Here is a 117,893-nt window from a genome sequence, read left to right on the forward strand (position 1 = left end):
AGCAAATCTGCAGGTTTTAGGTGGCAAATAGTCAAATTTGAGTTCTTAAAGGGGTTGTTCACCTTTTAGTAGGATGTAGTGAGTGATATTTTGAGACAATTTGCAATTGGTTTTAATTTTTAAGATTTTTGAGTTATTTGCCTTTTTATTCAGCAGCTCTTCATTTTGCATTTTAAGCAATCTGGTCACTAGGGTAAAAATTCCCCTAGCAACCATGCATTGATTTGAATAAGAGACTGGAATATGAATAGGAGAGGCCTGAATAGAAAGATTAGTAAAACAAATTAGCAATAACAATACATATGTAGCCTTAAAGAGCATTGTTTTTTAGACTGGGTCAGCGACGCCCATTTGAAGCTGGAAAGAGTCAGAAAAAAAAGCAAATAATTATAAAACTATAAAAAAATGAAAACCAATTGAAATGTTGCTTAGAATTAGTCATTTTATAACATATTAAAAGTTAACTTAAAGGCACAAAGTATTATATAAATCTTGAAATTCAAATTAAAACTCGAATCGACTTTGGATAATTCACAATTGAAATTTGAGAGTTTTGGGCAAAAAAAATTTTAATTTCACTTCGACCCTTAATAAATCTGGCCCTTAATGTTATTGTGCGGATTATTTCCCATTGAGACGGATCATTCAGTGGCAAGTTCTGTTCTCCCGAAGGAGTGTACTTTTTGGTTGAATCTGTTTTATGTATCACTTATACAGTGCCAACTATCTATCAAGCGCTTTACAACTATAATAAAAATAAAAAAAATAATAAAATAAAAGGGATCTGGCAAGAAGTGTAGATATGATTGTATATTTGCAAGATTTTTCAGGCTTGTACTTAAAATGGGCCGTAGGAATGTTTAGAACATACCACATAAATAGCACATAAAGTACATTTTCATAGCAGTCTAGTAGGAGCTGTTTAGTTGCTCATACACTACCAGGTCTGCTCTTTTGGGGGAATTTTGGCAAACGGGCAGATCTGTGTGCCGGACCAAATTGGGCTGATTCAATCCTTTGCATCATACACTGGGGCCTTTGGGAAGATTGTCTGACAAGAACCACGTCCGTGGAGAGCAGCCCTTGTCTGGGGTTTTTTAAATCTTCCGGATTTCTATCTGCCGATTTTCAGCCAAGAAACTGTCAGATGCCCCCCCCCCCCATAGGCCAATAAGATGCCAACTTGGGACAAGGTTTAATGATATATGGCTACCTTTACTTTTATTGTTTTTAAAGTGACTTGCCCCCATCCAATTTGCAGTGTTGGCTCACTATGTGTGTATTAGCTGCCCTTTAAAGGTTAAGTTAACCTTTAAAATAAGTGAATGTATAATTGATGATGGGGCAATTCTAAATACTTTTGCAATGCAAATTCATTATTTTAATTTGAATTCAAAGATATTAAAGGATACATGTACTGTTAATATGAATGAATTTTGTTACAACAGCGCCACCTGCTGGTCAGTTTCCCACCAGTCTGACCACCAAGTAGTCAAGGAAGAAGTTGTCAGGAGAAAGAAAGAGGCTGCTCTGATGTTCTTCTGCTTAGGAAAGATTTGAGAAAGGTTTCTATTTTTTTTTCTAAGCAGAAGAACATCAGAGCAGCCTCTTTCTTTCTCCTGACAACTTCTTCCTTGACTACTTGGTGGTCAGACTGGTGGGAAACTGACCAGCAGGTGGCGCTGTTGTAACAAAATTCATTCATGTTAACAGTACATGTATCCCTTAATATCTTGGAATTAAACAAAAAAAAATAATGAATGTCCATTGCAAAAGTGCTTAGACTAGCCCCTAACCTGTTTTACATTCACTTATTTTTAGCTTTTACTTATCCTTTAAAGACAACAGATACATGAGAGCCTCACTGCCTGCCAAAGGCCATAGACTTCTGTTTATGGCATTGGTGTAACTTGCAAACCTTTAGTGTATCAAATGATCTACACAATGCTTGGGAATGGATAATCAACAATAGAATATTTACATGAGATATGATCCAGAAGCTGTCAGAAGTGTTTATCAAAGGGTCTAAATAGAGCTGCCCACTAGTGAAGTGTGGGCCGGGCCGATACCCGCAGGTTCAGGCCGCGGGTGCGGGTTGAGCTCTCTTCCTGCTCTCCCTGCCCGCCACCTTCAAATGCCAGCTTCTGGCTCTATAGCCGCGCGCCTCCTCGCCCCACCCCTTTTGGGACATCATCTGCAACGCAGATCTATAAAAGGAGCCAGAAGTCTGATGCTGGCGGGTTGTGGGAGGGAGGGCGTGTGAGGTGCCGGCCGGCCCAATACCCGCGGGTCGGGTGGGTTTGTGCCGGACTTTCACTACTCTTCGCGGGTTGAGCTCTTTTCCTGCTCTCCCCACCCGCCACCTTCAAATGCCAGCTTCCACCTGCTCGCCCCACCCCTTCTTTGACCTCATAGGCGGTGCGGGTCTATAAAAGGAACCCAGAAGTCTGACGAGGGCGGGTCAGGTAAAACCACATCACTACTGCCCACCACAGGAGCAATGTAATATCACATAATCTGTAATAATAAGACCGCACCTGTTAATTGCAGAGCACTTCTACTGGAGTTTGATAATATTTTTAGGGATGCACCGAATCCAGTATTCAGTTCGGGATTCAGCCAGGATTCGGCCGAATCCTTCTGCCCGGCCAATCCAAATCCTAATCTGCATATGCAAATTAGGGGCCGAGAGGGAAATTGCGTGACTTTGTCAGAAAAAAATACTGTGGGGTGTAGGGGCCGTAGATTTGGAAAAGGGGGTAGGCCTGGACCCCCTCCCCCAGTCTAACGTCTAACACTATAATAACTGTAATAGACATGATCCATTATATATCACAGGAAGTGCAATTAGGTTCAGATATAAAGATGGCTACCTCCATAAGATGAATGAAATAGTTTTAAAAGACAACCATATTTAGGATTGATTGGTCCGGGGGTCGATGGAGTGACAGGGGAATGCATCAACTCAAGGCTCGGCATTCCAACAAGATCAGTAGGTCAAACCACATTTTGTCATTCCTATATAAGCTTGGGAAGGTAACCCTATCACTGTGTTAAATTTTAATTTTTGGTTCAGAAACAATGCTTGTCTAGCACATTAGCCCTATTCTGTCCAATGTACAGGTTATAGTACAAGGTGTGGAGCATTCAATCCTCCAGTGCCTTCATTCACGTGCTAATAATAGCGAGAGATCCCTTTACATGTACTGCTGACATACATATACCGTAGCTAACCTGTAAACCCTTCTTGGCGCATTTACTGTGCTAGGGACCGAAAAACAAAAAATAATAAGAAAATGCCCTTAAAGGAGCAGTTCAGTGTAAAAATAAAAACTCGGTTTTTAGAGCTTTAGAACATCAGAAAGAGGCTGCTCTGATGTTCTTCTGCTTAGGAAAACAATTATAAACCTTTCTCAAATCTTTCCTAAGCAGAAGAACATCAGAGCAGCCACGTTCTTTCTCCTGACAACTTCTTCCTTGACTACTTGCTGGTCAGACTGGTGGGAAAATGACCAGCAGGTGGCGCTGTTGTAACAAAATTCATTCATATTAACAGTACATGTATCCTTTAATATCTTGGAATTAAAAAATAAATAAATGTACATTGCAAAAGTGCTTAGAATAGCCCCCTCATCAATTTTATATTCACTTATTTTTAAGGTTTCCTTATCCTTTAAATGATTTAGCTATTGATTGGAGGGACCCAATCTGTTGCTTACTACTAAATCGACTTTTTAAATAACAGGCTTGTTTATATTCTGTTTGGAAAAGAGACCTGACCTTATGAAACCTAAAGCTTTATAGAGGAAAGAACCATTTCCTTTAGCAGGAAAATAATATAATCCTCATCAATAAAAAAAGCTTTTGTGTATCTTTTATTTAGGACTGGCCGGGAGCTTGAATTCTGAAAATAATGTTCTGCAAGGCAAAACGGCATAGAAAGTCTTATTCCGGATGCCAAGGAGCAAGCTATTGAGAGGTCAGGCTTACTTGAGGGATCACAAGTTTGGTTATAGTCCAACCCGCTTGGTTATTTTTGTTAAAGGGGAACTCTGGCTTCCTAACCGAAATTTGATAAAGAGGCCACATAACACAGAAACCCCTAATAAACCCATCACAGTTACATGTTCCTTCAAAAAGTATGAATAAATGCCATTATCTCTGCTGAAATCCAGCTGTTTAACAGTTCTTCTCTTTCTGCATCATTTGAAATCCTGGCAGGGAAGGAGGGACTAAACACTGATGTTACAAATTGTAACAACTTCTCCACAGCTTACAGACAACATGCAGGAACTACATAACCCACAATGCATTGCACTGGGATGTTCCTTTCCTTATTGAACACGTGCAGGGAATTGTGGGATTTGGAGGATGCAGGCTAAGGACAGATGGCTGTTGATACAAAGTAGTCAGTCATACGGAATGCATTTTAGGACATCGTCAGGGGAAATCGTTGTCCTGCATGCACTGTCCTAAGCAAGAGGAATGCGACATGGAATGCTTTTTTTTTTACTCGCCTATCCTCCGAGGCTGATGTCACACCTCGCTCCCTCCTCCTCAGCCGTCAGCTCTTGCTCTTGCTCTCTTCCCTCCCCAGCCATCCGTTCTGGGTCCTAGCTTTTCCCTTCTCAGTCGTCGGCTCTTGCTCCTCACTCCTCAGGTTGCGCATATTCAGCCCTGCGGCCTGATAATAGTTACATGTTCTTGCCATTCCTTTTAGCCAATAGGCGTTTTTAAGTTTTTTTCATTGCAGCAATCAAATTCGAGCTACAGCTGAGGAGGGTGAAGCTAGGACCCAGGACGGATGGCTGAAGAGCGAGGACCTGGGTCAGATGGCTGAGAAAGGAGGAGTAAGGAGCAGAACTTGACAGCTGAGAAGGGAGGAGCTAGGTGTGATGTCTGCTTTGAGGAGGGGTGAATGTAAAAGCAGGCGACGTTGGATTCCTCTAGCATAGGAGATCGCATACAGGGGATGGATGTCCTAATGGATGGTTGTCCTAATATGCATTCCATACAGCCAGCTCAGCAAAGTAGTCAGACCGATCAGCAGGAGAGCAGGGGGCTAGGCTTAGGGGACTGTCAGAAACCATTAAAAATCATGAAAAGTCTGCACATTTTTCAATTGATTTAAATTGAAAAGTTGCTTTAAATTATGTTTACTTTTCAAAAAACTCAAGTTATGTTTTTGTGGAGTTCCCCTTTAATTATTAAGGACTTGGAAATGTCACTCTGGAGAAATCGAACTGGTTGGATCTCTGCTCTGCATTTCATAAAGAGGTGTGAGCTGCACGTGCACCAGTGTTGTTCCTTTAGCAAGAACCTCTCCATTGTTCTCGTTTCTTTGCTCTAGGGGCTGGGTTGCTCCTGCACACAATCCAACAGGCTCTGATTTGCGGACTTCAAAGTCTAAGTTACACTTGGATACAGAGCGGAAAAGCAATCACAATATCCTCTCAAGCCTCAGTGAAACCGGTTTTGAAAAAAAAAAAAAAAATGCATGTGCTATACTTAAAGGTAGAACCCAAATACAACAAACAGCGGAGTCAAGTGAGATCAACTGTGAAGCAACAATAGCATATTCTGCACCACCTATTCATATATATTTATCTACTGTCACCATGGGTACTGCACCTAATGGACACCGAGCTTTGAAATTCTGTAGTAGTTTCTTTTATTCCTGCTAGAACCTCTTCAGTCTCTGTTGCCTCTGTAGTTTTCATTGTTACCAGGGCCGCCATCAGAAATCGAAGGGCCCCATACGAAAAAATTTCCTGGGCCCCCTGGGATGCGCCCACCACAAGCCCCACCTACAGGTCCGCCCTCCCCACCCCACAGGTCCACCCCCACCACACACTAAAAAAAAAACATTGGTGGCTATGGTTCCCAAATGTTAATAAAAAAATATTGGTGGTCAGGGCCCCCCATTGAAAAAAACATTTGTGGTCAGGGCCCCCCCCCATTAAAAAATATTGCTGGGTAGGACCCCACATGGAGAAAAAAAATTGGTGGCCAGGGCCCCCCTTAAACATCCATGTAAAAAAACTTGCCCCCCCCCCAGAAGTTTAAAAAAATTTGGTGCCCAGGGCCCCACCACACAACAGGGACCACAAAGGGTTACCTTTAGGGGGGCCCTGCCATGTTACACTTACTTCATTAGTGTGGCCCACCTGCTGTCAGTGAGCTGCTAACTACAGAAGGGAGGGGGGGAGCACAGGTGGCTGCATCTTCTTCCAGTGACAACATTTTCTTCCCTTATTGGTCACAGAATTTCAAGTCCTGGTAAAGCTGCATGGTGATTGGATGAGCTGGAGGAGAAGATCAAATCTCAGCTATCCAATCCCTGAGCAGCTCAACCGGGACTTAAACTCAGTGACCAATAAGGGGAAGTAACGGACAGAAGATACCTCCCCTTGTGCTCCCGCCCTGCCTTCCCGAAGTCAGCAGCTCTCAGAAAGCAGAGGGGCCCAGCTAATCAAGAAAGTGCGGCGTGGCTGGGGCCCCCTTACCCTCGGGCCTCCTACAACTCTCCCCCCTGTCCCCCCCTGATGGCTGCCCTGATTGTTACTGCAGATTAAACCATTTCTGCTGTTCCTCTGGCCAGCCCAAAATAGTGTCCCGAATGTTTCTGCAGTGAACTGCTGCTGTCAATCTCTATTTAGATATCTGCATTGTCCAAATGGCCTTACTGCTGGGGTCAGGCTTACCAGTCTGAGATTTCCTGCACATAGTCCTGCTCCCTTATTTAATATTCATATAAGAACAGAGTAGAACAAAATGAAGTCCATAACTAGTAGAAAGTGTGGTCTTGTCTGCTTGCCTCTCTCTGCACACACTGCTGTATGGTACAAGGACAGCGAGTTTTAGGATTAGTGGTAAATCACTATAATTCCTTTTCTTGTGTTAGATTTCATTGTGTTCATGCACTGGAGGAGCAGCAAGGTTTTCTGTCATATGTTGTAAAAACTAGACATAATTTATTAAGCATGTGTTTGTTTCCTGGTCTCCATATATTGTTAAGGTGCCTTGCTTTTGGCGTTTCTATTGCTACTGGTGGCAAAACAGTTACGTCTAAGATACTTTAGATACAGTACAACCAAAAGTATCCCGACTCTCCATGTTATATGGCAGCCAGTTGGAACTCTGTTGCAAAGTGCCTTGAAAGCAATTTCATCACAATAAATATTCATAGGGTGCATGGGTGATCAAAGGCAAACAAACCCGACATCACCGTGCGTTGACACGGGGAGGCCCATTTATCAAAGGTCGAATTCATGTGAATTTTGTTTAATTCGAATATACTTACAATTAGACTGGGAGGTTATTTTAAGTGGACCTGTCGCCTACACATAAAAACTGCATAATAAGTTCTTTGCAAATAAAACATCCTTACCTATATTAAGGGGTTTAAATATCTGAGCTGTCAATCAAATATTTTCCACGCCTGTATGCCTGAGGCCTAGAGGTGGTATAGTCAATTACTTTCACTTTCCATTTAGCAATTCCTAAATGTCACTGGGTTCCTTACATTCTCCTTCCCTCCTCACACTCTATAATTGTGTAGGGCGCTGGGCATAGATATTGGGTCCCCCATTCTGATGTATACACAAGATTTTGGAGGTGATACACAATCTGTCTTAATAACAGTGTCCACAAAATGCCAGCTGCCTGCTTGATGTGATTGTGTAATTTCAAGACTGAAGGAAACAAAATGTAAATAATAAATATAGTGTAAGAAAAGTTTATTTTGCTCAACTAACATGATAGCAAAGAATTTGGAATTTTTTCTTAGGGTGACTGGTCCAGGGCCGGATTAGCTCTGAGGGCGCCCAGAGGCCGGCGTCCTCCGTCACCCCCTCCCTCTCTAAAGTCAGTACGCATGCGCTTCCCCCAGAGGCCGGCGACCTTCGTTGCCCGCTCCCTCTCTAAAGATCTTCTTAGCTTGGTTTCGGAGCACTAGCCGTTCTGCGCTAGTGCTCCGGCAAAAAACTGCTTGTGTGGCTGGGCGGCATGCCTCCCCTTAATTGATGCCACCCTAGGCCCGGGTCTATACGGCCTTGCCGCAAATCCAGGCCTGGACAGGTCCGTTTTAAGAAAATATTTGAATGTCTAATATTTGATCGAATGGTTCCGACCGGAAAATTAGAATCGTATTCAATTCTTACAAATCAGGTTTTTCTCCGAAAAAAATGTCAGGAAGGCTATTAACATTTCCAAATGGCTCCAAATCTCCAAATGGTTCAACGGACCTCTGATATTGACTTGTACATGAACGCGACAGGTTTTAGGTGGCGAATATTCGAATGTGGTCGCTTTCCATGGTCGGGGTGTGATAAATCTCACATTCGAATTTATATAGGAATAGGGGGTGTTTTTGGGGTGATGGGATGTGTTGGGTTTGCGCCAGATATAGCATTTTATTTAGTGGCTGAAAAGTTCAACTTTAGTCTCATCTGACCAGAGCACCTTTCTCTATACATTTTGGGAGTCACCCACATGCCTTTTGGCAAACTCAAAACGTGCCTTCTTATTTTTAACTTTAAGTAATTACTTTTTTCTGGCCACTCTTCTGTAAAGCCAAGCTCTATATATGGCTTATTGTGCTCAGATACTCCAGTCTCTGCTGTGGAACTCTGCAACTCCTTCAGGGTTACCTTTAGTCTCTGTGCTGCCTCTCTGATTAATGCCCTCCTTGCCCAGTCTGTGGGGCAAATTGACTTACCTCTGAAGTTGTGCCAGTGTTGGCTTTGCCGCACTTTGCCAGGCGTAGATTCGCCAAGGCTGCACAAATTCACGAAGATCCAAAGATGCACACAAGTTACCGATCGTTTGCGAAGTTGCGCTAGCGTTGTTACTATCAGCAGTTTGAAGTTACGCTAGCGATGGCAAATTTGCATACGGCGTGCAGTTAAAGTACAATGGTCGTATATGCAGCAGCAACTACATTACACTACACAAGGCCAGGGAACCTTAATAATTCTATTCTAATGCCCTACACATGTGCCCACAGTATAGTTATGTGCCATATGTTATTAAATGTAGGGGGGAAGGAGGGTACCCTAAAAAAAAAAATTCTATCTTTTTCAGCCTATCACCCTATAAAAAGTAAAAGACACCAGCGTTTTTTTTTGGGACTTTTTTTGAACCATCCCTATCTACTCTATTGCACTTCACCTTGTCTGAGGTGGCGAAGTCTGGCGCACGAGGTAACGTTCACGAAAATCCGCAACTTAGTGAATTAGCGTAGTTACGTCCATTCGCCAGAGCTCAACTTTGCCTGGCGTAAGGGTGCGAAGTACCGCTACAGTAGGTCCACTTCGCTAGCGAATTTACGCTAGCGTTAGCCACTTCGCCCTTTAGTAAATTTGCCCCTGCGAGTTTTGGTGGGCGGCCCTCACTTGACAGGTTTGTTGTGGTACCATGTTAGAAAAGGTGTGTTTATACTGACAGATCATGTGACACTTAGATTGCACACAGGTGGGCCAATTTTCAGTTTTTATTTTTTTAATTCTTTTATATATATTTATATATATATATATATATATATATATATATATATATATATATATATATATATATATATATACATATATATATATAGTGAATAAAGTACCCCCTCTTGTAAAATATAAGGATATTATAAGTTACTGAGGAGTTTCATGACCATATAAAAACACGAGGCCGAAGGCCGAGTGTTTATATACAGGTCATGGAACTCCGAGGTAACTTCTAATATCCTCATATTTTACAACTGGGGGTACTTTATTTATTATAATACACAAGTTTCAGTGAGTCATGTGACAGAAATGACATCAGAACTCACCGTTTATAACTGATGACATCAGAACTCACCGTTTATAAGGATATAATTTACAGGATATTCATGGCTTTTGTGTATTATATATATATATTTCACTTCACCAACTAGCCTATTCCGTGCAGATCCATCACATAAAATAAGATTAAGAAACATTTAAATTACAGGTTGGAATGTAACAAAATCGATAAAAAGCCAAGGGGGGGGAGATGAATACTTTTGCAAGGCAGTGTACATGTGTCTCCCTGATGACCCCCCCCCCCCAAATCTCTCCACAAATGCTATTAAATACAATATATAAAATAGTACTGTAAGCGAATGCTCCCACTAAAAAGCATATTTTCTACCCACGTAAACAAAGTGAGTGTTCCTCAAGTAATTGTATCCGATGCCGGTATTTATCCTTCATTATACTTTCAGGAGGTCATCGGAGGTTTGTCATTTATTGTGTCTTGCATGGTGGAGCTCCACCTCGGCATCATTATTCTTGATTTTAATAATGCATGAAATGTTTCAGTGCTTCTCAGCTCAGTGCCTTTTCTCGCTTGCCCAAGATTCCTTCCTTTGAAAAGAAGTCCTGTTGTACGGACCATCGGCATCCACCGCTGCAAGGCACCATGGGAAGTATTGTAAGTATGAATTGGGATTTCTGCCCAATGGGATCTGACTGCTTGGGCATGTCTTTAAGGATCACTGAGTTGCCGGTGAGTAAATCGTCTTCCAGGTAAAATGATGTTTCTTTACATTGTACTTTATGTTGTACCTATGTCTGAAGTTCCAGCTCTGAACATTGAGCTTTCCAAAGAGTAAATGAGTAAGGAGAGTCTCATGGACCAGCCCATAGCACAACTGTTAGTGAGAATGTTTAGCTAAACTACCCCCCAGGAGATTGTAATTATTTGTGCCCCAGTACAGTCCCCGCACCCCCTTCTGAGCCAAAAACACAAAGATCCCTGTTCCTCTGTATTGATCTCCAAAGACAAAGCTGCAGATGGGCTTGGAGGCTACTAGGTTTGTTCATTCACTTTTGGTTTCTTCCACTGCACATACGCTTTAGATAAATTGCTTAGTGATGTCATCAGTTATAATCTGTGCTTAATGATGTAATCTGTCACATGACTCAATTAAAAGAGAATTCAACCTGTAATATTTTTTACTCACCCCTCCATGAAGATTGTGGCCTCAGAGTTCACAGGCAGCATCTTCTTCAATCATCGTGTCTTGATGGCATTTTCGGCGCATGCGCAGTTGGAGTAAATTTCCGGTCCTAAACAACTGCGCATGCGGCAAAAGTCACGGAAATTATTTGCCACTTTCGCACGTATACAGTGGTTCGGGACCGGAGATTCACTCCAACTGCGCAAGCGTCAAAACTTTCGAAAATGACCGAAGAGAGAAGATGGCACATGTGAACTCTGAGGCCAGAATCTGCACAGAGGGGTGAGTAAAAAATTAGGGGTATTTCCCAGGGGGTCCAGTAGGCTAGGGGGAGGAGGTGGGAGGGGGGCTCTACCCAGGGTGGGGGGGGTTATTATGGGTTGAATTCTCCTTTAAATTAGTATACACTTTTGTAAAAAAAAAAAAAAAAAAAAATTACAAAACATTAGAAATCACCATGACCAGTATAAAAGCACTCCAGGGTTGAACTTGATGGACTTTGTCTTTTTTTTCAACTCAATTTAACTATGTAACTATGTATGAGTATGGGGCTCCTTAGTGTCTGGTCCTATAGTGACTAGTTATATCCTAATTTTTTTTTATAAAAGGCTCCATTATTCCTTATTTAATACACAAGAGGCATGAATATTTTATAAATTATATCCTTATAAATGGTGCTTACTGATGTAATTTGTGCCACATGACTGTCGTGTGAAACTTGTGGATTATAATAATGCCTGTTGTTAAATATTAAAAGTTTCCCTCAGAGTTACATGTCCTGTATAAAAGCCTTTATATGTTCACAGAACCCCTCAGTGACTTCTAATATCCTTATCATTTACAGTAGGGGGTACATTATCCCTTATAATACATGAGTGATACTCAGAGTTCCCTGTATAACTCAGCCTGCAGCCTTGTGCCTTTATATGGTCACAGAACAACCCCTCAGTGACTTCTAATATCCTTATCATTTACAGTAGGGGTACATTATCCCTTATAATACATGAGTGATACTCAGTTCCCTGTATAACTCAGCCTGTAGCCTTGTGCCTTTATATGGTCACAGAACAACCCCTCAGTGACTTCTAATATCCTTATCATTTACAGTAGGGGGTACATTATCCCTTATAATACATGAGTGATACTCAGAGTTCCCTGTATACTCAGCCTGCAGCCTTGTGCCTTTATATGGTCACAGAACAACCCCTCAGTGACTTCTAATATCCTTATCATTTACAGTAGGGGGTACATTATCCCTTATAATACATGAGTGATACTCAGAGTTCCCTGTATAACTCAGCCTGCAGCCTTGTGCCTTTATATGGTCTAAGTATATATATATATATATATATATATATATATATATATATATATATATATATATATATATATATATATATTATATATATATATATATATATATATATATATATATATATATACCCTGTTACTGCAATGCAATTGCCACTAGAGGGCGATGGTACTGATCAGCTTCATGTAAAAAAGCCACCAGTATATTAAATAGAGGAGCTGAGCTCTATGGGGATGTGATGGGGCATTACAAAGCAGCAAAAATACTAATTCCATCCAGTTTTCCAACAAGGCACACTTTCTTCCATTATTCAGCGTAGCTTAGGACGAGTTCATGAATTCCCATGTAGTTATGCAGCAATATTGCCAAAAATCTGAGCTCTGGTCCTGTAACACATAGCAACCAATAAGCAGTCACCTTTTGAAGCAACGTAGGGGGTTCATCACAGTGAGGACAGTGAGGTTGGGGAATGCACTGCCGGGTGATGTTGTGATGCTGATTCAGTTAATGACTATAAGAGGGACTTGGATGATTTTTTGGACAGACATAATATCAAAGGCTATTGTGATACTAAACTCTATAGTTAGTATAGATATGGGTATATAGAATTTAATTAAAAGTAGAGAGGGGTGTGTGTATGGATGCTGGGATTTCATTTGGAGGGGTTGAACTTGATGGACTTTGTCTTTTTTCAACCCAATTTAACTATGTAACTATGTAACCTAATACTGAATAAAGCTGGGCATATACTGTATTATAAGAGGTCACCAAACGAGCTTATCTTCCCCCGAGATGCCGACCTACACTGGGCGATATCCGGCCAATCTATGATGGGAATACGAGGACCACATAAGGTCATTGATTTGATGGGACAATCAAACCTGCCTGATTGACATGTGGCAGATTTTTTGCCAGATATGGATCAGGAGAGCCCCAAACTCTGATGAGCGATCAAATCAGCAGCTTAAATCTGCCCGTGTATAGGAACACTGCTCCTTGTCTGTGTCCCTGTATATTAGGCACCATGGGATGGTTTCTACCTGTGAATGTATTGTAGCTACTCAGTGGTTTCATCCAACTGGTCGGCCAACTCCCCGCACCCTGCCTTTAGACAGTTGTCCCTCTCATTTGGTTCATGTGCTAATCTGGAAACCTTAGGACACTTAGAAACAAATTAATAATTGCAGTTAATTGCTCTCATGCAGTAAATGTCAGGGTAGGAGATACTGTAGGTGCTCGTGGGTTATTGCACCCAGGTAAGTTTGCATATGGGTTAGTAAGTGATATTTCTCTATGCAGCTATTATTATTGATGATATGTCTGTAGGCCAATTTGTCTTCATAACTACTCTATGGCATAGATTCTTTCTTTGGGTGTTGTCCAGAAGGATCAACTCTATGTGGGCAAAGGTCCCAGAGGCAAGAGGAGAAAATCGTTAAAGAGAATTCTGGGTAAAAACCAACAGGCTTCTTGAGTAATGAAAACTATCAATAAAAATACATTCGTAGCCTTGCAGAGTATTTGTCTTTAAGATAGGGTCGCTGAGTCAGGAAAAAGGCAGCAAATAATTCCAAAATTATGAAAAAGAAAAAAATCAAGACCAGTCGAAACTTTGCTTAGAATTAGCCACTCTATAACATACTAAAAGTTTAAAGGATTCTATCAGGATTTTTATGATTTAGTTTTTATTTACACTGCAAATAATTCACTCTACAATATTAAATGTAATTCCTGAACCAGCAAGTGTATTTAGTTGTAATATTGGTGTGTAGGTGCATCTCAGGTCATTTTGCCTGGTCATGTGATTTCAGAAAGAGCCAGCACTTTAGGATGGAACTGCTTTCTGGCAGGCTGTTGTTTCTACTACTCAATGTAACTGAATGTGTCTCAGTGGGACCTGGATTTTACTATTGAGTGTTGTTCTTAGATCTACCAGGCAGCTGTTATCCTGTGTTAAGGTCCCCATAGACGCAAAGATCTTTTGTTGGTGAATGATCGATTTCAATGCAATCTGACCAATCCATCAAATTATCGTGAGGTTAGTGGGAATTGAACGATCGTGCATCTTACGATTTTTCATCCGACGTCTGTCAGAAAATTGATCGGGCAGGTTCAGAAAAGTCAGATTTCAAAATTTCTTTTTAGAAATGAATTTCAGTGCAGAATTCTGCTGGAGCAGCACTATTAACTGATGCATTTTGAAATTTTTTTTTCCATTTTTCCCTGGACAGTATCCCTTTAACTTAAAGGTGAACCATCCCATCAATGGTCCAAGACATGTAAAGCCACGTTAAGCCATGCCCACCTTGCAGAGCAATAGGTGGCAAAATATGCCTAAGGCTGCCTCTGCTTGTGGGTGGGTTATAATAATATGGGGTATAATAACGTGGGGTATAATAACGTGGGGTATAATAACGTGGGGTATAATAACGTGGGGTATAATAACGTGGGGCACACACCGGGAGTCTCCTGTTTAAGGAACAAGAAGTACAGGTCCTACAAAGAGCTGTTTGGCACCCATGAGCCCTACAGACACATCATATAATAATAATATTATTCCCTCAAATTGGTTCATTAAAAATAATTCAAGGAAACCAGTCCATTGGTGAGTAAATATTGTGTATATTGGTGTTAGTGCACACTTAGGTGCGTGCGTTTGTGTGTTGGTTGTTGCCATATATGGAAATAAAGACCATACACACGTGAACGGAGTAAAATGCTCCTAGTCCACAACCCGAATTTCCAGTTCCCCCCCCCCCCCACACCTGTTTCTGGCTGCACAAAGTCAATAGTAAACACATAAAAAAAAGTCCTCGTATTACGTTTCCAGCCACACCTCGGCCCCGCAGCTCAGCATTGCTCTGTTATAAAGGATAGTGGCCAACCACCCCAAGATCCAGTCACATTTCTGCTGGTGGGTTCTACCATTGCTCTCTATTGGCAGAGATTTGGCCCAGAACTGGTCAAATGTTTCCGATTCCTTTAGTGGTCTCGTTTACGGCATCAGGGTCATACAGGAGCACCCCATCTCTTGTGGGCCATAAGAGGCCCAGTCTGACTCTACATGACATAACTCCCGTAGCTGAAAGAAATCAAGTTACAGCCATTGTCTCAAAGATGACCTTCCATTGTCTTCTGCTGTCCCTCAGAGCACCTTACAATGCAGAAAGGTGCAAATACACAGACACATTTTGGCCGCTGCTTACAAAGTTGACAGTTGAACCATAAACAAAACCAAAAACAGCTTCCTCCCCAAACAGAATGTGACCAGGCCAGCTGGAACATGCCATTAGCCAAAGCCATAAAATGGGCACAGGGATCCCATTGTTGGCCTGAGGGCTGAATGATCAGAGACTGATTTAATTCATTACTTGGTGGAACCTACAACCCCAACATTAGATGATTAGGTGCCACCCATTCCTAATTCCAGGTTGGCCAAAGAGCCAAAGTATTGATTGGGGGGGTCATAATCCTTCAGTAGTAAATCAGGTAGGGTTGTTGCCTTTTTTACTTGGGAAAAATGGGCAGGGGGTGAGCCAGTGACGTCGGGGGCAGGAGGGATGACGATAGGGCAGGGTGGTGACTTTTGGGTACAGTCCTGCAGCAGGTCAGGTACCCGCGGGTTACCCGCAAAAACCTGTGGTACCCTGAGGGTTGCCGGTGGAAGTTTCGGAAGCAGGTATAGACGCGGGTCGACTGTTTCGTTGCGGGTCTTCTCAATAGCGAGTTTTACTCCTTTTTTTCTGATCATGCCTATTTCCAATGATGTCACTTCCGTTTTACAATGACAGCGCTCCCTATTTCACTCCTTTTTTTCTGATCACGCCAACTTCCGATGATGTCACTTCTGGTTTACAATGACAGCACTTCCTGTTTCTTGATGGTCTGTGGGTCGCGGATCGGGTTGTGGATAAGGTACTTGCGGGTCAGGTCGGTTAGTGGGTCCAAGTGGGTAAGTATGCGGGTTAAACAAATTGCGCAGGACCCTACTTTAAGGGAGGACTGGATGATGTTGGGGGCGGAACTGATGATGTGGCGATGAGCGGTTGGCTGATTGCCATATCATTCACTTTAATGTCCTGTCCAAGTTTCCTAATTTGGAAATCCAGACAGGCAGTTTTCACCAGGGCAGCCCTTCCAAAAACCAGGCTTTCCAGGTGAAATCTAGACAGATGGCAACCCTAAAATCAGGCCTTAGAAGTTATGGAAGGTTTGGGTGGGAGGCAGTGTTTCCTGCAGGGGGCAGTATTTGCCTCAGCTGTATAGTGTCTGGCCCAGTTACTGGGGTTGCAATAAACATATCAGGGCAATATTTAACTACATTCAGGGGTGTAACTATAGAGGAAACAGGGGGGCCCAGGAGTTATAGGGGGGTCCCTAATTAATGAGCAATTTCAATATATATAGGCAAAACATGACAATCTTTAATCTGACTACAGTAAAAAGATTTTTCTTCCCCAAAATATAGAGTGGGATTCAATAGGGAGGGCTTGTCACTTCAGCTGTCTGTATGTATCGTGGAAGCTGCCTGAGATTAGAAAGTGCTATTAATTTACATTTGCATCTGATCTGCATTACAACATGTGTTAATTGCTGCGCTAAACACTAAATATTCTGTGCTTTTTTATCTCTCCATATTTACACCTGTTTAGGAGACCTCCCCCCAAGCTAATTACATAGTGATCCCTCCACACCCTGCCCCACCAGCAGCACAATCCTTCCCTAGAGACACCACCTAACCCAGCTGATCCCCGCCTCCACTACCTTCTCTCTTTTCTGGCCCCAAGCAAAAATGCTTTAAATGTTTTGTTTTTGCCTATTGCTTTCATATTAACCATTTCTTTATTGGGAAGAGCTGCAAGTGAAGCAGAAGCTGGGGAGAATATGGGTCCCCTATAAAGAAGCCCCTTCTGTTAACCCTGTGCTTACCTGTGACAGGTATATATACATCCATGCACCGGTTTCTAGCACCTTCATTTCATTATAATTCATTATAATATTCTGCTATTATAAAAAGCCATTCGGGTATCAGTGTATAAATGAATGTGCTGCTCCAGTGCATCCTTAGCACTCACCCCTCTGTGTCAGTAATGACAATATTTAACTTTATAGCAAAAAACAAAAAACAAAAAACAGGCTGAGCTGGGCATAAATGTGCCAGAGACAAAGGATTCAAGTGCAGGGAGTCTTCTGGTGACCTTTGAATAGATCTGTGGTTAATGGGTGTTTGGGTCCAACGTAGAACTGGTTCTGGGCCCAATATGACTATTTTCCTTGACTATTTTTCCCTTTAGGTAGGGTCCATGGGAGATGCCTGGGAATGACTAGGATACTGACCCTCTTCCCCCCCTGAATATCCGATAAAAATCTGATTATTTCAGGGAGACCTGTGTCCATCCCAGGCTTCCATAGGTTAGGTTGATGCTACCTTCTCTTTGCAGGGTTAGACTGGATCAATGGGGTGCAGGGTGGGCCCCAGTATTTCTGTCTGTTCCCGTTGCTTGGCCACTACCTGCCACCCGTTCTTTCAGCCTTGAGCAAAGCAGCTTGAGATTGGGATGTTGGTTGGGGATGTGAGACATAGAGTTCTGGAGGTCAGGTTCTCCAGTAGACCCAAGTTTGCAACACCCAACTAATGGCCAAGATCTTGTACCTTAAAATTCCATAATACCCTTTACCATTATTCTTGACTCATGGGTCACTGGCAGGTGAAATGGTCTGACCAATGAGTGCAGTAGCAGGGTCCAGGTCTTTAAAGGAGAACTAAAGCCTAACTAAAGAAGTAGCTAGAAATGTTGTACATTATGTTTTGTGCTTCTGTACCAGCCCAAGGCAACCACAGCCCTTTAGCAGTAAAGATCTGAGTCTCCAAAGATGCCCCAGTAGCTCCCCATCTTCTTTTCTGCTGATTCACTGCACATGCTCTGTGCTGCTGTCAGTTACTGAGCTTAGGGACCCACTCACAATATACAGTACACATAGAATAGAAATGTCACAATATAAGGCTGATTAGTAATTAATACAGATAATTACTACATGGCAGCACAGAAACCAGTGCAATTAGCATCAGAATTTAATAATCAGCAAACCTGTAGCATCAGCTTATATTATAGCCAGGGAAGCTCATTTTCTGCTGGATAATTAGTGACGAGCCCTAAGCTTAGCTTCTCAACAGCCAATCAGAGCCCACTGAGCATGTGAGTGTCACAGACACTTTCCAAGATGGTGACCCCCTGTGACAAGTTTGAAGTCCTGGATCATTGCTGCTATTGACAAGCTCAAACTTTAGCCTCGTGCAATAAGTTCACTATATAAAATATGGTATTTTTAGCCATATTCATTTTAAGGGTTTTGTTCTCCTTTAACATCCAGCTCAATGGAGGGGCAATTCCATGTATTCTACTGTGAGCCCACAGAGCTTGCAATTGCCCCATGTGATATTACCATTAGGGTCAGGATACTTCTTTATCATAAAGAAAAATTTAATTTGTAGCATATCCCTGGTTATTTAGGGGCCCCTGTGGAGTAACGGCACTCACTCATATTAACCTTCTGATATGATGTATGTCCTTGTGCTTCCCTGGCTGGTGATTTTAGCAATGAAACCTTTGTACAATCAGCACAGCAATCTCACAAATGCTAAAGGCTTATTGACTATAAGATCACGCCCGGCCCCTGTTAGGAGCTCACTTGGAAGGTGCAGAGGGGGCTGGACCATTGAGCAGGTACAGGAGGTGGATCAGTGCTCTTCACTCTGAGCTCCTGTTACAGTCGGGTGAAGCTCTGCTTCTGTCAGGTGCTGCCAGTGGAACAGACCTGGAGCCGGGAGTGTGAACCTACAGACTGATAGGGGGGTTTTCCATCATTTCTTCTTCCATTGAGGTAAGACTTATTAGAACACCTAAGGCATGGGCCCCTGAGAAGCATTCATTTGGAATCTGCCACTGGGTAGAGGCAAAACCAAGGGACTTGCTGGAGGGGGGGACTTATTAAATATATGCAGATGTGAATCAACTGATTTCAATCTCTGTCTGATAACTGTGAGTTGTATCTGAAAATCTGTCAGATATTTGGACCTGGCACCCCCTTCTGATGTTATTGAAGGGCCACTCCCAGCATCCTGCTTGTCAGAGGTGCTGGGGGTTGTACATTGACAACTCATGGGGGGCCCTGGTTGCTGACTCAGGTCTAAATGCTTAAATAATCTGAATTAAATCACATTGCATGTGGATGTTAGTGGAAAGTGACTTCTGAGACAGCGACAAACCCTTTCTATAAGATTATGGAACATTGTAGAGCTGACAAGCCTTTGTACGAGGGGTTTGAGATGAGTGAGCAATAGGCGTGTTCTCTCGAGTTAGTGAGAGGGGACTCAGTGGTTACACCTCCGTGCAGACATACAAACATACTCTCTATTTGTCAGAGGAATTTCTATTCCCCGCAGGCAGATGTATCACACAAACAAGGATTTGGCAACAAGGTGCATGCTGGGAAACTGGAAATGTTGAGCAATTTATTGGGGTTTCAGCCAGAGAGGGGCTCAGGCCAAAAGTACTCAAATGAGCAAAGTAATAGTCTGGCTACATGTAAAGCGCTGATTCCTGTAATTTTATCCACATTTACCTCTCCAGTAAGAATTAGGCCTCTGGAGGGCACATATCACTGGCATGTCTACTAATTACTCTCCATCCCTCTATCAATCTCTCTCTCTCTTATCTATCCATCAACTATCATCTATCTCTGTGCCTCTCTGTCTATCCATCTATCTATCATCTATCTATTAATCTATCCATCCATATATCCACTATCTCTCTATCATCTATTAGTCATCTCTCTATCATCTATCTATCTATCTATCTATCTATCTATCTATCTATCTATCTATCTATCTATCTATCTATCTATCTATCATCTGTATCTATCTATCTATCTATCTATCTATCTATCTATCTATCTATCTATCTATCTATCTATCTATCTATCTATCTATCTATCTATCTATCTATCTTTCTATCTTTCTATCTATCTTATCTATCGTTCTATCTATCTATCTATCTATCTATCTTTCTATCGTTCTATCTATCGTTCTATCTATCGTTCTATCGTTCTATCGGTCTATCGTTCTATCGTTCTATCTATCGTTCTATCTATCTATCTATCTATCGTTCTATCTATCTATCTATCATAATCCATATATGTATCCTCTCTCTCTTTCTATCAAATCATCTCTCTCTCTCTCTCTCTCTCTCTCTCTCTCTCTCTCTCTCTATCTGTCTATCCATCATCTAGCTAGTTATTTTCTCTTTATATACAGAATGTATTTTCTATATTCAGATCTCACTCTCTGAATTTGATATTCAAATGACTCCCTCAGTGTGGGGGTCAGATACCCAGGACAGTGTAAGTGCAGTACAAGGTTAGGACATAACTATTTATATTTTGTTGGGGAAATCTCAGCAAATCTAATTCGGTTCTTGAATCTCTTTCCTAAATGAAACTGAGAATACTGACCGATAACTAAGCCAAATAACCTTAGCAACCAGAAAGCAGACTGTTTGTGAAGCTAGCAGTTTGAATGCTGAACTGGAATATTTCAGAGCAGAAAGAAATTGGATTAAAAGCAGATTAATATTATTAATAAAGGGAATAAATCTGAAACTATACAGAATATCCCATCTTGCTGTGAGCCCCCCCCCCCCCCCCCAGTGTGTGACAGGTTAGATGTGTTATAGCAGGTGCTGGTTTAATAGAACAGAGGCTCCCAAATTATGAAGCTGCACCTGCCCCCCAGGGTGACCTATAAACTGAAGGAAAATTAGGGTGAGATTTGAGGAGCTCCTGGAAGCTTGACCCCAAGGGCCAAAAGAACTGGTTTTAAGGGGTCAACCAACTGGACCTGCAGGACTGCATTTGTCATTAAAGTGCAACTCCCAGCACCCACCCACAGCCAAAGGGAGTTGTAATATAACTGCAGCTGTAGGGCTATAGGACTGTGACTCCCAATTAATATACATAATATACAATCTGCTTCTGCCTTGCCCCTGACCCCGCTACCATGGCAGCATTTAAGGCTATTTAGGGACAGATTTGTAGTTGAAACTTATTTGATTGGCAGTGGCACTGGTACAATAATGTTGTTATATATATATATATATTATATGCCTGAAGCCTTATTAGTAGGCATTGGTTAGGCACCTCCCAAATCTTGCTGCACTCAACACTTGTACCCCAGCCTGGCACAGAGTTCTGCATTTGTGGCTAGCGGCAGGCACAGAGGCACATTCCCATTGTGACCAGCAGAAGATTATTTGCACTTAGAATATTAGCTGAGAATTTATCCGTGTGCTAAAGGTACGGCACATTCTATAACCCCAAGACAGTTACACCCTTGGGCAGGCGCCCAGTCCTCCCCACTCCTTACTCTCTGCATGAAAAGCTCCGCTCATGTAAGAAATCTGTACAGTATATGTATCTAATATGTGCTGCACTTGCTCTCGTCCAACTACAATTCTCATCATTTGCTGGTGTTTGAGGGTACTGGGATTTGTAGTATAACAGCCAAAAAGCCACATATTAAAAGTAAATTCTTTAATACAGTGGGTTAGAGCCCCATGATCTGCAGAGCCTCGAGTTAAACATTACTAAGATCTGGATTGGGTTAAGGTGGCCATACTCGGAGAGGTGGGCAATATCGGGCTGATCCGATCGTGGGCCCTAGGGCCCAATGATCGGATCGTAACGGTGGCTTTACGGGCAGTCGGATCGCGGGACCGCATCAACGAACAGATGCGGCCGCGATCCGACGGGATTTTTAGTCCCATCCGATCGAGATCTGGCCGACTTTCAGCCAGATCTCGATCAGGGGGGCCCTCATACACGGGCCAATAAGCTGCCGACTCTGTCTGTCGGCAGCTTTTATCAACCCGTGTATGGCCACCTTTAGTAACTGCATGACTGTATCTTGTATCTACTGCCATTAACACTTTCCATAGGTTCTTAAGTATAAATTGTACTTATATTCATTTATATGCATGATCTATAAAGTAATATAAATAATTAGCCATCAGGGTTTTGTAAGGTACCCGTTGTAAGCAGCAGTCCTGCCCTGCTTTATGGCTGAGATTCTAGCTATCTGTATAACAGAGCATTCTGTCCCAGTGGCTGCACAGATCCTATCTGATCCCCATTGTAAGCAGCAGTCCTGTCCTGCTTTATGGCAGCTGAGATTCTAGCTATCTGTATAACAGAACATTCTGTCCCAGTGGCTGCACAGATCCTATCTGATCCCCATTGTAAGCAGCAGTCCAGCCCTGCTTTATGGCAGCTGAGATTCTAGCTATCTGTATAACAGAGCATTCTATCCCAGTGGCTGCACAGATCCTATGTGATCCCCATTTGAAGCAGCAGTCCTGTCCTGCTTTATGGCAGCTGAGATTCTAGCTATCTGTATAACAGAGCATTCTGTCCCAGTGGCTGCACAGATCCTATCTGATCCCCACTGTAAGCAGCAGTCCTGTCCTGCTTTATGGCAGCTGAGATTCTAGCTATCTGTATAACAGAGCATTCTGTCCCAGTGGCTGCACAGATCCTATCTGATCCCCACTGTAAGCAGCAGTCCTGTCCTGCTTTATGGCAGCTGAGATTCTAGCTATCTGTATAACAGAGCATTCTGTCCCAGTGGCTGCACAGATCTTATCTGATCCCCATTGGAAGCAGCAGTCCTGTCTTGCTTTATGGCTGAGTGTTACTGTCAATGAATTCAAAGCTGCTGTGAAAAAATCTAAATAACTCAAAAACTACAAATAATAAAAAATGAAAACCAATTGCAAATTGTCTCAGAATTTTACTCTCTACCTCATAAGGTGAACAACCCCATTAAGTTTCTTTATATCTGGCTGGTCTCTAATGAGTACTTGTATAGTTGCTTCTTATGGTTCATTAGAAGGGGCTGAGCTTGTGTCTTATTTCAACCTCAGCTGCCGCTGTATTAAATGAAGCTGTAAATATTCTGGGTTACAACAAAGGGTTTTTTTCTACAAATATTGTGTTGGTTATAAAACTCCCCCCGTGTGTACAGAGTTGGGCTATTCTAGCAGTGATGTCACAATCTCTGCTGTCAGTGATGTCACTATTAAGGATGACAACTTGCCGTTGCTGGAGCTGTAGGTGGAGTTGCTGTTCCTGTAGTGCCTGTGCTTATGATTATCATGGGAGGTTAAGTTAAGTACAACTTATCTCTAGAGCTTTTCTGATTGATTATTTCTCCATGGCTCAGTAGTAAATACTCAATACGAAGGTTTATCTCAAAGCCATTCAGTTGAGGCACCTCCACCCAACAAATCTCTGCTGCTCTTCCCCTAGGGGGAACAGTACCGTATTGTTTGCTAATGGGTGTCAGGCCTAGCCCATGGGCCGGACGTGGAATCATATGGATTAAGTTCAGTTTCACTACAGAATCACCTGTAAAGAACCTGCCAACACGCCCAGCTGAGTCTGTCAAATGCCAATGTGACATTCATTTTAAGCAAACAACCCCCCCTTCTCCTCCTCCTCCCTCTCCTGACGATCCAAGGCCTATTATTTGTCAGGCAAGGCTCCATGGCAACAGTTGTCATGATGTTTAAGGGGCGGGGCCTGCCAGTAAAATGAAAGCAATCAGGTCAGGGTGACAGCTGGGTAAAACGGAAAGCTCCGACAGGGTGCGGCGGGGGTCAATCTCAATCCATTCTGCCGCTAAAATGTTTATTTTCCAACATCATTCCAAATTCTGTAAATATGTGGGAAATAGGTACTAAGAGTAAATAGTGCAAAGAAAGTTTCCTTTGACTTTAGAATTAAATCCCAGTTAAAACACTGCATTCACTCAGCATTGTCTCAAGCTCCCCTCACCTACTGGTGCAGACATCTGACTCCTACTACATGTCAGGGTCTTAAAGGAGAACTAAAGCCTAACTAAAGAAGTAGCTAGAAATGTTGCACATGATGTTTTGTGCTTCTGTACCAGCCCAAGGCAACCACAGCCCTTTAGCAGTAAAGATCTGTGTCTCCAAAGATGCCCCAGTAGCTCCCCATCTTCTTTTCTGCTGATTCACTGCACATGCTCTGTGCTGCTGTCACTTACTGAGCTTAGGGACCCACTCACAATATACAGTACACATAGAATAGAAATGTCACAATATAAGGCTGATTAGTAATTAATACACATAATTACTACATGGCAGCACAGAAACCAGTGCAATTAGCATCAGAATTGAATAATCAGCAAACCTGTAGCATCAGCTTATATTACAGCCAGGGAAGCTCATTTTCTGCTGGATAATTAGTGACGAGCCCTAAGCTTAGCTTCTCAACAGCCAATCAGAGCCCACTGAGCATGTGAGTGTCACAGACACTTTCCAAGATGGTGACCCCCTGTGACAAGTTTGAAGTCCTGGATCATTGCTGCTATTGACAAGCTCAAACTTTAGCCTCGTGCAATAAGTTCACTATATAAAATATGGCATTTTTAGCCTCATTCATTTGTAGGGTTTAGTTCTTCTTTAAATGCAGCAAGGGTGGGGGCACATACTAATAAACTTAAATATCTGAAATATTTTCCTAATTATGAGTGATATATGCCAAAAAATGTATATATACAGCCGCAATACTGTACTAAGCGGTATTGTCAAGCTTGCATGGAAGAACCTGCAAACATTACAGCTATTTTATCAATTGTATCTGATCAGTCTAGGGCAACGTTTGAGTTCATCCTGAAATACCAGATTGCTGGGAGTGAGATTTGCTTGACTTGACAGCAGTTTTGTGTCCTATAAATCTCAGCCGCCGTTTATAGTTTAAGTGGAGCCAGGCTGGAACAGGTTGGGGAACTTGTGATTCCTTCCTGCACTTTGAGGATCAAAATCCCCCATGGTCTAAAGCTCCCCATAGACGCGACAATTCTACTTGCCGAACGACCGATTTTAGCGAAGTCCGACCAATCCTTCGAAATTATCGTGCGGTTAGTGGTATTCAAACGATCGTACATCTTACGATTTTTCGGCCGACATCTGTCAGGAAATTGATCGGCCAGGTCAAAAAATCTTTGTCGGTCCCAGTGCAATGTATCTATGTTTGCAGGGCCAAGCAGGCAGCTCCCCTTTGTTTTCCTGGCAAATTGGTCTTTTTAGTTGATGGTAAATTCGAAGATCGTGGTCTCATGATCAGGATCTGATCTTTTAAAAATCTCAACGTCTATGGCCAGCTTAATGTCCTGCTACTCAGAGTGGTGGGTATGGGTATCCATGAGCAGAAGACTTCCATAGGGTGCCATTTACCAGGACCTATCAGGATCTATCTACCCCTCCCCCAGAAAAAATGTTTTAATCAGTGGTGTAACTAGATGTTACTGGGCCCCACAGCAATTGATTTTAGGGGGTTGTCCTGTTTTACAAATATATGTTGAAATTGCTCACTATTTGGCCCTCATTGGGCCCCTCTACCTCGTAGTATGAGTTTTTTTCAAAGGCAATAAACAAAAAAAGTGGTTAACAATACAGGTGAACGTGTTTCTACTGGGGCACTTACTCATAGGCCACTGTTTTTGGTTTATCGCCTTTGAAAAAAACTCATACTTTTTGCTTTTGTATTGTATACATGTACCCACAGACTGGGGTGAATTGTGAGTATTTTTTAATTTCTTTTCTTTATTATACCCATTACTTTACTTTATTATTACTTTTGTGGTAGTGCCATAAACTGGCTTTTTGCACCTTTTCCTTCATTTGTGATACCCCCCCCCCTGCAGCCACAGGGTCTGCTTCCTCTGTAGTTATTCCCCTGGCTTCAATCTCTCTCTTTATCATAAACTACATTGCAGAATTCTCATTGAAGCACAAAACCCTAGCAATATCATTAGGGTGGTAGACCTTGCTGGGATAACATCACTAAAAGTAGAAACCATATTAGGAAAAGGAAGAAGTGTCTCCATTCACATTTACTTCTTTGCACTTATGACCATAGTTTGGCGTAGTTTTGGGGAGGTCATCCTCCCCCAGCATCTCCTGCAGAGATTCCAAGTTTTAATGGCTAGAGGTTTCTCACCAAAGCAAATGGCCTTGTGAAACAATTTCACTTCCAAGTTGTTTGCATAAAACACCATAAAGAGTGGCTGGCAGCCGTACAATAGTACAACACACCATTTAGCAATGACTAAAGGAAGACACAAAAGGAGGGCGAAGCAAATACACACAAGGCACATGGCTATTGTGATGGCTCCTGTTAAGATCTACAAACATCAGTATTGGGGAAGTCAAAAGAGAGAGGCCCCAGTGCGACCCCATGTGTTCTTCAATAACTGTACTCCCTATGTAGTATTTCTCTTTTCTGTAGTCCATAATACAGGTATAGGATCCCTTATCCGGAAACCTGATATCCAGAAAGCTCCGAATTACGGAATGGCTGTCTCGCATAGACTCCATTTTATCCAAATAATCAAAATTTTTAAAAATGATTTCCTTTTTCTGTGTAATAATAAAACAGTAGCTTGTACTTGATCCCAACTGAGATATAATTAATCTTTATTGGAAGCAAAACCAGCCTATTGGGTTTATTTAATGTTTAAATGAATTTCTAGTAGACTTAAGGTATGAAGACCCAAATTACGGAAAGATCCATTATCCGGAAAACCTCAGGTCCCGAGCATTCTGGATAACAGGTCCCATACCTGTACTCTAAGGTAGTGATCCCTAACCAATGGCTCATGAGCAACATGTTGCTCACCAACCCCTTGGATTTGTTCCCACACGGGTGCTTAGTTTTCCTTTTTCCATCTGGCTTGGAGACAAGTTTTGGTTACATAAAAACCATACTCTATGGCCAAACAGAACCTCCTGTAGGCTGTCGGCTTTGAGAAGACATTGGAATCAGTAGATATTTATAAATAGACGTTATTACCCTTTGTTACTGGGTTGAACAATAATTGGGAGTAGGACTTTCAGGGGTCTAAGATTGGACCTTCAGGGGGTCATTGGCTAAATGTTGGAGCTTCAAGTGTTGCTTGAACCAAAACACATTGACAACCACTGCTTTGGGGCAAGGATACTGTATGAGCCGCAAATTCAGGGACACTTCTAATAAACACATGTTCCAGAGCTGCACTGAGAGTTGTTCCATTTAAATGAAACTCAATCATTGCTGCCCTAAGCCGGCCATAGACGCAAAGATCCGATCGTACGAATGATCGTATGATCGGACTTTCCCATCTCCCGACCCGCCACACACGGGACTCTCCTCACACGGTCAAAAAATCGGAGGAATCCTCGATTCGTACAATCTGATCTTTGTGTCTATGGCCGGCTCAACTGTTGAAAATTCCCAGGAATAAATATATCTCATACCAAAAGAAAGACAAAAGAAAGGGGATTACAACATCGCAGGATAATCTGATGTATTTATCTTGCTCTCCCAAAGACAACATTGTACAGATTCCTGCTACATTTCATGAAATTAAGGATATTCATACTCTGCATAATAAATATAATTATATGTCGACTGTTTTCCATGAAAATGTGAGGATTCCACAATTCTTGGATTATTTACCTATGAAGACCCAATATAGTTCATGTTTGTTCCTTTCTCGTGTTTCATACCATTCAGTTGCCTTTATTAGATGGTGTTAAATGAAACTGTCATCTCCTATTTCTTTTGCATCATATTAGAGCTTCAGAATCAGTGGAGTAATCGTTGTCCATTGTCTACATGTTGGTCGTCACCTATGAACCATTGTAATTAAGATGTGGCCTTGCTCAGTCACAGTACATAATACTGAGGGTCACATATTTTGCTTTATCTACACCTGGGAACTCTATTCACCATGAAGCCATATTTAATGGATCTACAGCTCAGAGCCCTGCCTGACTTAGGCCTCTAGTTCAAATTTGATGAAGAACAATTTCTGTAGAACTCAGGAACCTTTATGGCCTACATAACTGACCAGGACTTCTTAACCACTTGAAAACTAGGCATCTAGGCAGGGCAGCCATCAGGGGGGGACAGGGGGGATAGTTGTAGGGGGCCCGAGGGTCAGGGGGCCCGGCCACGCCACACTTTCTTGATTAGCCGGCCCCCCATCTTTCTGAAAGCTGCTGACTTCGGGAAGGCATGGACATTTAAGGGGCCCTGGCCACCAATTTTCTCATAATGTGGGGGAGGGGGCCCTGGCCACCAATTTCTTTTTCTCATGTGGGGTCCTAGCCACCAATATTTTTTAATGGGGGGCCCTGGCCACAAATGTTTTTTTATGGGGGCCCTGACCACCCATATCTTTTTATTTTTTATTAACATGTGGGAACCCGAGCCACCAATATATATTTTCTTTTTTTACTGTGTGGTGGTGGGCAGACCTGTGGGATGGGAGGGCGGACCTGTAGGTGTGGCTTGCGGTGGGTGCAGCCCAGGGGGCCCAGGAAATTTTGTCATATGGGGCCCTGCGATTTCTGATGGCGGTCCTGCATCTAGGGAATATGTGGAATTATTAGGGATGCGCAGAACCCCAGAATCAGTTCAGGATTCAGCCAAATCCAAGTGCTGAACTGAACCTGAACCCTTCAAATTGTGTGGCTTTAGGTCATACAAGTTAAAGAATTTGCTTCATTTCCCCCCTTCCTTATGCCAAATTAGAGTTTGCGTTCAGTTCAGGATAACAAAAAAGTGGATTGAATCCCTATGAATTATCCAATTCTAGCGGATAAACTAGAATGGTAAGTTGGCAGACAGTTGTCCATTCCCATAGAATAGGTCTGTCCAAATTCTGCAGTGGTTCCCTCATACCCTGTAGTAGGTGATTAAATTGCCTAACGAGAGCCCCACTTCCATCCCACTTTGTTTGGGGCCCATTTCTAAGCCCACTGGTGAAATGTAACCATTTACATGAGGCCAAATCACTGTTTTGGTCACCAGTCCTCGGTCAGTATCAGAATACAGGTGCTTCTGAGGGACATTATGAAGGCCAGGCCTATGGCACAATTATTGATTATTAGGCTTGTGGCTAATGATTATTATACGTAATTTAATAGGCAGATGGTTTGAAAGTTGTAAATGGTTTTATGTAATGATTATAGCCCAGGCCCTCCTCCCCAGCCTGGCAAGAAAGAGACCATGAAAGATGATTCTTTTTATTGTTAGAAATGGAATTTGCTGCTATGGGAATGTAAATCTCTAATCCTTGCTAAAATAGCATGTGTATAAGACACCGGTAGAAACCAGTCTGCCAGAGAGGGGGTTACCTTCAAATCACGCAATGTACTGTAGGAATGTGATAACTGAATAATGTGCCCATAATCCTTGGCGATTAAATGGAGCACACCTGGTATTCTTACCTGGGAGAGCTCATGCATCCTGGTGCTTTAAGAAAACATTTCACTATTATTCCTCTAGATTTTACACGATTCTATGAAAAGGCTTCACAGTGCTCAGAGCCAGGGAATAGGGGGCCCTGCACAAAGCAAAAAGCACAATTTAAGGGACATTGAAGAAAATTGCTGTGTTTAATGTCTAACAATAAAAAGTATATTGTAATCACAGGAAAAACTTAACTAGAAAATGAACTAGAAAATAATGGCACATTTCCAGTTGGGTATTAAAAATGCTACATGGTTATTAAGGCATCTCATCTTAGCAACAGGACGCAATTCAGAAGGGCAACTAAATGCTAAGCTAAGGCTTTAAGCCATGTTGTTATACTTTCACCTTATATTAACTGTTAGTATGATAGAGAGTGATATTCGGAGACAATTTGCAATCGGGTTTAATTTTTTATTATTTGTGGTTTTTGAGTTATTTAGCTTTTTATTCAGCGGCTCTCCAGTTTGCAATTTCTGGTTGCTAGGATACAAATTACCCTAGTAACCGTGCATTGATTTGAATAAGAGACTGGAATATGAATAGGAGGGGCATGAATAGAAAGATGAATACTCAAAATAAGGAATAACAATACAATTGTAGTCTTACAGAGCATTTGTTTTTTTTTAGATGGAAAGAGTTTTTTGAAATCTGGAAAGAGTCAGAAAAAGAAGGCAAATAATTCAAAAACGATAAAAAAATAAATAATGTAGACCAATGGAAAAGCTGCTTAGAATTAGCCATCCTATAACTTACTAAAAGTTAATTCAAAGGTGAACTACCCCTTTAATATCCAGAAGGCATCACTTTGGATTGGCGGTTATTTCTGGGTGTGTGGTGGATTATTTTGTATACAAAGGAAACAGTGACGTCAGCTAAAAGTAGCATTTGTACATCCCAGCGAATCCAGAGTTGGACTGGCCCACCGGGATACCAAGAAAACTCCCGGTGGGCCCAGGTGCCAGTGGCCCCTCATTTTGCTAAACATTTGGCCAATTTCATGGTCATTCTTTATTTCTATGAGAACAAAGAGGCTAAATAGATGGAATAATAGATTATAGTATGTAAAGAAAAGAGACCAGGGGAATAGAGGTTGAGTGAGGAGAGGAAGAATAATAGTACCCCTGGTCTAAGGTTTTTGAATGGGCCACTGGTCTAAGTTCTTTTGGATGGGCTCCTGGTCTAAGGTTTTTGCATGGGCTCCTGGTCTAAGTTATTTTGGTGGGCCCCTGGTCTAAGGTTTTTGAATGGGCCACTGGTCTAAGTTCTTTTGGATGGGCCCCTAGTCTAAGGTTTTTGCATGGGCCCTTGGTCTAAGTTATTTTGGGGGGCCCCTGGTTTAAGGTTTTTGGATGGGCCCCTGGTCTAAGTTCTTTTGGTGGGCCCCTGGTCTAAGGTTTTTGGATGGGTCCCTGATCTAAGGCTTTTGGATGGGCCCCTGGTCTAAGGTTTTTGCATGGGCCCCTGGTCTAAATTTTTTTGGTGGGCCCCTGGTCTAAGGTTTTTGGATGGGCCCCTGGTCTAAGTTCTTTTGGTGGGCCCCTGGTTTAAGGTTTTTGGATGGGCCCCTGGTCTAAGGTTTTTGGATGGGCCCCTGGGCGAAGTTCTTTTGGTGGGCCCCGGTCTAAGGTTTTTGGATGGGCCCCTGGTCTAAGGTTTTTGGGTGGCCCAGTCCAACACTGCATGTACCAATGGTGTACAGAGGAACTTGCAGTGCTACTCAACCCAACTCTTCTTTTTTACTTCTTCCTATAGCTTTTTACCTCCTGCCTACAACATCTCACTGTCTGTACCTTACTGTCTCATTATGAGTTCTTCATTGTTTCTCTATTCCTCAATATGAAATAGGAATAAACATATAGACCTTTGTGCTTTCATCCCTTGCTGTATTCACCTACAGGCAGAAGCTCTCTGCTAATACTCAAAACCCTTCTAGAATTCTGTGGCCCATATCATTCAAATTAAAACATTACTTTTCTTGCATCCCAACAATGAAGCTTTGTTCCTTGGTTATTCATTGATGTGTTAAACAGCCAGGTTTATTTTGCAGAAGGTTATCCCTAATATGAAAATTATTATTCCCAATTACAGTAGTAATTTGCTTCCCCAAAGCAGCCAACTTCATGCCAAAGAAAACCTCAAGTGCACAAATTCAATAGGAACATGGTGTACTATTTACAGAGTTCTTGCTAGTGCCCAGTTGATTTTATAAAGAAAGTATTTCTTACATAATCCAGAGGGATCAGAGTGATCCTCAGCCCAACCCAAGTCTTATTTTGCAAAGTGCATATTACTGTCGGATTTCATTGTATTTTCCATTGATTGTCCCTGTAAATTCTTGGATCTTCTTTGATTTTGCTTAGATTGGCCCAGTTCTGTGAGTGTGCACTCAGGCCCCTGAGAGGGGTACCGGGAAGTCTATAGCTGGGAGATAGAATCCCCTCAGGCTGTATTAGTAAAAGTGCCACTAGTGATATCGAACATGTGTAGGAACATTTTGAGAGGCCCCAAGTCTTGTCCAGGAGTCTACTCTATTGGACCTAAAACCATATTCAGGACATGTATGTGTAGGTGCCCCATTTTTCAGAGTAAGGTTGAGTCAATGAAGGCTAAGGAGCTGATTAGTGGAACACATGTACACAGAATAATGGGCTCCAGTGACACAAGCTTGAGTACAGAAGCCTCTGGGAGTAGAAAGCTGAGGTTGAAGAAACCCCAGAGAAGAGGTTGATGAAAGCCTAAAGCCATAAACGCGTTGTTTCATACGATATACGGTGCATGTTTGGCAGGAGATGAACTGACTGATATCGGCAGTAGACATGGAAATCGGTTGGCTTGTCCATCGGTCAGGCCTGCTGAACTGCTGAATCATCAGATACAGGTAGAATTCTATTGTTTCTCTCTGTATATCTGATGAGTCAGCTCTACACGTGTGTGTTAAAACGGATTGACCAGGAAAGATAGTAATTGTTACATCTATGGCCAACTTAAGTTAAGACAAGTTGTATAAGTTAAGACAATGTAACTTAGACAATGCGAAGGAGGACTAGTTAGTAACTAGAGAGCAGAGAGCAGTTCTGAGCAACATTGTAGCAAGAGGTTGTCCCCAAGGCCTGCAGTAAGTAGATGTTTATCTGGCCAGTGTGTAGGGAACCCTTGTGGCACAATTATAGTCTAGAATTAGAATACAGGGAATCCTGAAGATCTTGTGGCTTATTTACTAAACTGGTGCTTTCAACATATATTTCCCCCATGTGGAATATACATATATACACACTCGGGGTTCCAGTGCACAGATTTGTACAACACAACCTGTGCCTGATTAGTAAATGTGGCAGCAACACTTGTGGGTGTTAGTACAAGCTGTGGTATGCGTTGGTGTGGGTGTACCTGTGGGTGCAATTTGGAAAAAGGAGCCCTGGGAATGAGTAAACGTGCCTTCTCTAGGCCTTAAAGCAATGTGGGGTTCATTTGATCACTTTATTTTTATTTCAATAGGCCCCACAGGATGGGTAATTCTATACCAGTTTGCTCCAAACAGTGGATTGTGAGCAACATGTTGTTCTCCAACCCCTTGGATGTTGCTCCCATTGGCCTCAAACCAGGTGCTTATTTTTGAATTCCAGGCTTGGAGACAAGTTTTGGTTGTGTAAAAAACAGGTGTACTGCTAAACAGAGTCTCCTGTAGGCTACCAGTCCACATCTGGGCTACCAAATAACCAATCACAGTCCATAATTGCCACCCCAGGAACATTTTTTGCACGCTTATTTTATGTTGCTCTCCAACTTTGAATGTGGCTCAAGGGTAAAAAGGTTGGTGATTCCTGGTCTGTATTGTAGGTTCATCCATCTTAAGAGTCAACATGAAAACAATATGTGCTCACTTTTATACATTGAACAATTATACAAATAAACAATGGCCCTGATAGGCTCCAGCAGTAATGCCTCGGCAGTGATTTGCCAACAAGTCCATGGGCAATAAAGTGCGTATATTTGTGTTCATATAGGAAATTTAAGCATAATGGGGTAGGTTGTTGGATTGGGCAACACTGTCACCAGATTGCATCTTATTGTATCTAGATGCAACTCCAATTCAACAATTGTCCACAAGCAGCCGGTGACACATCAGGCCTTTTGCCAGACGGAAGCCAACACCAGCAGTTTATATAGCCACGTCTACAGCAGGTCTCCTGCCAAAATCTCTCTCTGCACAGACACTGGTAAAAAAGGGAGAGAACTGCGGCTTTCTTGTTATTTTTATCTCCAAAATCTCAGCAAAGCCTTCCTGTGCCCTAAAGCAATGGGCTTTTCTTATAGCAAGTGTGACTGTGAGCCTTTCTGCAAGCGTATGTTTGTATATACATTTTTTCCACTGTAGTCACACTAACTAGAAAAAAGAAAGCAATTTTCCTTTTGCAGCATCCGGCAAAAATAATTATAAAAGTGATTAATATCCAAGACTTCTATCAAGACACCAAGGGAGCTATTTATTAAAGTCTGAATGCCAAAAACTCGAAAACTCAAGCTTTTTTTTACTATAAAATCTGAATTTTTAATGAAAAAAAAGAACCTAGAATTTTTCGGGATTTATTATACCCCGAGGATGGAAAAAGCCTAAATCTGAAAATCCGGAATCTCAGACCTACAGAGGTTATATATAAGTAAATGGCAGAAGTCCCAAAGATATCCTGATCTGTGCTGGGTTTTGTACAATAATCCAAAGATTTTGTGGTTTTCAGGCAAAAATCCAAAAAAAATCTGATTTTTCGGGCGGAAAATGCAAAAAATATTAGATTTTCATAGGATTTTCACAAGTTTATCGAGTTTTTCCCGAACTGGAATTTTTTGGGAAAATGTATTGATAAATAAGGGGAAATAATCCATGCGGATTTGGCTGGAGTATATTTCAGAAAATAATGAGATAAATTCGGATTTTGATAAATAACCCCCTAAATTAGCATACTGTAGGGTTCCCCCCCCCCCCATTTGATGAAAACAACTATATCCAGTCTTAGGAGATTGGGCACCCAAAGAAAGGTTGGCCCCCATCATGATCTCACAACATGATTACCCAGTGTCGGAAGATTAACGGATGCAGAAAGAGGACACAGTAGAGATGTCCCCAGGTACAGACAAGTCCACAGTTCACCAGTAGATGTTTATGAAAGTGTGTGTTGCTGTTATGTATAGTCATCATTGTTTTTCCCAAAATAGTTACACCCCAATTAGTCACTTAGTAACACCTTAGGCAAGTGCCACTGCTGCCTTGTCATCTACTTGTCACCTACGAGAACTGCCTACAACAATGCTAGGTGGTAAAAGCCTGAACATTTCCCATTGGCTTCCCTGGTTACTCTAGATCAGGGGGAATGCTTGTTTGCTTGTGAAAATTCTTGGAACTGTGGCAATATTAGTCTGTAGCTTTGTTATGAGCTCAGGGGGCCTTGAACAAGTGTAGAACATCAACTGTTGGCTTGAACCAAAAGAAGAAGAAGAAAGTATCTATAGATCCACAATATGCCAATGTCTCCAAAATCACTGCTGTCTCATACACAAGTGTACTTCTTTTTGGCCTCAGCACTTTATATTGTTGCATTGTCTTCTGCAAATATTGTACAACACTTGTATACCCTGATATTTTTAGTACTGCAGGTCATGGTGACCTTTAACCACCAAGTTCTGGTCCTTAGTAGATTGATTTTTACAGCAATTTGAGAGGCAAATAGCAGGGTAGTGATATTGGGCAATGTTCAGTTTTTAAGGTGTCCAATTTGCTTTGGAAATCACTCAAGCGTCTTGAACTTTCTTTCAGTTTTCCCGTAAAATGTCTCAGAATCTGGATAGCATTTGTCGGAAACCCGGCCTGCAGATATGGTCCATGGAGGTAAGTGATACTTATGCATGGGCTCCATCCTTGAGCTGCACATTGGGCATTAAACTTACCCACAGGGCATTTTTGCCAGTCTCATAACTTCAGTAAACCCTACTGACCCAGACCATTTATTTCGGGTGATCATTATTATGTGTAATGTGTGTCATGTGGGCAAATAAAGATGTTCATCATTTTCCCATAAGCTCTATAATGTATCCGCTGTAGTTATAAAGTCTAAATAAACTCTCTCATTCTTATTTTAGAAAATGAAAATGGCTCCACTTCCTGAGAAGGCCTATGGGAGCTTCTTTGAAGGTGACTGCTACATTCTCTTGTATGTAAGTATCTAAGTGAATGTTGCGGGACCCATGGCCGTGCCACTAGAACCATTAGTGAAAGGAAAGATAAGTGGACATGTTTCATATACACCCAGGCCTACAAACGAAAAATAGATGAAGGAATAGATTCAGATTGTCCATCCCCAGAAACTTTATATGACGATTTTGGGGGAGATCTGGTACTTGGAGGTTTCAAACCCAACAGACTCAAGGCTTTCTGTATAGTGGTTATCTTGAGAATTCCACCTTCCATGATGCAGTTGTGTATGTCAGTTTCTGGTCATTTGTGCCTATTTTATTATGGATTAAGTTAACAACTTGGCTGTTGAGGGATATTACATAAAATTTGATACCATCAAACTAAAACCCAATGCCAAGTTTTTAATCACAAGATAATGTGTAATAAGCCCCATGCTGATCTGCACAAAAATTCCTCCCAGTTCATTGTCCTTTAGGTTTGTAATTAAAATGCCCTGAATAAAACTTATCTCTTCTGAAATAAATTCCGCCCTAATTATTCTGATATCTTTCTTGAATCCCACTGTGCAATCACTTGCCCTCAATCCATTTCAGATCAATATCTGAACAAACAATGACTTTGCTGGTGCCTTGAGTCATCCTTTGTGACACCTACTGAGATTTCCGTCTCATTTCCATTACTCATAAGTCTTCTAGTTATCTGGTTCCCCCCCACTCTAATTCCTATAGGGTAATGCAGGGAATTTCATATTACATTCATATTGTAATTGTCAGTGGGACTTTCAGAAATACAAGTCATGTTTATAAAGATGTTATCTTTTTGTTGGCTTGTATTTTTTAAGAACTGTTTAAGGGTGGTGGCACATGCTCAGATTCGGGGAGATTAGTCGAACAAATTTCTTGTTCAGGCACCTAATCTCCCCGAAATGCCTTCCCACCACTAGAATGTGAATCGCCTGCGGGATGAAGTTTCCAACTTTGGGCAACTTCGGAAAAACAAAGCTATCCGAGTGCCATCCTGCTGACGATTTACATTTTAGCCAACGGGAATGCATTTCTGGGAGATTAGTCGCCCAAAGAAGAGGGTATTTGTCGCTGGGCAACTAATCTCCCCGAGTAGCCACATGTGCCACCACCCTTAACCAGCCAACCCATGAAGACATGTCAGTTTGTGCTTGGTCAAATTTTATTGGTTCCTGCTGTTCTCTTCCACCCAACATTAGAAACATTGGGGTAACAGTCACTCTGCTATAGTTCCAGGGGTACCCAGGACACAAATAAGCACTCACCCCAAATCTCCCCCTAACTGACCTTCAGACTGGGCCCCCTTAGCTCATAACAAGGTTACAGATATATAGAAACATTGGGGTGTCACCCTGCTATAGTTCCAGGGGTACCCAGGACACAAATAAGCACTCACCCCAAATCTCCCCCTTACTGGCCTTCAGACTGTGCCCCCTTAGCTCATAACAAGGTTACAGATATATAGAAACATTGGGGTGTCACCCTGCTATAGTTCTAGGGGTACCCAGGGTACAAATAATCACTCACCCCAAATCTCCCCCTAACTGACCTTCAGGCTGGGCCCCCTTAGCTCATAACAAGGTTACAGATATATAGAAACATTGGGGTAACAGTCACCCTGCTATAGTTCCAGGGGTACCCAGGGCACAAATAAGCACTCACCCCAAATCTCCTACTAACTGACCTTCAGACTGGGTCCCCTTAGCTCATAACAAGGTGACAGATATATAGAAACATTGGGGTAACAGGCACCCTGCTATAGTTCCAGGGGTACCCAGGGTACAAATAATCACTCACCCGAAATCTCCCCCTAACTGGCCTTCAGGCTGGGCCCTCAAAACAAGGTTAAAGATGTATAGAAACATTGGGGTAACTGTCCCCCTAAATGGCCTTATGTATAAATTGAAGGAACCTGTTTTAATGTAGCCTACTTGTAGTTTAGTATAATCACAGGGCTAAACTCTCACACTGAGATAATACAGGATTTTATGCAGAACATGGTATATATATTTTCCTCTCCCTCTTGTTTCCCCCTTTTACATGCTATAATTTTGGGGGGACCTATAGCCTTTTTTCTCTTGTTAATTGAAGACTCCTGGCAGCCCTTAACTGCCTTTATACAGGGAAGTTTTAGTTGAACTGTAGGTTGGACATGAGGGATTCATATGATGTTCCCAGTGGTGAGACCCTGGAGATGTCAGAAATGAGCAGGATGGAATGAGTGAGTTCAGAGCGAGGATGGAATGTGTCTGTTTGCTAAAGGTGACAAAGAATAATACCAAATGCAAATATAAACATTCCCAATGGCTGGCACGAGTCCCGGACCAAAGATCACAGTCCGGAGAGTTCCAGAACCATTCAGCCTTGTGAGTTCCAACCAAAGTTGACTGCCTTCTGGGCGCTCAACCACACTTTGGGTTCAGTTGCATGGAATGGATTTTGTTGAGTTGAGTTTATGAGAAACAAACAAACCTGTTTTATTTCATTACCATCTCCAATGTCATTGTGCCATGACCTCCATGGGTGTAAGAACACTGCTATAAGGTCAGGATCACTATACTAAGCACATTTCTATCATGGCTATGGTCCAAGAATGGAGTATAGTCAAACGACATCTAAAGCTGATGTCCCCTTTATTTCCTACAGAACAAGCAGACCCCCAATGGCTTGATCAGTGATATTCACTACTGGATAGGGAAGGACTCCTCCCAGGATGAGCAGGGGTCAGCCGCCTTCTATGCAACACAGATCGACGGGGCCCTTGGGGGAAGCCCAATCCAGCACAGAGAAGTACAAGGCTATGAATCTGCAACCTTTAAAAGTTACTTCAAGAATGGAGTCATGTGAGTGGCCTGTCCAGTACACTCAACGCAGAAGTACAAAAGCAAATAAAATGCAATAAATGATAGACTGTTTCCTTTGTGGCTTACAGACTGTTTTTCAAAGTTGTTAATGACTACTTTATTTATTGGCATAGTGGTTCTTTGTTTTTGAGCCTACCAAGTCAACTGGAGCTAGACCAGTGGTGGAATTTCTAAGCTGGTGGCTCTCTTGAGCACAGCCACCATCAGAAACCAAATCAGGCCTCTAGACTTATGATACTAAGGGTGCCCATGACTTCAGATATAATGAGACCTTGCTGAGCTAGAAGTGAAACAGGTGGACATGGACAGCAAAGCAAGTGGCTATTTGGGGGGTCCCAGAAGTGCATGTGGTTTGTTGTAGATCTATCTATGTGCAAAAAAAGATCATCTTCATGAATGTTTTGGGGTGGAGGCTGCTGTGTATGAGCATTCTGCTCCTGGAGGATCAATGTAGGTAGGGAAGGGTATTGATAGGTCAACTCTTTATAAGGCTCCATGAGGCTATTGATTATTGGGGACAGATCTAGAGGTATATATCTTCACTCTCTGGGAGCTCCTGTAACTTAAGTAAAGTATAAGAAGCACCATCTGTGTCCTAAGCCTCTGTAGGAACCTAATTGCACTTTAATACATCTATTTTGCTACTGACTTGGTCAATTCTTTAATTTGTGCTGAAAAGACTAACAGACTAACTTCTCTTGCTGTTTCATCCCCCACTAGATACAAGAAGGGAGGAGTGTCCTCCGGGTTCAAACATGTAGAGACAAATATGTACAACATACGTCGCCTGTTGCATGTGAAAGGGAAGAAACACGTCACTGCCACTGAGGTATGTGGGCACAAATGTCTGGATTTTCTACTAAAGTAACCAAAAGCCCTTCTGTTCACAATCTCTCGCTCCTTCTCTTAGTAGCACTGTCACTGCTAGATGTACTTGTACTGGCTACATGGCCACCTTTCCATAGTTCTGATGTTATCATTGTCTGTTCCTATAAAGCAGAATACTTTCAGGTCATACACAGTTGCCGCCCACGCCAGACCCAATACTGTCAGATCTTATACAACTGCCGCCCATGGCAGACCCAATACTGTCAGATCTTATAGGAATGGTGCACATGCTGGACTTAATACTGTCAGATTAAAAACAACTGCCGCCCATGGTAGACTCAATACTGTCAGATCATATACAACTGCTGCCCATGCTGGACCCAATAATGTCAGATCTTATAGGACTGGTGCCCATGCTGGACTTAATATTGTCAGATCATATACAACTGCCACCCATAATAGACCCAATACTGTCAGATCTTATAGGACTGCTGCCCATGCTGGACCCAATACTGTCAGATTATATACAACTGCCGCCCATGCTGAACTCAATACTGTCAAATCATATACAACTGCCGCCCATGGTAGACCCAATGCTGTCAGATCTTATGGGAATTACATGCTAAACCCAATACTTTGAATTACTTCCCACACTAGACCACTTCTCAAGTGACTTGGCCTTCACCAAACCACGTAACCTTAGGTCTTCCCACTCACAACCCTAATTTGATGAGTACCTGACCCTATTACTGTTTTGGCCAGAGCTAAAGACTGCTCAATTAGCTACCCTTTCTTATCTCTTGATCTTACAGCATTACATTACATTAGTAATTATGGGAAGTCCACCCGAATTTTCAGGACCTATGGGGCTTCTCAAGGCATGTCTACTTCAAAAGGAACCAGCTTACTGACTGAGCACATTAGATAGGGTCACCCCTAATGGAACATATCTCAGAGTAGAGGATCAACACTAATCATATGCTTCTTCTTCATTACTCTGCTGCTTCTTCTCTGCTCAGGGTAGTCAAAAATAAGAGTGTAAAATTCAGGCAGCTGATTCCAAACTTTCTTCACTGGGTGCTGTGCCTTTTCCTTCACAGGTGCCAATGTCCTGGAACAATTTTAACAAAGGAGATGTTTTTCTACTGGACCTGGGCAAAGTGATCATCCAATGGAATGGACCAGAGAGCAACAAATCAGAAAGGATACGGGTCAGTGAGTAAACAAATACGATACCAAAGAGAAGTAGTGAGGAAAACTATTTGAACAAAGCCGGGTCTGATGCCAGTGTTTATCTACAACTAAATCTCTCTGAGTGTGGGAGGCTTGAACACAACATTACACTATTGATCATGTTTTATTGGCATTACAAATCCTAAAATTGGATAGATTATGATCTAGATCTGTAAACAGGCAGAGCATTTAAAGCTAATGTCTCTCCCCAGGCCTGTTCCTTGGCTCAGAGCATAAGAGATGATGAAAGAGGAGGAAGAGCTCAGATTGGCATCATAGACAACGAGCAGGATTCTCCCGATCTCATGCAAATCATGGAGGCAGTGCTGGGGGCACGAACAGGGGAACTGAAAGAGGCTGTTCCAGATGAGAAAGCAGATGTACAACAAAAAGCAAATGTTAGACTCTATCAGTAAGTCACCCAATACCTGCAAGGAATGTGTTCTTGAGTGGGATGTAGTCTCTGGTTAAATGGTTTATACTCACAATTGTACATCTATGACCATATAAAGGCACAAGGCTGCAGGCTGAGTTGTACAGGGAACTCTGAGTATCACTCATGTATTATAAGGGATAATGTACCCCCTACTGTAAATGATAAGGATATTAGAAGTCACTGAGGGGTTGTTCTGTGACCATATAAAGGCACAAGGCTGCAGGCTGAGTTATACAGGGAACTCTGAGTATCACTCATGTATTATAAGGGATAATGTACCCCCTACTGTAAATGATAAGGATATTAGAAGTCACTGAGGGGTTGTTCTGTGACCATATAAAGGCACAAGGCTGCAGGCTGAGTTATATAGGGAACTCTGAGTACCACTCATGTATTATAAGGGATAATGTACCCCCTACTGTAAATGATAAGGATATTAGAAGTAACTGAGGGGTTGTTCTGTGACCATATAAAGACACAAGGCTGCAGGCTGAGTTATATAGGGAACTCTGAGTATCACTCATGTATTATAAGGGATAATGTACCCCCTACTGTAAATGATAAGGATATTAGAAGTCACTGAGGGGTTGTTCTGTGACCATATAAAGACACAAGGCTGCAGGCTGAGTTATACAGGGAACTCCGAGTATCACTCATGTATTATAAGGGATAATGTACCCCCTACTGTAAGTTATAAGGATGTTAGATGGGTTTTTAATGAACCCATTCCGTGTTGATAAAATGATACAGGGAATACATGCAGCTGACAATAGCGTATATATATGTGGCTGTATTAAATATAAATATTATTGGGGGCCAGCTGCTTGACTCTAGGGAAAGCAAGATATACAATTAGTTGTTATGCTGTGTAAAATTTAATTTGCTGAAACATTATAAAAAGCTGCATAAAATAAATGACAAATTTATCAAGGTGTGTTTTATTTAACGCCATGCGATTTGTCACCGTTATTTTACATTGCTTCCGGCGCCTGGTGATGTGCGGCGTATTATGACACTGTTTATTTACAACACATAATAAATATGCCCCTCAGTGTAATACATGAAGCTGATAATATTGTTGTCTGACAGATAAATGCTTTATGTTCTAGTGTATTTGAAAAGGATGCAAATTTGGTGGTACAAGAACTCGCCACAAAGCCCCTGACCCAGGATCTCCTGCAGCACGATGTGAGTCAGTGAATTAACGTTTTCTGACAATAGATTTGGTGACAGTATCGTAACATCTTGGGGCAATGATTTTATTCAATGCAATGGCCCCTGGCAGTTGCCTGTGACACTGGATTTATAGAGGGGTCCCAGGCAATGACGGGAAACCCTCCAACTGCCAACTGTTGTGCCACTGGCTAGACAAACCTAATGGATGTATTAAAATTCTCCAATAATTGTATCTTTACATGTGTCTATAATAAATCATCAGCTTCACCCACAACAGATCTCAGTGTCCTGATGTTGTTCTTTCATGTTCCTGCAGGACTGTCACATTCTGGATCAAGGCGGAGTGAAGATCTACGTTTGGAGGGGTAAAAACTCCAGCCCGGAGGAAAAGAACGCAGCTTTCAGCCGAGCGGTGGTACGTGGTCTCCGTATCCAACCCTAAACATTATACGATTGATGTATTATGTTCTGCAGACTTGCCAATGGCTTGCTATTAAATAAAGAACGCTGACATATCTGTTCAACCTACGTGTCCTTTGGCTGATCAAAGGATAAATAAACCTTCAAAATAAGTGAATGTAAAATTGATGAGGGGGCTATTCTAAGCACTTTTGCAATGTACATTCATTATTTATATATTTTAATTCCAAGATATTAAAGGATACATGTACTGTTAATATGAATGAGTTTTGTTACAACAGCGCCACCTGCTGGTCATTTTCCCACCAGTCTGACCACCAAGTAGTCAAGGAAGTTGTCAGGAGAAAGAAAGAGGCTGCTCTGATGTTCTTCTACTTAAGAAACATATTAGAAACCTTTCTCAAATCTTTCCTAAGCAGAAGAACATCAGAGCAGCCTCTTTCTTTCTCCTGACAACTTCTTCCTTGACTACTTGCTGGTCAGAAAATGACCAGCAGGTGGCGCTGTTGTAACAAAATTCATCATGTATCCTTTAATATCTTGGAATTCAAAAAATAATAAATGTACGTTTCAAACATGCTTCGAATAGCCCCCTCATCAATTATGTTGCAGAAACTCAGAAGTCTGTATTTTTCCTTACCTTTTAGGGTTTCATACAAGCCAAGGGCTACCCCCCAACTACTAATGTGGAAGTAGTAAACGATGGTGCCGAGTCGGCCATGTTTAAGCAGCTGTTCCAGAACTGGAAGGACGTCGGGGAAACACAGGGTCTAGGAAAGACTTTTAATGTCGGGAAAATCGGTAAGATGACTTGCACCGATGTCAGTGATTAAATATGGAGCATAAAGGGGAAACATATTCATATGTTGATCTTTATCTTCCTTTAAAGTGAATTATAGACTGAATGTATGGAGTAAACACTGCATTTTGACTGGGAGTCTCTATATTGCTTGTCTCTGTACAGGCATTTTCCATACTACCCAATGCTACTATGACCTAAGTGGTCTGAAATAATTAGAGTCTATGAAGAATGCTTCTACTAGCAGCTCATACTTATACTTAACCTGCTAAACATAATCAAATACCCAATGAAAATTGATCTTCCCACTTGGTGGGTCCTCGTTGCTGTACATTAACAAGAAATGCCGAGGTGTTAGGGTGGGTAAAACTGATGTAGAGCCTTGATGTCTCCATTTTCCTATAACACCTCAGTCTTGCCCTACTAGACAGGGTCTTGGGCAGCAGGACCTAGCTGAACCACCATTAAAGTATAAGTAAACCTTAAAAATAGGTGACTGTGAAATTGATGAGGGGGCTATTCTAAGTACTTTTGCAATGTACATTCATTATTTTATTTTTTTGAATTCCAAGATATTAAGGGATACATGTGCTGTTATTATGAATGGATTTTGTTACAACAGCGCCACCTGCTGGTCATTTAGTTACTTAAAGGGATCTTGTCATCAGAAAACATGTTTTTTTTCAAAACACATCAGTTAATAGTGCTACTCCAGGAGAATTCTGCACTGAAATCCATTTCTCAAAAGAGCAAAACAGATTTTTTTATATTCAATTTTGAAATCTGACATGGGGCTAGACATATTGTCAGTTTCCCAGCTGCCCCTGGTCATGTGACTTGTGCCTGCACTTTAGGAGAGAAATGCTTTCTGGCAGGCTGCTGTTTTTCCTTCTCAATGTAACTGAATGTGTCTCAGTGGGACATGGGTTTTTACTATTGAGTGTTGTTCTTAAATCTACCAGGCAGCTGTTATCTTGTGTTAGGGAGCTGTTATCTGGTTACCTTCCCATTGTTCTGTTGTTTGGCTGTTGGGGGGGGGGGAAGGGAGCTGGGGGGGAAGGGGGGGTTGATATCACTCCAACTTGCAGTACAGCAGTAAAGAGTGATTGAAGTTTATCAGAGCACAAGTCAAATGACTTGGGGCAGCTGGGAAATTGACAAAATGTCTAGCCCCATGTCAGATTTCAAAATTGAATATAAAAAAAATCTGGTTGCTCTTTTGAGAAATGGATTTCAGTGCAGAATTCTGCTGGAGCAGCACTATTAACTGATTCATTTGGTATAAAATGTTTTTCCCATGATATTATCCCTTTAAGGAAGAAGTTGTCAGGAGGCAGAAAGAGGCTGCTCTGATGTTCTTCTGCTTAGGAAAGCTCTGAGAAAGGTTTCTAATTGTTTTCCTAAGCAGAAGAACATCAGAGCAGCCTCTTTCTTTCTCCTGACAACTTCCTTGACTACTTGCTGGTCAGACTGGTGGGAAACTGACCAGCAGGTGGTGCTGTTGTAACAAAATTCATTCATATTAACAGTACATGTATCCTTTAATATCTTGGAATTAAAAATAAATAAATAATGAATGTACATTGCAAAAGTGCTTAGAATAGCCCCCTCATCAATTTTACATTCACTTATTTTTAAGGTTTACTTATCTTTTAAGGTAGCTATACACAGGCAGATTTGAACTGCTGATTCAGGTGCTTTAGACTGATTTGGCAGCTTATCTGCCCATTTATGGGGCCTTCCAACGGATCTCCCCAACCAATGTGTGGCCAGAAATTGATTGGACAGGTTTGGTTTTTCCCAAGATCGAGGACTGCAACATTATCTTGCAACTCACTGGGTCATGCATTGTCCTCCTCATTTCTACCACAATATTGATCTTGATGACTTCATGAAACAATTCAGTCCAATTCATTTTCATTTTCACTGTAGCTAAAGTGGAACAAACGAAATTTGACATAAACCAGCTCTACGCCCGGCCTGAATTAGCGGCAGAGCAGAGGATGGTGGATGACGCTTCTGGGAAAGTTGAGGTGAGTAAATGCAGTGAATTCGGTAACATCAGAAAATGAAAGTGTTTCAACCAAAAATGTCATGCAAAGAAACTATTTTGATATCTATAAAGGAAAAGTTAGAGAATTAGACTGGATTTGGTTCAATTTGGTGGCTCATTAATAAAGGTCCATTTTATTTGTGACTTTTGTACGGTGCAGTCTCCCACACTGAAAAAATTGGATACAGGGATTCTGGGATTTTGCTTCTTTTAGAAGATTCTTCAAAAAAAAAATGGAAAAAAAAAATGTAATCTGCATCACTTTGGCTACTTTGGATTCAGTTTGTGTCTGCCTACTACATGAGAAGTTAAAAGTTTATGCAACCACCCCTCAAGCTGAAGGTCTGGGGAAATGAGCACCTGGAACCCACGTATTTATTGGTATTGAGTTCGCTCCTAATATGAGTTATTTTTGGTGCCAGCCCAGATTTTTGTGCCCTCTGCAGGGGGTGTCAGACTCAGCACAATGCACTTTAAAGGTTAAGTAAACTAATAAAATAAGTGAAGAAAAAAAATAATGAGGGGGCTATTCTAAGCACTTTTGCAATGTACATTCATTATTTATCTATTTTTAATTCCAAGATATTAAAGGATACATGTACTGTTAATATGAATGAATTTTGTTACAACGGCGCCATCTTCTGGTCATTTTATGACCATTCTGACCACCAAGTAGTCAAGGAAGAAGTTGTCAGGAGAAAGAAAGAGGCTGCTCTGATGTTCTGCTTAGGAATAAAATTAGAAACCTTTCTCAAATCTTTCCTAAGCAGAAGAACATCAGATCAACCTCTTTCTTTCTCCTGATAACTTCTTCCTTGACTACTTGGTGGACAGAAGCTGAAGGTGAAGGAGAGTCTGACGACCCTTGCCTCCACCTGTGCCTTTTGTGCTGGGGGTGGGTTGGGATTGGCGCGGCTCATCCTAGCTTTGGTGAGCCCAAAGACTTTAAAAAAAAAAAGTATAACATTCTAGTAGACTTAGATTCCTAAGTTCCCCGACAAAATTTGGGAAATTGGCTGTCAGTTCTCCTTTAAATGTCTTCTCCTGCCACAAACCCAATACCTGCCATTTGTGGGTGAACATTGGTGTAGAGGGAAGATCTAGAACTCCAGAGATTTTTCAACTACTCACCATTCATGATTATATTGCTGATTGTACATTTCCAGTTTCCCAGACATGTTTTCCTCGTTAGAATCCTCACTCATGACTGATATCTGTGGTTTCCCTTCTGGGCAGGTCTGGAGAATTGAAAATCTGGAACTGGCAGAGGTAGAACCCAGGACCTACGGACAGTTCTATGGGGGGGACTGCTATTTAATTCTCTATACGTATATGAAGTCTGGGAAGCCAAACTATCTTCTCTACATGTGGCTGGTAAGTAATTTATTTGATTTCTTTTTTTAATCGATTAAGAGAATTTGGGACATATCTGCTTGGACAATTTACTGGTTGCATCTAGTTATCACAAGGGAGAGAGGTAGAGAAATTAGGAAAGATCTATGAAATAATTTCGGATTTCCCACCTGAAAGAGAAAACATTCTGCCAAGTCGGGGACCTCTATAGTAATAACTATTTTATTGGTCACTCATATAAGATCAAACATCTGATTGGTTGCTATGGGTTAGTAGACCTGGTTGACTTTAATTCAATTAACCAGCCAAGGGTAATATTTCATGTAAACCTTGGCAGAGAATGAGGTATGGTAGACCAACATGGAGAAGAAGACATTTGTGGGACATTTTGTCCTGGGCCACCAAGCATCAAATAATTTTTTGAATAGCAAAAGCTGGAGGAGCTCTGATTGGGCATCCATGTTACATCCTTTATCCCCCTGAGATTGGGGCATGGCCTTTCTGTAGCTGACAGTTTGGTTTTGCCACATTTACATTAAGGTTATCTAAATCCAAGAATCTATAAACGTATCTTTGATAATGCAAAGTCATTATTCTACTGCTGCCCAATTTCTATCATTTTCTGAGAATGTTTCGCTGTACCTCAGGGCCGCCACGCTTCCCAAGATGAAGTTACAGCATGTGCTTACCAGGCCGTACAGCTGGACAAAATGTACCAGGACCAACCAGTCCAAATCCGGGTGACTATGGGGAAGGAACCCAGACATCTGCAGGCCATCTTCAAAGGAAAAATGATTATATATGAGGTAAGTTCTTAATTTACAGTCGTAAATTTACAGTACAGTATAACTCAGCCTACAGCCTTGTGCCTTTATCTGGTCACAGAACAACCCCTCAGTGACTTCTAATATCCTTATCATTTACAGTAGGGGGTACATTATCCCTTATAATACATGAGTGATACTCACAGTTCCCTGTATAAGTCAGCCTGCAGCCTTGTGCCTTTATATGGTCACAGAACAACCCCTCAGTGACTTCTAATATCCTTATCATTTACAGTAGGGGGTACATTATCCCTTATAATACATGAGTGATACTCAGAGTTCCCTGTATAACTCAGCCTGCAGCTTTGTGCCTTTATATGGTCACAGAACAACCCCTAAGTGACTTCTAATATCCTTATCATTTACAGTAGGGGGTACATTATCCCTTATAATACATGAGTGATACTCAGAGTTCCCTGTATAACTCAGCCTGCAGCCTTGTGCCTTTATATGGTCACAGAACAACCCCTCAGTGACTTCTAATATCCTTATCATTTACAGTAGGGGGTACATTATCCCTTATCCCATATATGAGTCCTACATAGAGTTCTGGCTTAGAAGCTCAGAAAACCCTTTGTTATGAAAGTTCTTTTTTTTTAACGTTATTTGACTAGGGTGGAACAAGTCGATCGGGAGTGCAGGAATCAGAAGCTCCAATCAAACTGTTCCAAGTCAAAGGAACCAATGAATACAACACCAAATCCACAGAGGTTCCGGCGAGAGCATCTTTCCTTAACTCAAATGATGTGTTTGTGCTGAAGACGGAGTCAATGTGTTACCTCTGGTGCGGCAAGGTATTGGCAACGGGAGGAATATTACAGAATGTTCTGTTGGAGCCCCTCAATAAATTGTCATGGTTCCTGAGCTCCAGTGACTTCTATGTCTGGCATTGCCCTTGTTTTATTGTTCAACCCCAGGGCATCAAACCTAGGGCCAGTAAAACACCCAACAAGGCCAGGGCCAGTATTACAAATGTAATGGAAACATAGCCAATAAATTTGTAAACTTGATCACCTGGCCGGCCACAATCTTAGATTTTTTTCCTTCTCTGATCTGCTCTATAACTTTCCCTCTGTCTGTCCTACACACAATTGTCCTTCCCTCTTTGTCATTGCTCTGACCCTTTACATCACTTACCTGCCAGTAAGAACTCTTTAGAAAGGTGGAGACCCTATGCGGACCAGGTGATCCTTATGTAGACATTTCACTTATCATACTGTATGTATTCTTCTCTCCATTAGATCACTATCTCACCTTTTTCCATTAGATTGAAAGCAGTGACGTGTTGTTTGCTTTGTCTCTACATCTGATTGGCCCACTATATTTGGGCAGATATTAACTGCCATTCAGTACACACTTGTGGCCTAATAGTTGATATAATCTCTTTTCTCTCCAAAGGGCTGCAGCGGGGATGAGCGGGAAATGGCAAAGACTGTTGCAAACATCATCTCAAAGCAGGACAAACAGACCATCCTTGAGGGCCAAGAACCTGCAGAATTCTGGGTGGCTCTTGGAGGAAAAGCCCCTTATGCAAGCGATAAAAGGTAACATTGGTACAGAAAGTTATGGTTGGAAGCAGTCAGAGGCCCTTCATTCAATGCTGCAGGTTGTATAAAAACATTGACACCCTACTATAATACCAAGGAGATCTAGGAGAAGCCTCCACCATACATGTATTTTTTGCGCCCACAAGGAATCCTGTAGAACCATATAGAGCTAACCTCTTGCTTTCTGGGAGCTTCTCAATTGCAACACCCATTATATCCAGCAGTGGAGTCACTGGTTGGTTCTTTGCACTTGGTTCAATATTAATGGTAAAGAGTTGAGAACTAATATGGCAAGAGCCACAATAAGTCCATGCAACAAACTAAATATTGCATAAAGGTGCTAGTTTAGCATCATGGGTACTCTTTGCACCTGCCCAAGTAATCTTGACACACATAGTAAATTCATTGCATTTTAGTAGAACACATTCCTAAGAAATATACAAGCAAGAATGGGCTGAGTAATGCAGCCACAGCCAAAACGTATTGCCGTATTGTGGTTTGAGAAGGGGCAGAACTCCTCAGGCCCCCAATGCAGGACCAAGTCCAATGTCAAGAAGAAGCAGAGATCTAGAATTTAAAGCACAATCTCCAAACAAAAGAGTCTACTCATTGGGCTGTAAATACCAGAATGGCATGAGGATGTTTTTGCCTAGAGACCCACTAACACCAAATTTCTAAATGCTAAAAATGGTTCATTTGGGTTGTTGCCTTGACTGATTGCAGATTCCAGGAGCAGGTTGTGCAGTACTCACCTCGGCTCTTTGAATGTTCCAACCAGACTGGGCGCTTTGTAATGACGGAAGTGGTGGGTTTCTGCCAGAGTGACCTTGATGAGGACGATGTGATGTTATTGGATACCTGGGAAGAGGTTAGTGAACAACATGGCAGACTCTGGTCTCTTGCACAGTTAGACCCCCTAAGTCTCATGCTCACAAGGTGTCCATGGTCCATGGTGATAAGATGCACTTTGAAATGCAGCACATCAGTTGTTATATGGTACACTGTCTTAGATTCAACACCCTCCGAGCTTTGGAAGATGTCATTTTTAAAACAATACAGCCCTAAACTGTATTATCTATATCCAACATGTAAAGCCTGAGATACAGATAAAATACTTGTCCAAAGTCACATGAAGCAGATTTCCTTCTGATATAGTCTATATAGAGTCATCATGGAGCCAATCTAGATAGGATACGTATTCAGCAAGCTGAGTCTGAAAGATCTTCCTATCACTACCCAAGCCAATGCTGGTTCAACTCTTGAAAACTCTTCTTTCCCCCCTCTTCAGATTTTCCTTTGGGTGGGTAAATCGGCCAATGATTACGAAAAGACGGAATCGATTAAAGCATCTCAGGAGTATCTGAAAGCACATCCTGCAGGACGGGACTTGGCCACACCCATAATACTGGTCAAACAAGGACACGAACCTCCAACCTTCACAGGATGGTTCAACGCTTGGGATACACATAAGTGGAGTGTAAGTACATTAACACAAAACTGAGTGTGAACTGGTAGTGAATTGATAGCCAGCTGAACTATAATACAGTTAATTGGACTGATTGTGCCCTTGTTGCTTAAGTTTCTGACAAGGGCCCTCATTTTTAGTGGGAAAGACAATCTACTTATAAACAAAGACAGAAATAAGGGGGTTTATTATTTATTTTGCCCTAAAACTCACCAATTCAAGTTATACATATTATATGATATATTATTATAATTTGGTATTTTTTATGCACAAAAACTCAAATAAACTCTTGTCATCTAAAAGCTTCATTTAGAAGTCAACAAGAGAAGCCCTAGGCGAAATTCAAGCCATTTTTTTAAATTTGAGATTTTCACGTTTTTTTTGACTTTGTAAACTCACAAATTCAACCTTTTTGACTTTATAAACTCACAAATTAACGTTTTTTGAGTTCATAATCTCACCAATTTGAGTTTTTTTCTACCATTGTATTCAATCAAGTTTTTTTTATATCCAGATTCTTTTCATAATTAAACGCAGTTCTTTTAAATTGTTTATTCGAAAGTAAAAAAAAAAATCTCTAAGGGGCCCATTCACCAAGCCCGAGTGAAGGAATAGAGGAAAATAGAGGAAAAATAGTTTGATTTTCGAATGTTTTTTTTTACTTCGACCATCGAATTGGCTACTTCGACCTTCGACTACGACCTTCGAATCGAACTATTCGAACTAAAAATCGTTCGAATATATTCGACCATTCGATAATCGAAGTACTGTCTCTTTAAAAATTTCTTCGACCCCCTAGTTCGCCACCTAAAACCTACCGAGGCCAATGTTAGCCTATGGGGAAGGTTTTTTTGATCGAAGGAATTTAGTTCTATCGATGGATTAAAATCCTTCGAATCGTTCGATTCGAAGGATTTAACTGTTAGATCGAACGATTATTCCTTCGATCATTCGATCGAACGAATAGCGCAAAATCCTTCGACTTCGATATTCGAAGTCGAAGGATTTTAATTCGGCAGTCGAATATCGAGGGTTAATTAACCCTCGATATTCGACCCTAGGTAAATCTGCCCCTGAGACTTCCCAAATTACATTTTTGGTAAATAAACCCATAACTGACAAGTCATGTGATGTTCCTGAGCAGTTAAATTGCTGAGAGGTCCCAGTAACTGCAGTTAAGATGCTCAGTGCGTGCATTAAATTAAGGGCAGGATAGACAACGTGGCAACAAATAGAGTTCATGGGTTAAGTATGGATATTTGCCTTTATTTCATGTTTCTTTCTTGTCATTGTCAGGGATCATGTTTTACTCTAGTGTGAGTCACAACATCTAAAACGACATGCAAAACTAGGGTTAAGTTGACCATACATTATACTATTGGACAGTTAGTCCTTTATTGTCCTCTCTGCCCATCCAGTAGATCATGTTTGGGATCTTTGGGAAGAAGTTCTTACAGACCTCCCAACAATCCCACTGGAGACTAAAAACTGGATCAGTAGTTCTTAGCTGGTGAGCATGAGACAGAGTAAAAACAGAATATTTTGAAATTTATTATACCCCGAGGATGGAAAATTTCTGAATCTGAAAACCTGCCATCTCAGACCTGCCGAGGTTGTATATAAGTCAATGGCAGAGGTCCCTATCCTATTTGGATGTTTCTGAGGTCTGCGCTGGAATTAGCCTGAAAATCGGACTATTTCAGATTTTTCAGGCAAAAATCCAAAAAATTTAATTCAAGAAAAAGCCGAAGGAAAAAGGCCAAAAAAAGAGAGCCATTCCGGGAAAGAAAATCAGAAAAAAACGTACAATTTGTATTTCCGCTCGTTTTTTTCGTGTCTGTCCCCGATCCGATCAAATCATACTGTTTTAATTATAACTAAGGTCCAATTGTGGATTCTAGTTTGGTCTGACTTTTTTAATCAAAATACTCGGATTTTGATAAATATGCCCCTTAATCTGAATAGAGATACATTTTACCTAATGAAAAAATTTGGTGTGAAAAGAACACAAACAGTAACTTGTTGCTTTGTTTCTTAGTCAGACTTGTCTTATGAAGATATGAAGAAGAGCTTGGGTGATGTGTCGGCGATATCACAGATTAGTGTGGTGAGTCTTTAACAAGTGCTGCATGTGTTGCGTTTCTCTGTTTAAAGTTCTTAAAAGAAGAACTAAAGGGTAACTAAAGAAGTAGCTAGAAATGTTGTACATTGTGTTTTGTGCTTCTGTACCAGCCCAAGGCAACCACAGCCCTTTAGCAGTAAAGATCTGTGTCTCCAAAGATGCCCTAGTAGCTCCCCATCTTCTTTTCTGCTGATTCACTGCACATGCTCTGTGCTGCTGTCACTTACTGAGCTTAGGGACCCACTCACAATATACAGTACACATAGAATAGAAATGTCACAATATAAGGCTGATTAGTAATTAATACACATAATTACTACATGGCAGCACAGAAACCAGTGCAATTAGCATCAGAATTGAATAATCAGCAAACCTGTAGCATCAGCTTATATTACAGCCAGGGAAGCTCATTTTCTGCTGGATAATTAGTGACGAGCCCTAAGCTTAGCTTCTCAACAGCCAATCAGAGCCCACTGAGCATGTGAGTGTCGACAGACACTTTCCAAGATGGTGACCCCCTGTGACAAGTTTGAAGTCCTGGATCATTGCTGCTATTGACAAGCTCAAACTTTAGCCTCGTGCAATAAGTTCACTATATAAGATATGGTATTTTCAGCCATATTCATTTCTAGGGTTTAGTTCTCCTTTAAGAAAAGAAAATACCTACATAGTTTCATGAGTTCAATCTTTATAAGAAAACTTAGGTGCCTGTCCATGCTCTAGGACAGTGATCCCCAACCAGTAGCTTGTGAGTAACATGTTGCTCTCCAACCCCTTGGATGCTGCTCCCAGTGGCCTCAAAGCAGGAGCTTATTTTTGAATTCCAGGCTTGGAGGCAAGTTTTGGTTGAATAAAAACCAGATGTACTGCCATACAGAGTCTCCTGTAGTCTGCCAGTCCACATTCAGACTACCAAATAGTCAATCACAGCACCACCCAGAAACATTTTTCATGCTTCCCAACGCTTTTTAAATCTGAATGTTGCTCAAGGGTAAGAAAGGTTGGGGACCCCCACTCCAGATGATTCCTTTCTTGGGCATTTGTTCTGGCCCAGACCCCAATGATATTATGCAATTCCTTCGGCAGCTATGTCCTGCCCCTTATAAAGAGAGATATGATATTATTGGAGATAGGGAAGGATCTGGGCAGATGGCTACAAACAATAGAAGCACAAGTAAAGGTGCCCATAGATGTAACAATTATGTTCTTTCTTGGAAAAGATGTTTCCAAGAAAGATCATTGGTTTCAATACACACGTGTAGAGCTGAATGGTCAGATATATCTATAGAAACAATAGAATTCTACCTGTATCTGACGATTCAGCACTAACAATGGCTGATGTTTGGCCTTCAAAGGCGCCTGATCAAAGATTTCTGGACCAGCCCAATTGAAGAGCCGACCGATATCCAAGTCTTCTGCCAATACCAGTCGGCTCGTCTCCCGCCATATTATATGACATTTTTTTGTACTATATTATCGGTGTGTCTATGGCCACCTTAAGAGTTAGTCACATCTTCACAGAAGCTAGAGAAGCCAAACCATGGGAATATAATTATACATTCACCTAATTAGAGAAAATTGTGCACAATGGTATCATCCGTATTAATCTCTTTTAAAACATCAACCATTGTCATGAGTCTTTACCAACTGAAAATCCCAGTTGACCCAGTATTGTGCTGAACTGTACTTGGCCATTTAGGGGAACAACCTTGTTCCTCATATAATATTATTATTATTATTTAATGAATGTACAAGCATTGTCTGTAGGCCACTTCCTTGTGCCTGACATATACAGTAGTCAGGGTTGCTGAGATAAATAGACACAGAGAATTGTGTGAGTTTCCAGTAATACTTCCACTTTAGCACAATACAACCAAAATATCCGTGAGAGGTACCAGGAATCCATAGGCCAAATGCTAATGCACATTTCACAAAGCATTGGGATGATCAAACTAACAATCCTAATCCTAAAGTTGCTTTGGGTCTTGGTGACTTGGTCAAATACCCTAATTGGTGTTTGTATTTGGTTCTCTATTCGTGCAAAGTTTCTATGGAGCATGTCGAGAAATAATTATTTATATTTATTATTATACTTATTATAATATAACTAGGCCGATTATTTGCATTGCTGTTAACAAGATGCTAATCTCTGCTGGACTTCATGTAGGACCTACAAAACACCAACCTAAACAAGAAGAGCACGAGCAATGCCCCTGAAAATGTCAACATACCCATGTACAGATCCCACAGCCAAGAGAATCTGCAATATAACAACAGTCACCAGGCAACGACCAATGGAACCCAGGCTCCGAGCCAAGTCAAACAGAACTCTGAGCCCCTGCCAGAGAGCAACGGCAACCAATGGTTTGATAGATCTTTCCTCATCAACAAGACCACAGAAGAGTTGCCCGATGGAGTGGATCCAACCAAGAAGGAGGTAAACTCATTAACAGGGAATATTCTCTTTATTCTTAAGTCCTTTAAGTGATGATGATTGTTAAAGTTCCAGGATTTGCCTTAACCCTGTACAATCAGATCATAGTGATAGGGATATGACATGAAAATGTTATATATAAATGTCATCTCACAAATATAAGAAACATTCTTAATATTATCCCTTCAAATCTCTGTCTCTTTTCTTCCTATCCGCCGTCTCTCTACATGCAGCGTAGTGTCAGAGTTGGTTAATTTGAAAGACAGTTAACTTTAATGAATTGTACACGCAAAGGAAGCACCCACCAAATTTGACTTCGACGCCTGCATGAAGAGAGACCAAGGGTCCTATTTAAAGGGATACTGTCATGGGCAAAAAAAAATTTTTTCAAAATGAATCAGTTAATAGTGCTGCTCCAGCAGAATTCTGCACTGAAATCCATTTCTCAAAAGAGCAAACAGATTTTTTTATATTCAATTTTGAAATCTGACATGGAGCTAGACATTTTGTCAATTTCCCAGCTGCCCCAAGTCATGTGACTTGTGCCTGCACTTTAGGAGAGAAATGCTTTCTGGCAGGCTGCTGTTTTTCCTTCTCAATGTAACTGAATGTGTCTCAGTGGGACATGGGTTTTTACTATTGAGTGTTGTTCTTAGATCTACCAGGCAGCTGTTATCTTGTGTTAGGGAGCTGCTATCTGGTTACCTTCCCATTGTTCTTTTGTTTGGCTGCTGGGGGGGGGGAAAGGGAGGGGGATGATATCACTCCAACTTGCAGTACAGCAGTAAAGAGTGATTGAAGTTTATCAGAGCACAGGTCACATGACCAGGGGCAGCTGGGAAATTGACAAAATGTCTAGCCCCATGTCAGATTTCAAAATTGAATATAAAAAAATCTGTTTGCTCTTTTGAGAAATGGATTTCAGTGCAGAATTCTGCTGGAGCAGCACTATTAACTGATTCATTTTGAAAAAAATGTTTTTTCCCATGCTCAAGCCTTCGGTTACCAGAAATGTGCAATAGTTCCTAAACTCGTGTGATTTCTTGATCCAAAAACCTCATCGTCTTGCCAAGCAGGATTTTTTTTTCCCCCGACCAAAAAATTAAAAGCCTGGCAGGTTTCAGGTTCCACAGTCACCTGCTGTTCATTTTCTGACCATTCTGACCACCAAGTAGTCAAGGAAGAAGTTGTCAGGAGAAAGAAAGAGGCTGATCTGATGTTCTTCTGCTTAGGAAAACAATAAGAAACCTTTCTCAAATCTTTCCTAAGCAGAAGAACATCAGAGCAGCCTCTTTCTTTCTCCTGACAACTTCTTCCTTGACTACTTGCTGGTCAGACTGGTAGGAAAATGATCAGCAGGTGGCGCTGTTGTAACAAAATTCATTCATATTAACAGTACATGTATCCTTTAATATCTTGTAATTAAAATAAATAAATAATGAATGTACATTGCAAAAGTGCTTAGAATAGCCCCCTCATCAATTTTACATTCACTTATTTTTAAGGTTTACTTATCTTTTAAGGCTCAATGGAGTGAGTGCCCAAGGCAATACTATTTTGCCTGTTGATTTCCACAACAATTTTTTTTTTTAAACTGCCGCACATTTACAAAACAAAAATGAATGAATCAGGAAGACTTGAAAAAAAATATAAACCTTACCTTGTCTCTCCATTCATTTTTTAAAATTCAACTTTTTGGGGAAAATAATACAGTTGCAAAAATGTTCCCAAAATTTATACTGACAAATTTTTGTATTAATAGTTGAGAGATTATTTTTTTTTTGCAATCGATAAATCTCATAAACTTATGTTCAGAAAAGAAATATGGGTTAGAAAATATCCTGCCGTGACTTTCTCAATTTGCGGTAAAAACTCCAAGTCAAATCGAATCAATCAGCCCCGGAATGTGATATTTATAGTGAAATTCATTGTTGGTGCCTGATGCAATGTTTTTTGTTTTTTATTTCTCTTTGTTGAATTTTAAATAATCCAGCAGCAAAGTTTAAATCTAATCGTTTTTGATCCATGTCTGATTTGAACTTGCCAATTAGGGCTCAGATAGAGTTTAGTATTCGGACAAATCTTTTGTACGAAATTCTATATTTGGTGGATCTAAAAATGTTTTCTTCGTCCTCTTCCTCCCCAGCTGTACTTATCCGACGCAGACTTCGCCGCCATTCTGGGGATGCCTAAAGCACAATTCTACGAGCTGCCAAAATGGAAGCAACAAAACCTGAAGAAGCAATACGGCCTGTTCTAAAGAAATTCCATTGACGACTCCGGTTCTTGCCAATAATAAGAACTTAATGGCCCCGCCCCCTAGTTTCTGAAATACGTTTATTTACAAGAAATCCCGCCTTCCCCTTATGCATTATACCCTGTGCAAGTGTGTGAGGATTCCTGACACGGTGGGTGCCATTTTGTTTTTGGATGTTGGTAGGTGGAGCCGAGGAGGCGGGATTGAGAGCAGCGCTGCCATTAGATTCTCTATGTGTGGAGCCATTTTCCACAGCTGAAAGGGTCACTACACATCGTCAGGCAGCGAAGTACAAAATGAGTCTAATAATATATCGAGTTTATGTGTGGGGTCACTCCTTTGCCAATTCTTTTAATAATAATATTATTTGCCAGCCTGAGACACTGAGCTGAGACGTTATAAAACAGAAGGTGTAACAGGCATCACATGGTATGAGGGCGGAACATACGTTACATTTCATATTTACATTTATAGGCCATTGTTATCCATTTAGAGGCGTCATTCATCTGAGTACGGGAAATGCCATAAAGCAAAGACTTATGGCAGATCCCACTCGTGCTCTTGGGTAGAGCTGCAAATATACATGGAATATCTCAATAAACCATGACTATGCTTAGAGCTAAATGTGACGTTATCCTTTTGAATTTTCTATTTCAGTACTTATAATATTATATGATTGAATAAAACATTTTGAGAACAGAGTTTGGGTTTTATTTCTAATGCAGATGTTCCTGCTGAATTGTGCTTAGTACAGGGAATACCTATGCTGCCATAGTTTTATGGGATCTCTCTGTACAGACTATGAGCAAACTTAGGGGCTGTTCCTGCTGAATTGTGCTTAGTACAGGGAATACCTATGCTGCCATAGTTTTATGGGATCTCTCTGTACAGACTATGAGCAAACTTAGGGGACTGTTCCTGCTGAATTGTGCTTAGTACAGGGGAATACCTATGCTGCCATAGTTTTATGGGATCTCTCTGTACAGACTATGAGCAGAAAGCGGCGATAAGACCCTAAGTCACGAAAGGAGGCAAAGTTGAAGTGCTGAAGCCACGAGTTCAATTCTACTGAACACCAATGTGGGGTTTTTTTTTTGTTTTTTTTAATCCCCTGGCCACCAATGTATTATTTTAATATCCCATAGGCCCCTGCCACCAATGTTTTATTTTTTTTTTTTAAAAAATTTGGGGGCCCTGGTGCCAATGGTTTTTTAAAAAAAATTTTTTTGGGGCCCCAATTTTTTTTTATAACTTGTAAGGGGGGCCCTGCCACCAATTTATTTTTTTTAACTTATAAGGGGACCCTGACCATCAATAGGTTTTTATAACTTGTGTGGGGGGGGGGGTTACTTTTTTAGCGCTGATGTCTGTGTGGTCTTTGGGCGGGATGGGGCTTGGGTGGAGTGGGCGGGATCTGGGGTGGGGCTTAGGCGCTAGTGTGGGCGGGGCCCAGAAAATTTTGTTGTACGGGCCTGTGATTTCTAATGGCGGCCCTGTGCTTAGTACAAGGGAATACCTGGGGCACAAAAAATGCTAAGGTGACATATAGTCACTATGGAGTCAATGTGGCCCTAGAAGAAGGCACTGCAGAAAAAGAGCACAAGATCATGTACAATTTGCCCAAATATATAGATGACTAAATGCCATTGGTCTGATCAATGAGCCCATTACAAGGGAAGAGTCAATGACAATGACGCCCATCCCATCAGCCAATCATATCTCAAGTCTGGAGTAATCATCCAAACAAATTGAATTACAAGCCAAGCTTGGACACACGGATGTGTTCAGAATAATAGTGTGCTTAAAAAAAAGTGAATAAATCTCAAAATCCTTTTATTTCCATCCAGGCAAATGAATTGGGAACTCTGCACATTCTATTCCCAATCAAAACAGGAAGAAAAGTGGATGGAATTGTGTTTTTCATTTACAGAAAGTGAAGAAAATGGAATATTCCAAAAAAATAGCAGTCCCTTCATTTTTCTTTCCAAACTCATTCACTGTATAAACGGAAACATGTCTCAAGCTGTTACTTTCCTTTCAATGACGGAACTAATATTAAGTTGTATAACAGTGTTTCTGTGCTGCACATCTGTGTTACATGGACTCCACCAACTTCCAACAACCTCTTCCACAATTCTCCTGCATTTCTTGCTTTTGCCTCACAAACACCATTTTTGAGGTCACCCCACAAGTTTTCTATTGGATGAAAGTCCTGGGGATTGGGCCCCTCATTAAGGTCAATCTTGTTGGTGTGGAACCAAGATGTTGACCAGTCACTGGTGAGTTTGGGCTCGTTGCCTTGTTGAAACCCCCATTTATGGGCATAAGGCAACATGAGCTCTTCGAGTATTTAATGTATTGAAACTGATCCATGATCCCTGGTATGAGATAAATAGACCCAACACCATAGTATGAGAAACATCCCCAAATCATGATACTTGTGCCCCCGGCTTCACTCTGTACTGGGGCTTCAATTCAGTATTTGGGGCTCGTCTGATAAACTGTCTGTGGCCCCTAGACCCAAAAAGAACAATCTTACTTTCATCAGTCCACAAAATGTTGCTCCATTTCTCTTTAGGCCAGTCAATATGTTCTTTGGCAAATTGTAAGCTCTTCAGCACGTCTTTTTTCCAACAATGGGACTTTCCAGGGGCTTCACATAGTCCCTTCTAATTGTAACAGTATCACAGGGAACTTTACTCCTTCTTTCCTCTTCCCGGAGCTGATCATTGGCTGAGTCTTTGCCATTTTGGATATTCTTCTATCCATTCCAATGGTCCGTTTCAATTTTCTTCCACGTCATTCAGGTTTTGTTGCCATTTTAAAGCATTTGAGATGAGTTTAGCTGAGCAGCCTCTCATTTTCTGCCCTTCTTTACATGTTTTCCCCTCTCCAATCAACTTTTTAATCAAAGGTGGCTGTTTTTCTGAACAATGTCTGGAATGAGCCATTTTACGGATATAGAATTTCTACCAAAACCAGTGATTGATCAGGTTAGGATGTTGGGCTGATATTATTCTGAATGTAACTGTACATATAATATATAATAGAAATATAAAGAGAAACTATATATTTGGTTCAACCCTATGGGTGTCAGTCTATTGGGTACCCCAAGTTAAAGGGGTAGTTCACCTTTAAGAAAACTTTTAGTAACTTTTCAACTGGCCTTGATTTTTATTCTTTATAGTTTTTTTTCTTCTGACTGTTTCCAGCTTTCAAATGGGGGTCAATCACCCCATCTAAAAAAAAACAAATGCTCTGTAAGGCTACAAATTCATAGTTATCGCTACTTTTTACCCTCATCTTTCTATTCAGGCCTCTCCTATTCATATTCGGTCTCTTATTCAAATCAATGCATGGTTGCTAGGGGAATTTGGCCCTAGCAACCAGACTGCTGAAATTTCAAACTGGAGAGCTGCCGACTAAAAAGTTAAATAACTCAAAAAACACGAATTGAAACTGCAAATTGTCTCAGAATATCCCTCTCTACATCATACTGAAAGATAATTTAAAGGTGAACAAACCCTTTAACAGAGAACTAAGCAACTCGTTTCCCATAATTCTTGCTGTTCTGCACAGAAATAAGGGGGCTTGGAATGGTGTTTGTGCTGGTGTTTTCCCATCCTCACTGCATAGAGTGATCATCTGAGCAACCATGGAGGGGCCCAATGCAAATAAATGCCTAGAATGGAACAAACCAACCCAAACTTTCCATGAAATGCTTTGAATAGTACAGTTCAACTGGATCTGTGCAACTGGTGCCCCCTGTGTGCGTATACTGGATCCCCACGTAGCGACATTTAACTGCATCAGGTTACGGGAGGCAAAATAACGAAGAGGCGGAACAACCAGTCCAATGTGTTTATTTCCAAGTGTGTTTCTCAGTTGTTCCATGGAAACATCCATGAATAACAACATCTTGGCAACATGAGCCTTCAGTTCAATTAAGGGCAGCGGCAGACGAGCAGATTCGGGCAGAAAACGCCAGCGCAATGCATTAGCGGCGTTTCGATTTCGGAAATCGAAGCGCCGCAAGTGCATTGCGCTGGAGTTTTCTCATTCAAGCAGGCGGAGGGCAGTTTGGGGAGATTGTCGCCCTGCGGAAGAGGCGATTAGTCGCCAGGTGATTAAATCTCCCCGAATCTGCTCTTAGCCTAAGGAGAAGACAACCCACAAAAGGACCATGACATCAAATTCAGTCTTTAAACAAAAGGGATAAAAAAATCGATATAAAAGGTTATTCTTAAAATAGCCGCATATTTCATTGCACGTTCTCCTCGTATACAAACAGTAAACATAGAGAAGGATAAGGCTCCATGGTTGGTGGCCATAGCAGAGACCTCCAGCCAAGGTAGGGAGATGCCTCCAAACATGTCCAGAGATCAGAAATCAGAGCCCAGAGATCAGAAATCAGAGCCCAGGGATCAGAGCCCAGGAATCAGAGCCCAGGAATCAGAGCCCAGGAATCAGAGCCCAGGAATCAGAGCCCAGAGATTAGAACCCAGAGCCCAGAAATCAGAGATTAGAGCTGAGGTATCTAATGGATTTATGGAGGGGGACATTTAATGGCTGCTCATTTAAAGGCACAGCTGTATCCTGGGGACGCAGGGTGGTATCCAAGATAACGAGGGTATAAAATACTCATCACTATGTACATTTAAAAAGTGTATGACCAGAAGAGAAACTAAAAATATAAAAATCTTGGTGCTAGGCTTTTTTTTTTTCATGGGTGTTTTCTAAGAAAATAAAGGGCAAATAGGCCGTTTGGCAACTTCAACCCTGATTCCTGACTGTCTGGCCATGTAAAACCCCTCTGCCAAGGGTAGTTTGAACTGATTGTCCTACAAGCCTATCTGATAACAGACGGACAGAATGAAATCTACTGATATTTGAGGGGTCGGCAGATCAGAAAAAAGGAAGGTGTTGTTGCCGGTCCCTCCTAGTTTGCTTCAGATTTAGCCGTGTGGCCCAAATGGAGTCCGACCAACTTTACATTGGGCAAGAACATTAAGAGACATAATAAACTGGAGATTAAAGAAAGAGAAATGAGTGTCCCAGTTACTCCAATAAGCACAGACCGAATACTACAACTCTATAGGCCCCATCATTACTGGGGTACTGACTATCCACTAAATCACAAGGGCCCCCCTACTTGTACTGGGCCCCACAGGGCAAAGAGAATCTCTGCATGTGCAACACACGTATATTCTATTCTATATAAACTTTATGAACCAGGAGACTCCTGACCAGTGTTTAACAGTCAGCTCAGAGTCAGCTGTCCATGCCCCAACTAGTGTCTTGATTGGCCCTTATTGGGCATAACCCGGTATAATAACCCCTCTACTCATTAGTGGATCATGGAAAGTCTTGTGATGTTGCTCAGAAAATGAAGTTAGTGAGCAGAGAAGAGTCACCCGATGTTTCTCTGGTCAGTTGTAAGCAAAGAAACATCCCAAGACTTCCCTTTTCTCAAAGACTTAATTTTCTACCAACCGTGTCCAATCCGATTCATTCTATTAGTAGTGTTAAAAAACGTATCCCCCATATGTAATAAAAGACACTAAGTTTGCCCAGGAGCAGTAACCCATAGCAACCAATAAGATGTTCGCTTTTAGACAGGTGAACGGTAAATGCTACCTGCTGATTGGTTGCTATGGGTCACTGCTCCTGGGCAAACTTAGTGCCTTTTATTACATGACCCCTATAATATCTTATTTGCTACTGGTTTTGTTGCACCTAAGGGGGAGGTACTTCATGTTGTCCCTGATTATAGGTAAAACTTAGGCACAAGCAGCAATGCCTGGGAGTGTTAATGTACAATTACACAGTGTTGGAACACAGCAACCAATCAGGTTTTTGCTTTCATTTCTCTAAAGATGGGCACTAACAGCTGATTGGTTGCTACAGTAAAGTCGCACCTATGTGCAATTAGTGGGAATTAACGCTCCACTTCTATGAGTTCACTAAGAGAAATGATGTAAAAGAGAGATATAAAAGCAGCAGCCTCCACAATGTTGAACTACAATTCCCAGCAGCACTTCTAATGATGCATCAGCTCTAATTCAACAGCAACAAAAAGGCAGGTCGTTCGTTATTCTAAAGGTTAACGTTTGACGCACCTTTCTGGCTTTTCAAAGGTAAAACTGGGTTTTCGCCAAATCTAAAAACAAGTATAAAAAAAACTAAAAACTTTTAAAAGCAGGATAAAACGGATAAGATCAAATTCCAACTGTCACTAGACACATTATAGCCTAAAATTGTCACATTTTTTGGAATTTTAAAATGTTAAAATTCTGGGAATGATTTCAGGATTTGTTCTGCTCCACCAGCATGACGTGCACAAAGAGGGTGGCAGAGGGGTACTGGTCTCCGTTTTTGGACAGGAGATGGATGTGACGGTAACCTAGAGAGAAAAAAAAAACGATTAAAGGTCAAATTCACCACAAATGTAATTTCTAAAGGGCAGGGGGGTCAGTGCAACAACAGATTTTTGCAGGGAGTAAAGTACAGGGCCTGTTGGACTATTCTCAAAACTGTCATTCAGACAAGTCGGAGCTGGTGGGGGAGGGGGGACACCTAATTGATTTTGGGGGCCCTTAGATCTCTTCCAGCAAATGGGCGACAGCGAGACACTTACCCAGTTTGACACCGGTCAGAGGAACCGTAAACTGCCCAATGAAGTCGTTGCGAGAGGCTGCGTCGTAGTCTTCCACCACAATGCGCAGGAGGGCCAGCGCCGGGACATCGATTTCAAACTCAAAGTTCTCGTTCCATGTTGGGTTGAAGCCTGGCGGGAAGAAGCGGAACATGACGCTGACGCGGGAATTTGGGTCTCTATTGTGTCATTTACTGATAAGGCTGATTTTAGGGGAACACAGGGAGGGCACTGGCCCTGCTACAATCTACCCTTAAAGGAACAGTAACATCAAAAAAGTAAAGTGTTTTAAAGTAATTAATATATAATGCAGCGTTGAGCTGCACTGGTAAAAATGGTTTGTTTGCTTCAGAAAAACTACTATAGTTTATATAAACAAGCTGCTGTGTAGCCATGGGGGCAGCCATTCAAGCACAGGATACACAGTAGATAACAGATAAGTACTACTATAGTTTATATAAACAAGCTGCTGTGTAGCCATGGGGGCAGCCATTCAAGCACAGGATACACAGTAGATAACAGATAAGTACTACTATAGTTTATATAAACAAGCTGCTGTGTAGCCATGGGGGCAGCCATTCAAGCACAGGATACACAGTAGATAACAGATAAGTACTACTATAGTTTATATAAACAAGCTGCTGTGTAGCCATGGGGGCAGCCATTCAAGCACAGGATACACAGTAGATAACAGATAAGTACTACTATAGTTTACATAAACAAGCTGCTGTGTAGCCATGGGGGCAGCCATTCAAGCACAGGATACACAGTAGATAATAGATAAGTACTACTATAGTTTATATAAACAAGCTGCTGTGTAGCCATGGGGGCAGCCATTCAAGCACAGGATACACAGTAGATAACAGATAAGTACTACTATAGTTTATATAAACAAGCTGCTGTGTAGCCATGGGGGCAGCCATTCAAGCACAGGATACACAGTAGATAACAGATAAGTACTACTATAGTTTATATAAACAAGCTGCTGTGTAGCCATGGGGGCAGCCATTCAAGCACAGGATACACAGTAGATAACAGATAAGTACTACTATAGTTTACATAAACAAGCTGCTGTGTAGCCATGGGGGCAGCCATTCAAGCACAGGATACACAGTAGATAACAGATAAGTACTACTATAGTTTATATAAACAAGCTGCTGTGTAGCCATGGGGGCAGCCATTGAAAGGAGAAAAGGCTCAGGTTACACAGCAGATAGCAGACAAGCTCTGTAGAACATAATGGTGTTATCTGTTATCCACTATATAACCTGTGCCATATAGCTTTTTTTCAATTTCCGCCATTGCTACAGAAGCAGCTTGTTTATATAAACTATAGTAGAATTTCTGAAGCTGAAGTTTTCCCAGTGCAGGACAGCACTACATGATATTTTCATTACTTTAAAACACTTAAATTTTTTTGGTGTTACTGTTCCTTTAAACCAGTGATCCCCAACCAGTAGCTCGTGAGTAACATGTTGCTCTCCAACCCCTTGGATGTTGCTCTCAGTGTCCTCAAAGCAGGTAGTTATTTATGAATTCCAGGCTTGGGAGCAAGTTTTATTTACATAAAAAAAGTTATTGTGCCAAGAAGAGCCTACTGTAGACTGCTATTCCACATAGGGGCTACCAAATAACCAATTACAGCCCTTATTTGGCAACTCAAGGGACTTTTTCATGCTTGTGTTGCTCCCTAATTCTGTTTGCATTTGAATGTGGCTCACAGGTGAAAAAGGTTGGGGACTCCTGCTTTAAACCTATGGCTGTAGTTAATGCGCTCAGCTCAACGCTTTCCCACATATTTCCTACCGTTATTCTTCATGATCTGCGTCTGTTTACGGCCCTTATCCCGTTCCACCCCGTGTATCTCCATTGTGATTAGCGGATCCACGATGGAGCTCGGCTTCTTGTTCACCTTTGGCAACTGCTGCCCAGAGATCACCTGCACAAACAGCCAGAGGAGAATATTATTCACAGGCTCAATGAGACATTATATATATTTATATCTGTAGCTTTACTGTTAATGCCTCCGCTAGGGCTGAGGGATTGGTGGGTCAGTAATATTTCTATAGCAAAATGTCAGTTCTTCCGACCAGCCTGAGAGTGGGGAGACATTTTCAGAAGATGGACAATATCTTGTTAGGTGGCTCAGCTTAGAAAACATTAGGGAAACATCTGATGAGACTTTTATAAGCACAGCGACCTCAGAAGACTTTGCTCTTCTTCTTCTGAAATTTCCAGGCTGGTTGGAAGATCTGACCAGCAGGTGGCGCTGTCGTTTCAATGTTATCCATCAGCAGCGTCACATTTTCTAATTTTCTTAGTGTCTTAAAACACGAGCAATAAAGAATTGATGACAATTTGTTTACAGGGGATACTTTATGCTTTAACCACAAATGCAGAAGTGACAGTCTTTATCGTCTCTGTTTAAACGGTAAGTAAACCTTAAAAATAAGTGAATGTAAAATTGATGAGGGGGCTATTCTAAGCACTTTTGCAATGTACATTCATTATTTATGTATTTTTAATTCCAAGATATTAAAGGATACAGGTACTGTTAATATGAATGAATTGTTACAACATCGCCACCTGCTGGTAAGTTTCCCACCAGTCTGACCAGCAAGTAGTCAAGGAAGAAGTTGTCAGGAGAAAGAAAGAGGCTGCTCTGATATTCTTCTGCTTAGGAAAAATTTGAGAAAGGTTTCTATTATTTTTCCTAAGCAGAAGAACATCAGAGCAGCCTCTTTATTTCTCCTGACAACTTCTTCCTTGACTACTTGCTGGTCAGACTGGTGGGAAAATGACCAGCAGGTGGCGCTGTTGTAACAAAATTCATTCATATTAACAGTACATGTATCCTTTAATATCTTGGAATTAAAACAAATAAATAAATAATGAATGTACATTGCAAAAGTGCTTAGAATATCCCCCTCATTAATTTTACATTCGCTTATTTTTAAGGTTTACTTATCCTTTATTAAGACCAATCTTGTGTGCCCTCCATGCACAATATTACTGTAGCTTAATACCCAGAGCCAGAGGGTTGGGCAACCTATGACACCTGCATCACTGGAGGCTCAGTAGAGGGAGGATCCGGTAGACATAGAGCCTCACAATCAAATGGGGTTAATGACTGTATGTTATATTACAGACTGGAATCAAAAGGCAAAAGTACAGAGTTACCATAATGTGCAGCTTCTTGGGCGTCCACCACTCTCCATCCTGGATGGACCTGGGATTGAACCTGGAGTCTGACTGTCTGAGGAACTGGGGTTTTAGTACATAACCGCACGCTCCATTGTCCTGGAATCGGCCCTGATACACGTCCATCTCTGCACAGGGGGTCTGGAAATTTAGAGCCACTGTCGAAAGGAGAATAATTCCAGTTAGTCCATAGGCAGAGATAATATTATTATACAGGACCTGTTATCCAGAATGCTCAGGATCTGAGGTTTTCCAGATAACGGATCTTTCTGTAATTGGGATCTTCATCTTAAGTCTACTAGAAAATCAATTAAACATTAAATAAACCCAATTGGCTGGTTTTGCTTCCAATAAGGATTAATTATATCTGAGTTGGGATCAAGTACAAGATACTGTTTTATTATTACGGAGAAACAATTTTCAAAAATCTGGATTATTTGGATTAAATGGAGTCTATGGGAGACGGCCTTTCCGTAATTCAGAGCTTTTTGGATAACGGATCCCATCTCCTTTCTAGCCTTTTTTTTTAAAATAGAGCTGATGTATTCCAATATTATACATCATTCCCATCAGGAATTGTCCCAGTGGAGCTTACAATCTACGGTCTCTATCACATTCAAATGCTGCCTGTATGTTGGAGTGTGGGAGGAAAGCAGAGCGCCCAGGGGAATCCCACACATACACACGCAATACATACAAACGCCTTGCAGTTAGTGTTGAGACTGGAATTGAACCCGGGGCCCCAGAGAAGTAGTGCTGCCCATGATGCCCATTATACTAAACTCCAATCACATCCCCTAATGTAACTAGTAAAACAAATACGGCAGAAATGCAGCAGTTTGTGTGTGTTATTTGTTATGGTGCAACGGTTTTGCTGATATGTGTAATTTTTTTGTTTGTTTTTTGACTACAAATCCCCTTTATTTTGCCCCGACTACATGACACTAACGTACCAATCTGACAGCCCACGTTCCACGTATCCACTGGATTGTAGTTGGACGAGTCCGTTCTCATGCCGTCGGGATAGATCCGGGTCAGCTGCCGTGTGTTGTGCTTCGTGAATTTGTTTCCTGATCAGGAAAAAAAACAACAAAGTCACACAATGAGTCTTCCCATCGCACAATGCAGTAACTATCAAGCAACTTGGCAGTCAGGGAACTGACAGTTTGGTGAGAGACCCTCCAATAAAACAAGTGAGTAGCAGCACTACTGCAGGCTGGTCGCAATGTCTTGTCCCAACACCTCCCGTATATTTATAGATTGCCCCATTTTGTGTAAATATTTATTTTTATCATTCCAGAATAGAAATGTTTCTCCTGAGTCCCTCTTGTAGTGCTTGGATCACAACTCCTGGCTCACAGGGTGCTGGGAATTGTAATTCAGCAGGAGATATAGGCACTCAGAGAGCACCAGCAGCTCAGGGGTTCAGTGAAGATGACAGTTGCTCTGCATACGGAGCGCTCTGTCGTTTCTCTCAAGTTCTGGCACATGCTCAGTCCCACCTTTCACCCTGTATAAGGTCACCCTGGTGGGCCGGATACTCTTGCTCGTCACATAAGGAAATGGTGATTTTATTAAAGGGGTGGTTCTCCTTTAAGTTAACTTTTAGTATGTTATAGAATGGCCAGTTCTAAGTAACTTTTCAATTGGTCTTCATTTATTTTTTAGAGCTTTTTTGTTATTTGACTTCTTCTTCTAACTCTCCAGTTTTCAGATGGGGGTCACTGACCCCATAAAAAAAACTAGGGATCGGGATTCGGCCTTTTTCAGCTTCATTTGGCCGTATCCTTCTGCCTGGCGGAACCAAATCCGAATCCTAATTTAAATTAGGGGCAGGGAGGGAAATCGCATGACTTTTTGTCAGAAAACAAGGAAGTAAAAAATATTTTCCCGTTCCCATCCCTAATTTGCATAATCAAATTAGAAGGATTCGGATTCAGTTCGCTACTCGGCCAAATCTTTCACAAAGGATTCAGGGGTTCGGCCTATTCCAAAATAGTCTATTCGATGCATCCCTTAAAAAGCAAATGCTCTTTAAGGCTACAAATATATTGTTATTGGTAGATTTTATTACCAATTTTTTTATTCAGGCCTTTCCTATTCATATTCCAGTCTCTTATTCAAATCAATGCCTGGTTGCTAGGGGAATTTGGACCCTCAGAATTGGCTCTACAGTTGTTCAGCTTTGAGTGAAATCTTCGTATGCTATAGAGAGGGATACTCTGAGACAATTTGCAATTGGTTTTCATTTTTTATTATTCGTGGGCTTCGAGTTATTTAGCTTTATTCAGCAGCTCTCCAGTTTGCAATTTCAGCCATCTGGTTGCTAGGGTCCAAATTCCCCTAGCAACCATGCTCTGATTTGAATAAGAGACTGGAATATGAATAGGAGAGGGACTGAATAGAAAGAGGAGTAAAGATGAATAAAAAGTAGCAATAACAATACATTTGTAGCCTTACAGAGCATTTGTTTTTAGATGGGGTCAGTGACCCCCATTTGAAAGCTGAAATGAGTCAGAAGACAAATCGTTTAAAAATTATAAAAAATAAATAACGACAACCAATTGAAAAGTTATTTAGAATTAGCCATTCTATAACATACTAAAAGTCAGCTTAAAGGTACACAACCACTTTAATTTAAAGGTACACAACCCCTTTTAATGGGACTGAGCAGCAACAACATTTAACCAGCCGGGACACCAGGGCTACAGGGAGTGGAACCATCATAACCCACTTCTCCCCTCACAGATGTAAGGAAACCATTTTTCTGGGTTTAAACCTAATAGCAATAATATCCCTAACACACGACTAATGTCACAAGGAGAAGCAGAGACTGGGGGGCAGATAATTGGGGCTCCCACCTGATTCATTGGCCAGCTTTAGGGCTTTGTCCTCAGAGAGGGACGACATCTCATAGAAGGACTGGTGTTCCAGAGCGTAGTCAAAGCCACTGAAGTGCACACTCTTACAGTACACAACTGTGTCCGACAACTCTTTGGCAAGTTTCAGCTTCGCCTGCAAATCAGTTTAAACAAAACTTTAGCATCACCAGTAACACAAGCTCTGAATAATAAATCACAAGGAGGCTTCATATTTATCCTTTTAGGGTTCATCCAACGACACAATCCCCTACTTTGCACATATATACATTTAAGAGAACTCTAGAAAATTGCCTTTTATGAATGTAGATAATAGAGAGGATTCTTTGTGATTAAAGGATAAGTAAACCTTTAAAATAAGTGAATGTAAAATTGATGAGGAGGCTATTCTAAGCACTTTTGCAATGTACATTCATTATTTATTTATTTTTCATTCCAAGATATTAAAGGATACATGTACTGTTAATATGAATGAATTTTGTTACAACAGCACCAGCTTAATACCCAGAGCCAGAGGGTTGGGCAACCTATGACACCTGCATCACTGGAGGCTCAGTAGAGGGAGGATCTGGTAGACATAGAGCCTCACAATCAGTCTGGTTTCTGGCTGCTGGGATTAATGACTCCTGCAATCACGCGGTATTTTATATTACAGAGTGGAATCAAAAGGAAAAAGCACGTAACTTCTTCCTTGACAACTTGGTAGAATGGTCAGAAACTAAGCAGCAGGTGGCGCTGTTGTAACAAAATTCATTCATATTAACAGTACATGTATCCTTTAATATCTTGGAATTAAAAAAATAAATAAATAATGAATGTAAATTGCAAAAGTGCTTAGAATAGCCCCCTCGTCAATTTTACATTCACTTATTTTTAAGGTTTAAGGTTTTAAGGCACATGCCCAAAACAGGGGGTAAAAGGATTAATCAAATTCCTGATAGTCCCACCCACAGATGAGCCCCTCTGCTTTCCTCAAGGAGCCAGACCTAGAGCATTCCAAGGACTTGCCTTCCTCTGGGCCTCTTGCACTTTGGATTTAACAGCTTCATCCTCCATTTCTGCTGCCTCATCCTCATCAGACACATCGTCAGCCTCCGTCCCACTGGCGCTCGCACTCCTCACGTCGTCCTCCAGTTTATTCAGCTTCTTCCCCTTCACCAGGATTTTCCCCTTCAGTTCCTGAAGTCAGAAATAAAAGCTGCCATTATACAGAGGGTGGTGCAGTAACACTGTGATATGGGGGGGGGGGTCCTCCTGATTTACAATTGTAACACATATATGCAAAAACACTGGGGATGGGGGGTCTATGACTTTTTCACTGAGGAGCCCAGTGATGTAATCCTGCTTCTCTGATGTCACACAAGTACATTACGTGCACTACACATTAGGGACAGAAGGTGGCAGGCAAACCAAATATTTTGTCACCCACCTGGTGCTGAAAAGAGTCAGAAGAAGGCAAATTAAATTAAACTATAAAAAAAATAATGAAGGCCAATAGAAAAGTTGCTTAGAATAAGCCATTTCATAATATACTAAAAGTTAACTTAAAAGTGAATCAACCCTTTAATGGAACTACAGAATGAGGCTCCAGTCTCACCTCTGGTGATGGGAACTCCTTCAGCTTCCCCTCCAGTGGCGCCACCAGGAGCATATCTCCCAGAATGCTTTTCATGTGGTCAGCCATCTTGATTTGCTGTTCCAGGCTGCAGTGGTTCTCCAGGGAAAGTATCACAGGGTAAGGAGAAGTCTGCATGGGGGAAAAAAGACACAATATGAGAATTGTACCCGAGTCAGCTAAACTGTAACTTTCCTACAATTTGATTTCCCTTAGTACTTCTGGTTTATACCCTATTCCACCCCTGGAAGCAGGACCCCATAGGCTCTGTCAATGTCACCCGTCTCATCCACGAAACAGATTATTTGTTTATCTACAGCTCTTTAATATCATTTCTGAACAATGAAGATTTTAGCTGCAAGATGACAGTTAGTTCTGCCTGGTTGGGATCCACTTCTTTGAACAAATGACATTTGGTTTGTTTGAGCTTTAAACCATATTTCTGCAGTCTCTGAAACACCACCTTGTGAATCAAAAATGATATCAGCCAAGTAGATCAGGACAGCCTCAAAATTCCAAGCCCCGAGCAGCAGACAATTAGTCTTTGAAATGCCGCTGGGGAATCGTTCAAACCAAATGGCATTATCTTCATCATAACGAGATAATATTCACTGGACCACAGTAACTGATTTAATCGTTCTGTGTGTGTGTGTGGGGGGGGGTCAATCTCTGGGTATTCAGGTTAATGGAACAGTAACACCAAAAAATGAAAGTGTTTAAAGTGTATCCTGTGCTTGAATGGCTGCCCCCATGGCTTCACAGCAGCTTGTTTATATAAACTATAGTAGTACTTATCTGTTATCTACTGTGTATCCTGTGCTTGAATGGCTGCCCCCATGGCTACACAGCAGATTGTTTATATAAACTATAGTAGTACTTATCTGTTATCTACTGTGTATCCTGTGCTTGAATGGCTGCCTCCATGGCTACACAGCAGCTTGTTTATATAAACTATAGTAGTACTTATCTGTTATCTACTGTGTGTCCTGTGCTTGAATGGCTGCCCCCATGGCTACACAGCAGCTTGTTTATATAAACTATAGTAGTACTTATCTATTATCTACTGTGTATCCTGTGCTTGAATGGCTGCCCCCATGGCTTCACAGCAGCTTGTTTATATAAACTATAGTAGTACTTATCTGTTATCTACTGTGTATCCTGTGCTTGAATGGCTGCCCCCATGGCTACACAGCAGATTGTTTATATAAACTATAGTAGTACTTATCTGTTATCTACTGTGTATCCTGTGCTTGAATGGCTGCCTCCATGGCTACACAGCAGCTTGTTTATATAAACTATAGTAGTACTTATCTGTTATCTACTGTGTGTCCTGTGCTTGAATGGCTGCCCCCATGGCTACACAGCAGCTTGTTTATATAAACTATAGTAGTACTTATCTATTATCTACTGTGTATCCTGTGCTTGAATGGCTGCCCCCATGGCTTCACAGCAGCTTGTTTATATAAACTATAGTAGTACTTATCTGTTATCTACTGTGTATCCTGTGCTTGAATGGCTGCCCCCATGGCTACACAGCAGCTTGTTTATATAAACTATAGTAGTACTTATCTGTTATCTACTGTGTATCCTGTGCTTGAATGGCTGCCCCCATGGCTTCACAGCAGCTTGTTTATATAAACTATAGTAGTACTTATCTGTTATCTACTGTGTATCCTGTGCTTGAATGGCTGCCCCCATGGCTACACAGCAGTTTGTTTATATAAACTATAGTAGTACTTATCTGTTATCTACTGTGTATCCTGTGCTTGAATGGCTGCCCCCATGGCTACACAGCAGATTGTTTATATAAACTATAGTAGTACTTATCTGTTATCTACTGTGTATCCTGTACTTAAATGGCTGCCCCCATGGCTACACAGCAGTTTGTTTATATAAACTATAGTAGTACTTATCTGTTATCTACTGTGTATCCTGTGCTTGAATGGCTGCCCCCATGGCTACACAGCAGATTGTTTATATAAACTATAGTAGTACTTATCTGTTATTTACTGTGTATCCTGTACTTAAATGGCTGCCCCCATGGCTACACAGCTGCTTGTTTATATAAACTATAGTAGTACTTATTGGTTATCTACTGTGTATCCTGTACTTAAATGGCTGCCCCCATGGCTACACAGCAGCTTGTTTATATAAACTATAGTAGTACTTATCTGTTATCTACTGTGTATCCTGTACTTAAATGGCTGCCCCCATGGCTACACAGCTGCTTGTTTATATAAACTATAGTAGTACTTATCTACTGTGTATCCTGTGCTTAAATGGCTGCCCCCATGCTTCCCACCCGGCTCTTGAAGAACGTTCATCCCTGAGATCACAGGTATCGGCAGAGATATTGTCTCCTTGAGCAGAAGGAATCCTCTAGCACCTACCTTGTCCATGGTTGTGATCCAGTATGAACTAATTGTGATGAATGTAATTAATTAGCACACAACTGAACCGTCACACCCTGTGGCTTACTTTGAAGGCGTACTTCTTAATGGCCGATATGACATCTTTGAAGAGAATCTTGGACGTCAGGGTGTAACCGTGATAAATAACGGGCTCCGAGTTCGGGCCGTCCCAGCAGTCCAGTTCTACACAGCGGCATCCCTTAGACAGCGCCCTGGATAAACAACACAGGCACATATTTATCAAGCAGGGGGCTAAATTGAAACTGCACCTATATAGGACCACTGGGCTGTTCATTCAGAATAACATCTCCTGCTATTCTCCATTTCACCAGCCACTTCTAATGATCAGAAAAGGTCAGTTCTTCGCAGGCAGTTACAAGGCAGGTCGGGAAAATTGGTTTCAAGGTTTTTGTGCACATTCACACTTTTATAGTAGTAACATAATATAGCAGAGCTGGTATGGGCCCAGTAGCACTTACCTGATGTACGCCTCCGTACTGCTTGGGCCTGTGAGCTGGTCCTCCATCAGGTAGGTATTGTGAGAGGAGGAGATAAAGTAGTGGCTGAGGGGCTGCTTCATGTCCTGATAAACCTTCCTGTGCGACACATTAAACAGGTTCCCGTCGTCCGACAGCAGGTAAATAAGGAAACCGTCCTTGGTCATCGCCTCTTGCTTTTTGGCTGTTAGACAAATGGAACTGCTTATTCGGAAACGGGTTTGTTACAGTTGTGAAGATATGGAATTCTCCCCCTGAATCAGTGGTACAGGCTGATACATTAGATAGCTTTAAAGGAGAACTAAACCGCCCGCGATGTGAAGTCCCCACCTCCGTTGGCCCCCCTCCCTGCCTCCCCCTAGCACAGTCTTACCCCAGAATTCTGTCCCCTCTTGAAATAGTGACAGCACATGCAGAGTGAGTGCAGCGGAGCTCTCGGGCGCCATCTTCTTCTCTTCTGTAATCTTCGTGTCTTATTTCTACCCTTTCGGCGCATGCGCAGTTGTCGTTAACCGGAAGATTACTCCAACTGCACATGTGCCATTACGCTGCTCTCTTCACAAAGATTATCGAAGATAAAAAGATGGGGCCGTGAGCTCCGCTGCGCTCACTCTGCATGTGCAGTCACTATTTTAAGAGGGGACAGAATTCTGGGGTAAGACTGTGCAGAGGGGAGGGGGGTTTAGTTCTCCTTTAAGAAGGGGTTGGATGGTGTTTAGCAAGTGAGGGAATACAGGGATATGGGAGATAGCTCATAGTACAAGTTGATCCAGGGACTGGTCCCATTTTGGAATCGGGAAGGAATTGGCAAATTGAAGAGACTTCAGATGGGTTTTTTGCCTTCTTCTGGATCAACTGGCAGTTTAAAAAATGTTAAAGGAGAAGGAAAGTCTTCGTGCACTTGGGGGTGCCAAATGTTGGGCTCCCCCAGGTGATTCTATTGACTTACCTGAAACCCCAGCCGGTGCTCCTATCAGCAGAAAACTGCACCGGCCCAGGGTTATACCAGTGAGCACCACGGAGCGATCCTCTTCCGTCTTCCTTATTCTTCACACGGCTGCGCATGCGCATTAGAACGAAAAGCCAGAAAAAGTCGCTATTGCAGTTTTCTGCTGATAGGAGCACCGGCCCGGGGTTTTAGGTAAGTCAATACAATCACTTGGGGTGCCTAACATTTGCCACCCCCGAATGCACAAAGACTTTCCTTCTTCTTTAAAAGGTTGAATTTGATGGACGTTTGTCTTTTTTCAACCTAAATTCCAGAACCCACCAGCACACCCTGGCCTCTCCAGCATAAGTTGGCCCGGTGCACAGTCAGAAGGGATCGGCAACCCCAATTGTAGTCAGCGTAATAAAAGAAAAACTGGCACTCAGAGCTCCATGCATGCGGGCAAAGCCGTGCGTGTTTATTACAATGTAACGTTTCGGGGGCGGGCCCCTTCGTCTTTTTTCAACCTAACTTACTATGTAACTATGTTATATAACACATGTAAACAATGGAAACCAGGAGTCGGGTGATTTTTAGATCTATTGCACACAAGGGATTTTGATCACTGATTTGGGGGGGGGGGGGTAGATCCTACTCATTAATACTCCCATTTTGCACATTTGACATTAAGGGAGGGCAACTTACCCTGCTCGCTGGGCTCATACTTTTCTATAAGGGACTTGGCATACTCGGCCCCCACACTTTCCCGCTGTTCCTTCGAGAGGAACCGGAGCAGGTTCTCGGTAGACATGAGGCTTCCGCCGTCGGAGTAGGTGGCAAATATGACGTCAATCTCTTCTCTCTCAGTCAGGATCTTGTAGAACGTCTCGATCTCCTCCCCTTCCAGGGTGCCCGACTGGGACTTGTCACATTGCTGGGAGTTACAGAAAGACATCAGACTAGTCCTCAGTTTAGTCCCAGAATTCCCCAGTTGCACCCATGAGCTCTAAGCACAGCGTAAGGCAGATCACAGGCCTTGCATGGAATGGTGGTGGGGTCCAGAAATTTACATTGGCCCTGGGCCATAATGCAATAGTGGCTACTTGCCCGTGTCATCATAAAAAAATCTTGCACTGCTATAAATGCTGATGAGTCGTGGCACAAGGACTCTCTGATTGGCTCATTTATTGATGCAAAAAAATGCCCATCTTTGTGCAAAGCACTGTGCCCAAAATGTGGCCACCCCGAGCAAATATTTGTAGTGACCATCAAGCAAACCATGTGATCTTCATGCCTGACAGAGTTTACTCACATGTAGCCCATGACCCACAGGGGGCAGATCATTGGTTAAATTTCCAAGAAGTTATATTAATCTAAAACTAGATTAGTAAGAAAAGATTATGATGTGGTAAAATAAAAAGTCTTGTGATGTTGTCCTGTTCAATTATTGAGCAGAGAAGAGTCATCTGACTTTTCAATGGTCAGTTCTAAGCAGATCAACATCACAAGATTCTCCTCTTCTCACTAACCTAATTTTCTACCGATGGTGTTCAGTTGGCTGAAAAGAAACAATAAGTGTAGCTGTTGTTTCAAATTAATTCTATTAGCCGTGCAATAAATGCGAATATCTTAAAAACGAGGGGGAAAAAAATCTAATCTGAATTGCAAAAGTGCCGAGAAGACTTCTCTGAGTAATATTTACATTTATTGTTCCGAGGGTCTAGGTTTCCTTTTAAGCGTGCCGAATTTTAAAAGTGAATTTGAAAATGTAATAAGTAATATCACCGGGCTTTCCAAATCATTATCAGACTGGCAGTGGACAAGCAAATTATTAACAAGCAGGCGTTAATGTAGGGGAGTTTGGCCTTTAGCTGCCGTTGGACTACAGCTCCCAGCAGCCAGTGGTTAAATGCACAGAGAGTACCTGAAAGATCTGCTTGGCGTAACTCTCATCCGTCTCGATATTCACTTCTTGCAAGAAGCCCTTGAGTTCTTTCAGGGTCATCCTGTTATCCTTGTTCTTATCTGCCTTCCTCAGGCACGAGTGGATCCAGCTTGTTCCAAAGCTAAGGACAACTCAACCTATATTTGCCTTTGGATTGATATACACCCATCAGATAAAGGATTCCTCTTCATCATGGGGAAACCCGTTTCCTAGTACAGGTATGGGACCTGTTATCCAGAATGCTCGGGACCTGGGGTTTTCCGGATAACTAATCTTTCCGTAATTTGGGTCTTCATGCCTTAAGTCTACTAGAAATTAATTTAAACATTAAATAAACCCAATAGGCTGGTTTTGCCTCCAATAAGGATTGATTATATCTTAGTTGGGATCAAGGACAAGATACTGTTTTATTATTACAGAGAAAAAGGAAATCATTTTAAAAAATTTGGATTATTTGGATAAAATGGAGTCTATGGGAGACAGCCATTCTGTAATTTAGCTTTCTGGATATCGGGTTTCCGGATAAGGGATCCTATACCTGTACATTCATTATTTATTTATTTATTTTTAATTCCAAGATAGTAAAGGATACATGTACTGTTAATATGAATGAATTTTGTTACAACAGCGCCACCTGCTGGTCATTTTCCCACCGTCTGACCACCAAGTAGTCAAGGAAGAAGTTGTCAGGAGAAAGAAAGAGGCTGCTCTGATGTTCTTCTGCTTAGGGAAAAAAATTAGAAACCTTTCTCAAATCTTTCCTAAGCAGAAGAACATCAGAGCAGCCTCTTTCTTTCTCCTGACAACTTCTTCCTTGACTACTTGGTGGTCAGAAAATAACCAGCAGGTGGCGCTGTTGTAACAAAATTCTTTCAAATTAAAGGACCAGTAACATCAAAAACTTTTTTTAAAAAATTCGTTAGTATACATTGAAAAAAAAAAACACCAAGACAAATGAAACTTTAAAATCACAAAGTTTTTTTAATTTACCAAAATTTCGCTCCTCTTCAGAAAAGGCGACAGGGCGACGATTCATTGTGCGGCGCTCGATTTCTCCGCCCTGGCTATCTCCTATAAGGTAGACGGGAAGGAGAAAGCGAGCAACGCATGATGGATCGCCTTTTCTGAAGAGGAGCGCAAGCGGAGTTTCGGTTTGGTTATTTCTTAATAAAGACTTAGTGATTTCAAAGTTTATTTTGTCTTGGTGTTTTTTTTTGTTCAATGTATACTTTTAATTTTTTGAAAATATTTTTTGATGTTACTGGTCCTTTAACAGTACATGTATCCTTCAATATCTTGGAATTAAAAATAAATTAATGCATGTACATTGCAATAGTGCTTAGAATAGTCAATTTTCCCCTTTTTTTAAGGTTTACTTATCCTTTAAATGTGTCAAGATATGCGACTGACCCTAAACAGCCGGAGTTTCTCCCCGTGTCAGGCAGTCTCATGCCAGGCCGTAATTAATAGGTGAACCTAGAAAATGGCAGTGGCGCTGGTATATTTTTGTCCCTGAGCTCACGCCCCCTTCTCTATAGGAATATCTATAATTATGGGCACCGTGATCTGCAGGAATAACAGTCGTTCAACTAAAATACTCACATGAAAGGAAGAATACGGCTCATTAGAGAAGAGTTGACATAGTAATATAGGAGCTGAGGTTGATATAAAGTTCAGGCCAATCTATATTTAAAAGCAGAAGGGGGCGCTAGAGAACAGAGCGTGGGTATATGAGTTCTCAGGGGTACCTGCCCGTCATACACAGAAACATTGGGTATTGTAGCCAACATGTCTGGCTGCCTATAAAAAATGTGGCAAGCAGAAAGCATTCTCTGTGCCATTATCCTGTGTTGTTGCTAGGCTCCTTGTCCCTTAGCAACCAGATAACGCTTTACTTTATGCTCTTCTATCATGAGAGGCTGGGGCCACTTCCACTGGCGGGTGTTGTGACACAGTCCAAGCAGAAGAGATAAGGGTAAATCAGTTCCTCTGTCTCTGGACAGGATAATAACACTCATCTTCAAACCATTATTCAAAGTGAAATAGGAAATGCTCTGGGTATAAAGGGAAGTGAGCTGGGACTGAGCCATTGAATCAGCTTCACAGCGGTATAAATAAGCAGTCACGATACAACTTCATCATATGGATGGGCCGACCATATTGCAGGAATACTGAGAGCAACACCAGAGTTATAAATCAGTCGTTGCCCGATTTAAAGGAAAACTAAACTGTAAAAATTAATATGTCTTAAAATGCCATATTTTATATCCTGAACTTTTTGCTCGAGGCTAAAGTTTGAGCTTGTCAATAGCAGCAATGATCCAGGACTTCAAACTTGTCACAGGGGGTCACCATCTTGGAAAGTGTCTGTGACACTCACATGCTCAGTGGGCTCTGATTGGCTGTTGAGAAGCTAAGCTTAGGGCTCGTCACTAATTATCCAGCAGAAAATGAGCTTCCCTGGCTGTAATATAAGCTGATGCTACAGGTTTGCTGATTATTAGATTCTGATGCTAATTGCACTGGTTTCTGTGCTGCCATGTAGTAATTATGTGTATTAATTACTAATCAGCCTTATATTGTGACATTTCTATTCTATGTGTACTGTATATTGTGAGTGGCTCCCTAAGCTCAGTAAGTGACAGCAGCACAGAGCATGTGCAGTGAATCAGCAGAAAAGAAGATGGGGAGCTACTGGGGCATCTTTGGAGACACAGATCTTTACTGCTAAAGGGCTGTGGTTGCCTTGGGCTGGTACAAAAGCACAAAATATAATGTACAATATTTCTAGCTACTTCTTATTTAGGCTTTAGTTCTCCTTTAAACCTGCCAATCAAGTTAATCTTAAAATCCACAACCCCATGATGTAAAGCCCAGTGGTCCAGCCCTTCACATCTAGACACCATTAAACTGCTCCGGTTTCAATCAACAGGACAAGTAAATATTTGGGCAATGCTCCACTTGACACTACGCATTATTTTCAGGGTCACCCAGGGTGACTTACCCTTTAAAGCACAAAGGATACTGTTGCACCTTCTGAGTCTGGTTCATGGTACTGGAGTTAGTGAGGAGTTTACCGAAGCCGGAGACCCAGTGAGCCGCCTCTTTCTCATCACTGGCTATCAGGTTGAGGTTCTTGCGCTGCCCCTTAAAGATGATGGAGAAGCAGAGGTTGGACGGCGTGCTGGAGGCGAATCTTTGCATCTCCTCTGTCTGGTGCCCCGTCCGCACATCTTCAATATCGTCAACTGAGACTGTTGGAAAGGAGACAAACTGAGATGTGAATATCTGGATTTGGTTCAGCCTCAAAGGAGGAAGTTTCCCTTTAAATAAATGTTGTTTACTTTGGGGGGTTCAGTTGTGTATTAGACTTCTCTGTGCATAGAGCGGAGGCTATTGTGCTACAACCTCATGCCACACCCTCAATCAACCCAGCCACACCCTCAATCAACCCAGCCACGCCCTCAATCAACCCAGCCATGCTCTCAATCAACCCAGCCACACCCTCAATCAACTCAGTCACGCCCTCAATCAACTCAGTCATGCCCTCAATCAACTCAGCCATGCCCTCAATCAACTCAGTCACGCCCTCAATCAACTCAGCCATGCCCTCAATCAACTCAGCCACACCCTCAATCAACCCAGCCACACCCTCAATCAACTTAGTCACACCCTCAATCAACCCAGCCACACCCTCAATCAACCCAGCCACACCCTCAATCAACTTAGTCACACCCTCAATCAACCCAGCCACACCCTCAATCAACTCAGCCACACCCTCAAGCAACTCAGCCACGCCCATTTAGCCAGAAAATAGCCAGTTTGACCACCACTGTTTATGACCTGATTAGTGGGGCTAAAAGAGAAGCAATATGGTCACCCCCCCATTCATATGTATAAACACAAATATACAGAGAGGGAATGTTCTGGGCTATGGCTTTATACTGTACAGTGTTATAGGGCCCTATAGGGATACAGGCCCTATAGAGTTAATCTTTTCACCATTTCCTTGGGTTATTGGGTAGAATCCCTGTTACAGAATAACCTTTACAGTGATAGGCTGAGAGATTTGATGACACTGCTCTGACTCACTCCTACATAGTGTGTGCAGGGAGCGGCCTCTTCCTCTTTTGCCTCTGGATGTGATTCCAGCTGGATGTGCTCAGGGGGACTGAGTGCAATAGGCCCAGAAGAAGTCATGTGACCAAGTCGGGGACCAGGTAACCCCGTGAATGAGGAACAGATACACTAGGGCAGACTTGTCATAGTCTCTCTAGGAGAGAAAGGCAGATAGGATAGAGAGAAAGAGCAGCTGAAGCTCCAACAAGGATTTGCAGTAAGGGAGGAGCTTCCCAGAGGCTCTGTGTGTTGCCTCCAGTCAGGGACCTCAGTGAAGAGGGACTGTAGGGTACAAGCTGCTTCCTGACAACTTCCAGGAGGGAAAGGTTGTACTGCATTTGCCTGTGTACTCTCTGTGTGAGCCTGCCTTTGTTCTGTGTGAACTCTCAATATGCTGTTTTCCTCAAGCTCCTGCGTGACTACTGAAACCTGTGCTCATTTGCCCTTTTTGGCATAATAAACTGTTCCTGATTGTTAAGAACCTCCTGGCGCCCAAGTTGTTTTTGTGTGCACAGTAGCCTGGGGGGATGTAGTTGCACTACACCATAGAGGGAACACTTCCACTTAGCGAAGGCCCTGCCCTGGGTGTAAGTCGCGTGTAACCCATGCTCTAGTGTTCTAGCTGGTGAATTAACCCCGAGTGGCCCAAATAGGTGTTACATTTGGCTGCCCAACGTGGGGCATTAACCCTTTAAATACCAGGCTGTGCATTGTTTTGTTCGGATCGTACGAATTTTTCGAAGTGGATAAACGGAACTTATGAATTCTTTGAATCATACGAATTTCCTTCGAAGTATTTGGCCGTGGGTTCGGGCTTGGAGGTTCGCCCCGAATTTCATGAAGGCCTGCGGATGTCAGTTGGATGGGAGGAAGATGGATGTCCCGGATGGAGCCATTTCCTGCTCATGTGTGATCCTGGATCATGGATCTGGAAGAGGAGAACCTGGAGGATGGATTCTTCTGATGTTTCTACAGCTCTTCTATGGACTCCTGCAGAGTGAGATGCCTAGAGTGCTGCTTGCTTGTTTTTTTGTGGCTGGAAGGACTGTTGGACTAAGTGGGTTCTAATTCAGGACTATTGATCCCCACCACAACTCTTCTGCCTTGTTTCTGCACTTCAAGGATGACCTGTGTGGACCCTTGGGAGGAAAGAAAGTATTGGCGTATAATAAAGCTGACCAACTGCAACTGTTATTATTTAATGTTAATACAGTATTGTGTATGCTGTGTGCATTTTTCCTTTGCAGTGACCATTGTTACCAGGTATGCCTAGGAGAGGATACCAGAAGTGGATGTGATGGTACTGTTAGTTGAAATGTTGGGGATTGTTAAACCATTGTCAGGAGAAATGGGTTTTTTTTCCCCCGGGTGAATGTAGGGCCCTATAGGGATACAGGCCCTATAGAGTTAATCTTTTCACCATTTCCTTGGGTTATTGGGTAGAATCCCTGTTACAGAATAACCTTTACAGTGATAGGCTGAGAGATTTGATGACACTGCTCTGACTCACTCCTACATAGTGTGTGCAGGGAGTGGCCTCTTCCTCTTTTGCCTCTGGATGTGATTCCAGCTGGATGTGCTCAGGGGGACTGAGTGCAATAGGCCCAGAAGAAGTCATGTGACCAAGTCGGGGGCCAGGTAACCCCGTGAATGAGGAACAGATACACTAGGGCAGACTTGTCATAGTCTCTCTAGGAGAGAAAGGCAGAGAGATGAGAGAAAGAGCAGCTGAAGCTCCAACAAGGATTTGCAGTAAGGGAGGAGCTTCCCAGAGGCTGTGTGTGTTGCCTCCAGTCAGGGACCTCAGTGAAGAGGGACTGTAGGGTACAAGCTGCTTCCTGACAACTTCCAGGAGGGAAAGGTTGTACTGCATTTGCCTGTGTACTCTCTGTGTGAGCCTGCCTTTGTTCTGTGTGAACTCTCAATATGCTGTTTTCCTCAAGCTCCTGCGTGACTACTGAAACCTGTGCTCATTTGCCCTTTTTGGCATAATAAACCGTTCCTGATTGTTAAGAACCTCCTGGCGCCCAAGTTGTTTTTGTGTGCACAGTAGCCTGGGGGGATGTAGTTGCACTACACCATAGAGGGAACACTTCCACTTAGCGAAGGCCCTGCCCTGGGTGTAAGTCGCGTGTAACCCATGCTCTAGTGTTCTAGCTGGTGAATTAACCCCGAGTGGCCCAAATAGGTGTTACAGTGTAAAGGAGACATTATGGCAGCTCCCACCTATATGTATAATGATAAATACAATGCCTGCACACTCCCATACTGTACCCAGGGAAATAAATGCAGCCGAGTCTACGTATGTATTAGGAGTGGATGTCCCACAGGCGGATACAGAGCTGGTTTAAATCAAAATCTTTTTTTTTCCTTCGCACTCTGCTGGAAACTGGTCATAAAACAAAGGCAAAGCAAACACTGGCTGCAGGCAGATATATATATTTATTTCCACCAGGTTGGGTGCAGCCGGATTAACAATTAACCCCTTTAATGCTGCCGCTGATCTGTAACGTGATGCTAAACAGTCTCTGCGGAAGGTTTTGCTTTCCATCCCCATTATTCCCCCTAATAACTGAGCCTGGAACCCAAGTCAGGGGGAATATACCCTTTAACCCACTGGGAACGGGAGAGGAGCAATGGGAACTGGCAGTTTCCTACAGACAATTGCACATGACAGCAGTGCAAGGGGAGGAGTCACACCTACTGTCACAGGAGAATGAATGTTGTGTAAATAAATGTGACAAGTGCTCCGGTGGCACAAACTGAGTCAGCGCTGAATTCAGGGCGAGTCCCAAACGCCACGTACAGATTCACAGAACAGATTCAGGATTCTCTTCCAAAACAGCAATGTCTTGTGCCCTACAGCCTGGCATTTTGTTGCACTTGTGTGTGTGTAAAAGTGAAAGGATTTAAAATCAGGCACTACTGTGCTTTAGATGCTTTATTAAAGGAAAAGTAACACCAAAACAGGAAAGCTTTTTAAAGGAATAACAATATAATGTAGTGTTGCTCTGCACTGTTAAAACTGGTGTGTTTGCTTCAGAAACTCTACTATAGTTTATATAAACAAGCTGCTGTGTAGCCATGGGGGCAGCCATTCAAGCACAGGATACACAGTAGATAACAGATAAGTACTACTATAGTTTATATAAACAAGCTGCTGTGTAGCCATGGGGGCAGCCATTCAAGCACAGGATACACAGTAGATAACAGATAAGTACTACTATAGTTTATATAAACAAGCTGCTGTGTAGCCAGGGGGCAGCCATTCAAGCACAGGATACACAGTAGATAACAGATAAGTACTACTATAGTTTATATAAACAAGCTGCTGTGTAGCCATGGGGGCAGCCATTCAAGCACGGGATACACAGTAGATAACAGATAAGTACTACTATAGTTTATATAAACAAGCTGCTGTGTAGCCATGGGGACAGCCATTCAAGCACAGGATACTCAGTAAATAACAGATAAGTACTACTATAGTTTATATAAACAAGCTGCTGTGTAGCCATGGGGGCAGCCATTCAAGCACAGGATACACAGTAGATAACAGATAAATAGGTCCCTGGCCTCCAGTGTTTTTTTTAAATATTCTATAGGGCCCCTGTCACCAATGTTTTAGTAATTTTTGATGGCGGCCCTGGACAGGTCCCATACCTGTAATAATAATCGTGGATAATGGGAGTAGTACATAATAAGAGTGACAGAATGGCTGTGAATAAGGAATGATTATGAACAGGGAGTGTTTCCCTGCAGGAATGTGGTCTGACAAATTTCATTATATTAAACCCGTGTATCCCCTGGGGTATATCCAACCCTGCAGAAATATGTAGATGAGGTGCAGCCATCACAGATGAACAAATACGTTGATTATTTGAGGTTTTTTTTGGAACATTCCGACCAACTTGGCCATAATAATAGGAACTCAACTGCTGTGACCTATGGGCATGATGGGAACAGCGCCCCTCAGTGGAGAACAATAGATTACAACAAGCTGAATGAGTCCATCATTGATTGTCTCAATTTAGTAATTTAGCAGGACAGCAGAGGTTATAGATTGACCCCAGCCATAGGCTTGACCAGCCCCAACTCCTTAAAGTCTTGGTCTTCACTGACACTTAGACTAGGTAGCCTCAAACCCAACACTGGTCATTTCTGACCACACCAAACCAATCACACAACATGTGGGCCAATCAAATTTCATAATCATAAACATTTTTTTTCTAGTTTGCTATTGGTTGCACTGACATGTCTACATGGCCAAGTCCTGCTCATGTCCATAGCTCTACTGAGTTCATATGTGACTTGGTTTAGTGTTCTGGCAGCCCAAGGATCGAGTCAGATATTTGCTTTGCAGACGCCCAATTAAATGCTAGCTGCCGATTGGTTGCTATGCGTAACTAGACCTTGAACAAATTTTTGTGACCTTAATAAAGTAAATGCATACGATCCAACTGGTCCACTTGGGTGTAATACAGAGAGATAAGTAGGAATAATTCACTAACTCACAGCAGCATTGCCAGTAGCTGGGCTATAGCAAAGAGTTAATGAAAATCAGATGGTCGTAGCTTGGGCCCCACAGAGGAAATTCCCTGATCCCGACGCCTGTAGAGATAATAGAGCCCAGTGCTATTTGTATAGGAAACCCCGAACAGACATTAAAGGAAATGAGAAGGAGCGGCCAGACTGATCTCTTTGATGCCCCCACTCTATCATATCATCTGTTACTTCTGATTTATTTGTAAAAACAGACCAGCGGTGACATGGATTTACCACTTTCCAACAGCAGAAGAGACACATTGTCCTGGGGCCCCCAAGCTTTTTTAACTGAAAACTCCCCAAATGAGGCTGGAAAGACAGAGGCCAGACACCACCTGCCTATGTTCCTATAAAGACAGGGAATATAGAACAGGAAGATGGGAGCTGTTGGCATATAGAAATGTTGACAGTACAAAGCTTGGCCGACGAGGATGTGTATGTTTGGGTCGGTGACACTGCCTGTTAGTCTTCCATCCAACCCTGGCACAGACAGCCAAATCCCACTGTGTTTCCCAAGTAATGTGCACAACTACACAGAGGTACATATTATTGTAGATGGGGGGGAGCCGACATGTTGCTCTATAGCCCTTATTAGAGCTGAACCATCTTGTTGTTATTTAAAGAGAACAACAACTTTATAGCAGTGTTCCCCTGCAGTGGCCTCCCTAAACCCTAACTCTAACTCACACACCCCAATACAGCCTTCTCCATTGTACCTCATAATAAAAGGCAAAGCAGCACAGCAGGGTCAGTGGCACCTAGACGTCTTCTCCCTGGCTGAAAATGGAGAATGTGGTGAAAATGAAAAAAAAAAAAATTTATTAGGACATAAGAGAAAATACCTAATGAGTTTCATCCCTATTGGGGCACTTGCTCATAGGCACTATGAGCCTAACACGTTTTGTGCGATAGTCTCTCTCGCCCATTATGCACGAAACATGTTAGGCCTTTTCTCTTATATCTTGCTAAATAATCACTACTTTTGCTTTGATTTTTTTTTTGGGAACACTCCAACCACATTCTCAACTTTTTGTCTATAGCTTGCACCCTCAGACTGGAATGAATTTTGAGTTTCTCTTTTTTTTTTAAATTACATTTATGAATGTAATTTGTGTGGTGCCCTCACTTTTACTGCCTATTTTCTTTATTTTTTGCCTTTGGCTTCAGTCCTTTCCTTGGTTCTCTAGTGGCAGTTGTTGACCAGGAGCATGAACAGCTGAAGCCAAACTGGTCCTGGTCTTAGATGTGCATGTTCTTGACTCTTGACCATTGGAGATTCGGATAGAAGAAGTGAAAGCTGGTGGTCACCAACCCAACTATGCTGCTCTACTACCAACATATGATAAATTGGCCCCTTACTGTGGGTTAAACTCAATGGATGAGTTTTTGTTTTCATCCTAAACTCTAGCAACTATGTCTTCTCAAAATGACTGTACAGGAACCCAATGTCATAGGCCAATGATCTAACAATTAGTTTGAAAACAACAAAGCTGGATGACCTGCTTTCTCCGTGAGACCCCAACTTAACATCAGCCTTGTTATTTTCACTCTTCCCAGGCACTGAGACACTAATGTAGCAATGGAAAGGAGAAAACTCGATGTGTGCTCTTATCAAACACAAACAATAGGGATACAGATAAATACGCAGCCATCCCATTAAAAGAAAGAAAACAGGAAGGTGTGTTATCATCATGCTCCAGGGTGGGACTGCGATCATTTTCGGTTGCACCCCGTCTCTGCCACCGATAGGGAAAACTTTAGAAGTTGTCCGATTTCCAAGAACTGGGAGAATAACTGTGAGAAACACTTAATCTTTAATGGAGGAGTTTTAAGGGCAGAGACACATGCGAAGATTCGGGGAGATTTAGTTGCCCAGCGACAAATCACCTCTTTTTCTCATGAATAAAAAAAACAATAGCTTGTACTCAGCTCAGATACAATGAATCCTTTTTGAAGGCAAAACAATCCTTTTGGCTTTAATTAATGTTTAAAAGATTTTCAAGCTGACCTAACATATATATATCTAAATTACGGAAAGATTCCCTTATTCGGAAAGGTCCAGAGCATTCTGGATAATACATCACATACCTATACTGCTACTACTGATACAACTGCAGATTGTTGTATTTTTCTTCATCTATAGGGCAGAGACAGACGAGATTCGGGGAGATTTAGTTGCCCGGTGACAAATCGCCTGTTCTTGGAGCGACTAATCTCCCCGAAAAGCCTCCCCGTTGGCTAGAATCTTAATCACAGGCAGGATGGCACTCGTTTTCCGAAGTCGCCCGAAGTTGCCTCACGAGGAAGTTGCTCAGAGTGGCATTCCGCTGGCGATTTAGATTCTAACCAGCGGGGAGGCAGTTCGGGAAGATTAGTCGCCCGAAGAAGATGCGATTTGTCGCCGGGGCGACTAAATCTCCCCATAAAGGTTTATATAGTAGACAGACTGGGAGTCATTTATCAACACTGGGCAAATTTGCCCATGGGCTGTAACCCATGGCAACCAATCAGATTGCTGCATTCATTGTTCTACTTGCAGCTGGCTTTAAAAAGCTAATTACTGATTGTTTGCTATAGGTAACAGCCCATGGGCAAATTTGCCCAGTGTTGATAAATGAGCCCTACTGTATAGAGACCTTATCCTGAGAATTGGGACACTAAAAATCACACTCATTTTTTCCTTTTTGTTTCATTAGAAGAATAAATAAAGGTAAAAATGACGGCTGCTGTCTGTGTAACCCGCCAACCAGGCACCTACTCCGGATCCTACCAGCTACGCCCCGACAGTACAGGGTAGAAGGTGCTGTGTATGAAATATAAAACCCATGTTAACACAATCAGAAGCCCTCTCTCCCCACCCTTATTTATACAGGCGTATCAGGTGCCATGAGAGTAAATAGCACTGTGTTTGCTTGCACACCTGTTATCAGCCGCCTTATGTTCCTTTATAGTGATACTGGCAGGGCAGCAAATATCATAGGCTCTGTATCTGTACTTGTACGGGCAATATAGCACCATTATATTATGGTCTGGTATTGGCTACATATCTCGATTAGGCTGGACATCACAATTATTGCATTGTATATTGGCCACATATCTGTCCCAGATCAACTGTTCTGCGTCATCTGATAGGGGGAAATTAATTGATCACCATCCCCCCCCTTTAGAGAGGTTGAGTAAGGCAACATGATTGTACTTACATGTCTGTGATTCTGAGGACTTAAATAACTTCTTGGAATCATACCAGACGGTCTTGCAGTCTTCTTGCAGTTTGTAAAATCTTGGCCTTTTCCATGAGCCTGATTTTAACTTGTACAGATTGCTGCCTTTCAGAAGAACCCTCAAATCCTCATCATCTGGCAGTCCTGTTGGTAGAAAGAGAAAGATGCATAGTAAATTCACTCATGTATTATAAGGGATAATGTACCCCCTACTGTAAATGATAAGGATATTAGAAGTCACTGAGGGGTTGTTCTGTGACCATATAAAGGCACAAGGCTGCAGGCTGAGTTATACAGGGAACTCTTGAGTATCACTCATGTATTATAAGGGATAATGTACCCCCTACTGTAAATGATAAGGATATTAGAAGCCACTGAGGGGTTCTGTGACAATATAAAGGCACAAGGCTGCAGGCTGAGTTATACAGGGAACTCTGAGTATCACTCATGTATTATAAGGGATAATGTACCCCTACTGTAAATGATAAGGATATTAGAAGTCACTGAGGGGTTGTTCTGTGACCATATAAAGGCACAAGGCTGCAGGCTGAGTTATACAGGGAACTCTGAGTATCACTCATGTATTATAAGGGATAATGTACCCCTACTGTAAATGAAAAGGATATTAGAAGTCACTGAGGGGTTGTTCTGTGACCATATAAAGGCACAAGGCTGCAGGCTGAGTTATACAGGGAACTCTGAGTATCACTCATGTATTATAAGGGATAATGTACCCCCTACTGTAAAAGATAAGGATATTAGAAGTCACTGAGGAGTTGTTCTGTGACCATATAAAGACACAAGGCTACAGGCTGAGTTATACAGGGAACTCTGAGTATCACTCATGTATTATAAGGGATAATGTACCCCCTACTGTAAATGATAAGGATATTAGAAGTCACTGAGGGGTTCTGTGACCATATAAAGGCACAAGGCTGCAGGCTGAGTTATACAGGGAACTGTGAGTATCACTCATGTATTATAAGGGATAATGTACCCCCTACTGTAAATGATAAGGATATTAGAAGTCACTGAGGGGTTCTGTGACCATATAAAGGCACAAGGCTGCAGGCTGCGTTATACAGGGAACTCTGAGTATCACTCATGTATTATAAGGGATAATGTACCCCCTACTGTAAATGATAAGGATATTAGAAGTCACTGAGGGGTTCTGTGACCATATAAAGACACAGGGCTGAGTTATACAGGGAACTCTGAGTATCACTCATGTATTATAAGGGATAATGTACCCCCTACTGTAAATGATAAGGATATTAGAAGTCACTGAGGGGTTCTGTGACCATATAAAGACACAAGGCTGTAGGCTGAGTTATACAAGGAACTCTGAGTATTGCTCGTGTATTAATACCCCCTACTGTAAATGATAAGGATATCAGTGTTTAGAATGGCTAGACCAACCTGTATCCAATCAGAACATTAGAATGATCACAGGGCTATACCAACCTGTATCCAATCAGAACATTAGAATGATCACAGGGCTAGACCAACCTGTATCCAATCAGAAATTAGAATGATCACAGGGCTAGACCAACCTGTATCTAATCAGAACATTAGAATGATCACAGGGCTAGACCAACCTGTATCCAATCAGAGCATTAGAATGATCACAGGGCTAGACCAACCTGTATCCAATCAGAGCATTAGAGCCAATGAGAGTTCTGAAACAGTCACAAGAACAATTTTCACAAAGCCAATTGTCAAGTTCACAAGTTGTTCACATGAGTTGACGAACCCTTGACCTTATGAAACAAGAGCTTACACTCGCACTGTATGGAATCTGTAACCAGTAAGAGAGAACTCTGCCTTGGGACATCAGACTGGTTAGTAACTTCCTCAATGTATCGCTGTACAAACCAGTGGAGCAAGGCTGCGGTATGTATCTTTTATAGAAACAGGGACATATCACGGTTCCACAGAAGTACCTAGTACCTTAAATACAGAGGTATGTATCTGCAGAGGTGGCATGGCCTGGGGGAAGACTGGATTTGCAGGGCCCTTTTATATAATCGAAGTGTGCATTTGGCCCCTCGGCGGCTGCTGCTAAACTATCTGGCTAAAGATAAACGTTGTAAAGCTGTGACCTCCCCTGTGGCCCAAAAGCAATAAACCTGCCTTCCTGTAATAATTCCTCTGCTATAACAATGGGCTGAGCTCTGGCAGGCCCAAAGGCTACACCCAAAATTCAAGAACAACATCCTGATATCCCTGAGCTGAAAACACACTGTATGGGCTGTAGTATCACCTGCACTGCTCTGAACGTTCAGATAAAATAGAGAGGGATCCACCATAGTTCAAGCTTATGGTAAGATTAATCTCCCGACCATTGGAAAATCTTTTCCTTATCTAGTGGCCCTGCTAGTCTGCAAGGTCTCTAGGCCACTACAGTAGCCTCACTGTGGTACCTGAACCATCCGACACACCAGTGTTATACTGGAGATCCACCATCCCACAAGCCAATGCAAAGTTACAGTGAGGGGCCATATCAAAACCTTATTTATCCCTTTAGATCAACCATCCCACAAACCAGTGCTTTGTTATACTGAGGGACCACAGTAAATCCATTTATCCCTGAAGATCCTCCATCTCACAAACCAATGCCGTTTTACACTGAAGGACCATCCCAAAACAATATATATCCCTGGAGGTCCACCAGCCCACAAGCTAATGCCATGTTACAATGAAGGACCAAACCAAAACCATACTTATCCCTAGAGATCCACCATCCCACAAGCTAATGCAGTGTTACACATATGGACCATACCAAAACTATGTATATCCCTGGGGGTCCACCATCCCAACAAGTAAATGCCGTTTTACAATGAAGGACCATTTCAAAACTATATTTATCCCTAGAGAGCTCACACCACAAACCATTGCCTTGTTATACTGAGGGACACAGTAAATCCATATTCATCCTTGAAGATCCACCCTCCCACAAGCCAATGCTGTTTTACACTGCAGGACCATCCCAAAACCATATATATCCCTGGTGGACCACCATCCCACAAGCCAACGCCATGTTACAATGAAGGACCTTACCAAAACCATATTTATGCCTGGAGGTCCCCCATCCCACAAGCCAATGCTGTTTTACACTGGACGACCATCCTAAAACCATATGTATGCCTGGAGGTCCACCATCCCTCAAGTCAATGCTATGTTACAAATAAAGAATATCCCCAAACCATATTTATCCCTGGAGGTCCCCCATCCCACAAGCCAATGCTGTTTTACACTAGACAACCATCCTAAAACCATATATATGCCTGGAGGTCCACTATCCCTCAAGTCAATGCTGTGTTACAAATAAAGAATATCCAAAAACCAATATTTATCCCTGGAGATCCACCATCCAACAAGCCAATGCTGAACGGGGAACTAAGTCTTAATACTTAATGAGGCAACTAATTCTTAATATAAATACTCCATAGATATGAAGTTGTTTGGGATAAAACATTGAGCCCGTTTTTTTTTGTCACTCAAAATCATGTTTTCCAGCCAATGTGCTTATCTGGAGCCAGTAACACACCTAAAACTGTAAGTGCTGGGAGGTGGGACATCATATACCCTGGAACTAACAAGCAGCGCCAGAGGGGCCATTGTACATGTTCTCTGGGACTGTAAATGAGTTGCCCCCTTTTCTGCTGTAACAGCAAAGCCAAGGAATCACCCTAATTAAGTTCATGATCATTTGGCCCCTGGGGGTGCAATTGCTCTGGAGGAGGTGAAGAGACGATGGAGACCGAGGAAGCAGGTGATTTAGGAGCATGGAGATGGAGAAGGGTAAAGAGGGGAGCGCTGAGCAGAGGGCTGAATAGGATTTTATGGAGGGAAAGGGAGCTGCACCCTTGGCTCAGTTTGATGTTGCACTACAATATAATACACTACAATACTATAATACACTATAATACATTACCCTGCTTCCCCTGACATTTAATTATTATAAAAGGCACTTTCTATTGTGCCCAGTCATAAAAGTAAAAGGGCAGAGCCTGCTTCTCACATTACATCCAAATGAATAAATGAAACGTGAATAAACTCACATTTGTTGGATATTCTTAAACTTCTGAACCAGGAAGTCACTGCTACTAGTCAGCAATGTGTCACACGGGGGGGGGGGGTTAAAATTTGTTCTAGGAAATACAATGAGGCTCATTAATCCAAAAATTAGCAGCAGGGCAGTAACACACTACAATCAATTAATTATCAGATTTTTCTTAGCCAGCCGCAGGTGAAATACGAAGAGCAAAATTTTAATTTGGTTACCATGGTTTACTGACCATTTACCCAGTTAACCCCCCAGTGTGTGATATTAGCCCCCACCACCATCATGCCCCCCCCTCCACTTAACTTGATGTTAATAAACAGAAGGTGAGAGGTGCCCCATCAACCAAACAGACAATGAGCAACAAATCCACTGCCCTGTGAATAAAGAGCTGCCACAAATCTATGGATAAGATATACAAGTGCCTTTGTTCCCTACAGACAAGAATTGGTTAAATGGCAGAATTAACACTTCTTCTGCTGGAGAGAAAACCTGTTCTGAGAGACGGTGAGTCTGAAATCCGAGAGGGTAATTGTCTGGTTCCTTTCTATGGGCACTGGGTATGGCAATGGTATCTTGTTTCACCATCTCACTCCCGGCACAGGCAGGCTGGGGGCATGGGAGCCTCAACATACACTGAACATACATGTTTATCTAATGTGCAAGTAAGTGCAACCCCATGGCTACATGCAGCTTTATATTCAGGTGGATCCTTGTGCTTCAGCCTCATGGAGATCATGGTGCAACCAAAATATGTTGTGTGCAAATTGCAGCACTGTAATCAGTTACCTGCAATCTCCTACAGTATACATAGTGGCAGGAAGTGTGGCATGCATAGTGGCAGGAAGTGCAGAATGCATAGTGGCAATAAGTGCGGCAAGCATAGTGGTAGGATGCGGCATGCATAGTGGTAGGAAGTGCGGCATGAATAGTGGTAGGAAGTGCGGCATGCATCATGGCAGGAAGTGCGGCATGCATCGTGGCAGGAAGTGCGGCATGAATAGTGGTAGGAAGTGTGGCATGCATCATGGCAGGAAGTGCGGCATGCATAGTGGTAGGAAGTGCGGCATGCATAGTGGTAGGAAGTGCGGCATGCATAGTGGCAGGAAGTGTGGCATGCATCGTGGTAGGAAGTGCGGCATGCATAGTGGCAGGAAATGCAGAATGCATAGTGGCAATAAGTGCTGCATGCATAGTGGTAGGATGCGGCATGCATAGTGGTAGGATGCGGCATGCATAGTGGTAGGATGCGGCATGCATAGTGGTAGGATGCGGCATGCATAGTGGTAGGAAGTGCGGCATGCATAGTGGCAGGAAATGCAGAATGCATAGTGGCAATAAGTGCGGCATGCATAGTGGTAGGGTGCGGCATGCATAGTGGTAGGATGCGGCATGCATAGTGGTAGGAAGTGCGGCATGCATAGTGGCAGGAAATGCAGAATGCATAGTGGCAATAAGTGCGGCATGCATAGTGGTAGGATGCGGCATGCATAGTGGTAGGATGCGGCATGCATAGTGGTAGGATGCGGCATGCATAGTGGTAGGATGCGGCATGCATAGTGGTAGGATGCGGCATGCATAGTGGTAGGATGCGGCATGCATAGTGGTAGGATGCGGCATGCATAGTGGTAGGATGCGGCATGCATAGTGGTAGGATGCGGCATGCATAGTGGCAGGAAGTGCGGCATGCATAGTGGCAGGAAGTGCGGCATGCATAGTGGCAGGAAAAATAGACTGCATAGTGGCAATAAGTGTGGCATGCATAGCAGAACAGCCCCAGCAAATAGAGTGACTTTTTGACATGTTTGTGGCCTTCCTGACAAACTGATAGCCCAACTGCCCAACTGATAGCCCCCCCACACTAGTCCATGCTTTCAGACAATGGCCGTCCATGGAAGAGACCCCCAATAAAAAGTTATTTGCAGATTTTTAAGGGCTTCTTCATACTACAGACTATAGAGTAACTCAGATTGGGATTGAGTGTGGCCCTCCTGTGCCCTGGCTTTTATATCTAAGGCCCCTGTGTCAATAGAACAGTCGCATCTTGATGACAAGTAATGTCATTTGTTCCCAAACCCATAACTCACAGAAATCAATCAGCAATTAGTTCCCATCAGTCAAGTGCAGACAGTCAAGTGACAAGTCAAGAGTGAGTTTATTGTCATTTCATCCATATACGTTTGAACAGTGAAACGAAACAACGTTCCTCTAGGACCCTGGTGCTACACACAACATAGATGTACCGGACACAGACAAAAAGTGCAAGTGCAAAAATAACTCCTGCAAGACAGGACAGTATAGTGCAGGGACAGGACAAGACAGAGCACACTCAGCAGATGTAATATGTTTAGTAAATAATGCTAAACGTCAGACATGATGGGTGTATCATTGTGATAAGACAGTAGTAAGAACATGATAAAGAACATGATAAAGTGCAGATGTGCTCATAGAGAACAATTGTATCCAAGAACAGTTCTGATTGGCTGCTGTAGGTTCCAACTCCAGGAATACACCGATAGTTTGACTGCAATCAGCCCATATAGTTAAGTGTAAATAAAAAGCTATAATTGTGCCCAAACTCCCCCTTTTCTTGTGAATATGCAGCAATGGAGCCACAAAGAGAACGGAACGCTCCACTGAGCAGAAAGAGTCGCATGATCCAATTTATTTCTCTATCAAAGGACAAATTAACCCTCTACAATAACTCACAAAACATGAAAGGATTGCGGTGTGAAAGGTTTCTCATTATCCCCAGCCAGACACAACATGAGCAAGAATAATACAGGTGCGCAGCTCCCCCAGACACACCTGAGAACTGACTCCGGGCCCCCCGTGTTGGGCTGGAGACAATCTGCAGGGGAGCAGCCAATCAACACTCTCTTAACTGATTACACAGAGAGGAGAGGTGAGTGAATGGGATCCTTTTAAAGAGAGGTTTCATCATTTTCCCAAACATGAATATAATCCCTGATCAGTAAAAAAAAGAGCCACTGGCCATTTCTGGGACCTGTATCATTATACAGTGGTAAAACAAATATTGTGGCCGGTTATGGTGACAGCATTGATTATCTGAGAAATAAACTGTACACATGTAAGTGCAGAATGCCTTTCTGTAATTCAGAACTTTCTGGATAACAGGTTTCCGGATAACAGATCCTATTCCACTGAACCCCCGAATCCATCTCGAAATATTCAGCCGAAAACCGAACAGAATCCTAATTTTTATATGCAAATTAGCGGTGGTAAGGGGAAACCATTTTTTTAACTTCCTTCTTCACGCAATTTCCCTCCCCGCCCCTAGTTTGCATATGCAAATTAGGATTCTGATTCGGTTCAGCCGGGCAAAAGGATTCGGCCAAATCCTGCTGAAAAAGGCAGAATCCCGAACCGAATCCTGGATTCGGTGCATCCCTAATATATATATATATATATATATATATACACACTGGTTTTAGGGCAGAGACAGAAGCAAAGATTCGGGGAGATTTAGTTGCTCGGCGACTAATCACCTCTTCTTCGGGCGACTAATCTCCCTGAAAAGCCTTCGCGTCGGCTAGAATCTCAATCTCCAGCGGAATGACACTTGGAGTGCTTCGTTTTCTGAAGTCGCCTCACCAGGAAACTTTGGGCGACTTCGGAAAATAAAGCGCTCCGAGTGCCATCCCTCCGGCGATTTACACTGTAGCCAGCGGGAAGGCATTGCGTGGAGATTAGTCGACCCAAGGAATACAGTATGTGATTTGCTGCTGGGCGACTAAATCTCCCCGATTCCCGAATCTCCATGTGTGTCTCTGCCCTTAATGTTTCATGAGAAGCACAATCCCTAATATACAGGTTACCTTATCATCCAGAGGGGAGGTGCAACAATAAGCAGACGCTGTGCCTTTAATAGGCCCCTGGGTCACCCTATAGCCACACACAGACTTATAAGAAATGACAGAGGGGGCAGAGGTGGGGGGCACATGATTTGGGATGGGGTGAAGCACAGAAATCACTTTTGGAGATAGATCTGTGGGTGCAAGAAATAGGGGCTCACTGAGGGAATGTGCAGATTAAGAGTGTAAGTGGGAGGAGGGGCTTCTTTAAGAAAGTGGGCGTGTCTGGGGAAGTTGCTGCTGCTGCTGCTGATAAGTGATGTGTCCCTCAGGGGAAGGGGGATAGAGTAGCACCTGTGAGTGAAGTTCTTACCCAGTTGCTTAGAGTTCAGCTGCGCCTCCTGCCTCTTGCTCTCCTGCCTCTCCTCCTCCTGCACCTGCTCCTGGGACTTAGATCGGGAGGGCTGTCTCCTCACACACTGCATCCTGCTCCCCGGACTCTACTGCTCTCCCGAGCTCCTGCCCCGACTGCTGCATAGGGAGGGGGCGTGTCGGGGGAGGAGTCCGGGGCAGACTGTGCGCCTATCAATAATATCAGGGGTGTGTGGGTGTTGATAAGGCTGCAATGGACTTTATTATAGGCGAGTACATAATGGGCACAGCAGGGGGAGGATAATTACACACATACACATGGGCCAGCCATCTCCAGTTGTCACTGAACTACACCTCTCCTTTTCTCTCCAGGTGTCCCTGGCCTACACTTCCCATCATCCCCTGTGGCTCTCCATCAATGAGTCAGTTCAGTGGCATAACTAGATATTACTGGGCCCCACTGCAGATTATTTTTCAGGCCTCCAGGTTGACCAGTTTTACCAATATTTATTTAGATTGTATATGAATTAGGATCTCATGGGGCCCCTATACCTCCTGGGCCCCCCAGCTGCAGGGTCTGCTTCCTCTATAGTTACACCCCTGAGTCAGTTACACAGTTTGGCATCTCCCATTGCTCCCTGCTGTCCCTGCACTACACCAGGGTTGCCTGTTTTCCAGCCAAATTGGGCTACTAATTTAAAGCCCAGGCGAGGTTTGAGAGTACAAACTGGCCAAGGTACAGATTGGGGCTACTTTTTGGGCCTTTGGTTTGTACTTTATAAACCAACCAAAGTTTTTTTTTGCCCAAATGTGCCGAGCCTGTGCCTCCTCCTTGGGTAATGTAGTTTTTGGTGACTGCCAAGTTTAATGTAAGACTACAATACCCAGCATGCAATGGGACTGACGCGTAGCATTCGGGAGTTACCAGATTTTGGGCTCTGTATTTTCTGATGACTTTCCTCAATCTGCCAGCCACCAAAATACTAGAGGTTGACCTATTTTACCAATATTTATTGATATTACATATGTTTTAGGGCCTCATTGGGCCCCTATACCCCCAACCGACTGGCGAATCTGCCCATTTTGCTTCAAGGAAAAATTTGAAAAAGCCATATTTTCATACATATTTCTTTTTTTTTTTTTGGACTTTTTTTCACTGCACATATTGTGCTATTTTTGGGGTACTTTTAAAGAACCTCTTGGCTAGTTTTGGGCTGGTTTTGTCGCTGACTTTGGCTGGTTTTGAAAACTTGCCAACCCTGCACTACACATTCTAGGAGCAGGTATTGATGATTAGGTGACATTCAGAAACAGCTGCAGGGAATTTTGGGAGGTGTAGTTCAACAACAACTAGAAAATGACAAATGAACACGGGATGTGATATTTGCCTTGAAAAGTATTGATTTGGGTGTCAGCGACCCCACCTACGATACCAGGGCTGCAACTCTGATTGGATCAGATTGAAAGGGGGTCAAATCCTACCAGGAATCACAGTGAACACGTTGTGCAGAGACTACAATCAGCCAGACAGACAATAAGAACATCCATGCACTGAACACACACACCTATACATCAGTCTTACCTGCAGTAAAGGGGATACCTGCCTTTAGTTTGCATTTAAACAGTGACACCTACTGTTAGGACTCAGCAACTGTATCCATTAAAGGTTGGTTCAGCGTTAAGTTAACTTTTGTTATGTTACAGAATGGCCAATTCTAAGCAACTTTTCAATTGGTCTTCATTATTTATTTTTTAATAGTTTTTAAAGTATTTGCCTTCTTCTTCTGACTCTTTCCAGCTTTCAAATGGGGGTCACCGACCCCATCCAAAAAACAAATGCTCTGTAAGGCTACACATGTGTTGTTGTTGCTTTTTATTACTCCTGTTTCTATTCAGGCCTCTCCTATTTATATCCCCATCTTTTTTTCAAATCAATATATCGTCGCTTGGGTAATTTGGACCCTAGTAACCAGAATGCTGAAACTGCAAACGGGAGAGCTGCTGAATAAAAAGCTAAATAACTCAAAAACCACAAATGATAAAAAAAGAAAACCAATTGCAAATTGTCCATCTCCATGTCATACTAACAGTTAATTTAAAGGTGAACAACCCCTTGTGTGGGTTCAGGGACTGGGTTCAGGATGCAAATTAGGAGACCACCAGTAATTAGGGTTGGATGTGGGTCACACTGGTGAAGTAGACTCTTAGTCTTCTCCTGAAGATTCCCTGTGGGCACAGAAGTGATGCACAGATGGGGGATACATTTTTGGTGGGGGTCCTACAGGCAGGATTGTATTTACCATATAGGCACTTAAAGGGCATGTAAAGGCAACAAAATAAAATCCCATTTTTACTTTCTTTAATGAAAAAGAAACCTATCTCCAATATACTTTAATTACAAAATGTGTACCGTTTTTATAAGAAACCTGACTGTATGCAGTGAAATTCTCCCTTCATTTACTGCTGTGGATAGGAATTGTCAGACAGTCCCTAACTGCTCTGCAGGGAAACAATCATACTTATGAACAGAATGGGGAGCCCCCACCTTACTTCCCAGCCATGCAGAACTCAAGCAGCTTTGTTTGTTTCCCTGTAGAGCAGTTGGCGACTGTGTAGAGATTTGTATTAGGGATGCACCGAATCCACTATTTGAGATTAGGCCGAATCCTTGGTGAAAGATTCGGCCGAATACCGAACCGAATCCGAATCCTAATTTCCATATGCAAATTAGGGGCAGGAAAGGAAAAAGTGGAAACAATTCTTCTTTTGTGGTCGAAAAGTCACGTGATTTCCCTACCCACCCCTAATTTACATATGCAAATTAGGATTCGGCCGAATCCAAATCCTGCTGAAAAAGGCCGAGTCCTGGCCGAATCCCGAACCGAATCCTGGATTCGGTGCATACCTAATTTGTAGTGGATTTTATTTTTGCCTTTACATCCTCTTTACTGTTTCCAACTCCAGCTGCAGGGACAAAGATCATGGAGCCAGATTTAAACAGATAAACTGGGAGAGTTGGAGAAAGTGTGTATTAAACAATACAAAAACTATAAAATCCACATTAGATTACATGACAACACAGGACCCAGTGCAGTCTGTATATTGTGATTATTAATCAGTCTTGCTGTATCGGCTTCTGGCAGATATTATTTGATTGGGCTGTTTTGATCATTTATGACGATCCCTAAGCAGCCCAGACCCCACTGAGCATGTGCACAGTCTTGGTCTTGCAAAGATGTTTAAGAGGGCAGCCCTCAAATGTCTATAAGTTTTTGTGCACATCACTACATTGAGAAAGCAAAAGTCAGAGCAAAATAATACTGGTATTGCACAAACAATACTAACCATGGTTCCCTCTAATTCCTTCTCAGCTATGTGCGCAAAAAAAATAATTTTTAAACTTTTTTTACTGTACGCGCAGTTAAGAATAAATGCAAAATTTAGTATTTTCACACAAAATTCTGCACGCAACCCTTAGAGAGAACATTGGTACTAACCCAGTTTTATATATAATATAAGTAATAATATAAGTAATTCTAAAACCCACTTTTATCACTGGTAGCCCAAATGTTTTTAGAAGATTTCATATATTTTCTGTTAGTGGGTACAGTGCTGAGTGCAAAACTGCATGCTTGTGCATGGCGACACGCCACATGCAACACGACAGAAAGCTCTTGTGCACAAGGCATGATGTACTAATGTGCAAGGAAAATCTGTATGTTACACAGGCCACTTGTATGTGTATTGTATGGGGCTCCCTTTGCACTCAGCTTCTACAATGTTGCTCATATTTACAGTAAAAAAGTTGAGCATCGACATTGCAGCAAAGCTTGCGCCCATCAGGGAGTACCGCAGTCATGGATCTCATTGCAGAGGGGCAGCAAGAGACACAAAAGTGCAATACGTGTGTTGCAAGGGGGCTGGGCTTGTGGTGAGTGGACAATGTTTGGGAGGGTCATAAGTGGGGTAGCTGCTGATGGGGTGCGACTGTTTTTTTTCTTTATTCGTTTTTGGTTGAGCCCAATGACCAGGGTAACTGGTTCTGCCGTGTGTCTCACTGTGACTGTAAGTGTAATAAAGCCATAAAGAAAGACTGGACTGACATTTTTGTACCAGAAAGTAAAAACTGCACCACAAAAAGTGACAGTAAAGTAGCAGTACTGTAATTCATGCCTCTCCCAGGCTTCTCCACTGTCCCACATAATATTCTTATTGATGGCAAGCACAGGTAAGGCATTTGACGAGTGGGGAAGGGACAATGAACCCCAATATCTGTTCTGCACTTGCCCCCCTTGGATTCATCCTCTTGGATTCAGCTCCTCCTTCCCTGTACAGAAATAAAGGGGTGAATCTCTGAGCTTTCCTGGAAACCTTTCATTTGTATGTATTTATATTTGCCCTTTGGGGAGTAATTACTCTGCTGAGTAACCCACACCCAGCCCTCGGTGCCTATTAGGATGTTTGTGTTGTACACACGAGGGATGGGCCAGCTCATACTTCTAGCATCAAATAGACACAACATGTGTTGTAACTAAGGAGACACAATCACAATGGGAACACAACCCTTATGTAATGTGTGGGTCTTCAAATAGGCATGATGCAATTTTTCAGCAATAATTGTGTCACCTAAGGGGTCTGTAGAGACCCAGTGGATAAGGACTCATCCAGGGCCTAGTGTTGTACTCAATCAATAAGAATTCCCACGGAATAGTGTTAATCCGAAGACTAATGAGAGTATAATATCTGGCCAAAAAAAGGCCAGGTTTAAAAATCCTGGATCGAGGAATTTACTGGTTCATTTATGTGGTCCCTGATTTGACTGTATTTTCAGGGTTATGATCTGATCATTGGGCCTTAGGGCCCACGATAAGATCAGGCTGATATCTCAAGGTGGGCATATTGGGGAGAGATCCTCTCTTGGGTGACGTTGCCAAACTAGCTGATTGTGTATGGCCACCTTATGGCTCTGCATTTTCAGGTTCACTGATGGCCTCACAGCACTGAATTACGTCATTGGTCAATCAACTTTGGTATGTTAATTGGCTTGAGTTGGAATTGACTGAAAACATACACTAAAATGTCTTGAAAGTCAGGACCCCTCTGGATTCTCTTGCTTCTAGGAACCATTTAATAGAGGGTCTGCAATGTCCCAGATCCCACATTTTGTGCAAGTTCCTGACAGGTTTGTGCGGCAGGAGATGGACAAATGTCACATAGACGGACTTACACATGTCTACAAATAATGTGACTGATATTAGAGGGGTGGAGAACTAAAGCCCCCCAATAAGAAAAGCCCCTGTCTACTACCCTAGGTAGTCCTGCCTCCCTGCTTCCCCCGCATATTTAGATACCCCTGAAATTGCCCTTAACACTTTGCTCAAGTATTGGTGCAGATTGAGCAGAGTAAAGGTGGCCATAGACTCATAGATCCGCTCGTTTGGCGACATCGCCAAACGAGCAGATCTTTCCCCGATATGCCACTAACGGCATGGCTATATCGGGTGTAATTTGAACGTTCGGCCGTATGGCCGAACAATCGAATTACGATGCGCCAGGGGCTCCAACGGGTCGGTCGGTTAAAAATCAAACCTTCCCGATCGATATCGTGGCCAGATTTCGGGAAGACCCATCTGAAGCCCCCATACACGGGCAGATAAGCTGTCAAATTGGTTCAAACGACCGATATCGGCAGCTTTATCTGCCCGTGTATGGCCACCTTAAGCGCAGCAGAGCTCATAGGCGCCACCTTCAGTATCTCTGATCTTCTTCGGCTCCTCTTGCCTTTGGCAATTTCCGGCACTTTAAGTGCATGCGCAATTGCTACAACCCGGGAGACTGCCCCAACTGTACAAGTCCCAATGCAGCGCATTCAGAGATCCTGAAGGTGGCGCCCATGAGCTCTGTAGAGCTTACTCTGCACCGATACACGAGCAAACTCTTAAGGGCAATTTCAGGGATAACTAACTATACGGGGGGGGGGGTAGCAGTGAGGGGGGACTACCTAGGGTAGAATGTAGGGACTTTTCTTATTAAGGGGTTTATTTCTTCTTTAAAGGGTGCGTTTATATTGCTTAATTTGCAAACTGGTCACATAAAAAATGAAATCCAATTGCAAATTGTCTCAGAATATCTCTCTCTACATCATACTAACAGTTAACTCAAATTTGAACAACCCCTTTAAAATCTGGTCCATATGCTGCAGGAGAGATTTGCCACACAAGGGGGCGCTGCTTCTAAAGAGGTTTATTTACTGGTAACACAAGTGCAAAGAGCTATAAGTCACATACAATTGTGTCCAGGCTCAGAGTAGATTTCCTGGGTAGGACTTTCTTTCTGCAATGCCCAGTTTTAGGTGGTACAGCAACTGAAAGACCAATACTTAAATGCTGGTTCAACTTTATATTAAATTTTAATATCTTCTAGAGCAGTGATCCCCAACCAGTAGCTCTTGAGTAACATGTTGCTCTCCAACCGCTTGGATGTTGCTCCCAGTGGCCTCAAAGCAGGAGCTTATTTTTGAATTCCAGGCTTGGAGGCAAGTTTTGGTTTCATAAAAACCAGATGTACTGCCAAACAGAGTCTCAATGTAGGTTGACAATCCATAGGGGCTACCAAATAGCCAATCACAGCACTTATTTGGCACCCCAAGAACATTTTTCATGCTAGTGTTGCTCTCCAATGCCTTTTACTACTGAATGTTGCTCACGGGTTCAAAAGGTTGGGGATCCATGTTCTAGAGTGTCCTATTCCTAGCAAGTTTAATACCAAACCAGAGAGCTGCCTACCAAGTAACTGAAAAATCACAAAACATAAAAAAATGAAGGCCAATTGCAAATCATTTTAGGATATCAATATCTACCTCATATTAAAAGCCAATTCTAAGTGTTAACAACCCCTTTAAGAAGTGGATAGCTGGCTGCTTCTACAGGAAGAAGTTGTCAGGAGAAAGAAAGGCTGCTCTGATGTTCTTCTGCTTAGGAAAACAATTAGAAACATTTCTCAAATCTTTCCTAAGCAGAAGAACATCAGAGCAGCCTCTTTCTTTCTCCTGACAACTTCTTCCTTGACTACTTGCTGGTCAGACTGGTGGGAAACTGACCAGCAGGTGGCGCTGTTGTAACACAATTCATTCATATTAACAGTACATGTATCCCTTAATATCTTGGAATTAAAAATAAATAAATAATGAATGTACATTGCAATAGTGCTTAGAATAGCCACGTCATCAATTTTATATTCACTTGTTTTACCGGTTTACTTATCCTTTAACATTTTAGCCATTCACTCCCTATAGAGCAGTTACCGTAAATCTCACAGCAGGGACAGAGGAATTAGGGACTTATTGACAGTAATGTGCTCTAATTAGATAATTGATTTACTGATAATCAGATCCCTGTGACAGGCGCTCATGGACAGTCAGATGGTTCAGTAATGGACTTACTGGAGCCAATGATGAAGTTCAGGCAGAGCTCAATTAGGCGCACACAGTCACTCATATATTAGCATGCAGTGGTCCTATATATTTCAGTAACATGGATATATAAGACTTAATCTGGAGGGTTGCGGTTGGACACCCCACTATATATCTGTGATATATCTATCTTATAGAACCTGTGCTTAAAGGGACAGTATACCCCTTTTCAACATCAGCTGAATGAATTGGGCTTGCACAGAACATACTTTTTGCCTCTTGTTTTAATTAAGAAATATCTATAGTTTCTGTTATTTCTGACACTGAACAAGAATATGAAGCCAGATTCTCTTTATCACTTTCTGCCACTTCTGGTCGCAAAGAATTTCAAATAGCTGATAAAAAACCTATTACCAGTCCTCTGAGAAGCCCCTAACAATGAGCTGTGAAAGGCTGCTGCGTACAAAAGGGAGCAGTCTGTTTGTTTGTTTGTCTAAAGGCAGATAATGAACTCTGAACTAATCGCCTTGTTTATTTGGGTAGGACTTCACGAACGATTCCGGAGCTAGCTGACGCGCTATCTAAGTGATAGAATTGTTGCATGGCGTCGCATCGTTGATCCGACGTGACACGACTGTCGGATGACAACGCAACGCGTCTGCATCCAACAGTTGTGTCGTGTCGGATCGCACCAGAATCATTCGTGTAGTCCTACCCTAAAGGAAAGGGAAGATGAGTTCTGCAAACACAACTTTCAAACTTGTACTTAATTATAACGGCAAAAAGAAATTAAAAATATGGATTTTTTAAAAATGAAAATAGGTGGAATGTTATTTTAACAAAAGCCCGATTTAATGTACTAATTTTTTAGCAAACGTGTTTTGAGGTGTATACTGTCTCTTCAAGGCCAACTCTTTGCATGATTTGGCCACTGCACTTGCCCTTCAGCCAATTGCGATTCAGCCTTTAGGGATCTTACTGACGAGCGTTTTTACCTGCGCTCCCCTGCGTTCCGTTTTTCTGCGTTCAGCCACAGGGGAGCGCAGGAATAGACACATTACATTTTTTCCAATGGGGCTGTACTCACACAGGCGCGTGTAGGCACGGAACGCAGGTTGAGACACAACATGCTGCATTTTTCCTGCGTTCGGCGCCTACACGCGCCTGTGTGAGTACAGCCCCATTGGAAAAATGTAATGCGTCTATTCCTGCGCTCAGGCAGCTGAACGCAGAAAAATGGAACGCAGGGGAGCGCAGGTAAAAACGCTCGTCAGTAAGAGCCCTTAGCGTGACATCATATAGACTGAAACTGGACACATCCACCCATCACTCACTGTAGCACCTGCCAAATTTGGGAATGTACCAGTTTGGTACAAATTAGAATTTAATTACAAGAAGGGGCACACCCTGCAACTCAGCTCATTGGTCAATGGTTCCCGCTCGTTGCCATTTAGGGTTAGTGCACACGAGGAGATTCGGGGAGATTTTGTCGCCTGGCTACTAATCACCTCTTCTTCTGGGCGACAATCTCCCCAAACTGCCTTTGCGTATCTTTCCATCCACTATGATGAAAAGTCGCCTGCGCTAAGGCACACGCGGAGATGCGTTTTCCGAAGTCGCCCGAAGTTGCCTCACGAGGTGAGAGAAGTAGAGGTAGAAACATACCCTAATAGATAGAACCAGACACTAATACCGATTATGTTCAGCTTGGTGCTGCCTGGAAGGGACACTCAATGGAATGATCTGTGGAATATTCTGGTACCATTCCAGCACTGTGACATCTCTATTCCCCATAGTCATCTGTGTTCCCAACACTCATGATTAAAATGCCATAACTTTCCTTAAGCGGAATCAGAAACAACACAGACTGTTCTTCCCCAAGTCTTTAGCTCGGCTTTATAAAGCACAAGCGCCACCCAAAATATGAAGGGAATAAACTCTATTTCCGAAACAAAACAAATTGTTAAAGGGGTGGCTCGCTTTTAAGTTAACTTTTAGTTTGTCCTTTTCCTAGCAACTTCGCAATTGGTTGTCATCGTTTTTAAAAAATTTTTTTAATTATTTGCCTTCCGACTTTTCAACTGGGGGGGGGGTTCACTGACCCCAGCGGTTTAAAAAAAAAGCGAATGTTTTGTAAGCTTACAATTTTGTTGTTACTTTTTAATCCTTATCCTATTCATATGCCAGTCTCTTATTGAAACCACCACCTGGTTGCTAAGGTAAACAAGACCCTAGCAACCAGAAAGTTGCTGAAATTCTGACATGGAGAGCTGCTAAACAGGAAAACGACATAAAATAATTAATAAATAAATAAAACCAATTGCAAATTGTTGCAGAATGTCAATGTCTATGTTAATTTAAAGGTGAACAACCCCTGGAATGGAACCCAAAAATCTATGTTTTATGTGCCCAAAATCTGCTAAGATATATGGACAGCTAATATTCTACATCTACATAAGCCCATAATGAGCCATAGTGTATATATTAGAGCCCAGTGCAGGATACAGTGAGACTCAGCGGGAGTAGTCCCTACAGGTGCTGCTCTATCAGGAGCCAAGTATTCCATTTTGTGCAACAAAACCAAAAATATGCCCGGAACTTACACTGCTGGGTAACACAAACACACCATCAATGCAAGTCAACACAAATATTTTTACAGTCTTTTTATTTTTATTCAGTCCCTCTCCTATTCATATTCCAGTCTCGTATTCAAATCAGTGCATGGTTGCTAGGGTAATGGACCCTACCAACCTGATTGCTAAAATTGCAAACTGGAGAGCTGCTAAATAAAAAGCTAAATAAAATCAAACACCACAAATAATAAAAAATGAAAACCAATTGCAAATTGTCTCAGAATATGACTCTCTACATCAGTGATCCCCAACCAGTAGCTCGCGAGCAACATGTTGCTCTCCAACCCCTTGAATGTTGCTCTCTGTGTCCTCAGAGCAGATGCTTATTTTTGAATTCCAGGCTTGGAAGCAAGTTTTAATTGCATAAAAATTAAGTATAGTACCAAGTAGAGCCTCTTGTAGGCTTCCAGTCCACATAGGGGCAACCAAATGGCCAATCACAGCCCTTATTTGGCACCCCAAGGGACTATTTTATGCTTTTGTTGCTCTCCATCTCTTTTTACATTTGAATGTGGCTCACGGGTAAAAAAAGGTTGGGGACCCCTGCTCTACATCATACTAAAAGTAAGTTTGAAGGTGAACGACCCCTTTAAAGGAGAACTAAACCCTAAAAACTAATATGGCTAAAAAAATTAGCTTCCCCTGCAATATAAGCTGATGCTACAGGTTTGCTGATTATTAAATTCTGATGCTAATTGCACTGGTTTCTGTGCTGCCATGTAGTAATTATGTGTATTAATTACTAATCAGCCTTATATTGTGACATTTCTATTCTATGTGTACTGTATATTGTGAGTGGGTCCCTAAGCTCAGTAAGTGACAGCAGCACAGAGCATGTGCAGTGAATCAGCAGAAAAGAAGATGGGGAGCTACTGGGGCATCTTTGGAGACACAGATCTTTACTGCTTAAGGGCTGTGGTTGCCTTGGGCTGGTACAGAAGCACAAAATACAACATTTCTAGCTACATCTTTAGTTAGGCTTTAGTTCTCCTTTAAATGTGAACAATTTTACATTTATAATTGATATCTGTTCTATCATCTGTAACTATCTAGGGCTTGTAGAAACAGATCTATATGCCCCACCAGTTCCATGTGAATTATGCCTTCTGTAGATAAAAGCAGACTCTATAGACACATAGGTGTGGGGTCGGCATGGGTTCAGTTAGGAATATAAAACTGCTGGAGGCCTGGCGGCACATCTGAATCTATTTATACTGGGTGTGTACTTTGACTTTATAATTATCAGGCTGAATTACCAGTTATTTTGCTGTGTGTGCAAGTAAGTATAAGCTCTACTGGGTTTTTAGCCCACACCCATCCTTCATGCATATATTTTAGCTGCATGTTGTCCCTCGGTTGATTTAGTATCAACATTCCCAGGCTATATCTGCCCGGTTAGAATATATTCAAAATACAGTAACTAAAGCCCCTCACTGTATTTGTATTAGGGCAAAAATCCCACAAAAACAGCAGAAAACAAGCAGCTTATGTTACAGTTGCTGGTCTTAACTTATTACAGTGGGAAACTGCCTGTGTAGAGTGCAAGCTCCTGATGTACATTTGCAAACTGGTTTAGTTAGAAGGCAGAATTTATTTGGGATAAGTGGTACAGGTAATGGATCTGTTATGCGGAAACCCGATATCCAGAAGGCTCTGAATTATGGAATGGCCGTGTCCCATAAATTCCTTTATAATGAAATATTAATAATTATATTATAACGAAATAATAGTTTTTAAAATTGATTTCCTTTTTCTCTGTAATAATAAAACAGTAACTTGTACTTGATCCCAACTAAGGTATAATTAATCCTTATTGGGAGCAAAACCAGCCTATTGGGTTTATTTAATGTTTACATGATTTTCTAGTAGATTTAAGGCATGAAGATACAAATTACGGAAAGATCCGTTATCCAGAAAACCCGGGTCCCGAGCATTCTGGATAATAGGTCCAACCTATTATTCAGAAAGCTCTGAATTACGGAATAGCCATCTCCCATTGACTCCACTATAAGCAAATAATTCAAATTTATAAAAATGATTCCCTTTTTCTGTGTAATAATAAAACAGTCGCTTGTACTTGATCCCAACTAAGACATAATTAATCCTTATTGGAGACAAAACCATTCTATTAGGTTTAAAGTTTAAAGGATTAGTATTAGTAGACTTAAAATATGGGGATACAAATTACAGAAAGATCCCTTATCTAAAAAACCAAAGGTCCAGCGCATTCTGGATAACAGGTCCCATACCTGTATATATAAGTGGTTTGGATAAAGACAGAAGCAGCCTATGTAAGTAAGTGGTTCCTAAAAAATTGAATACATAATAAAATAAAAAATTGAGAACCAATTCAAATCCAATTTTTTGTTCAGTTCCACCAAACAGGTTATACTAATTTATTTCCATGCTGAGATATTGTGTAATTATTGCTTAATACCATAACACTCCCCACTAGATCACTTGCTTCCCCTCCCCATTATATTCATTTCTATGTCTTTATGGGAACACCGATGCATTTGCACACAATTAAGCTGTAAGTATCCATTGGCAGATCGGAAACCCGTTATCCAGAAAGCCCAGATTTACAGAAAAGGCCATAGACTCCATTTTATTGAAATATTCCACATTTGTCTGTGTAATAATAAAACAGTAGCTTGTACTTGATCCCAACTAAGATATAATTAATCTTTATTTGAAGCAAAACCAACCTATTGGGTTTATTTCATGTTTATATGATTTTCTAGTAGATCCCAACTACAGAAAGATCCTTTATCCAGAAAGCCCCAGGTCCAGAGCATTCTGGATAACAGGTCCTGTACCTGTACCTTGTTCTTCCCAACTAAGATATAATTAATCCTTATTGGAAGCAAGACCAGCCTATTTGGGTTTATTTAATGCCTACGTGAATTTTTAATAGACTTAAGATATGAAGATCCCAATTACAGAAAGATCCTTTATCCAGAAAGCCCCAGGTCCAGAGCATTCTGGATAACAGGTCCTGTAACTGTACTTTGTTCTTCCCAACTAAGATATAATTAATCCTTATTGGAAGCAAGAACAGCCTATTTGGGTTTATCTAATGCCTACGTGATTTTTTAATAGACTTAAGATATGAAGATCCCAATTACAGAAAGATCTTTTATCCAGAAAGCCCCAGGTCCAGAGCATTCTGGATAACAGGTCCTGTACCTGTACCTTGTTCTTCCCAACTAAGATATAATTAGTCCTTATTGGAAGCAAGACCAGCCTATTGGGTTTATCTAATGTCTACGTGATTTTCTAGTAGACTTAAGATATGAGGTCCCAATTACAGAAAGATCCTTTATCCAGAAAGCCCCTGATCACGAGCATTCTGGGTAACAGGTCCCATACATGTACCTTGTACTTGATCCCAACTAAAAATGAATCCTTATTGGAAGCAAAACCAGCCTATTGGGTTTATTTCATGTTTACACAATGTTCTAGTAGAAGATGCAAATTATGGAAACATTCCTTATCCGGAAAAACCCAGGTCCTGATCATTCTGGATAACAGGTCCCGTACCTGTATAAAAATGACAGCCCTGTTGGTGTATTAGGGGATTCATTCTTGGAAACGTTAGCATTTTGCTGCCCAGGTTACACAACAACTTCTTTATGTGCCTTTAGTTATATACAAAACATCTATAATGTAACTTTCCAATATATATTCATAACACATTTTCAGTGATAAATGTATTTATTTGTAAATGTAAATGCAGAATTTGGGTATCCCTTTTCTCTGGTTCTGACTCTGGAAACAATGTCAGTTCTCCTCCAGGTCAATCACTAAGATTATTTATTCTACATTGTTTCAGGAGCCAGAACTAACAGTGCAGAGAATAGAGACAGCCAGACAGATGCTGCTTTCAATAGAAATGACAATTACAAATAAACCATTGATCCATGTCAATGAATATATATTGGAAACTTGCTTTTCTTTCCTTGTATAATGAGTCATTTTTGGGTGGAGTTCCACTTTGTAAAGAAATGACATGGCTTGAGACGAACAAATTATACTTTAAATTTAACTTTGGGTTTCTTTCAGATCCCACTTATAAAGTCTCCTGACTCCTGGGTAGAGAACAGAAGGGCTGTAATTTAGGGCAATTAGTCTGAACTTAAACCCACAGAGACAGTGATAATACACCGGAGCCAATGAGGAGAGGCCAATGGGACCCCGGGCGCTTAGTTCAGAGATTATTTAAAGACACTGATTATACATAAGGGCTTTAAACCAAAAATTGGAGAGGAGGATAACACTGCCCAAACAGACGAGAGGGAATAATGTACGATGGTGATACTGAAGGGAAACTGATTCTCTAATTCCTGGGAAATCACACTACAAATCTACCAAAATGACTGTAATCGTGGCCTTTAACTCTTCTGCTCTCACAGAAAATTTGGATTCCCATCACTATTCCCATGAATCTACAAAGTCAAGACACTCATATGATCCAGACCAACTTTAAACCAAGTCTAATCCGTATGATAGTGGGACTGTCCCATGTAAATATAAACATTGCCCGGTTTCTTAGCTATTAAATGGATATACAGATATCGCTGTGAAGTAACAGGGACTCAGGAGATTTTGAAAAAAAGGGCGGGGGAGCTTTCCCTGGTCCAGTAACCCATAGCAACCAAGTTTTGCTTGACACATATTACGCTGGCATGCTAAAAGATATATTGCTAATTCATTAAAGGGGATGTAAAACCTTCATGAATTTCTCTACTGAAGTCGAGCAAAAACAGTAGAGAATGAGACTTCCATGTACTCCATGTCGGCTGCTTTCATTTGGAAATGACTGTAGAATTTTGTCATCTTGTAATTTAACATGAGGAAACAGAACATACATGTGTGGTGCTAGGAAAACTATGACTAAAGGGGTGGTTCACTATTAATATGTCATAGAATGGACAATTCTAAGCAACTTTCAATTGGTCTTCATTATTTCTTTTTATAGTTTTTTTTAATTATTTGCCTTTTTTTTTCTAAAGCTTTCCAGTTTTCAGATGGAGTCACTGACCCCATCTAAAAAAAACCCAAATGCTCTGTAATATTGTTCTTGCTACTTTTAATTAGTCATCTTCAGGGTTGGACTGGGGGCCCCAGAGCCCTCCTCCATCCCATCCTGCCGCACTGCATCTGTGTGCGGCACCGCGTTTGTGCGCATCCGTGTGGCTCAGACTACGTGCAAAATTTTTTTGCTGCCATCTCCGACAAAGGGGTCGCACCATTAAGAAGCAGATCTGGGTGCGAATCCGACCCAGTCCGGCCTTGTACATCTTTCTATTCAGGCATCTCCTATTCATATTCCAGTCTCTTATTCAACTCAGTGCATGGTTACTAGGGTAATATGGACCCTAGCAACCAGATGGCTGAAACTGCAAACTGGAGAGCTGCTGAATAAAAAAAAAAGTATCAATAAGGCCTCTTACACATGGGTGGTTTTACCTGCGCTCCCCTACGTTGCGCTTTCTTCCGTTCAGCCGCAGGGGAGCGCAGGAGTAGACGTACTCAATTATTGTGAAGGGGGCTGTACTCACACAGACGCATGTAAGCGCCAAACGCAGGTGGGACGCAGTATGTTGCATTTCACCTGCGTTCGGCGCATACATGCGTCTGTGTGAGTACAGCCCCCTTGACAATAAGTGAGTGCGTCTACTCCTGCGCTCCCCTGCGGCTGAACGGAAGAAAGCGCAACGTAGGGGAGCGCAGGTAAAACCGCCCGTGTGTAAGAGCCCTTATAGAGTATTGTTTTTAGATGGGGTCAGTGACCTCCATATGAAAGCTGGAAAGCGTCAGAAAAAAAGGAAAATAATTTAAAAAAAAAACTATAACATATGAATAATAAATACCAATTGAACAGTTGCTTAGAATTGGCCATTCTATAACATACTAAAAGTTTAACTTAAAGGTGAACCGCCCCTTCAATCTGTCTCACTTGCACAGTTTTACCCGTGTTTTGAAAGCACAAAAATGGCAGTGTTGGGCCGCACCAATACAGACGCCTGTGTGTAAGAGCCCTTATGAGATTGGGTGGAGATCCCCTTTAACGTCAGAACATTGGAGTAATGGTGTTTCCTCCAATTTAACCCCATCTTTCTGGATGTGAGCTTATTAATGCAAGCAGATTTGTTAATAAAGGGGTAATAACGGGTTAATAAAGGGTTAATGCAGGCGAGATGAGGGTGTTTGTGTGACCAGCTTGTTTTGTTCTGACAGCTAAAGCTCAGCCGGTGCTGGGATTCCATGAGATGTTCCCAAAGCACATACTGGCAGCTGTACAAAGCCAGCCCTATCCTCAACATGTAGCCAAACAGGCCGGCTTCTGGCTCCACAGGAAGGGGCTGAAAGTTTTGCCCAGTGTTACCCTGGTTATAGGTCTGGCACTGGGAGTTTAAAGTTGCAATACATCAGGCACCAGACAGACCTAAGTAAAGCTGGGACAGTGCAATGAAACCTCTGTTATTCATGATTCAGCCTTCAGTTATTAGACTACATCTCCCAGCATCCTCCACAAAGGGTGGTAACACTTCTGCTAGACACAACTCCTTGCATACAGAAAAGGGAGTTGCACTCTTTATTGTTACCCTTTATTCACTACGTGCTTTTGTTACTTTTTATTCATTATGTGTAATTATGTTCCGCCGAATAATAGGCCAATTATACCGGGGAACATTGCAGCTTATAGAAGGCAATATGGGCTCCCAATAAATGACAGTTGCGTGCCCTCCCAGGAGATGTGACCCAAGCAAATTTGGAAGGCTCAGTGTCTCTATATGGGGGGGGGGTGGACTGAGATTTGGGAGCTAAGCACAGCCCTACACCAGGACATGATTCCCAATTACATTAATGAGTTACATATATATATATATATATTGCATAAAGATGGGGGCAATTATAGGACTGAATCCAATAGAGAATAGTCACAGGGCGCCCCTCTGGTCTAGTCTCAGGCAGTTGGGGAACATACAGCCCAACCACTGAGGAATTTTAGGGACAACAAACATGGGGCTGCTGAGAGTGCAACTGTCACCTGTCCCCTTTAAACAGGACACGCACTTTTTAATTGCTACAATGACTCAGTCGACTAGATCTGAACAGTGGCATTTAGCTCAGATTAAAGGGCAACTAGCCTTTACATTACATATTTTTTTCCTAAGGCATCTATAGAGAAACAGTTTTGGGTGGACTTACTGTTTTCATAGCAGTTGACGGTACCATTAGTTCCCATTCTGTAGGCAGAAGTGCAGAGTGTTGATGGTAGCAGTCAGCAGCAACAGGCAAATTCTGTAGGTGAGACAGCAGTGCAGCGCTCTCGCAGACACCCTGTCAGTCTTCCCTCTGCACTCTATTCCTAGCTGTGGGGCTTCTTGCTTGGGGCCCCAGACAATCCTCCTGGGTGAGCCAGCTGTGTGTGACTGTCAGTTGGTCCAGCGGGACAGTTTAGCTGAGAGTGTAGAACACACCCCGTGTATCCGATCCAGCCCTCTGATTGCTCACCCTGTGGCGCCTAGAGGAAATGTACAAGCCAGGAGTGCATGGGAGTCACACACTCTGCCCTCACTTGCACAAACACACACATACACAAACACACACAAACACACACACAAGCTGCTGCACTCCACTCACAACTCACTTTTTACCTGATTCTGAACATTTTGGGTGCATTTCCAAGGTTTTTATCATAAGCTATCTGTGAAAATAAATTTGAAGGAGAACTAAACCCTAAAATATCATATTTTATATACTGAACTTATTGCACCAGCCTAAAGTTGCCATACATCCCAACTGTCCCGTTTTTCCGCCGTTTTTGACAGCTCAACCCGCAGTCCCGGATTGTTACTGAAATGTCCTGACTTTCTCTTTTCTCTTTGATCTCCTGCACTGAACAGCCAGAAAAAGATACAAAGTTTCTAAAACTTAAAGAGATTAAACTCTTTTTTTTTACATTTATCATAATATTGCATTTGTAAGCTACTTATAACTTTGCCATAAAGTATTTGCCCAATGCTTTTACATTACCTGTCTGATGCCCCATGTTCCTCTATGAGGGGGCTGCCATATTTGTGCAGCAGGAGTCCATTAGCATTAGAAACTTTAACTGACAGGCTGAGTTGGGACAATCAAGTTGGCAAAACAGTCAGGTTTAGGAACTTCAACTCACAATTACTTACAAAAACAAACCTCTCAGCAATAAACGATCAATGTGACCTATAGGTAACTTTTAATGTACATTCATATTTTAAAAAGTAGTTTTTTAGTGTCAGTATCACTTTAATTGGCTTTTGACAGAGAGCCCAGATATATGTGGCAGGTGCACTTTGTCACTTTAGTAATAATTTAAGATAAGCAAAGACACAATTGTAACAATTTAAGATAAGCGGGTCTCTTGGGGAAACTGCGACTTGCAGCTTAAAGGGCAATTCACCTTCATTAGCAAAACTGTAACATAAAAACCACAGACATGTGTTCAAACTTTCATAACCTGTCAAATGGGAATTAGGGGGTGTGGTCACAGAAATTGGCATGCTCCGTGCTGAAAATTTTTTTTGTCCCTCTTTCTATTTCCAAAATGTCGGGAGGTATGTGCGGGTAACCAGGGTCGGACTGGACCACGGTGGGCACACCAGGGTCCAATATTCCGGACCCCCCGTGCACATGCATGAACGGTGGCTTGCCCCAAACACCGGTGCACACCATGCCTGCGCAAACGCCAGGACGCACCCCACTAACGCCGGAACGCCCCCAAAACCCAGCGCGCACCACACATGCATGAACGACAGTAGGCATCGAGCATACGTGCCTCGCTGGACATATTTTGGGACTCAGCAGCTTAAGGTCTGGGTTGGAGGAGGCCCATGGTTTTTCCCAGTGTCCCGCGGGCCCTGTCCGACACTGCAGGTAACCTTGTTTTACAGAAAATAATTACACGGACACCTTTTGAGCTCATCCCCATTCCCTTACAAAGAGTTGGTTGTGATTCAGTCTGGCACAGAACCATCAGGCAAGCCCAGCAATTCAAAACCTAAAATATTAGAATGATAACCGTACAGTCCCCCTGCAGGGGGGCCCAGGAGGTATAGGGGCCCCATGAAGCCCTAATATGAGCAATTTCAACATATATTGGTAAAACAGGGCAACCTCTGGATATGTTGAGGGACCTAAAATTAATTTTCTGTGTGCGGCTCAGCAGAGCAAATTCTCTCCCTTCTCCCAAAATTTCTTTATGGTCAGCAACTGCCCCATCTAGTGGCTATAAATATAATAACATGACCCCCTCTAGATTTTTTGTAAAATGTAAATTGCACAAACTGTGTTGTGTTTACATTTGCTCATTTCCTCTTATTGCCCCCGGAAGAGCTCTGATTTCTTTTCTCTGCCGAAACAGGAATTAATTTCATCAATGAAAGAGACTTAAACTATTCCAACATGTTATTATTTGCTTTGGATTTGAAATATTTGTTTTAGCTTGAAAATATCTGCATATTTTTTGTCTGAACTTTTTGAAACATACAGTATATTCACAATCACGATCCAACATAGACATAATTTTATGTTTCCCTTCTATACCTGCTCTGCTTTCCCACAGTCACACTCCCTTCCCAGAGACTATTATCTACTGTTACTATAGGCACCACCTCTCCCTACTATACCTGCTATCCCACAGTCACACTCCCTTCCCAGAGACTATTATCCACTGTTACTATAGGCACCATCTCTCCCTACTATACCTGCTATCCCACAGTCACACCTCCCTTCCCAGAGACTATTATCCCACTGTTACTATAGTTTACTATAGGCACCATCTCTCCCCTACTATACCTGCTATCCCACAGTCACACTCCCTTCCCCAGAGACTATTATCCACTGTTACT

General features: G+C 42.1%; 2 protein-coding genes across 4 annotated transcripts; one reads left to right on the forward strand and one right to left on the reverse strand.

Annotated features, from left to right (window-relative positions):
- The first annotated feature begins 19,065 nt into the window (after nt 1-19,065).
- On the forward strand, nt 19,066-58,383 carry vill.S (villin like S homeolog). 2 transcript variants are annotated; one of them, NM_001086147.1, is made up of 20 exons: nt 19,066-19,166; nt 35,473-35,544; nt 35,796-35,870; nt 38,520-38,716; nt 39,458-39,566; nt 40,666-40,776; nt 41,011-41,210; nt 42,344-42,422; nt 42,727-42,825; nt 43,478-43,631; nt 45,562-45,662; nt 46,919-47,056; nt 47,683-47,841; nt 48,474-48,653; nt 49,258-49,403; nt 50,130-50,274; nt 50,695-50,883; nt 52,910-52,978; nt 55,161-55,430; nt 57,574-58,383. In NM_001086147.1, the coding sequence occupies exons 2-20, from the start codon at nt 35,485-35,487 to the stop codon at nt 57,685-57,687; spliced, it is 2,595 nt and encodes an 864-aa protein (NP_001079616.1). In that variant the 5' UTR covers nt 19,066-19,166; nt 35,473-35,484; the 3' UTR covers nt 57,688-58,383. The 2 variants fall into 2 exon arrangements, with proteins under 2 accessions (NP_001079616.1, XP_041423004.1); XM_041567070.1 differs by lacking the exon at nt 19,066-19,166 and adding an exon at nt 34,693-34,786.
- Nucleotides 58,384-61,531: 3,148 nt separating this feature from the next.
- plcd1.S (phospholipase C delta 1 S homeolog) lies at nt 61,532-115,432 on the reverse strand. Of its 2 annotated transcripts, none has more exons than XM_018268984.2 (15): nt 115,213-115,432; nt 89,677-89,841; nt 80,841-81,069; nt 77,795-77,924; nt 76,576-76,804; nt 74,925-75,126; nt 74,513-74,657; nt 72,017-72,166; nt 71,428-71,598; nt 70,402-70,555; nt 68,494-68,610; nt 67,520-67,698; nt 66,146-66,278; nt 64,322-64,471; nt 61,532-64,087 (listed from the first exon to the last, which is right to left on the reverse strand). In XM_018268984.2, the coding sequence occupies exons 1-15, from the start codon at nt 115,247-115,249 to the stop codon at nt 63,990-63,992; spliced, it is 2,289 nt and encodes a 762-aa protein (XP_018124473.1). In that variant the 5' UTR covers nt 115,250-115,432; the 3' UTR covers nt 61,532-63,989. The 2 variants fall into 2 exon arrangements, with proteins under 2 accessions (XP_018124473.1, XP_018124472.1); XM_018268983.2 differs by lacking the exon at nt 115,213-115,432 and adding an exon at nt 97,952-98,178.
- Between the last annotated feature and the right edge of the window lie 2,461 nt (nt 115,433-117,893).

This window comes from Xenopus laevis, chromosome 6S (assembly GCF_017654675.1).
Source record: "Xenopus laevis strain J_2021 chromosome 6S, Xenopus_laevis_v10.1, whole genome shotgun sequence".
NCBI lineage: Eukaryota > Metazoa > Chordata > Amphibia > Anura > Pipidae > Xenopus > Xenopus laevis.

Coding starts and splice junctions, on each gene's coding strand:
- vill.S (NM_001086147.1), top strand. CDS start 35,485: ATGTCTCAGAATCTGGATAGCATTTGTCGGAAACCCGGCCTGCAGATA. Junction 35,871..38,519: donor ACTGCTACATTCTCTTGTAT/GTAAGTATCTAA, acceptor TATTTCCTACAG/AACAAGCAGACCCCCAATGG. Junction 41,211..42,343: donor GCAAATGTTAGACTCTATCA/GTAAGTCACCCA, acceptor TTTATGTTCTAG/TGTATTTGAAAAGGATGCAA.
- plcd1.S (XM_018268983.2), bottom strand. CDS start 98,063: ATGCAGTGTGTGAGGAGACAGCCCTCCCGATCTAAGTCCCAGGAGCAG. Junction 81,070..89,676: donor GTCCTCAGAATCACAGACAT/GTAAGTACAATC, acceptor CCTTTCCAACAG/TCTCAGTTGACGATATTGAA. Junction 75,127..76,575: donor GTATGAGCCCAGCGAGCAGG/GTAAGTTGCCCT, acceptor TTTGTCTAACAG/CCAAAAAGCAAGAGGCGATG.